The sequence below is a fragment of the Schistocerca americana genome, chromosome 5 (genome assembly GCF_021461395.2).
Source record: "Schistocerca americana isolate TAMUIC-IGC-003095 chromosome 5, iqSchAmer2.1, whole genome shotgun sequence".
Classification (NCBI taxonomy): Eukaryota; Metazoa; Arthropoda; class Insecta; order Orthoptera; family Acrididae; genus Schistocerca; species Schistocerca americana.
Window position 1 is genome coordinate 335,277,050 of NC_060123.1, and position 144,179 is coordinate 335,421,228.

The window sequence follows — 144,179 nt, forward strand, 5'->3', positions numbered from 1 at the left end:
ACAGCGCTATTATTGGTCACATTTCCGTTAATTTTTCTTGGTCCATGTCGTTTTCCCCTATGTCAATAATATACTGTTCAAATCTGAAGTCAGTCTGTGCTGTGGTTCTCTTTCTGCAGCGTTTTGAAACTGGAACTTTTATTATAAATACCTTGTGTATGAGTAATGGAGAGTACCCTGTCTTCAGGAAAATGGGAACAGCAGGATGACGGGACGTGTTTGCATTTGACACCCACTATTTACAGAGAATATATCTTCCAATTGTCGACTCTGCGAGGGTACTTTCCTTTCACACAGCCTCCTAAGCAATAGCACACTTTCAATTGGCTACCCTTTCCCACGACTGCGCAGTTCCCAAGTAGCAGAAAACTTCCAACAAAACATGAATAGATGGCTATCATATATTTAAAAAGTAGCGTTTATTCATTGAATAAAGTAATTCTATACACACATTACATAATTAACTCACAAATGACAAGAGCATGATACGGCATGACGGGCCTATCATATACAAAGAAGAAAAACAAATGAAATGTTTCCTACCCACCGACTCATTCAAAGAATCATTTCGCTTGCAGTTGTAACAGAAAGCCCAGGAAGTCGTGTTATGCGAGAGTACCTGTCAACCCGTTAATATAGGCAGGACCAAGTGGAGAGGCACCGAATCGTGATTGCATAGACACCTGCGTCCAAGCAAATACTGTCGCAGAGAGAAGACTGCAGCTAATAATTTATTTTCGGAGAAGTTTTTTTCAGATGCTTAGGTCATAAGAATGCCTCTGTTGTCATTTATTCTGTTTAGCTCTTGCGGTATAACGCAGCTGAATCCCAGACACCGGGTTCAAGATGAACGAACGTGGATTCATAGTGAGCTCCCTAACGGTGCCGGCTCGAGGCTCGATGTTCAGCTGACTAAGCAAGCTAACCAGGCCGATTTTTGTCTGCATGATGCCGAACCGCATACCTGTAAAAGACGGAGATACAGTTAAAAACTTAAAAATACACCAGCTTGCTGGAGTCAGACTAACACACTTGTTCTCTCTCTCTCTCTCTCTCTCTCTCTCTCTCTCTCACTCACACACACACACACACACACACACACACACACACACACACGCAGGTATTTTTTTACAAGAACTTTTTTATTTTCATTCAGGCTTAGCATTTTCGTAACGCCAGAAAGCATAGAGTAAACTACGTGCAATAAACTTGAGGAAATTAAACACTATCCCAGCTTCAATTGGCTGACGGTGACATTAGTTTGATCCATCATCGCTCTTTGACCCTTCCACACTTCAACTAACATATTTTTTATACTAATATCACTTTTATTTCATTTTTGAACTAGTTTGTCTATTCTTCGCAGTGACGCCCTTGCACAGAAGGTTCTCGGAAGTCTGAGCATTTATGAATTAGTATTGGAGGTTTGAAATTATGCTTAATGGGGTGTATATATCAGTGAACGCAGTCACACATTATGTCAACTATTAGTTAAACGTTGTCACAGTCATACCACAAATACCTTTAAAAATGGTTGTTTCATTAAGGAAAAGTTCTCGGATGAACGGTCGGTTCGTCGTGTTAGACATGTTAGCTCATTTGAATTCGAAATTTTTCTATCATCAGGTACGCTGAGGGATCACATGATGATTGCTCTGCTGTCGATACTTGAGAAACGTCTGACACGACGAACAGCCTGTTCAATCTATAATTTTTCCTTCATAATATGTGCCGAAAAGACTGAAGAAATTTACGTTCAGTTTGTCCTTTCGCTTCCAAAGCTCTCCATAGCTTCTGAAGATACTGAATTGCTCTGTTACTGACGTGCCGACAAAGTGGACTAATTCCAAAACGAAATCTCTCCAGCAAATAAATGCAGAACCATCTCAACAAGCGGCTGACACATCGTGGATATGGAGTAACGGCCGAAAACGAATGAAAATATGCTTTCCAGTAACTATAAAAAAGGAAATGAAATGACAGGCATTAGCCTGTCCATCATTAACAGCTTTCCCTAGTAGTGGAGGTTGGTAATGTCCGCACGTGCGTTGGTAGGTGACTCAAAGGTAGACTATTGAAATGCTGCTAGTGAAAGATTTTTTCATCGTTAATGTTAAGCCAATGATGGTAGGAGAGGTGGTGACGTAGAGTTCCTGGTGGCCAGACTTTAGGTCAGTGACATGCGGCAGCCTCTCACAGGGTGTTGAATATGTACCACTGTTGACGGAGATCCGTCCCACGTACGGGACGCCAAACTTAGTGGGTCCCTTGTTGCTGCCCAAGGCAAGTAGCCTCTATTCCTCATCGATTTCCAACCTCTACCTTCCTTTTGTCCATAAAAACTGAAACACAGCTTTGACTTTGCAGTATCAATAACCAATGTTACTTCTAAATCAATTCTATCACTTTTTTTTTTTTTTTTGTCATCAGTCTACTGACTGGTTTGATGCGGCCCGCCACGAATTCCTTTCCTGTGCTAACCTCTTCATCTCAGAGTAGCACTTGCAACCTACGTCCTCAATTATTTGCTTGATGTATTCCAATCTCTGTCTTCCTCTACAGTTTTTGCCCTCTACAGCTCCCTCTAGTACCATGGAAGTCATTCCCTCATGTCTTAGCAGATGTCCTATCATCCTGTCCCTTCTCCTTATCAGTGTTTTCCACTTGTTCCTTTCCTCTCCGATTCTGCGTAGAACCTCCTCATTCCTTACCTTATCAGTCCACCTAATTTTCAACATTCGTCTATAGCACCACATCTCAAATGCTTCGATTCTCTTCTGTTGCGGTTTTCCCACAGTCCATGTTTCACTACCATACAATGCTGTACTCCAGACGTACATCCTCAGAAATTTCTTCCTCAAATTAAGGCCGGCATTTGATATTAGTAGACTTCTTTTGGCCAGAAATGCCTTTTTTGCCATAGCGAGTCTGCTTTTGATGTCCTTGCTCCGTCCGTCATTGGTTATTTTACTGCCTAGGTAGCAGAATTTCTTAACTTCATTGACTTCGTGACCATCAATCCTAATGTTAAGTTTCTCGCTGTTCTCATTTCTACTACTTCTTATTACCTTCGTCTTTCTCCGGTTTACTCTCAAACCATACTGTGTACTCATTACACTGTTCATTCCGTTCAGCAGATCATTTAATTCTTCTTCACTTTCACTCAGGATAGCAATGTCATCAGCGAATCGTATCATTGATATCCTTTCACCTTGTATTTTAATTCCACTCCTGAACCTTTCTTTTATTTCCATCATTGCTTCCTCGATGTACAGATTGAAGAGTAGGGGCGAAAGGCTACAGCCTTGTCTTACACCCTTATTAATACGAGCACTTCGTTCTTGATCGTCCACTCTTATTATTCCCTCTTGGTTGTTGTACATATTGTATATGACCCGTCTTTCCCTATAGCTTACCCCTACTTTTTTCAGAATCTCGAACAGCTTGCACCATTTTATATTGTCGAACGCTTTTTCCAGGTCGACGAATCCTATGAAAGTGTATTGATTTTTCTTTAGCCTTGCTTCCATTATTAGCCATAACGTCAGAATTGCCTCTCTCGTCCTAAAGCCAAACTGATCGTCACCTAGCGCATTCTCAATTTTCTTTTCCATTCTTCTGTATATTATTCTTGTAAGCAGCTTCGATGCATGAGCTGTTAAGCTGATTGTGCGATAATTCTCGCACTTGTCAGCTCTTGCCGTCTTCCGAATTGTGTGGATGATGCTTTTCCGAAAGTCAGATGGTATATCGCCAGACTCATATATTCTACACACCAACGTGAATGGTCGTTTTGTTGCCACTTCCCCCAATGATTTTAGAAATTCTGATGGAATGTTATCTATCCCTACTGTCTTATTTGACCGTAAGTCCTCCAAAGCTCTTTTAAATTCCGATTCTAATACTGGATCCCCTATCTCTTCTAAATCGACTCCTGTTTCTTCTTCTATCACGTCAGACAAAACTTCACCCTCATAGAGGCTTTCAATGTATTCTTTCCACCTATCTGCTCTCTCCTCTGCATTTAACAGTGGAATTCCCGTTGCACTCTTAATGTTACCACCGTTGCTTTTAATGTCACCAAAGGTTGTTTTGACTTTCCTGTATGCTGAGTCCGTCCTTCCGACAATCATATCTTTTTCGATGTCTTCACATTTTTCCTGCAGCCATTTCGTCTTAGCTTCCCTGCACTTCCTATTTATTTCATTCCTCAGCGACTTGTATTTCTGTATTCCTGATTTTCCCGGAACATGTTTGTACTTCCTCCTTTCATCAATCAACTGAAGTATTTCTTCTGTTACCCATGGTTTCTTCGCAGCTACCTTCTATGTACCTAATTTTTCCTTCCCAACTTCTGTGATAGCCCTTTTTAGAGATGTCCATTCCTCTTCAACTGTACTGCCTCTGCGCTATTCCTTATTGCTGTATCTATAGCGTTAGACAACTTCAAACGTATCTCGTCATTCCTTAGTACTTCCGTATCCCACTTCTTTGTGTATTGATTCTTCCTGATTAATGTCTTGAACTTCAGCCTACTCTTCATCACTACTATATTGTGATCTGAGTCTATATCTGCTCCTGGGTACGCCTTACAATCCAGTATCTGATTTCGGAATCTCTGTCTGACCATGATGTAATCTAATTGAATTCTTCCCTTATCTCCCAGCCTTTTCCAAGTATACCTCCTCCTCTTGTGATTCTTGAACAGGGTATTCGCTATTACTAGCTGAAGCTTGTTACAGAACTCAATTAGTGTTTCTCCTCTTTCATTCCTTGTCCCAAGCCCATATTCTCCTGTAACCTTTTCTTCTACTCCTTCCCCTACAACTTCATTCCAGTCGCCCATGACTATTAGATTTTCGTCCCCCTTTACATATTGCATTACCCTTTCAATATCCTCATACACCTTCTCTATCTGTTCATCTTCAGCTTGCGACGTCGGCATGTATACCTGAACTATCGTTGTCGGTGTTGGTCTGCTGTCGATTCTGATTAGAACAACCCGGTCACTGAACTGTTCACAGTAACACACCCTCTGCCCTACCTTCCTATTCATAACTAATCCTACACCTGTTATACCATTTTCTGCTGCTGTTGATATTACCTGATACTCATCTGACCAGAAATCCTTGTCTTCCTTCCACTTCACTTCACTGACCCCTACTATATCTAGATTGAGCCTTTGCATTTCCCTTTTCAGATTTTCTAGTTTCCCTACCACGTTCAAGCTTCTGACATTCCATGCCCCGACTCGTAGAACGTTATCCTTTCGTTGATTATTCAATCTTTTTCGCATGGTAACCTCCCCCTTGGCAGTCCCCTCCCGGAGATCCGAATGGGGGACTATTCCGGAATCATTTGCCAATGGAGAGATCATCATGACACTTCAATTACAGGCCACATGTCCTGTGAATACACGTTACGTGTCTTTAATGCAGTGGTTTCCATTGGCTTCTGCATCCTCATGTCGTTGATCATTGCTGATTCTTCCGCCTTTAGGGGCAATTTCCCACCCCTAGGACAAGAGAGCGCCCTGAACCTCTATCCGCTCCTCCGCCCTCTTTGACAAGGCCGTTGGCAGAATGAGGCTGACTTCTTATGCTTCGGCCGCCAATGCTGATTATTTATCAAAATTTAGGCAGTGGCGGGGATCGAACCCGGGACCGAAGACGTTTTGATTATGAAACAAACACGCTACCCCTAGACCACGGGTACTATCCCACATACTGCGCAATAAAACTATTTGAAAAATAAGACGATTTCTGTAATGCTTATCAAGCAAATAAGAGAATTTGGGAGTTTTCCCTCCAACAAATACAAGATTCAGACACATCTTTGACTAGAAAGTGCCAGGTACCGCTTTGAGCTGTCACGCTCAGTTGCCCAGAAGATGACTGTGTTACACTGCGGTTCTTTCGATAATGAATATAGGTGAACTTATATAATTGTTAAGGTATTGTACTGGAACTAAGTTTCGTTGGAATATGACAATACGTTACAAAACACAGTCTTATTGGATGTTCATCAGACTTGAAAACCGGCTCAACCAGTCCGTTAGGGTTTCATCCATTAGGGAGTGATCAACAGTAAGGAATGGAATACCCGAACCACTGCAGAACTTCCGTTTGCCACATACAAAACGCATTGCCAAAGGGAAGTCAGCTGCTAGGAAAAAATTCTAGCGTCAGTCGGTTCTAATCACGGACCTCTGGCTTTATACTCGACACTGCTCGACAATGGCCCATTTAAAGGAACAATGACTTGATAAAATACAAGACATGGGACTTGAAAGGGGACATTTATAGTACATACGCATACAAAGCAAAATTGTCACATGTCTCACTTTAACTGCAAGATTAATTCATGTTAGGCAAATTAAAATTGTACATAAGCTCCCCAGATAAAATGTTACTCGCCGCACTAAAATAGCATACTTGTTTTGGAGCGCTGCAGATGATGTAGAACTGGTAATATTCTGCGACTGCTACCTTCTATTATACGCGCAAAGTTGACACTCGGCGTGGTAGCTGATGGGAGCGACTGTAAAGGCATTTCCCATTTACTGTCGCTCCCATCAGCCAGCGCGCCAAGTGTCAACTTTATTTGCGCGACTAATACCGCTGACGTAACTTGTCAATGATGTAATGCGTGTTTGTCGGGGAAAGCGAGATTGTGAGACTCGGTTATGTGGAACCAGCGTAAGAAGATGCATCAACGTGAAAACGCGACTTAACGGAATATACGAAGCGTGTGAGAAAAGCAATGATACTGAAAACACTGCGAGCGATCTGGCAATGCTGCGTTAATCTACGTGTGTAGACCTGTGTTCATCTCTTCCAGATACACAGTTCGAGTTTCAGTTCCGTACAGCCATAACGTGATTTTTGAGACCTCCATCAAAGAACTTGTTTTCGTTGTGTGTTACGAAAATGAAACTGCGGAATTTAGAGCAACGTTAGGCCATCAAATTTTGTGTTACAATTGGGGAATCCGCGAGTGTCACCTTCTAAAAGTTGAAATAGGCCTATGGCGAACATTCCTTATGAAGTTTTTCGCTGGCACAAATCATTTCTGGAAGGCCGAATACACGTTGAAGATGAACTTCGCTCAGGGAGACCTTCAACTTAACATCGAACGTGTGCGTGCTCTTGCGAGATCGGACAGACGTTTAACAATGAGGATGATGTGTGACATCTTGAACTTAAACACTTTCACCTTACATCAAATTTTGACCGACGTTTTGCACATTCGAAAGGTTTGTGTCAAAATGGTGCTGAGAGACCTCATAACTGAGCAAAAGGACAATCGAAGAAACATGTACATTCTTGAGAGGATTACCATTGACCTCGAATGGTTCAGGCGCCTGTTCAAAAGGGATGAATCCTGGATTTTTTAGTACGATCCTGAGGCAAGCGGCAAGGTGAGGGTTGGCACGCTGAGACGTCTCCTCAACCGAAAAAAGTTGGAATAAGCAAATGAAATATCAGAACACCGCTGATTTGCTTTTTTGACAGTATTGGTATCGTGCATAAAGAATTTGCTCCTTCACGATAAACTGTCAATCAAGTGTTTTACATAGATGTCTTTGTAAGGTTCAGGAAAACAGTGAATCGCGTGAGACCAGACATTGCAGACAAGTAGATACTGTGTCATGACAACGCTTGATTTCACACGGTCACTTCCGTCACGGAATTTTTGACCTCAAATGACATTGCTGGTCTTCCACATCCCCCTGTTTACCTGATATGAGTCTTCGTAACTTTCGTATTTTCCTAAAATTGAAAGATGTCTTAAAAGGACGACATTTTGGAACTCTGGAGAACATTGAAAAGAATGTGACCGACATGTAGGTCCTACCAGTTGAAGCCTTTCAATGCTGCTGCCAAGACTGTGAAAAACGATTCCCCCGGTGTATAGCTGCCGAAGCTATTGAAGGGGACGATGTTGTTGTCTGAAAAAAAAAGTGATAAAAACTTTGGTAGATAAATTTGTCTCATCACTTCACACACCTCGTAAAACTGTTATCGTGTTCGAACGTGCCGTTGACCACACCAAGAATGAAGCTACCTGATTTGTTAGCGTATTATCGCGGGCTATCCATCGTGTATACAATGAATAGCGTATCAGTCGCAACCACGTAACTCAGCGTAGGCACAGTGGTCGGCAATATATGCTAACCGACAGGAAAACGTGTGTCACGCTCTGCCGATGACAATCGATTTCAAATTCGGTAGAAACTGCTCCTTTCAGTGAACGCAGGCCTCTCTGAACCAGTTTCCGAGTAGTCACTGCGGAGGGAACGGCATGCAGTGAACATTTGGAGACGGGTAATTGACTAAAGCCCATTGCTAATAGCGCCAAATAAAGCTGCACGTCTTCATTGGCAAACAACTCTGTAGATGACTGAAGGCGTTTAGTGAGGTTCGAGGGTTCACGATTTAGCCTGTTTTGAACGCAGCGAAGGCCCAATGAGACGTTTCAACCCTCGGTGCGTGTGTGGTGCAGCTCAGGTCTGAGGTGGTTTCGTGACGTTTTGAAAATGTTTTTCGTTCCATGATTCGTTCACGTTGTCACGAACATGAACCAGGCTGCTTATTTCAACACTCTCAGTGAACAAATGTTACCTTTTTTCCACGTTTTCATTAACAGTGTTCTATGTACACACTCACCTTCCAAGATGACAATAGCCCAGTTCACAGAGCTGCACGCATACGTTCATGGTTTGCAAGACACTCAAGCATCCTATCGCACCTCGAGTGATTCGCTAAATCACCCAATTTTCGTCCCATAGCAAATTTCTAGGACGGTCTGAAACAGCCGATCAGAAGTAACAGTCAACTGCCTTGCAGTTTGATGACTCTAATGGGATGGGAAAATCCGGCCGGTTGAAACCAATACTGGTATTTTAGTTCTGAATAACTGGTATTTTCGGTATTTGTTTCGTCTCGTTTATAAAATGTGTTTTTTTTATTTTTGCTGGTAACAGAGTAAAAAAAACGAAATATCATTTAGCTATAGCAGCATTGCTAATTTTTTTGTTTTTAAAACGAGTATCTTGTATTTGTAAAATTTGCATTGGTTTTAAATGTTCCATTTTTATAGAAAATGGGAAAAGCAATCAGTGCTAGTTAAATAACAATGCCGACAGAAACAAGCAACAAACACAGGGCATGAGAACTGGTACAGCAATGCTCAGACAGTAATGTCGCTATTGCCGCGTGTCCTGGCTTAAGGCACGCGTGTATGTGCAGTGATTTCTTGCTGTCGTCAAGAGCTCTCCGTTGTTTTGTAGATTGCCACCAACACTAGCCTGGAAATATTTTTACGAAGTGGCGTGGCGGTGAAGTACAACGCTTCATTTCCTTGTAAGAGTCTGTCATTCTATGAAATAATAAAATAGGAAGGAAAGAATAGTGATAGTAGTAAATTAAAAACTTAACAGCAGTTCATTCACAGTACACAATAAAAATAGAAAGTAACTCATCTGCTGTCTGTGTCTACACAATATATCCTTATCAGCTTGTAGCTCTTCAAAACGGGCAAATAAACACAAAAAACAGAATTCTCCAACCTCATTTTAACCATTTGGCACCGACTATTCGTAATGGGCAAATGGAGGTCTGCCACCTGATTAGAACATGATTTTGGAGCAGAGTTTCGAAACATTACAATCAATAGGAGAATACTGGTGATTTTTTAATAGTATTCAACCGCTTACCACTATTCAAGAAAAGCAGCAGTAATTTCTAAGAATGATTGCCTATCGAAGTCGCGGGGTCCAAACGATACATATGGAACATGCGATCCTAAATCGATCATGCGACTCTAGTGGCGGGAGTTATGATCAGGTATTTGTGATCGTCATTTTTATCAGTTTTCTATCGTTTTCTTAGTTGCTCTATATTACATACCTCCGCAAATTATTTGTGAGTTGGTAGGGAAACCCAGACGATTTGTGTAGCTAGTGAGTGGGACGTCTGGTGTTCCTGACGTTTCTTCGGCGGATTTTCTCACATGGAAAAATCTAATTCCAAGCTTATTCAGCGTAGAAAACTGTTTCACTTTTTGTCGCAAATATGGAGTACTACCGGACGAGAAAAGGAGGGACTGAGTAGACTGGTGGTGCGAAGTGTGTAAAACTTCGTAAGACGAGTTTCGATGCTGAACTATCGTTACAATTTCATTGCGCACAGTGCGGAAAACGAACGAGTATCAGGAAGAATACATGGTTCGACTCTTCCAAATTATCCATTCAGACCAGCGTAATTCTTCTATCTTGCTGGATTCGAGACTACACCCTGCAAGCAACAGCATCGGAACTGACTTACCTGCTAATATTGTGTGCGACTATTACGGGTTTTGCTGAGAATTGTTATGTGCCAGTGAAGAATGACAGTGTACCGATTGGTGGAACGAGTAAAGTTGTTGAAGTGCACGAATCTCGCATAGCAAGAAGGAAGAACCAGAGAGGACGACCTTCAAAGAGTGAAATCGATCATATTTGGGTATTCGGTGGAATAGAACGGGAGTCCCGGAAGTGTTTCGTTGGCAGAGTATTGTTCAGAGATATGGTCACTTTAGTGCGGCTGATAAAGCACTGCATACTGCCTGATAAGTCATTACAGACGGTTTTCCGTCCTACTAGACACTCAAAGCAGAAGGATTCTACCACGAGTTCATCAACCACTCTGTAGAGTTCGTGTCTTCGGATGACCCCAGTGTGCACACGCAGGACATCGACCGGCTATGGAAATCTGTCAAGTCTTCCATTACAAGTGAAGGGCACCCAGGACAAAGAAACGAACTGTAGTTGTTTCAGTACCTCTACTTCCACAGCTTGCGTTTGCGGGGAAAAGTTAACACATGTGACAATATACCCATATTCTTGCGTGAAATTGGCAGAGTTTACCCAGGCTATGGCAAAAAGGTAATTGTTCCCATAGCGTACACATCACACGGACTTTCACATGAGGATAACACCGACGACGAGTAAGGTAAGTCGTCTCTTTGCAATTACAAGTATTTTTGTAACGCTCTTCTTTTGTCGTTGCTGTAGTGATCGATTTAGGATCGCACGTTCGATATGCATCATTTGGACCCCGCGACTTCGATAGACAGCCGGCCGGTGTGGCCGAGCGGTGCTAGGCGCTTCAGTCTGGAACCGCGCGACCGTTACGGTCGCAGGTTCGAATCCTGCCTCGGGCATGGATGTGTGTGATGTCCTTAGGTTAGTTAGGTTCTAAGTTCTAGGGGACTGATGACCTCAGATGTTAAGTCCCATAGTGCTCAGAGCCGTTTTAAGCTTCGATAGACAATCATTGTAGGAAATTACCAAAGCAGCGAACGGTGGACGGTCTGTGTTATCTTTTATTCTCCTATTAAATTTAATATTTTGATTCTGTGTATCTTGAAACTGAGAGAGCCAAAATTTTTCAATCTCTGTTCAATTACCACATTTATTGCAGAAAATAAATTATTAAAGAAATCGAAAATCATTTATTTGAGAAACCGATATTTTGAGCGGTTTTAATAGTCAGGTTAAAGTGACTGGGAAAAAACGATATAACCGAAAACCGGTTCTTTCAGCGGTAATAGCCTTCCCTAAACTCTGCAGGGTTTAATCACCAGGCGTGAGAGACTTATGCTGAAAATAGAATATCTATAGAAACTCGTGGGCTTCCTCTCTCACCGAATTGATATCATTATCAAGGGTAATTGCGCACGGTATTAATGTGGCGTCTTCTGATAGTGACTAACTTTTACGGTGTATTTATTTTACAGACAGTAGACGTTCGGTTGAGAAAGTCAGTGAAAAAGAGTATGTTTCGCTAAAATTATGGACTTACCGATACAAGCTCGTGGTCCATCGCCGAACGGCAGATACACGCAGCTGGGCCTCTTGCTCTTCTCTTCTTCCGAGAAGCGCTCTGGGTCGAAGCGTTCCGGGTGCGGGAAGTACTGCGGGTCGTACTGCATCGCCATGACGGGGAAGAAGACGGCGACGCCCTTCTCCAGCGTCCAGTTGGTGCCCGGCACGCTGTACGGCTGCGTCACCTCGCGGTTCAGCAGCGGCACCGGAGGGTACTTCCGCAGCGTCTCTGAAAGCCACAGCGATTGCCTCAGACTACCCAGCAACGTAGCTCGAATTTGATGTTTTAGTACTACATTGTGCGAGGAGTGTTCAGTAAATACACCAGTGGCAAGACACAATCAATACCTTCACTACGCGATAAAAACGGTGAAGACACTGATGACAGTGCCACTAAAGCAGAGTTATTAAACACGGTTTTCCGAAACTCCTTCTCCAAAGAAGACGAAGTATATATTCCTGAATTCCAATCAAGAACAACTGCCAAGATGAGAAACACAGAAGCAGATATCCTCGGAGTAACGAAGCAGCTTAAATCACTTCATAAAGGCAAGGCCTCCTGTCCAGATTGTATACCAGTCAGGTTCCTCTCAGAGTATGCTGATAAATTAGCTCCATATTTAGCAATTATAAACAACCACTCGCTCACAGAAAGATCCGTACCTAAAGTCCGGAAAACTGCTCAAGTCACACCAGTACCCAAAAAGGGAAGTAGGAGTAATCCTCTGAATTACAGGCCTTTATCACTAACGTCGATTTGCAGTAGGGTTTTGGAAAATATATACTGTGTTCGAACATTATGAATTACCTCGAAGAAAAAAATTTATTGAAACATAGTCAGAACGGTTTCAGAAAATATCGTTCTTGTGAAACACAACTAGCTCTTTATACTCGTGAATTAATAAGCGCTATCAACAGAGGATGTCAAATTGATTCCATATTTTTAGATTTCCAGAAGGCTTTAGACACCGTTCCTCACAAGCGTCTTCTAACCAAACTGCGTGCCTACGGAGTATGGCCTCAGTTGTGCGACTGGATTCGTGATTTCCTATCAGAAAGGTCACAGTTCGTAGTAATAGACGGAAAGTCATCCATCGAGTAAAACAGAAGTAATATCCGGCGCTCCCCAAGGAAATGTTATAGGCCCTCTATTATTCCTGATCTATATTAACGACATAGGAGACAATCTGAGTAGCCGTCTTAGATTGTTTGCAAATGATGCTGTCATTTACCGTCTTGTAAAGTCATCACATGATCAAAACTACTTGCAAAATGATTTAGATAAGATATCTGTATGGTGCGAAAAGTGGCAATTGACCCTGAATAAGGAAAAGTGTGAAGTTATTCACATGAGTACTAAAAGACATCAGCTAAATTTCGATTATGCGATAAGTCACACAAATCTGAAGGATGTAAATTCAAGTAAATACTTAGGGATTACGATTACAAATAACCTAAATTGGAACGATCACATAAATAATATTGTATGTAGAGCAAATCAAAGACTGCAATTCATCGGCAAAACACTTAGACGGTGCAACAGGTCTACTGAAGAGACTGTTTACACCACGCTTGTCCGCCCTATTCTGGAGTATTGCTGTGCGGTGTGGGATCCGCATCAGGTGGGACTGACAGATGACATCGAAAAAGTACAAAGAAGGGCAGCTCGTTTTGTATTAGGGGAGATAGTGTCACAGACATGATACGTGAATTGGAGTGGCAATCATTAAAACAAAGACGTTTTTCGTTGCGACAGGTTCTCATGCGAAAACATTCTGTTGGCACCCACCTACATAGGGAGAAATGATCATCACGATAAAATAAGAGAAATCAGGGCTTGCACAGAAAAATTTAAGAGCTCGTTTTTCCCACGTGCCGTTCGAGAGTGGAACGGTAGAGAGACAGTTTGTAGGTGATCCATTGAAGCCTCTGCCAGGCACTTTATTGTGAATAGCAGAGTAATTACTTAGATGTAGATGTAGATGAAGATGAAGTAATGCGACACATTTTTTCCTAGGACACTTTCTGTTAAAAAAAAAAAAGGCGGAATTGCTGGGACGTCGTGGAATATTCCCGGTACAGCCCGCATATTTTCATCAAGTTCCGATAGTTGGCGGCACTATACGTAGCCTTCAAAATAGCACATGGAATGAAGGTACTTTGCAAATAGAGAGCTACCTTTGAGTTTCTTTTGGAGTTAAACCATAACATCGCAGATATTCATAGGCGCTTGTAGATTGTCTGCGGAGACGGGGGCAGTGAACAAAAGCACGGTGAGTCGTCGGGCGAGGCATCTGTGATCACAACAAGGTCGCGCAAATCTGTCCGATCTCCTGCATGTCGACCGACCGGACATTGTTGTGACTCCTGTCATGCTGGAACTTGCGGATACTCTCATTCGAGGTACCCGACGGGTTACAACCAAACACCTCGCCGCTCAACTCGACTACTCTGTTGATAGTGCCGACACGCTCGTCTACCAGTTTGGGTACTCAAAGGTTTCGTGACCTCCCCTTCTCTCTTTGCTCCGTTTCTTTCGCTGATCTTTCCCCTTCTTTCTTCCTTCTTCGTACCGCGGCTGTATCTCAGAGTTTTCAATGCAGAAATGTAGTGAGAAGGGGGCACATGGGTGTGGTGGTTCACGATATCGTAGTGCTGTGAGAGAGCGTCACTCGTGCCTCTGGTTTGAGAAGACCGATGACCGAAGTATGATCATTTCTCAAAAGAAAAAAACGTATGTGCCATCTTTTATTTTAAAACTATAAATAGTAGCGTAGCTAGTACTACCTATCGTTCTACTAAACTGAATGAGCGCGACACCACTGATGAAGTGTCAACCACGAAAGAAGTTTATTAATATCAGTTATCTGAAATAAAAAAAAGACTCGTCCAATCCAGAAGTCACTCACAGTTAGAGTAATTAGTTTCTGATGTGTGTGTAGTGGTCATTGAGACTTAAAAGATCGTTTCAGTAATTCTGTCACTATCCGTTTATGAGTTGCTAAGCAACGTATCAACAAGCTGGCTATGCAATGATTAATATTTGTCGTATCTCGGCAGTGAATCGCTTCTCGCTTGGTTTAAGCATTAAGACGATTATAATGCCGCTTTGATAGTTATTATCAAGCTAATGTCCGTAAATTGCGGTTAATGTTACTGAATCACACACGCGACGATAACGCCCGATATCCAGCCGCGTATCTTAAACTCCTCACCGATATTTGAGAATTTGCGCGCGATTTGTTTGCTCCAAAGTCGGGCCGTGGTTGCCTAGAATAATTTTTAAATCAACTCCGGGTTGTAAATTGACAATTCTATGCCCATTCATGAAAGTTGCAGCAGATCCGCACTCGACGACTACTTTATCGCGCACTCGAGCAACACGGAAGTTTTTGTTCTTACAAAGAGAAAACATATCATGCATAATGCAACAACGTGATTTGCTATGTCAAAACATGTTTATATCTATCTCATTAAAACTCATTACCTATCAAATGTCGTACATAATTAAATTCACTACTCTGTAAATAATCAATAAAATTTAGAAATGAATGATATGTATAAAATAAATCTCAAGTCGGTATGACGTCATGGGTCACTACTGGTTTCGACTCCCCTACACGCACGTGACGCAAAGTAGATCTGACTATATAGGACATGCTCATGTAATGTTACAGTGTGTGCCAACTGGTCTGTTCGCCGCCTAACAGAAGGCCATAAAGAGCAACGAGGGACCACCCGCAAGAAACTGCTTGACTAACATCGTCACAGGCTATGAAAAAACATGAGTTCATCACTTCGGACCGGAAACAAAATGGCAATCCATGGTGTGGCGCCACACCACCTCTCCACTGAAGCAAAGGTTCAGTGCTGCACCCCCATCCGGTAAAGTCGTGGCGACGGTCTACTGGGATTCTGGAGGGCTCATTCTGTTTGTCCTCCCTCATGGGAGCAACAGTCAGCTCTGAAGCGCATTGTGCTAACCTCAGGATACTGAAGAACCGACTTCAGCATGTAAATGGTCCCAAAAATGCAAACGAACTTCTCGTTCTGCATGACAATGCAACGAGGCACACAAGTCTGCGCGCCCGACAGGAGCTCACAAAAGTTGATTGGTCTACTCTTCATTATCCACGCCGGCCGCAGTGGCCGAGCGGTTCTAGGCGCTTCAGTCTGGAACTACGGTCGCAGGTTCGAATCCTGTCTCGGGCATCGATGTGTGTGATGTCCTTAGGTTAGTTAGGTTTAAGTAGTTCTAAGTTCTAGGGGATTGATGACCTTAGAAGTTAAGTCACATAGTGCTCAGAGCCATTTGAACCATTTCATCATCCACCATATGGCCCGGATCTCGCACCTTCCGACTTCCATCTGTTTGGCCCTATGAAAAAAAGCGCTCCGAGTAAAGCAGTACGTGGATAATAGGGAGAGTATTGATCCTTCAAGACGTTCGCTCCGACGTCAACCAGCAAAATGGTGCCAATCGGGCATACAGGCCCATCCAGTAAGGTGGCGTAAGGCAACCGCATTGAACGAGGATTATATTGAGAAATATGGTTTTGTAGCCATAAGAGTAGGGAATAATATGGTGTATCTGAATGCTGAACAAAACCAACCTGTTTTCAGAATAAATGCTTTGCATTATTAATGGAACGCCCCTCATAATAGCCTCTCTACGCCATTCTGTTTTTCCGTATCACCTCTACCAATACTCCGCACTACCTCCTCCCCCCCTCCTACCAGTCATACAAAGTCAGCTGACATGTGCTCTGCAGATCATACTATTGGCATTCCGCCTTATGTACAAGCAAGCACCAACAATGTGCATGTGATACGCAACACGAAATCAGGAAAAATATGAAAAACAGCTTGGGTAATTCATAAACGATACCTTTCAGTCAGTTAATTCCCGAATGATGTTCGACACCTTGCCAAATTGTCGACTAATAATCATGGTGCTCCAGTTCACTGCCCTCTTGGGCGCAGAGCTAAAACATTGGTGCAGACAGAACATACCCATTTCAATCACAGAAACGTAAACTGTCAAAAATCTTTCATCTTCAAGCGTGTATACCTCCAGTGGAACGCATTTCCCGCCATATGTCCATATCACCTCCTTTGCATTTTATGTTATCAGGGTTCCTTACCTACAGTTTGTTCCCATTTAGCAAAATCTCTCTGGATACTCCGCAAGCCACTTTTCAGTGAGTGGTGAAGGGTAATTTCTACCAATATTAGCGATTCTGTCTTTCCGGTTCTCTAAATGTACCGTACAGGTTGTTGCGAGAACAACGTCACCTCTTTTCCAGACGTTCTCTTCCCTAAACCTTTCAGTTGTCGCCGTTTCTCGCTTCCTGTTTTTCATTGCTTCTTGTCCATCCAGTCTCCGTACTGCAGATTTTACCTTGCATTGCTTCACCTACAAAGTGTGTCCATGTTCTTGCTGCACTACCACTTTTTCTTCCACCAGAATTATCCACTGCCATACTCGTTTCGGCTATCTTCTGCCATCCATCCTTTCTAGACGCCCATACGAAAGTTGCCTTTTGTTTCAATTGTGTCTACAATAGTCTTATCAACTTCCGTTTTTCTTCGCATTTCTACTTTTGTTACGTGATCGAATCTTGATACTCCGCTACTCCTCCTCCAGTAGTCCGTTTCTATTGCAAGAGCCCTCAGCTTATCTCTTTAATTCATACGTCACAATACTTGCCGCATTTGTATGATATATTACTTTTTTGGTTTTGATTGTTACTTTTTTCTATAAGGCAGAATTTAACTGTGGGATTGTCTTCTTGCCTTGTCCACCTTAATTTTTTTTAATTTTTTCTGTACGTTTTTCACTAACTGACAATGATACCCCGAGGTATTCAAAAACTTTACATTCTTTTATCTTTAAATCACTTTCCAAATTCTCTGTCTACCACTGCAAGATATTCAGTTTTGAGCTTTGGGAACGTATGTTCCAAATCTTCAACATCTGTTGCAATAACCACCTGGTCGTCCGCAGAAAGTGATGTACACGACGTTTCTGTTCCACCTGAAATTCTCATGTCGAAGCACTTACCTTTCCATACTTGTAATGCCTGTTCCATACGTATTTTGAACAGAGTAGGGGCTAAAGCACATTCTTGTTGGAGTCCTGTGACAATGTAAATTCAGCGGATACCTGTTTATTAATCTTTATACAACTGATGGTCCTGTATAAAACTCTTTCACAGCTAATACATTAGTCTTACAGATACCACTAACATTCTCTCCCACAAGTTACTTAGCGGGATCATGTTGTATGCCTGGTGTAGATCCACTAATACCAAGTGGATATTCTGATTTCCAGCCAATCTCTTCTGTATTAAATTTAGTAAAGGAAGTATTACATCAGTGCAGGAGAGTTCAGATCGAAATCCCAGTTTGCTCTTCTGTTTCTACTACTTGCCCCTCTACCCGTTTCTTTAAGTATCTGCCATACAGTGTACTTACTAAAGGCACCACGATAATACGTTTAATTTTTAGATTCTCTTCGATCATTTTTTTTCATATATTTGAAGTAAAATAAGTTTTTTTTTTAATTCATGACTGATGTGATCGCCTTTTAAACATTTTTCAAAGACCCTTGCCAGAATCTAACAAAAAACTGTGGGTGCAACTTTTGTAAGCTTAGTATATGCACTGCCTGTTCCAGGGGTTTTACCAATCTGAAGTTTTACTGCATGGCGTGCTTCATAACGGCTTATTGCTGGCATCTCATAGATCCCTCACTTTCCTGCCCGAGTATCCTATAGCTTTCATGCTAAACTCTGTCTTGTCTCAACATTCCCTGAGAAAACCGCACCTAACGATCCACACGTATTGTGCTGATACCAGCCCGATCTCTATTTTGCGTTCTCATCACGTTGAGTATTTTCCAGGTGTTTTTGGTTCATGTATTGCGTTCATAATTTTATACTTCGTCACTTAATTTTTGCCAGTACTCATGTTTATTTTGTTTACTTTTTGATGGACTCTATTTTCCTTTTCTGATAGGTTTGTGACAGGTCAAAAAGTATTGTTAAAGTTTTAATTGTCGTCACGAATGTTAATTCGGCTTATTGTTGTATTAGCAATTTGGTCAGTTCATAGAGACACGTTGGAGAACTGAAATACATGTTAGTATAAGGTTTTCTTACATGTGTTTGTTTTTAAAAAATGTTTTAGCCTGGATGCTGTCAGATTTTCCTCCAGTACCAGCAAGCGAGCGACCAAAGACGGTGCGATTCAGCTCGTCGCCAGCAGTACCAGTCTGTGGCAAAGATTTTATCTAACAGGCGATGGCCACAGAAGCAAGAGCCGACGGCTGTAGAATTTAATGAACTGATTGTTGAAATTAATGGTTGCGCTGTACGTTTGTTTGCTGAATAGTTCCCAGTTGGTTTTAAGATGGGGCTATCGCCAGTGGGGCACTGGATCTTGAGCGGTTCGGTTGTATATAAGAGCTTATACAAGGTGGTGTTACGGCTGAAAGACTACCGGGTGAGCTGTCATATCGATAGTCACAGTTTAAGTACTCGGTTCATAAGAATAGCTTTTGAGTAAGTTTACAGTTGTTTTTCGAGGATTTTAGTATGTCGAACGTTAATACTATCAGTGGTTGTTCTACGGTGCACTGAATTCTGATCGTTGTTATTAAGTCAAGATCAACGGAAAGTCTCTGTAAGTGAATGTAAGTTTAACGGGTTGTAGGAAATGATTGATAGTTTACTACGATGTGCAGTAAATGCTCTATCTAGACCAGACATTGATAACTGGTGTTTAAGTTGCTCTACAATAAGTCGTCCTACTGGCTGGTTCTCTGCACGTTAACTAGTGCCTGTTTGTGCACTCCAAACAATTTGGGTTTTCCTGACATGCGGATGTATATGTAATTCGGTGATCAGCACACTCCGAAGGTGGGTGATTGCGATTTTGTCGGATGTATTGGCATACAATGAGGTAACAGTGCTATTGCCGTAATTGTGAATAGACAGATTATTGAATTCTCACTGAGCAGAGGGCTCAAACTCACTGAATTAATTTACAGACACTAGTATTTTTATAGTGAATTCCAGAATGGTGTTATTACAGCGGAAGCTGCCCGTTAATTGTTGTGACTTTCCCAGTAATCCGAAAGCCATATCAAACTGGGACCATTGGAGTAAACACGTGACAACGCTACTATTACCGCTAACTTTAAATGACGAGTTGCAATTAAAATAGGACATAATAGTGGGCCCACACAGGGCCAACAACTAAAGAGGCTAAATTTCGTTTTCCTTATATAATATAAGGCCAAAAATGTCGGTGGCACATAGGCTTTTTGTACTCTTTTTTTTATTACTATCGTTTCATATAGAGTTTACTTTTGCTGGCTCTCGTTCACACGAATCGTCGTCGTGCTGCTGAAATAGAGAACTCAATAAAGCCTAGATGATCAAAAATAAATTTGGAGTCCACGCTCTTTGATTGGAATCAGTGTAACTTCCCCTTCACGTTAACTGAAGCACCCAAGAGAAGAAAAGAAATAGCTTAAAATTTGAAAGAAACAGAAAGAGAATAGCAGAAATTGTAAAACAATAAAACATAAGGAAATAATATTTTATTAAATACACTAGTAGTTATCGAATGTTACGTTTTTTGCGAAAAATATCATGTATATTCTTTGTTCGAGAAATGTCAATTATCACGAATTAATTTATTATTTTACATCTACCATTAATAAAAGGAAGTTATGATATTATTATTATAGGTAAAGCGACTGATGATAGTAATCTTTATAACACTTCTGCTTTATAAAGGAAAGTGAATAGGAATTTACGTAAATTAATAACAAACAAATACAGAAATAAAGTCAGAGGCTATGGGCATATCACAGCAAAATATATCTCTGAGTATTGACGCCGTCGGTCACCGAGGAACGGGAGAACCTTTACCTTATGTGCATCGTAAGTAAAAATAAATACATAATCGATACGTTGTTATTTGCTGATTAGCGGCTTGTGTGCGTTTTGGGAACAGAAATCCAAGGACAGAGAATTTCCAGCTATTAGCAGAATTGTTTCGCCTAGTCATTGACGTGTACAGTCTCTTGTGGCTTCGGAATGTGTTAGTAAAACAAACTTATGATTTAACGGTCTAAGAAAGACGAGTTAGTGGTGAACATTAGGATTTTGATAATGTAACCAGTTTGAATTAATCTGTGTTACGTGGTAAGCTGAAGTCTATACCTTATAGTATAGAGACAGAAAGAGAGAGATTAATATGTTATTTTCTGGTTTACTTCGCTGAATGGTTTAGTACGTTTAATAAAATATTAGTCTGTTAGAGATAAGTCAACCTAACGCCAAACATTGCTTACATTTTATCGCTCCCTACATACTGACAACTTAATACGTTATCTGAGAATCTTTTAGAGTTATCTAAGAATCTTTCGATGGTCAGGTACGTTGGCGCGTTATGATTGTTAGCGTGTTATTTGATTAGAAAATTGTACTGGAAAGGCATAATATCGTGTCGTATCTACAGAGCACACCATCAGCAACTACGTACTCGCTTCATAAGCAAGGTGATTTTGATAACTGGTTAATTGCTCAAAAGAATGAGTAAAATATCTAGACGGAGTAACGCGAAGTTACGAGACTGTCGACCATCAACTTCTGGAAGGTCGGCCGTAAAACTTAAGTAATGGTTCAAATGGCTCTGAGCACTATGGGACTCAACTTCCGTGGTCATGAGTCCCCTAGAACTTAGAACTACTTAAACCTAACCAACCTAAGGACATCACACACCTTCTTGCCCGAGGCAGGATTCGAACCTGCGACCGTAGCGGTCGTGCTGTTCCAGACTGTAGCGCCTTTAACTGCTCGGCCACTCCGGCCGGCAAACTTAAGTAATAATTCGTATTCTTGTAGATGAATTCTTCCACCACTATTATCTGAATTACACGATCCATAGACGAACATTAACAGTATGAAAGTTTTTGCGCAAGTAGTACAAGTCAGCAACAGATGAGCATATCTTTAATAGCAAAAATGTGTACTTGTAACATTGGTTAACAGACACACACTTCTTCGTTTGCTTGTATCGTTTACTGCATAATGTTCCCCGCTATGTTTTCTAACGGACTTGGGCATATTTGCCCACCTGCACCAATTTATTGTCACAGTTTCGTGATCACAATCAATACAGTGACACACAGTTCGCATATCCATCGCAGCTTCAACGTTCTCGAAAAAAAAAAAAGTGTAAGAGTTCGAACACAGGATTCTTGTCCAAGAAAAGCTAGTTTCAGTGCCAAGCGATTTATGTTTGACTTCGCATTGTTCGTATACGTAGGCAAAGAACGATTTATTTTATCATACAGAGCTGGTGGCCCGTCTCTTACGTCAGCTTTACGATTACGTCCTATATTCCCAGTTAATGTTTATGGAGCACAATTCAGATAAGCGTTCACATTTCTGTTTTTCTCATTACATGTTGTTCCAAAGTCTGAAAAATGGATAAATGAACTACCAAAGTGGCCAGAGTGAGGTGCAGTTTCGCAAAAAAAGTTTTAAATGATTGAAAGTAACCAAGATAATTAAACGTATTACTGATCTACGGGAAAAAAAATTTTCCGAGCTCTCATAGCCGAATGAAGAGTGGAATGTGGACAAATGGAGTATTAGGCTGACCAGCGTGAGACTACCTTCGCTTACAAAAAAAATGGTTCAAATGGCTCTGAGCACTATAGGACTTAACATCTGTGGTCATCAGTCCCCTAGAACTTAGAACTACTTAAACCTAACTAACCTAAGGACATCACACACATCCATACCCGAGGCAGGATTCGAACCTGCGACCGTAGCGGTCACGCGGTTCCAGACTGTAGCGCCTAGAACCGCACGATCACACCGGCCGGCCTTCGCTTACACACACACACACACACACACACACACACACACAAACAAACAAGAAAATAAAATCTTGCAAGTAATCAGAGTGATTAAGGAAACTTTAATTGAGAGAAAACTGAAATATTTCATAAAAAGCTGCTGTGTAAATGAAGTGTCAAAAAGTTCATCTCTTCAAGACTTAACTATTTTGTACATAAAAAGTTATGTTGCTGGGATATTTAGCTGTCAATAACCAAAACTTCAAAAAAAAAATTATGAAAAAGTCGACCAGATGTTTAGTGTAATGCTTTGTACAAAAGTAAGACGTGGCTTTGAATGAAGCTCGAAATCATGCACAGCGAATGAAGTGGAGATTGAGAATTTAAAACTCAATGTTTAATTTACAATCATATAATTTTAAAGAGAACCATGCAGTCTCACTTTCGACACAAGATTTCGAACATCGTTCAAAGGTGCATCAAATGCTTTTCTGATCTATTTTATTTCTTACTTTTAGGTAATTGATTTGACCTATCTTTTGTCAAATTTTTTTTATTCGTGATAAATGGTTACTGATGACGTATAGTGCCAACCTTCTTTCTCAAGTTGCCCTGTCATGAGGCTGCTTTGCGGGAGGACTGTATTTCAAGTACTACGAGTACGTACAGAAACCTGTGTCTTCGAGTAGTCCCTAAAGACAGTGGTTGTTTTTGTAACTTCCGTTTAACGAAGACCGCTCGCTCTCAGGCCGTTGACTCGGTTCTGCTTGCTGCTACTACATTTGAATAATCAATTTGGCGAAGGTGATAGTCTTTCCTCAGTTCATAATCCATTTCAGTTTTCTGCTAAATCCTTCAAATTTGAGCAGTTACTCCGAACGCTTTCCTAGATTCTGGCCTGTGTACTGATGCTACTATTTTTATTATTTAATCAGTTCCTTTGGCACCTTAATATAATCAGTTATAAACGATCACTACGATATTTTTATTTTTCATACTAGCTGACGAACACGGCATTTTCCAGATATTCATTTCGCCAATTTTATATTAGATAAGAAAACAAAAAATGAACTGTGTTTGTAGTGTTCGTTTCCATTTATTCGCGAAATGATCTTTGAAATTATGACACAGTCGTACAAATGAATGTGCATAATATACGGATGTACGAGTACAGTGTCCTGGACAGTCTCTGTACACTAGACGCAGCTGTTTCGCGTATCTACAACGTGGTTTTGTAGACGTCTCTACGGTGACGGCTCTTCATAGCTGTAGAGACGGCTATTGTTTTCGCCTGCAGCCGTTTGTGCTTCGCAGCTGAACGCTGTTAAAACGCTGCCAGGTGTTAGGTATTCACTCGACTCTAGGAGTGCCTTTAATAGTAAAGGCTGAATGTATTAAAACTTCATGCATGATACGGCATTTTTTTACGTATCTCATTGTTTATGACGCCATATCTCCTGAACTATGACAGGCATGTGGTTCTTACCAATACAAAATTGTAGCTGACAGTAAGGGATATGTGTACCAAGTTTGACTGCAATCGGTCCAGGTATTTAGGAGGAGATGTGGAATATTTTTATAATTTGTTTGGATATCACAACTCTCTTCGAGCATAGACTTATCTCCCGACGTTCATTCCGAAACATTCACTAAACACCGCCGTGCAAATAGTTGTTGTTGTTGTTGTTGTTGTTGTTGTTGTGGTCTTCAGTCCTGAGACTGGTTTGATGCAGCTCTCCATGCTACTCTATCCTGTGAAAGCTTCTTCATCTCCCAGTACCTACTGCAGCCTACAGGCTTCTGAATCTGCTTAGTGTATTCATCTCTTGGTCTCCCTCTACGATTTTTCCCCGCCACGCTGCCCTCCAATACTAAATTGGTGATCCCTCGATGTCTCAGAACATGTCCTACCAACCAATCCCTTCTTCTAGTGAAGTTGTGCCACAAGCTCCTCTTCTCCCCAATTCTATTCAATACCTCCTCGTCCACGTTTCACTTCCATACATGGCTACACTCCATACAAATACTTTCAGAAACGACTTCCTGACATTTAAATCTATACTCGATTTTAACAAATTTTTCTTCTTCAGAAACACTCTCCTTGCCATTGCCATGCTACATTTTATATCCTCTCTACTTCGACCATCATCAGTTATTTTGCTCCCCAAATAGCAAAACTCCTTTACTACGTTAAGCGTCTCATTTCCTAATCTAATTCCCTCAGCATCACCCGACATCATTCGACTACATTCCATTATCCTCATTTTGCTTTTGTTGATGTTCATCTTATACCCTCCTTTCAAGACTCTGCCATTTCCTTTCAAATGCTCTTCGAAGTCCTTTGCTGTCTCTGAGAGAATTACAATGTCATCGACAAACCTCAAAGTTTTTATTTCTTCTCCGTGGATTTTAATACCTACTCCGAACTTTTCTTTTGTTTCCTTTATTGCTTGCTCAATAAACAGACTGAATCATCGGGGATAGGCTACAACCCTGTCTCACTCCCTTCCCAACCACTGCCTCCCTTTCATACCCCTCGACTCTTGTAACTGCCATCTGCTTTCCGTTCAAATTATAAATAGCCTTTCGCTCCCTGTATTTTACCCCTGCCACCTTCAGAATTTGAAAGAGAGTATTCCAATCAACATTGTCAAAAGCTTTCTCTAAGTCTACAAATGCTAGAAACGTAGGTTTTCCTTTCCTTAATCTTTGTTCTAAGATAAGTAGTAGGGTCAGTATTGCCTCACGTGTTCCAACATTTCTACGGAATCCAAACTGATCTTCCCTGAGGGCGGCTTCTATCAGTTTTTCCCTTCGTCTGTAAATAATTCGCGTTAGTATTTTGCAGCTGTGACTTATTAAATTGATAGTTAGGTAATTTTCACATCTGTCAACACCTGCTTTCTTTGGGATTGGAATTATTATACTCTTCTTGAAGTCTGAGGGTATTTCGCCTGTCTCATACATCTTGCTCAACAGATGGTAGAGTTTTGTCAGGACTGGCTCTCCCAAGGCTGTCAGTAGTTCTAATGGAATGTTGTCTACTCCGGGGGCCTTGTTTCGACTCAGGTCTTTCAGTGCAAATAGTAAGAGGATTTAAAATAAGCCACCCAAACCTTAAAATTAAGAACTATACTTAAGAAGAACTGACGAATCTCTGCTATCTGAGACGCCATTTTATACAGAGAAAAGGAAAAAAAAACGTTGTTACATAAGTCTTGTGGATATCTTTGTGTATGGCGCCTTCCTAGTGGAAATTTTCCCTGTACAGAAATTTATTTCTGTTTAATAGCTTGCGGTCTCAGAGTACAATGAGAAATCTGCACACCAACTTCTGGTGTTACTTTATTCTCTTTTGGTATATTTTCAAACTCAGTAGCGCCATTTGAAACCTTATATCTATTTTATACACAGCTTGTTTTGAGCGGACACAAGGAGAGTTGGCTGCTGTCCATAAATAACTGGAAGCTGCGTTGGCTGCCGTCGACAAGCTGCTAGCTAATGCTCGAAGGTGCGGTGACGTCGGGGAGTCAGTGACGAGATCTGCGACTCCTTTGGTGCCACTGGAGTCCCCTGGTGACCGGAACTTCGCTGCGGCTTCCCATACCCAATATCTGACAGGTCCGTCCTCACTTCAGAGTGGATGGCAGACAGTGGTGGGTTAGCGTGTCACTGGGCGGAAGGCGAAAGAGGGAGGAGGCCGTGCGGCTGGCCCCCTTGTCTTAGCAACAGGTACGAGGTGCTACCCGGTGTTGATGATAACTCTGAGCCAGCACGGGATGCCTCTCCTGTTAGGCTAGAAGTCGATTTTCCTGCCCAGTCCGGACAAATACAGAGGGTGGGTATGCTAGTCATTGGGAGTTCCAATGTTAGGCGGGTGATGGAGCCCCTCAGGGAGATAGCAAACAAGAATATGCTGGAAATGGTATACTACTAAAAAATCTAAGTACCGAATGGATAGCTAAGGTAGGAAAGGAAAATACTTTCGGCAAAACAGGCACAAAAGTGACGCTACTACTTACTCGAGGAATTCTATCAGTGTAGATCTCAGTGTCTTATCCAGTTGTTTATGCACACAATCTTGATGTGTCACATTAGGGGTCACAGTATGGGTGGGGTGTTCATAAATACTTCCTGCAGAGAATGTAGTGTTATCCTCTATACTATAGTTAATGCAGATAACACAGAAACTACCTGACTGTCAATTGACTGTATTGATTTGAGTTCCCTCCTGTCAAGTGATCGGCCTGCGAGTTGAAAAATTTGACCCTGAGCTCTGATATTTTTGATCACTGAGACTGCTCTGAACATAGCTCAGCTCAGATTTAGCAATGATCACTGGTCGACGAACTTCTAGGCCCCAGTAAGATAGTGAAACGATAGTTTCGTCGATAACTCTCCAAACACGTGACCCCCTAGAACGTGTGTAATCTGGCCACAGTTCAAGCGGACCAAGAGGACTCCACGATAACTCCAGGCTACGTAAACTAACCCTGAGCTAGCACTTAGCTACACGGAGAGTGATTAAGTAAACTATAGCTTGAACCACTTCTAGTACTTTTCGTTCAGTGGTAGTAATTGTAGAACTTCACAACCCAAAGATTGGTTAGTGAAGTTATAAATCAGCCTTACAGGAGAAAAAATTAAATACTTAAATACGGCGAAAAAACGAAGAACAAATAAAATAAAATTCATGGCATGAATTTTACTTGTTTACGTTGTGTAATTTAAATTTGATATATGCTAACTGATAGTCCAAAATCGAGGAATCACTCTCTATATGAATAGTCAGTCACGAAATCTTTGCTTACTCTGCATGACCTGGGTTTGAATCCATATGCAGAACGAGACGGTTCGTCGTGTCATTTGAAGTTCATACATATTCTCAAGTAGCTGCTCATGAATAACTTAAATTTTTTATGTCATTTTGTGTTAAATAATAAGTACGGTATGTTACTTTGAAGAGGAAATCATGAATACGACGAACTTACTACGTGCATTGCCTATCTGACGTAATAATGAGAGTGGTAACATTTCAGGTATGTCATTTATTGTAATAAATGTGAGCTGACAAGCCTTAAGGACAGTCTTATCTGTGACCTTTCACCACAGCACAACCTGGGCAGGAAAACCAATTTAGAATTTGATTTACATAACACAAAGGTAAAATTTCGCATGCTCACTTACATTATTCATTGGCAAGGCTCCGTACATAATTGAAAACAGTCACCTCACATGTAAGTGGAATCTCGAGAGTCAGAAAGTGGGCTGTTTAGAAACATTTCGTCTTACCTGAAATAACTTTGTCAAGATACGTCATGCTCATGACGCCGTCGTACGTCAGCTGTCCGCCAGACTCCTTCAGTGTGTCGTCCACCTCCTGCTGCAATTTCCTCTGGATGTCCTGGTTCCAGGCCAGTTCGTGCAGCGCAAATCCCATGGTTGTTGCCGATGTCTCAAAGCCCGCCACGAAAAACACGACGCATTGCGCTGCAAGCTGTCCCAGGCCCAGTTTCACGTCCTCTGCAAATACGAACAGGTAAAGTGGCATAACATGAGAAAAGATACTGACAGAGTGAAAGTATAGTAGGCGAAAGCACAAACCACTTAGCATTGAATATTAAAGACTGTTAGCGTTATTAACTCGTTATCATTAGCTTCTTATTCATCGATGCAGCTTAAATGCTGTAATTTTCTGCACTTTTTTCATCCCAGTACTTCATATAACAGGACTTCTTAACTTCTTGAAAACCTGTACGTACAAGCTTAAAAAGAAGTAGGAACAACGCAGATGATATTTAGCCCGTAATGACTGTCACAATAAATCAACTTCTCTACTTTGCGTTCCGTAGCAACCATGTATTTATTAAACGGAGAATCCATGGTTGCTGCAAGACTGTTGCAGCACCGCCGGAACTAAGGCTTTAACTTACACAGTATCATCACAGGCAAAACAGACGAGTCCCATAGGATCTGCACAAAAACTGAAACTATTTTGTCACTTCAATAGATTATTAATGAATAGAAAATGCGTTTTCCTTTCGTTTATATGTGATTGCTCAAGGTAGTTCGTTTCGGTGTAGTAATACTGAACAAGCGCTGATTTGGACGCTCTTGTGAAACCTAACTCCTTGATCTCTACCTTTCCTCCTTTCACACGTATTTCCTATACACATCCTTGAACCACCGATTTGACCTTAGACTTCAGGCAACGGTACCACCTACATATGGACGGCTACTATGACTAAATCTCACCGATGCATTCGAGAAATCTTATAAAGCCCGATTAAGTAAGAGTTTTCTAAGAGTGGGAATGCCAACGATGTGATAGAGTATGGCACAAAGTTAGTTACAAATATACATATTTCTGTCAGTGGATATCGAGCAATGGGTCATCGAATGTGTAAGACTACGATAAATTCCAGGAACCTAAGTATTGCACTTATTACGTATGATCTTGGTGGGCATCTAGCCACAGAACTAAATGCAGTCTTTATTATTTTTCTTTTATAATATCTTATTATTTATATATTGCCTACATGTTCATACGTTTGTCCTTTTTCATTTAATAAATGATATCCGTTGTTGTTACGTAGAACCGCCACTTCGACCTAAAAATAGCCCAGCGTTGTTTCGACCTCCGTTATGATTCGTATTGTTGCATATGAGTGAAGCTCCTTAAGTCATGATCTGTCATCAAGACATCCATTGTAATATGTTTTTAAAAATGCCGTTCTTTCATTGTGTCCATTGCACAATTTTATATCAGTCTAGTAACTGTATGACCTGTTATCTCCACAATGATGAAAAAAACTGCTTATCATTAGTTCGACCTCAATTTTGGCCCATAGAGTTGCGAGTTGGTGATGTTCCTTATAATTTCGTTCGTTGTGCAGACACGTATTAAAAATAAAAATATTTTGAGACAATGGCTAAGGCCAGCAACCCCGTAAACGTATTAACCCGATAAAGTACTGCACAAAACGGCATCACTTGGTTTTTATAACGTCAGCAGATTCCTATCATGCCAGTTATTATAGGTCTGTTGGTTTTACTATAGGACGAGCTGTATTGATGTCAACTACTTAATTTTCATTACATTTAAATCCTGTACTTTAAATTATTAAAACATGTAGATTTTATGTAAGTTGTATAGCCAGCTGCTAACACCATCTGTCGATCTTCGCTTCAAGCAATCTGTCAAAACCTAGTGGCTGTCAGTCCTCATTTCGCCACAGTACTAAATGGCTCAAATAGCTCTGAACACTATGGGACTCAACTGCTGAGGTCATTAGTCCCCTAGAACTGAGAACTAGTTAAACCTAACTAACCTAAGGACATCACAAACATCCATGCCCGAGGCAGGATTCGAACCTGCGACCGGAGCGGTCTTGCGGTTCCAGACTGCAGCACCTTTAACCGCACGGGCCACAGTACTGACCACACATATGTATACTGTGTATATGCCTAATGTTGGGTTTCTTGAACGTTGTAATGATCGTCAAATGCCATAGTATTCACATGTACCACGTTACAGAAACACATATATGATGATCTATGTTACGAAATGATGTAAATACTGATTGTGGCGGGTACGAAGTTGTAACGGCATAACGCCTTCCATAAAACGATGTCTTTTACATTTAGTAATTTTAATGGATAGAACCTTATGCAAATATTGTTTTATTTTCTATATTAATGTATATTTTCAATTTTATGACCATCGTACAATTACACTGACCCCGAGGAAAAGCTATTTTTAATTATGTCGTGTATGGATGTTGTCGTTTTTTAAAAAAGTTATAACGATGTGTGAAGCCGTAAAGGCACCAACAATAATCAAGACTGGTTCATGGTATGTATTCTTAAATTAATTCGTGTTTATATCTTGAACGCTGCGACAATATTATATGCTTTTCTGTAAGCTGTTGAACGTTGCTAATGTAAGAGAAAATCTGTTTTACATCTTAGATCTGAAAATGGCTAGATTGTTAGCCGAAACTAGTAACCATGAAGAACATTTCATGGGTGATCTTGACTTCATGGGTTTTCAATCCGTAACATAAAAAAGTTCCTCTTTTTCAGAAATCCTTTCTTGTATAGACAGTCCGCATTTTCTATCCTCTCTACTTCGACCATAATCAGTTATCTTGCTGCCCAAATAGCAAAACTGTGCTCCTGTTTTTAATGTCATTTCAATCATCTATTTCCCTCAGCACTGCCTGATTTAATTCGACTATATTCCAGTCTCTTATCAAGACGCTGTCCATTCCCTTCAACTTGCATTCAAAGTTCTTTACTGTCTCTGATAAAGTTACAACGTCGTCGGAAAACCTGAAGTTTTTATTTCTTCTCTCTGAGTTTTAATTTCTTTCCAAATTTCGCCTTCGTTTCCTTTACTGCTTGCTCAATGTACAGACTGCCTTGTCAACTATGGCTTAATTTCCATGTCCATCGACTCTTCGTTACCATCTTAGTATGTTCGTTGGATTGACGATTTTCTCTTTGCTATGATTGCGTCCCATTTTCGTCACGAGCTAGACAGCATTATTTTTTAAACCTTGAACGCCACACCCATTTTCCTTTTGCTATCCTATCTATAACATTATTTGACCGATAGATTTTGTAGAGAACAATTTCTGTTGTTGTTTTCCTTGCAACCCGTCTATGAGCTATGAGCATGAGTCGTCCACAAGATCAAGAAAGACTAAAAGTAACTGCTCAGAAATTGCACTCATGTTCAGAAAAAAACGTAATACCTTGAACGACTAGAGATAGGACATTCATATTCACAGGACATGAACATTAGAATGTTCTGCAAAAATGATTAGCATTTCAGTCACCTCGGTTTAGCATGTGTCCTGTTGCCCAGTAGACACAGGGTCTGCCATGGACCCTAATAATTTGTTCCATGCGTGAAGGCATCGATGCCTATAAGGCGCGAATGGTGTCCAATGGTATAGCTATACATGCCGCATTCACCTGGTTTCAAAGTTCATCTGTGGTAGTTGGATCTGGGTCACAGTGCTGAGCCCGTTCTTTCACCATATCCCACACATTTTCGATTGGCAACAAGTATTGTGATGTGGCGGGAGAGAGCAAAAGGCTGACATCCTGTGATACCAAGAAGGTACGTGTTCGTGTATCAAGATGATGTGGTGCATTGTCTTGCTGAAAAAAGGCGTCTCGGGTGTTCTGCGTAAAGGGTATGGCTATGGGTCGCAGGATGTTGCTCACGTAGGTCACATTGGTCACAATACCCTACACACGCACTAGCTGTGAGTTTTGGTTGTACCCAATAGCACGCCGCATCACAAGGCCTTGAGCTGGCGCTGTATGTCCCGTGCAACTGTAGTCACTGTGATGTCGCTAACCCTTTCCTTGGTGAACCAAGATGCGGCTACCATTTTCAAACAAACGGGACCTGGATTCGTTTGAAAACACCATCTTATGCCATTCTTGTCCCCAGTGACGTCGTTCCATACACAACTGCCGTCTAGCATGTTTCTGCTCATTCGTCAAAGGTAGGCGGAAAAGTGGACGACGCGCACGTAACCCATGCCGTAATAAATGGCAGCAGACTGTCGTCTCTGATAATCTACGTGTGTTACACTGCTCCACTGTTGCGCCAGAGACGAGGAGGACGCATATCTGTCCTGCAATCTGCAATACCATTCGGCTGAGGTGTCGATCTTCTCCAGGAGTGGTCTGGGTGGTGCGACCTGACCCATCTCGACGTGTTCTACGGCCTTCCGTGAACCATTCTGCACACACTCTTTGCACTGCCGAAACATTTTGTCCCACACGAGCAGCTATTTCCAGGATGGATGCATCACATTCTCTCATGCCAATAATGCGCCCTCTTTCAAACTCACTGATTTGATGGTAAGGTTCGCGCATACGTCTACGAGGCGTCGAGCACGTCTGCTCAAGTCACTCTGATCCATTACCTTCGATTTATAGCGACGCAACATCGATGTTGATCTTGAACCCGAGGGCTGACATTGTTCAAATACCAATAATTTCTGCAGATCATACTAATGTACAAGTCCTGTGATCATAAAGGTCTTATCTCTAGTCGTTCAAGGTGTTCTATTTTCTTTTCTGAACATGAGTCTGCATTTTCTGAAAGGTGTATCGCAAAAAATTTACAATAAGTATCTAGCCTACCTTGAACCTCATGATAAACTTAATACTATCGCAGCAATGGTCATCCACCACCGTCAAGAAACGCATGCTTGTTACACTCGTAAAGTACATGTTGATTCGGGCAATGAATTCACCTGCGATGGCAATTCGACTAATGTACACCACATTCTTAAGACCTACCTCATAAGAACACAAAATCGAGGGGCGTTTAATCAGGCGAAGGCACTAAGCCTGCATAATAATAACAGGAACTGCTGTCAAAGCCAAATGTTGAAAGAACGCTTTGATCGCAAACCACAGGAACACTAACTACGACTAGACTGGTTAACCGCAATGATCTCATCGACAGGGATGCGAGGGGCACAGATTTTGACGTCCGCGTGTTGCGCTAAAATGATGGCATTGACATGTGAGCCATGAAACTTCTCCTCGGGTGAATCACATATAAAAGCGATCAACTATCAGCTTATAATTTGGAGAAATGATTCTGAGGCCATTATTGATTCCGGACCTGAAACTAATCTCAACCGCCCTGTCCAGACATATTTCTGAGTGCAACGAGGTGCCAACGTTGCCCGTTAATGCATGCAGAGTCCTCGGTGCCGAAAGTATGCATAATAAAGCTGTTCAGCTCATGCCCATCTTGAAGCGGAACTGGAGGAACAGGTTGTGTTTTATGAGTTCCTTACTGTCGATAGTCTTATGAACGATTGCGTCATTGGCGTCGACGTCCTTGTGAAGAATCGACCTCTCTGTCGGAAGTATCGTTTTACAAAACATAAATTTGCTAGCTTCACCCGTAGGCCGTGGCCGGTTCTGTCCGCGGGTACACGCGCAGTCCGTCGGAACCAAATGTGGGTCCACGTTGTACCACCTTAACCCCCTGCAGTTCCAGAGACGCAATGACAGCCACTGAACTGAACCACATTGTTGTCCATCAACGGGCCAATCTGCAACGTGCCATGACTGAATACAGTGGTAGTTTTGAGGAAAAGCCTGGAATAATTAACTGTTACAGGTGCAAGCTTAATGTCATGCCTCATGAAACTTTTCATCAGTCGTCCTACTCCATCATCTAGGCATAACGACCAGCCGTCTCCAAAGAGATAAATCAGATGTTACACTGTAGAATTATTGACCCATCAAGTATGCAAACCGTTCTACAAATGAACAGACAAGCAGGACGCGAGTCTCATCTTACATAGTTTTCTTACAAACTTATGTGGCTCATTTTTTAGCATAGCTTTACTATTTACGTGCGTGTTAGGAAGTGACAATCATGTTAGATTAAGAGTGTTTCATGCGTGTAGATAGGAATCACACTCGTTATTTAGGTATAATATGCACTTCATGGGTAATCTGTGCTGTAGAATTAGGATGTAGGGGGGTAAAGTACTTCCATTACGCAGATTTATTACGTGCATGCAATGCTGATCAGCTGCATTTGTGGTCTCTTTGTCCCGATGGGATGTGATTGTGCTCTGTACTTCTTCGAATTTTTTTGAGAGTTAACTCACTGCAGTGTTTGGCGGTGAAGGAGCCATAGCGTTACCGCTAAGATAGCCATGATTTTCCAAGTCCAACATGCAAACTTGTTACAAAATAGTCGGCGTAGTGGGTATTTTTATCCACAAAAAATGCTCCGTGTGCCAAGAGGTACCCTATAAGTTATAGTTTAGTTTTGTATTATTCATCATTTCAGGTTAATCCGGGATGCTGTGTCCAGGTTTAGTTAGGTAAATGCGTAACTCGTTATGCTTGCGCTAAGAGCGGGACGTTTTTATCGACAAACGTTATGCCGCGGACCGTGACTTTACTTTACAAGTATTCGTTCCGTCTCGAGTCACGCGATCGTGCATCTGTTAATTGTACTGCCAGTTTAAAGCGAATGAAGCTTACCTTATTTGGAGGACTTGGATCGTCGTGCGAAGTTCGTGTATTGAAGACTTTCTGGCAAAACACGTGGCCGTGAACTAGCAAACGCTCTTAATGGCAACGTTTTGAACCAATTGTATTTGGTAGATTGGGTGGGTTTAATCTTATTCTCTGTGTTATAATCTATTTTTTTAATTATTATTAGTTGGTTGGTTTTGGGGAATATGCACAACCCTGACATTTGTCTTATGGCTGAGGGAAACCTCATAAAACCTCAGCCAAGGCTGGGTGTCTTTCCTGTTTGCGCATTGGTCGCACTGTGTTTACCCAGCAGCTGTTTAAATTAGCGGAAAATGACTACGTGAGTCAAGCGGTTAACACACGTCCATATGACGTCAAAGAAAGTGAAATGGAAGACTTTTCAACTGTATGTGTTCCTCGCAGCAGTCACACCTCTACATAACATTCATGTTTAAGAAGCAATCTACCAATAATTTTGTTAATAAAATAGACACGCCTTGTCGAAACGTATCCATCCCACAGACTCATATTCACGTTTGCAATATAAACTGCACCTTTAAGCTACTCATGTTTCCTGCAGCTATTTTACTTGCATTGCCACCGCCTGTGCCTTTGTTTTTCATGCAGCTACAGTAGACAAATGTGGGTCCGGTAGAGGATTTTGAAATTAGTGTAACTGTAATTGCTGAAGTGCTGATGTTTGGTGTGGACCTCAAAGTTCTTCTTAAATTGTGATGGGTTATTTACGATGAATTTCATTAGAGAATATATGTATTGTGATAGTGGAGTTAAAATACCTATCGTCTTTAAGAGGTGCCTACGGTGATGTCCATGGATGGACCCCACATATTATTCTTACTGCTCGCTTTTGTGCAGTCAGTACTTTCTTTCTAAGTAATGAATTACCCCAGAAAATTATTCCATAAGATACTATTGAGTGGAAATATGATAAATACGTCATACGGTTAATTCGTCTGTTTTTGAGATTAGCAATTATACGAAGGGTAAGAGTAGCTGAACTTAATTCTTTGAGAAGCTTAGTAATATGTTTCTTCCAGTTCAAGTTTTCCTCAATATGTACGCCCAAAAATTTTGAGCATTCTGCCCTATTTACTCACTCCTGTTGATGTGCTACATCAGTTATTCGTACGATTCTATTTGTTGTTCAGAACTGAATATAGTGTGGTTTCTCAAAATTTAAGGGGAGTCTATTCTCAGAAAATCTTCAATAATTTTTTGAAAAAATTCCCTAACAATATCTTATGTTTCTGTCTCTCTAATGAGATTTATTACAACACTAGTATAGTCTGCAAAAAATACCAATTTTGTTTTTTTCGATATTAAGTAGATTGTCATTCATTGATAGGACCCAAAATTGAACTATGTGGGACTCCCTTTGTAATTTCTACCTAACCAGTAAAATTTTCCACCCCTCTAACATCAGAACTATTTGATGTCTGTTTGTTAAGCATGATTTCAACCAGTTAAGTGTTAAGTCATAAGTTCCACAAAACTTAAGTTTTTCTAATAGTGTCAGATGATCTACACAACACCTTGGAAAAAATCATAAAATTACCAAATGGAGATATTTAATTATTTAAGGATTGTAATATTTGGTGAGTGAATGTATAAATAGCGTTATCAGTCAAGCAACCCTTATGGAATCCGAACAGTGATACGTTAAGTAAATTGTTTCTATTAAATGTGAAACTGCTCTTGAGTATTTTACTTTTTCGAATATTTTGGACAAATGTGTCGGTAAGAAAACTGGACAATAATCATTGAAGTCTTTTTTCTCACCTTTCTTATGAAGTGGATGAGTTACGCATCTGAATTGCATATTTCAACCCATCCAGAATAAATTCCCTATGCCAGGACTGAGGACGTTACTTATTAAGTTGGAACAACTTTTCAGAATCCTATTTAAAATTCGATCAACACCACATGAGCTTCTGTTTCTTTTTAAAAATTTTATAATTCTATTAACTTCAGAGAAGGTTGTTCATGCTACCTCTAGCTGCTTAGAGTTGTGTAGAATGACATTTTTCATATATTCTCTACCCTCTTCAACTGAACCACTTAATCTTCTTTCTCCCGCTACATCTAGAAACAGATTTTTACAAGCACTCGCAGCGTGTGAATTATCAGTCACAGCAAAGTCGTATAGTTCAACTGTTACAGTGTTTTGTACACTAACTGGCTGTTCTGTCTCCTGTTTGACAGAATCCTATATAGTGTTAATATTATTATCTGCATTATTAATTTCTGTCAGGACATATATACTTCTTGACATTTTAATGATTTTTCTTAAAATAATACAGTATTTTTTGTAGTATGCGGTACAAGTAGTGTCAGATCTTGACTGATTTTGGCCTTTATACAGAGTGTTCGGAAATTCTCGTTATAAACTTCTAGGACTTGTAGCGGGGAGTGAGTACATAATATTTTGAATTTCCGGAAACGAACCGTTTTCGTTCTACGGCGGTTTCAATTCAGATGCATATCGCGTCTACGTCTGGTGAGGGAAAAAGTGAAGTCTCAGAGTTGTTAGCCCTAGTATGCAACAGGCAGCATGACGTGTGCTACGTCAGACGGTCATCTGATATCAGTTTACGTCTACCTCGCTGCTTTAGTACTATTCTGTACACACAGTATGCTGGGTTCTTTTTTGTTTTGGAGTAATGCAAATTCATAATGTTTCCCTTTTAATACAAACAAATGCCCTTAAATGCTGAATGGATGTTTCGTTATGTTTCCTTTCGAACTATTACATAATAATTGTACTGCGTCGCAGCTAATTCAGTCCCTTAACGAAAACTGAATCAGTTAAACATTTGATTTGAAACCGTCTTAGAACGGTAACGGTACGTTTCTGGACGTGAGTTTCTGTTCAAAATATTATTTACTCACTCCCCTTTACAAGTCCTGGAAGTTTGTAATGGGAATTTCCGAATACCCTGTATAGAGTTGCCTCTTCCTCTTACATGAGAGTTTAATTCCCTTAGTTATCAACAACTTACTTGTTTTTTTTTTCTACTAACTTTCTACGAAAAGCAGCTTTCAAATACTGACACAAATATACTGTGGAATAAATCGAATTTGACATTAGCATCTCTTTCCGTATGTACCACATCTCAGACCACCTCTTTTAACTTACTCTCAAAAAACTGTGCCCCGTTCTCATTAACAAGCCTCACTTGTTTGTGTGAAACTGCCTCAGGGGGGTAAAGTGCCATATTCCTTATTTCCATTAATTGTGCATCATGATCAGACACTCCATTGACAGTTGGGTATCCATTAATTATAAGCGTCGTAAGTATCTGCATGGAAAAAATGGAATTCGGTACCTGCATAATACTGCGAAAAAGGATTCCGAAATCAAACTTATTTAGTATTGCGGACGAATGCATGGCTGGGACTCTTAACCTGTTGTTGTTGTTGTTGTGGTCCTCAGTCCAGAGACTGGTTTGATGCAGCTCTCCATGCTACTCTATCCTGTGCAAGCTTGTTCATCTCCAAGCACCTACTGCAACCTACATCCTTCTGAATCTGCTTAGTGTACTCATCTCCTGGTCTCCCTCTACGATTTTTACCCTCCACGCTGCCCTCCAATTCTAAATTGTGATCCCTTGATGCCTCAGAACATGTCCTACCAACCGATCCCTTCTTCTAGTCAAGTTGTGCCACAAATTTCTCTTCTCCCCAAATCTCTTCAATATCTCCTCATTAGTTATGTGGTCTACCCATCTAATCTTCAGCATTCTTCTGTAGCACCACATTTCGAAAGCTTCTATTCTCTTCTTGTCCAAACTATTTATCGTCCATGTTTCACTTCCATACATGGCTACACTCCATACAAATACTTTCAGAAACGACTTTCTGACACTTAGATCTATACTCGATGTTAACAAATTTCTCTTCTTCAGAAACGCTTTCCTTGCCATTGCCAGTCAACATTTTATATCCTCTCTACTTTGATCAACATCAGTCATTTTGCTACCCAAATAACAAAACTCATCTACTACTTTAAGTGTCTCATTCCCTAATCTAATTCCATCAGCATCACCCGACGTAATTCAGCTACAATCCATTATCCAAGTTTTGCTTTTGTTGATGTCCATCTTACATCCTCCTTTCAAGACACTGTCCATTCCGTTCAGCTTCTCTTCCAAGTCCTTTGCTGTCTCTGACAGAATTACAGTGTCATCGGCGAACCTCAATGTTTTTATTTCTTCTCCATGGATTTTAGTTCCTACTCTGAATTTTTCTTTTGTTTCCTTTACTGTTTGTTCAATATACAGACTGAACAACATCGGGGATAGGCTACAATTCGGTTCTCCCCGTCGGAGGTTAGAGTCCTCCCTCGGGAATGGGTGTGTGTGTTGTCTTTAGCACAAGTTATTTTAAGTTAGATTAAGTTGTGTGTAAGCTTAGGGACCGATGACCTCAGCAGTTTGGTCCCATAAGACCTTACCACAAATTTCAATTTCAATAGGCTACGATTCCAATAACTTAGGTGCTCAAAATAAAACACGAGGTAAACGAAATTCTTCTTTCATTGTTTCTCTGGGTGAATTATTCAACCGAGAGTTTTATGTTGCCAGATTAATCTACTTGAGAGGGTCCCCATGACAAACGAGTGATCGTAAGTCAATGGAAATTTGTGGAACATTTGTAGGGATATGCGGAAGAGAAATAACGAATAAACCATTGAAAGAAACACATTTCAATTTCCATTTAAGGTGGTAACATTTGTTAATTGCGCACTATGTTTATGTTCCAGGTTACAAACTTTGCCAAATGCAATGACTATTTGCTTTCACGACAGCTTGGAACTGCACTAGAGATTCAGTTTCACAATTTTTACAACATTTTTCGAACGGTGGACTCTTGCACTGCTTGAAGATCGCATGTTAGATACATCATTGTCAGCCATGGCAACAGTAACTTCAACAATTGGAGGCACAATTGGCCATCGGCCTCTCCCAGGAACAATACCCAAACTGACAATTAATACGGACTACGAATCATGTTCTTCAACCCCGTTGCGGAAACAGGACCTCTTTGTATTCCCTTAATGCGTCGATACTCTGAAAGAGGAGCAGCACTATTACTGTTGTTTTGATAAAACAACTTCAGTAGCAAAGAATTGCTCACCTTATCCAGATCAGTGTTGTCTGTCTGCAACTATAAGTCAAGCTGATGCTTGTGTTTCGACCCTATGTCGCCGTACCAATAACAGCACCTAAAGGCAACTCATGGCAAACATAATTAACAACGCAAATCCTGCAGGGCACGTCTGAACATTATTCCTATAAAGGTGAGTAAATAGTTTTCCTTCTAGACTGGCTCAAGAAGCGAAAGTTTAATTATAACCACCTTGTACTACTCAACAACTGAAGCAAGGAATTATTGTTCTCGTATTTCATATTTCTCTCCATACAACGGGGCTGTACAATAAATAATAAGTAACTACCCAGGAGAAGCGTTTTGTTTCTTTCTTTTTTTTTACTTAAATGTGCGCCAGTGTAAGTTGAATAACTTTCTGAACTCCACTGATCGGACGCTTCAGACATCTAAATCTGACATTCTTACATTAATGGGATATTTAGTATATAATATGGCTTCAGTCCAGCACTGACAAAGACTTGAACTTAAAAAATTCTTCCTTCACTATTATCCAGAATGGTACGCACTTTCTGGGGATTTCAACTTCAATGGGCTTTCAGCAGAACTAAAAAACGTTGAATGATAAACATCACATTTTCAAATCAAACGTTAAAGTTTTCTTCCTACATTTTCCCTTTAGGAAATTTTCGCAGTAGCTTAGAGCCTTTCTTTGGAGTGTGTATATAACATCACAAATCCTTTGCTCTCGTAGACATTAGGGTTAGTGGTAAAGTATTATCACCTCAAAAAACGAAGCTGTGACCATGAAATGTGGTGATGGTGATTCTCCTCTTCTGCATATTGACCCTTCAATATGACAATTTTTTCTAATGATGGATGACTTTGTTGGAGACCTCGGCAGTAGCAGTATGCATTTTGAATGGTCAGGAATGCCCACTCTGCAAATACTTGCCGAGCAATGGTTTCTTCATCCAAGAAAATAGAAGTTTACTGTGGGCCATGTTTACTGAACGCAGGAGGTGAGATAAAATCTGACAGTGCATAGAATCAGCAGATGTGATTGCCCTGTGCAGGATGAGCTGTCGCATTGTCGTGGACAGCTTCCTGCGCCTGTGACGATTCGTCTTGATAGACTCCCACGACCTCGTCAAGAGATTCGGTAGTATACTCCTGTGACAGTTATCCCGTTATGTGTATAATGTTATCACCACACCATGGTTGTCCCAAAAAACATGCAGTATCACGTCGTCCGATGATGTTTGGGTCTTCGCCTACTACAGTGGTGGTGAATCTGTATGTTTCCTGTCCTCCCTTTGTTTCTAGATCATAGCGGTATACTCAGCACTCATCCATGGTGATAAGGCGGCTAAAGAAGTCATCTTGATTGGACTGACAGAGCTGCAACATTTCTGCTGCTGCTACGGTTCGGCGTTCTTTTCGATTCTGTAAGCAGTCGTGGAACCTTGCGTACAGCGACCTTTGTCATTTTCAAAATGTCGTGCGTGATAATGCCAACATCATGGCTTAGCTACTAAGGTTTGCCATAAAGGCACCCATGAGGGAGGCGACCATGATGAATAAGTTACGTTGTTTGAAGTGTGCTCAACTGGTCGTACATGAAGGAACTGTACACCAGAGAAAACTAGAAACCAGTACTTCCTCATTTATTAACCCATTTATTTTGCGTTTCGGTGTTATCCATCATCAGAATCTGTACATAAAAAACAGATACGTATTTAATACAATGTATGGAGAAACTTAAGACTAGCATATAGCAAACAGTATGTGCGTCAATTAATTACAGATAAGGCACATGTAGCAAAGTGTATCCACACAACACATGAAGACTGCAAATACCCATCATTTTTCAAAATAATACCTACTCTGGCTCAGATAAAAACCAGAGGAGCACATAATTACATGACTGACTTGCAACGGACATGAACAGAGTGACAGAATGCTGATTGCGAGTACGGAACACAACCTGCGACGAGCTTAGAGACAGAAGTGGACCTGATCATCATTTTGCAAGGCAATGCTCAAGCACGTACAGTGCAAGCTGTCACTGATTTGTTTGACTGATGAGGCTACTAAGTGCTAGACCACCTACTGCACTCCCCTGACTAAGTCCTCGTGAGTTCAACTCGATTTCTAAACTGAAGGAAACCCTTCACGGCATTCGCTTCAGAACTGTTACAAATTCGTCGGGCAGTAGACCGCGCCGCTCGAACTGTCAACACAACTGGCACTGCTAAGAGTATCCTACGACTTCCACATCGCTGGCAACGGGTTATACGCTATGCTGGTGACTACTTTGAAGCTCAGTAAAGCTTTGGAACACGTACCTATTTTGTACGAACTGTAGATAAATAGTTGCCACTATTAAAGTTCCTACCGTTGTAGTTATAAATAGTTCAATGTGTTACTCTTGTTGTTCTCGGGCGCGGCCGGTTGTCAGCATGAATGTATTGTGGCACCACATAGTGACCATGCAACTGTACCTCCAACTGTACTCACAATCAGCATTCTGTCAGTCTGTTCATGTGCGTTGCAAGTCAGTCATGTAACAATGTACTCCTCTGGTTTTTATCTGAACCAGGGTTCGTATACTTGTGTAAGTTATGTATGTTTCTAGTCTTCATGTGTCGTGTAGATACATTTTGCTGCATGTGTCTTGAAGCACATTCTGTTTGCTATATGCTAGTCTTTAGTGCCTCCATACATTTGTAATACATATGTATCCATTTATATATACATATTTTGATGATGGCTAACGTCGCAACGCGAAAAAATGAATTAATAAATGAAGGAATACTGGTTTCTAGTTTTCTCTGCATCACATTTCTTTCAATTTAAGAAATTGCAAACCATGGAAATAATTTTTTTAAGTTAGGTTTTCTATGCTTTTCCTAAGTCTCTTGCGGTAAATGGCGAAATGGTTCCCTTCCCTGTGCTCCCCAATCCGAGATACATTTGCATAAACAACTTCTACACTGATTTTTAGTGTGTGTTCAGGATGGATCACGCTAGACTGTGTCACTTGAGTGATTCTGATTAGGAATTACTTGCAATTCGTTTCCACTTTGAGTACAGCAGATCAGTGCTACAACTATGAAAACTATAGACGTTGAACATTAATATAACCGACAAACTCCAGGGACGGATTCCTGACTGCAAACAGAGGAAAAATCAATATAACTACAAGTCTCAAATACACACTGTTCTTGTTTGCACGATTCTAATTATTTTGTGTATGTAACTGTATCATGAAATGGTTTGTACAATCATATAACGTAAAATCACCTCCTATTGTAGACAAATGAAAGCATAATATTTCAAGATTATGTGCTGCAACGTAACCACATAACACATAGGGAAATTCAGAGAGACATACTTGTATCAGATTGCTTCTGGCTGCAGTTTTCGTTGGCAGATTCGTTGCCTCGCAGTTGCATGAGTAAATGTATGAAATCCGCCCTCGACGTCCCGTGAGTATCTCGATCGTGCATCGTGTTCTTCACTAAACTCGTGAAGTAATTGTCCACATCAGCAGGCACCGAACGGATCTGCAATTAAAAATAAGATCTATATGGTTTTTTGAGACAATTTCAACTTTCATAGCAACTACAAAAACTACTACAAAATGCAGGAACAGACTCTGTTATCTAAATCACCATTGTCAGACAGTGGCAAATATCTGAGCAGCATAATTTCGTATTACACCAGGAATGATAAACAACGAACAGAATCTAGACGATATATTAGATCTGCAGAATTATGGTACGCTTGGAACGAATCATGAAAGTACTTTCAATGCAAACCAGCTATAAATCATACTTCACAGACTGAAGTCATCAGATCAAAGTCACAAGGACTTACGTCTGGGGAGTATGGTGGATGGTACAGTACTGCCCAGTCCCATCGACCGAACAGAGCAGCCACAGCTTGCACTGTATGCGCCCGCGCATTGAGCAAAATTATGGGTGGGTTGCGCAGAAACTGTCGCCGCTTCTTTTGCAAAGCTGATCGCAGGTGATGCTCTAAAAACGATCAGTAATACTGTGCACTGACGGTGGCATTAGCCTCAGAACTGTTCCAGAGATTCGACAGGAAGTAGACCGCTCCATTCGCACCATCAACAGAACAGGCTCTGCTAACGGTATACTACGCCTTCCAGACCGCCGACAACGGGTTCTACACAACGCTGTTGTTACAGATTTCATCCTCACCACAGCCGGAGTAACCTTCAGCGTCACGAAACCAGGAAAGCGGCCGTGGGCGGAATATGTGGGGAAAAATACAAGAGATTAAGCTACATTTTAAAAAATGGCGAGCTAATATCATAGAGGAAAATCCTTAGACTTATATGGTTACCAGAATAGAGCAAAGAGAGCATAAATTGCTTCATTTCATTGTGTTTCGAGTCATTAATGACTTATTTAAAGAAACACAGTTGCAAGAAGTCTCACACTGACAGATCATTCAGGGATACCAGCAGATGTAAGAAATAGTATAACAGTAAAATGTGTTGCAATGTGTTGCTATGGGTGCAAAAGATGTGAGAATTTTTAATGCTGTCCCTGGTGACTGTTTTAAAAAACTAGGCCAAGAAGGTCTAGGAGCACTTTATGGACAAGTCAGCGTTTCAGATGTCATGCTGCATCCCTCTACTATAAGCAGACATGCCAAAGAACAGGTTGTGCAATTTGAATCAGAGTAACTCCTTCCGTTATTACGGCAGTTAGTGTAAATCATAGCAGTGAGAGATGACATACGGGCTGATTCACATAATCAAATGCAGTATTTGACGCTTACAGCTTATTACATAAACACAGATTGGTCTCTAGTGAATAATGTTTTGTTTACAACTAAATTCCTGGACATCAAAAAGATCGAGGCAAATATTAAAAATGAAACACAAGTGAGTATGATTGACTGGAAGATTCTGTTCACCACGTTGCATCATATTGTGCCAATATACTAAAAGCTTTGAAAAACAGCGAAAGCTTATTTGTGCTGCACATTGTATCAACACAGAGGATAGCCACACTTTCAATGAAGGTAGATTGTTGTTAAATAATGCCGAACATCGCCGCAACAATAAATACTCCCAAATTCATTCTACAGCACATGAGGAAAAGTGATCTTCTTTGAAAAAACAGGTCAGCACACATTGGAATAGCTTGTACACTGTGCTTCAATCGTTACACACTCAGTACAACGAAGTTGTTGCTTTAGTGACGGAAAAGAATTCCGCTCACAGATTACAGGGACATAATAATTCCAGGAAGAACTGCGGGTTTCCTGGAACCATTTATAGAAGCCACAGGTAAATAAGTAGGCGGGAAAGAACGTAACAATCGTTAATACTTCTTTGGTTTGGCAGCGTCAATGAAAAGGATTGTGAAGAGATTTAAATTACCGCAGTTACAGTAAGATACTAGGCAAGGATGGATTTGTAATTAACTAGCCTAACTGATGTACTCAGGCACTTGTATTTTTTAACAGGAATCACAAGAGATTAAAAACCAAAGCCAGACTTTTACGCCTGAGACATTTGTAATTACTTCCAAACATAAAACTGTTATGTTCCTTTTTGCCGTCTTTCCGAGATATCAATATGCTTGACAAAAATGTAAAGCAGGAAATTCTTAGCAGTGTGCGATAAAAGTGCGCTACCTTTGCAGGTACTATATGCAGTCATTAATGTAATCATTTGCTTATAATTGGGGCATAGTGTCTTATAGCCAAACGAAAGTATTATAGTTTGTGTATTATTTTATCGAAGCAAAACACATTTTTTTTCGGGTACACCATCATACAGTTCTGTCACTTCTCTCTTTGTTGTTCCTTAACATAGAACCTTCAAGGACAGTGTCATCGCCGCACACACACACACACACACACACACACACACACACACACACAGAGAGAGGGAGGGAGAGAGAGAGAGAGAGAGAGAGGGAGGGAGAGAGAGAGAGAGAGAGAGGGAGGGAGAGAGAGAGAGGGTGGGAGGGAGGGGGAGGGAGGGAGGGGGGGGGGGAGAGAGAGAGAGAGAGACAGAGACAGAGAGAGGGAGGGAGGGGGAGAGAGGGAGGGAGGGAGAGGGAGGGAGGGAGAGGGAGGGAGGGAGAGGCAGGGAGGGAGAGGCAGGGAGGGAGAGAGAGAGGGGGGGGGGAAGGGGAGGGGGAGATCGTTTCAAAGATTGGAAGAATAACACAATTTCTGCTGCAAATGAAGTAGATATCCATATTTTAATGGACACTGGAAATGATGATTACGTGTTAAAATGGTTCTGCGGACATGAAAGGGAACTACCAGTGATGGCTGCAGTTACATGACATACTACACTACTGTCCATTAAAATTGCTACACCACGAAGATGACGTGATACAGATGCGGAATTTAACCGACAGGAAGAAGATGCTGTGATATACAAATGATTAGCTTTTCAGAGCATTCACACAAGATTGGCGCCGGTGGCAACACCTACAACGTGCTGGCATGAGGAAAGTTTCCAACCGATTTCTCATACACAAACAGCAGTTGACCGGCGTTGCCTAGTGAAACGTTGTTGTAATGCCTCGTGTAAGGAGGAGAAATGCGTGCCATCACGTTTCCGACATTGATAAAGGTCGGATTGTAGCCTATAGCGACTGCGGTTCATCGTATCGCGACATTGCTGTTCGCGTTGGTCGAGATCCAATGACTGTTAGCAGAATATGGAATCGGTGGGTTCAGGAGGGTAATACGGAACGCCGTGCTGGATCCCAACGACCTCGTATCACTAGCAGTTGAGATGACAGGCATCTTATCTGCATGGCTATAATGGATCGTGCAGCGACGTCTCGATCCCTGAGTCAACAGGTGGGGGGACGTTTACAAGACAACAACCATCTGCACGAACAGTTCGACGACGTTTGCAGCAGCATGGACTATCAGCTCGGAGACCATGGCTGCGGTTACCCGTGACGCTGCATCACAGACAGGGGCGCCTGCGATGGTGTACTCAACGACGAACCTGGGTGCACGAATGGCAAAACGTCATTTTTCAGATGAATCCAGGTTCTGTTTACAGCATCATGATGGTCGCATCGGTATTTGGCGACATCGCGGTGAACGCACATTGGAAGCGTGTATTCGTCATCGCCATACTGGCGTATCGCCCTACGTGATGATATGGGGTACCATTGGTTACACGTCTCTGTCACCTCTTGTTCGCATTGACTGCACTTTGAACAGTGGACGCTACGTTTCAGATGTGTTACGACCCGTGGCTCTACCCTTCATTCGAACCCTGCGAAACCCTACATTTCAGCAGGATAATGCACGACCGCATGTTGCAGGTCCTGTACAGGCCTTTCTGGATACAGAAAATGTTCGACTGCTGCCCTGGTCAGCACATTCTCCAGATCTCTCACCAACTGAAAACGTCTGCTGAATGGTGGCTGAGCAACTGGCTCGTCACAGTACGCCAGTCATCATTCTTGATGAACTGTGGTATCGTGTTGAAGCTGCATGGGCAGCTGTACCTGTACACGCCATCCAAGCTCTGTTTGACTCAATGCCCAGGCGTATCAAGGCCGTTATTACGGCCAGAGGTGGTTGTTATGGGTACTGATTTCTCAGGATCTATGCACCCAGATTGCATGAAAATGTAATCACTGTCAGTTCTAGTATAATATATTTGTCCAATGAATACCCGTTTATCATCTGCATTTCTTCTTGGTGTAGCAATTTTAATGGCCAGTAGTGTATTGTATCCCTGCAGCAAGTGCATCTAGTGAACAGATCTATAGATTTTAGAAAAGCTGGCATGTTATTGAATCGGCGCAACCACTGCGTCACTAATCTACTGCTCATCAACAGTAACTATAAACTTTCTTGAAGTGAAAAGTGTGAAAAGTCACAGCTGTGAATCTATAATGTTCTTCGTGTGCTTTCTTAATAAAAATAGTCGTCTCCTTGGCATCAGGGATAATGTTTATTTAAAGTGTATATAGTTTTCTGTTACTGACAAGCAGAATACATTTTCTCTTTGGAATGAGTCTTTTCTGTGCTTGTGCTGAATATCAAATTATTTTCCACGAACTGTATGAAATTAACTGTGTCACGTAAGCATTCATGGAAACATTTCTTTTGCACCAAAAAAGGGAGACAAAGAAAGAAACGAAGAGAGAAAAGAAAAAAAGAAAGAATGAAGAGAGACAGAGGGAGAGGAACAGAGGTAGGGAGGCAGGGAGAAAGAGAGCAGTTGTGTTCGTGCAGTGCGCCGAGATGAGGCGACGTGTCAGCGAAGACCATTCGTACTCAGTTATTCACGTATCTTGAATTCGGACATCAAACATGGTGCGAGGTGACTGAGCCGAATCTTGTGGGCCGGACACGAGCGGCTCGGTCTCCCTTCAGCAGGCGAGCTGTAACCGTTCGAAAACACATTGATCAGCCAAAACAATAATACTACCACTGCCCACGGCGACACTGGGTGCCGCCTGGTTGTCACTGCGGGCACGTGACGCGGTAAGAAAAGCACGTAAGCGTATCAGACACGGACGGGGGATCACCCTGTCTAAGATACGAGCTGCAAATGGGAAAATTCATTGAGATAAGCGACTTTGGCAAAAGGCAAGTTATTATTACGCAGAGCCTGTGAACGAGCATCTCTAAAACGACGAAGCTGGTCGAATATCACGTGGTACTGTCGTGAGCATCTACGGAAAGAGGTAAAAGAACGATGAAACTACCGTTAGGCGCTAAATGGTTGGATGTCCAAGACTTTTCGCAGAACGTGGGATCCGAAGGCTTGTCTGCTCTTTAAAGTAGAATAGATGGTCATATGTGGCATCTCTGCCGAAAGAGCACAATGCTGAAACACGCATAAGTGTTTCGGAGCACACCGTTCATCGTTCATTGTTGAACATGGAGCTTCGCAGCAGACCACCTCTAAGTGTTCACATATCTACCCAACGACATTGCCAATTACGATTGCAGTAGACACGGGACCACCGGGATTTGACCGTCGAATAACGAAAACGTGTCGGCTCTTCGGATGAATCATATTTTTGCTACATTAGGTCGATGGTCGTCTCCACAAACGCCGTCATCGAGGTGAACGGCGGTTCGAAACGTGCAGTGCGTGGCCGACACAGGCTGGTGGGAGCAGTATTTTGCTATGGGAGACGTTCTTTTGCGTTTAGATGGGACTTGTGGTAATAACCGAAGACAAGCTGACAGCTGCGAACCATCTTCATCCCTTCTGCGTGCTGTCTTCCCCGACGGCGATGTCATCTTTCAGCAAAATAATTTTCTGTGTCTCGGAGAAAGGACTGTGCTATAGTGACTCAAGGAGAATTATAGTGAACTCACACTGATGACTCGGCGACCGAATTCGTCTGATGTAAATCCCATTAGAATCCATGTGGGTCGCTATCGGGCGCCACCACGTGCAAGCAAATCAGCGGCCCTTTATTTACGTGAATTACATGGCCTCTGCGTAGACATCTAACGCCACCTACCTCCATAAACCTACCAATGGACTGTCGGATTGTTGGTACGCAGAATCAGAATGTATTTCGTTTCAAAGAGCGTTGTAGCACTCTACTGTCGACAACACACCCATGACGGAAATGGATAAGAAGCGGCCTTACTGGGTCACCGATCATGTTGAAACACACATCCTGGTTCATGTTTCTGACTGAATGTGCCAAAGTCATGGTACGAAGAACACCCCTAAAACAGCACAATATATTCTCTGGCCTGAACTACATTATCTACACATCTACATCTACATCCATACTCCGCAATCCACCTGACGGTGTGTGGCGGAGAGTACCTTGAGTGCCTCTATCGGTTCTCCCTTCTGTTGCAGTCTCGTATTGTTCGTGGAAAGAAAGACTGTCGGTATGCCTCTGCGTGGACTCTAATCTCTCTGATTTTATCCTCATGGTCTCTTCGCGAGATATACGTAGGAGGGAGCAATATACTGCTTGATTCCTCGGTGAAGGTATGTTCTCGAAACTTCAACAAAAGCCCGTACCGAGCTACTGAGCGTCTCTCCTGCAGAGTCTTCCACTGGTGTTTATCTATCATCTCCGTAACGCTTTTGCGATTACTAAATGATCCTGTAACGAAGCGCGCCGCTCTCCGTTGGATCTTCTCTATCTCTTCTATCAACCCTATCTCGTACGGATCCCACACTAGTGAGCAATATTCAAGCAGTGGGCGAAAAAGTGTACTGTAACCTACTTCCTTTATTTTCGGATTGCATTTCCTAAGGATTCTTCCAATGAATCTCAGTCTGGCATCTGCTTTACCGACGATCAACTTTATATGATCATTCCATTTTAAATCACTCCTAATGCGTACTCCCAGATAATTTATGGAATTAACTGCTTCCCGTTGCTGACCCGCTATATTGTAGCTAAATGATAAAGGATCTTTCTTTCTATGTATTCTCAGCACATTACACTTGTCTACATTGAGATTCAATTGCCATTCCCTGCACCATGCGTCAATTCGTTGCAGATCCTCCTGCATTTCCGTACAATTTTCCATTGTTACAACCTCTCGATATACCACAGCATCATCCGCAAAAAGCCTCAGTGAACTTCCGATGTTATCCGCACGGTCATTTTTGTATATTGTGAATAGCAGCGGTCCTACGACACTCCCCTGCGGCACACCTGAAATCACTCTTACTTCGGAAGACTTCTCTCCATTGAGAATGACATGCAGGTTGAAAGCCACATTCGGATGTCGGTGCACTCAACGACTTGCCTCAGTTAAAAAGAGGCAGAACAGAAACAGCCATATCACACTACACGCGTATAATCAGCTACTGACCTATTTCTGTGCTGTTCGGTCCGCTGAGGGCTCGTACTGTGAGCAATGGCCATTTGCGAGGCACCCAGCTCCAGCTGTCCACTGCGGGCAATTGCCTTCGCAACGTTCGTTCGGAAACTGGTTGAGATGAACCTACATCCACTGAAAGCAGAAACTTCTGTCGCATTTGAAACCGATTATAATAGACCAGGCGTGGCGGTTAGGATATCTCTACCACCACTGTTCTTACGTCATAGTATATGCCTAAAACTGGTGTGCAGTAGACTCGATGGCCAGTCCGCGTTTATAGGCCATCAAATACGGCAGCTTCATTCACGATGAGGTCAGGGGCACGTTCCAACAGGATAGCGTCTTCCTGCATTTCTGTCCCGCATTCACATCGACACATCTTAGTGCACTCATTCCATACCACAGACCGGCGAATGCACGCTACTTCACTGCTTCGGTTGGTTGGTTTGTGGGGCGCTCAACATCGATTTCATCAGCGTTCGCTGCTTCATCAGTGGAGGGTCACGTGACTGCTTTATACCAGTTCTGCATCATATAAGGCTCTCGAAAGCAATGTGATTCCTCTTTTAATGTGGTGACTAATATTTTATACGATGAAGTAGAGGTTACAAGAGACAAATAGAACCTTTAGAGGGATACAAGACGAACTGATAATAAAAAAGGAATTTAATAAGGTCTTACCAGAAATAAGCAACGTGCGGATTTACCGTCCTGTGACTGGATGGCACTTACGTAGCTGGACGTGCTTCCTGCTAGCTGTTATCACTTCTCGTCGAGGCTGACAAGTACTCACTTCTCGTTGAGACATGGCAAAACCCATTTCTAGCCAAGACCCAGTGGCATTCATTTCCCTTGGAGGCTTGATGGACAGTGGTAAGCCGTTTTGTCAAGTGGTAACAATGTTGGAACTCGATTCTCCCCGCGAGGACTGATAACCTTCCTATTTCAGCAGCAATTGTAAAATGTTTATGTGTAGGCGCACAAAGACAGATATCTATTGTTACAGTGTTGTATTAAACGTGCTGAAGTAAGAGATATTGTTCTAATATTATGTTATTTTGATATACGTAGATATTTAAGGAAAATAATAAACGCCTGTACATTTAAGTAATCAAGTTCTTCGTCGAAGAGTCCAAATTTCTAGCAACCTGTTTGTAATCTGGATTAATACTGTTTCTAATCGTATTTTCAGGCAACTACCATGTCAACTGTTGCGAACAGAGGCTAACTAAGATACGTCTTTATGCCGTCGGCACACGAACCGTGCATTCGATCGTTGAGCGTGCCGAGTTTCTGACGTCATAGCGTGGAAAGCACACATTAGAGAGTCGTTCCGAACGTGCAGAGCAACATCCAGTACGTCATATATTCTGGACATGTATTTGAACGTCGACCAAAGAGATTGAAGAACGCCACCTACGTAACTGACATGCCATCTCTCTCCAGTGCAGAGCCGCGAGACGTGACATTAGCTTGCAGTTGAAGCACATACGTGTTCATGCCGTTTCTAAGCATCCGTCGATAATTGCAAGACTGTTTTAATAAAATGACGGGAGACATCGTATTGACAGTTACAAAATTAGTGTTAGTTCCGTCTTATGAAACTTTGTCTTTTTAAGGACACAACACATCGAATATCCTTAAAAAACGCGTTTTTCTTGGTACAATTTGTAATAATTAAATGTCAGTTAATAACATATCTACGATTAAAGCTTGGTATGATGCGGAGTATGGTCGCACATCAATGCGTGATAAGTAGAGGTGTAGAATTATAAGGTGTCACGTAATGTGTTTTGACTTTGCACTGAATACCAACATTTTGTTGTTAACCTTTGCGTTTTCGAAAAGGTGCTGATACTTTCATATCAGTTTCATGAAAGTATATTCTATAACATCCGATGTTTCTCAGGAGTGAGTTTGTTCCACTAGCTTAACCTACAAGACAGCTTGCACCAAATGTAGTAAGACATTTCGCACATTCGTATTTTAAGTTTGGTATTTCATTTGTTGTAAAGATTCTGCTATGAATAATAACAGTGATCAAGTAAGAATGGTGTTAGAATTTTACTAAAAAGTGGGGGCGATGAAGTAATTCTTATGTTATGTGGATAACTATTGTAAATTTGTCCCGGGTTCGAATCCCGGCCGGGTTGGGAATTTTCTCTGCCCGGGGACTGGGTGTTTGTGTTGTCTAAAGACCGATGGCCTCAGCAGTTTGGTTCCATAGAAGCATTTTTTTTTAAAGAAAAGAAAAAAAGAAAAAAGAAACCATGACTAGCATATGAACAAGGGAGGAAATGTGCGTTTTCGAGCAATGTAGGAATTTTACGCCAATGTAGGAATTTCGTAAACAGAATGATTTGCGTGCCAGCTGGAGCACGTTGCAACCGCGTATACCACGTTGAGGTACACGTACCGTATGCAAAAGTCGCAACGTTTCTGAGCGTTCAGCAGCATGCTGAGCTAACTACGCTCAACGTTGACTTTCGAAAGCGGGGTCCGTGTGCCAACGGCTTTACGCTCAGAAAGCAGATCTACACGTCAAGAGTGTTACGTTAACAGGTTATTTAATAGCTATTACGTAGAACAGTTTCTTAATTACGACTAGAAAATGAAGTTTCTGCGATACTTTTACTATCAACCGGTTTCCGTCTAATGCTCACGTCCTCAGACAAAATTATCACCGTTCAAAGTGAATATCCACTGGGGGACTGTGCGAAAGCACTCTGACGCACAATATTAGAAAGCAAAAAGGGTTTGCAGAGTGGTTCACACGCACGATAATATTGTCTCACGTCGGCCTTGTAAACCAAAAACCGGTTAACTGGTATGTTACTTAAGCGTTTGAGTTATCGCAAGTCTCTTGTTTCCGTATCTTTTTTAAGTATTCTGTTAACTGTGTATAGAGTGACTTGTTCCATATTCAGGTAGGTTTTCCTCATACTGAACCTGACAAAATATCTGAATTCCCATGAGTTGTTGAGAAGCACCCACGAACTCATATGAATGCTAATGCAAGGTGTTTACGAAAGGTAAATGCAAGGATTGTCAACGGCCTTGCCGCAGTGGTAACATCTGTTCCCGATCACCGAAGTTAGCGCTGTCGGGCTGGGCTAGCACTTGGTCTGTCGAGCGCTGTTGGCAAGCGGCTTGCACTCAGCCCGTGGCAAACTGAGGAGTGCTTGATTGAGAAGTAGCGGCTCCGGTCTCGTAAACTGACATGCGGTGGGTGGTGGGGGGGGGGGGGGGAGGGGGGAGGAAGAGGTGTGCTGACCACATGACCCTCCACAGCCGCATCCGGTGACGGGCTAAAGCCGTCGGCACACGGACTGTACTGTCGAACGTCAACGTTCAGCGTGCTAAGTTATAAGTTCAACGTGCTGCTGAACGCTCAGAAACGATGCGACTTGTGCATACGATACGTGGGCCCCAACGTGGTACACGCGATCGCAACGCACTCCGGCGGCAGTTGCGGGAAGTTTCTAGTTCGTAAATCACACTGTTTACTAAACAGGCGCTCGTAAAATTCCCACGTTAGCTCTATTAAAACGCACATTTCCTCCATTATCCACGAAAAGGAAAGTACCATGTCCAATCACTAGGGACACAGGCTTATAAAAGTTCCATTACAAACAGTGCGATACAAATTTGCAATACTTCTTCACATAAGATAAACATTATTTCATCATTCCCACATTTCAGTAAAACTCTAAGGTCAGTCTTACTTGATCACTGTTCCTACCCAGTAGCAGAATCTTTACAACACGTGAATTACGAAGCGTAAAAAAAAAGTAGCAAAATAGCTTTACACAAATAACGCAAGGTGTCCTGTAGATCAAGCCAATCGAACACCCAAAGGTGAACTTATATATACATATCATCAAAAATTATAGTATATACTTATATTAAACTAATAATAAAGTAACATAACCTAATAAAAACGCAAATGTTGGAAAAAAAAATTACGTACTGGTGAGTCGCGAACCACCGCCCAAACATAAAAACTTCTGTGGTTTGTGACGCTACTCACCACGCTAAACATTTTGTATATCTCTGCTATTCCTATCTTACCAATCTCAGCACTTGCTGAACGCCTTAATCGTAATTATGTTACTAACTGAAATTTAATTATAACAAATTGTACCAAGAACAATGCGTTTTGGATGCATCCTCAGTGCATTGCTGCCTTCAAATAGCATACTCTCGTAATACGCAAGTTACAATAATTCTTTTCCCACGAATATGATGTTTCTCATTATTTTATTGCAACGGATCACACAGTTAACAACGGGTTTTCCAGTGATTCTCGATTTGCTGGTGCTCAGAAACGGCATATATACGTGAGGGCTTGAAATGAATGCCAATATGGCGCCTCACAACTTTGTGCTGAAGGGAGATGGCGTGCATGTGACGTAGGTGGCGCTGTGCCATCTCATTGGTCAACGCTCAGACGCACGCTCAGAATATCCGACTTGCTAGATATTGCTCTGCACGCTCGGAAAGACTCCCGAACGTACTATTCCACGCTATGACATCAGAAACTCGGCACGTACAACGCTCAACATTCGGATGCACGGTCCGGTGCCGATGGCTTAAGACAGAGAGTGACACAGCAGCCGGTCGCTGCCTTTGGGTCTTCGTGGACTGTTCGGACGGAGTTTAGTTAAATGTAAGTAATGGCAAATATGGTAGCGAAATATCTTCGTGCAACAAAATTACATGTAGGTATAAATTGCTGTGGTAATTCACCAACCGAATTTACATCTATCTATCTTCTCAGCGATCGCAGGCAATGTAGACCACGCGTTGCATCAACGATCTGCTTCCACCGCCTTCTATCTCTCGCAGCATCTCTCCACCCTGCAGAAATTCCTAATGCTGCGATGTCCTTCTCTGTGTCATCTTTCCACCTTGTACGAGGTCGGCCCAATGGTCTTGTTGCCTGGAGTGTTCCTTCAAATGCTTTCTTGGTGATCCTGTTGTTTCCCATTCTGGCCACATGTCCAGCCCATTGCAGTCTCCTACTTTTTAATTTCTGAATGATAGTGGGTTGCTTCATTAACTGATAAATTTCTTTGTTCTTTCGAATTCTCCATGCACCATTCATCAACACAGGTCCCCAGATTTTTCTCATTACTTTTCTTTCGAAAACATTCAGTTTTTCTCTTTCATTCTTTGTAAGCGCCCAGCTATCTGAGCTGTATAGTATTATGGGGCAGATAATAGTGTTGTATATCTTCATCTTTGTGGTGACTGACAAAGCTTTACTTTTGAGTGGGTTGCTTAGTGAGTACAGACATCTTGACCCTGAGGCTATTCTTTCATTTATATCCATTGTTATGATATTATTACTGTTGAAACGTGATCCAAGGTATTTAAACTGAAGAACTTTTCTGAATTTAGAATGTAGGTCAATTTCAAAGTAAGGATTTGGGTTTATGACTCTACCTATTTCCATATATTCGGTTTTCTCTTGGTTAATCAAAAGCCGGATTTTGCTGGCGCTGTGCCTGAGAGATCTGTACATGTCTTTCAGTTCTTCTTCAGTTTCACTCAGCAACACTATATCATCTGCATAAACCAGGAGTTTTACTTCACTGTGTTCGAATCGGAGACCATTGTATAGGTGTAAATTACTCTCCCGAACCACTTTCTCTAATGCAGGGTTGAAGAGGACACATGAAAGAGCGTCTCCCTGTCGTAAGCCTGTTTTAATTGGAAAGGTGGGGGATATGGATCCTCTGAACTTCACTGCTGCCTGGAAACCATCCATGCACAGTTTTACCATCCTAATGATTTTATTGGGTATACTAAATTCTCGTAATGTGTTGTAGAGGCTACTTCTGTGGATGCTGTCGTAGGCTCGCTGGAAGTCAATGAAGAGACAGTGGATGTTTTTGTTAAATTCCCAGTATTTCTCAAAGATTTGTCGTATAGTAAACAAATTATCAGTTGTGGAACGGTTTGTTCGAAATCCAGCCTGGTAATCTTGAATAATGGCTGGTTCAAATGGCTCTGAGCCGGCCGGAGTGGCCGTGCGGTTCTGGGCGCTACAGTCTGGAGCCGAGCGACCGCTACGGTCGCAGGTTCGAATCCTGCCTCGGGCATGGATGTGTGTGCTGTCCTTAGGTTAGTTAGGTTTAAGTAGTTCTAAGTTCTAGGGGACTGATGACCACAGCTGTTAAGTCCCATAGTGCTCAGAGCCATTTGAACCATACTTTGGCTTACACCACGTTGGCGGGACACTTTCCTGGAGCTTGTTCTAGGGTTCGTCTCAATATCCTGCAGGACCCGGTCTTCAAATCCGGTGTACGTGCAGTTCGCCACCTCCCTGCACGTTCGTCTGTCTAAAAGAACGCATGATCACACAAATGCCCAAAAACGACTTGAAACGTTGTGTGACGTGGTTGGTGTCTGTGAGGGTACTTGTTTTGGCATGGCCATGCTGCGTCTCGACCGTTTCCATCTGCTACGCCTCACACTAACACCATCTCGGCTTGTTCCTGGCATGAATACCGGAGCATTCTGCTGCTTACAGTACGCTACGTCAATCACACGGCCAGCAACACAGAAGGAACACACGGAACGGGGTCAGAGGATCTGTCATTCGTCAGTGCCATCTGCCGTGGCAACGATGCACTTCCGGACACATGTTCATAGGACCTTTTTTCCTCCATTTCCAGTCAGGACCCAGTACCTGCAGTTTATCGGGTTTATTAATGTTCACGCTGTATATTCGTTAAAACTTATGAAGGTAAAGCTACAGAGAGTGAGACTGACATGAGGAATTGCCAGAAATCGTTCTTCAAGTGCAGTATCTACATCTACATCTACATTTATACTCCACAAGCCACCCAACGGTGTGTGGCGGAGGGCACTTTACGTGCCACTGTCATTACCTCCCTTTCTTGTTCCAGTCGCGTATGGTTCGCGGGAAGAACAATTGCCGGAAAGCCTCCGTGCGCGCTCGAATCTCTCTAATTCTACATTCGTGATCTCCTCGGGAGGTGTAAGTAGGGGGAAGCAATATATTCGACACCTCTTCCAGAAACGCACCCTCTCGAAACCTGGACAGCAAGCTACACCGCGATGCAGAGCGTCTCTCTTGCAGAATCTGCCACTTGAGTTTGCTAAACATCTCCGTAACGCTATCACGCTTACCAAATAACCCTGTGACGAAACGCGCCGCTCTTCTTTGGATCTTCTCAATCTCCTCCGTCAACCCGATCTGGTACGGATCCCACACTGATGAGCAATACTCAAGTATAGGTCGAACGAGTGTTTTGTAAGCCACCTCCTTTGTTGATGGACTACATTTTCTAAGGACTCTCCCAATGAATCTCAACCTGGTACCTGCCTTACCAACAATTAATTTTATTTGATCATTCCACTTAAAATCGTTCCGTACGCATTCTCCCAGATATTTTACAGAAGTAACTGCTACCAGTGTTTGTTCCGCTATCATATAATCATACAATAAAGGATCCTTCTTTCTATGTACTCACAATACATTACATTTGTCTATGTTAAGGGTCAGTTGCCACTCCCTGCACCAAGTGCCTATCCGCTGCAGATCTTCCTGCATTTCGCTGTAATTTTCTAATGCTGCAACTTCTCTGTCTACTACAGCATCATCCGCGAAAAGCCGCATGGAACTTCCGACACTGAAACAGGAAAAGTGAGGAGGCGGCTCGCCGCACGGAATTAGCCGAGCGGTCTAAGGCGCTGCAGTCACGGACGGTGCGGCTGGTCCCGGCGGAGGTTCGAGTCCTCCCTCGGGCATGGGTGTGTGTGTTTGTCTCTAGGATAATTTAGGTTAAATAGTGTGTAAGCTTAGGGACTGATGACCTTAGCAGTTAAGTCCCATAAGATTTCACACACATTTGAACATTGTTCAGGAGGCGGCTCGGAGGGTGACTCCGCCAAGCACTGTAATGCAGCTTACGGGGTAGAAATGTAGATGGAGTCGGTCACTTACCCGAAAGATGTTGGCGATGGCAGGGAACATGTCGCAAAACGTTTTGGTGAGCATTTCGCCGGTGGTGGGGTTGAGCAGGCGCTTCCCCCAGTAGCGGAACTCGCCGTCGGGGTGCTGCAGGCAGTGCGCCTCCACTCCGAAGGCGCAGCTGGCGATGACGTCGGTGGAGTAGCGAGCCAGCACGTCGCGGAACTCCACCTCCCCGGCGCTGCCCAGCACTTCCAACAACTCACGGCCGCATTTCTCCATAGTCTGCGCAAGCACAGGCACCAACTGCAAAAGTCTCCTCTCTCGCGCTAGAAATAAAACGCCTTGCAGCACCACAACACAGTAGAATAATAATGTTCCCTGCAGTGGGGGACAAAAATATGGAAATACCAAAAACAAAACATACATTGAAGCTCCAAAGAAACTGGTATAGGCATGCGTATTCAAATACAGATATATGTAAATAGGCAGAATACGGTGCTGCGGTCGGCAACGCCTATATAAGACAACAAGTGTCTGGCGCAGTTGTCACCCTTGACCGTCGCCTCTCCTGGACCCCCCATCTCCAGACAATTTAAGCCAAGGCACGCTCCCGACTCAAAGCTTCTTTCTGGCCGCGCATAGGGTCTAGACCCCTCCACCATCCTCCACACCTATAAATCCCATATCCGCCCTATCCTCTGCTAGGCTCATCCCGCCTGGATCTCCGCCCTCCCCCCCTACCATTTACAAATCCCTTCAAATCCTAGAACGCCATGCGCTCCGCCTCGCCCATCGCATCCGTCTCCCGCCCCCCACGCGGATTCTATATGACCTTATTCCATTGGCCGGCCGAAGTGGCCGTGCGGTTAAAGGCGCTGCAGTCTGGAACCGCAAGACCGCTACGGTCGCAGGTTCGAATCCTGCCTCGGGCATGGATGTTTGTGATGTCCTTAGGTTAGTTAGGTTTAACTAGTTCTAAGTTCTAGGGGACTAATGACCTCAGCAGTTGAGTCCCATAGTGCTCAGAGCCATTTGAACCATTTTTGAACCTTATTCCATTCCCGCACCTCCTTCTCTTCCTCGAACGGATAGGGATCCTCTACACCTCCCGCAAACTTGATACCCCTCACCCGCTTGTCTCTCCCATCCTCTCCCACCCCCGTCCTCTGCCGCGCCTGCATTCTCACATCCCACCTGCTCTCCATCTCTCCACTCTCCATACCCTCGCCCAAGGTAGCTCCTACCAACTCCCCCTCCCTGATGATGCCCTCATCCCCTCCATGTACCCCTCTTACCAACTTTGATCCTCCTCTACCGCACCCTGTGTTTTTTTCCCGAGGGCACCCTCTCTCCCTTCTCCCTCCTCCCTTCCTCCCTCCCTCCTCCCCCCAGGCTTCCCCTATCCCCCCTACCTTCTTCCCTCCCCCTCCCATCTTCTCTGCCACTGGCATCTACACACTCCCCTGTCCCTCCTCCCCCTCCTTTTTCCCCCTTTTGGCAGGTCCCCGGACTCGTACACGTATGGTGAACTTTCGAGCGCCTGAGATCATCGCCTAGTGTTTGTGTGTTCCGTCGTGATCGTGCTCAAGTGTTCCAGTGTTTAATCGTTTGTGCTCCACCGTTCGCGTGTGTCATCTGTCGTCTCTGTGTGTGTCCACGTGTCTGAACATTTTTATTTTTTGGACTCTGCGCCCGTGAACGGTTCCGTGTGTTTTAATTTTGTATGTCTATGTTTGTATATCCATCATGTCTGTTCTGTGATTGTCTTCTTTGTATCATTAGTTTTATCTGTGGCCGAAGAGCGGCGTATTATGTCGCTGCTGGCCTACCTGTATCAGGTGTGAAACAAACAATAAAGAAAAAAAATGTAGCAGTTGTTAGATAAGTTACTACTGCTACAATGGCGGGTTATCAAGATTTAAGTGAGCTTGAACGTGGTGTTATAGTCGGCGAACCAGAGATGCGACATAACATGTCGAGGTAGCGATCAAGTGGGGATTTTCCCGTACGACCATTTCACGAGTGTAGCCGTGAATATCAGGAAACCGGTAAAACGCCAAATCTCCGACATCGCTGCGGTCGGAAAAAGATTCTGCAAGAACGGGACCAACGACAACTGAAGAGAATCGTTCAACGTGACAGAAGTGCAACCCTTCCGCAGATTGCTGCAGATTTCAATACTGGACCATCAGAAAGTGTCAGCGTGTGAACCATTCAACGAAACATCATCGATATGGGATTTCGAGGTCGAAAGCCCACTCGCGTACCCTTGATGACTGCACTACACAAAGCTTTACGCTTCGCCTGGGCCAGTCAACACCGAAACTGGACTGTTGATGATTGAAAACATGTTGCCTGGACGGACGAGTCTCGTTCCAAATTGTATCGAGCAGATAGACCGGTACAGGTATGGAGATAACCACATGAATTGATGGATCCTGCATGTCAGCAGCGCACTATTCAAACTGGTGGAGGCTCTGTAATGGTGTGGGATGTCTGCAATTGGAGTGATATCGGACCCCTGACACATACGTCTCTGACAGGTGACACGTACCTAAGCACCCTGTCTGATCACCTGCATCCATTCATGTCCATTGTGCATTCCGCCGGACTTGTGCAATTCCAGCAGGACAATACGACACTCCACACGTCCAGAATTGCTACAGAGTGGCTCCAGGAACACTGTTCTGAGTTTAAACACTCCCACTGGTCATCAAACTCCCCTGACATGAACATTATTGCGCGTATCTGGGATGCCTTGCAACGTGATGTTGAGAAGAGATCTCCACCCCCTCGTACTCTTATGGATTTAGGGACAGCCCCCAGGATTCATGGATTCAATTCCCTCCAGCACTACTTCAGACATTAGTCAAGTCCATGCCAAGTCTTGTTGCGGCACTTCTGCTTGTACGCGGGAGCACTACGCGTTATAAGGCAGGTGTACCAGTTTCTTTGGTTCAAATGGCTCTGAGCACTACGGGACTTAACATCTGAGGTCATCAGACTCCTAGAACTTAGAACTACTTAAATCTAACTAACCTAAGGACATCACACATATCCATGCCCGAGGCAGGATTCGAACCTGCGACGGTAGCAGTCGCGCGGTTCCGGACTGAAGAGGCTAGAACCGCTCGGCCACCGCTGCCGGCACCAGTTTCTTTGGTTCTTCAGTGTATTTCCATGTCCAATAAGATGCGGGAAAACCGTTGGCAAGAAAAACAGCTTCCATTCGTCTCGGAATGAATAAACACAGATGCTGTATGGTTTTCAAAGTTTTACACTGTTTCTTTCAGTGCAATCTAAGAAAACCGCTGTGTTATTCTCTAACCAAAATGAGTATAATAGATCTTATACCATTCTTCGTGCAAAACAGTGAAAACTTCAGATGACGACAAAGGAGGTGGACAGCGATCACGAACCCTTCCCTCCAAAACACACCACGAAGTCTCAATTATATTGTGGGCTGATCAAATTGCAGGTGCGACAAATAATCCTCGAGCTCACAACAAATAAACAAATACTGTATCGAGGGGTAGAAATGATCAGCCAAAGTGGTTACATAATCCTTGGCAGTAATAAGACCTTGGGCCGGCCGGTGTGGCTGAGCGGTTCTAGGCGCTTCAGTCTGGAACCGCGCGACCGCTACAGTCGCAGGTTCGAATCCTGCCTCGGATATGGATGTGTTTGATGTTCTTAGGTTAGTTAGGTTTAAGTAGTTCTAAGACCTACGGGACTGATGACCTCATATGTTAAGTCCCGTAGATGCTAGCCAAGCCTGCAGCATGCGCTGTTGTATTTAGCCATGAACGGCACCTGTGCAATGTCCTCAATTACCAGTTGTGATCAGAACAGTGTTGTGTCTGGTTGTGAGAGCATCATGTCCAAGCTATGGTCGTATGTTGGGTACTTTTGTAACCAAGCTAAATCGAAGTGTCTGATATTTGGGGATATCACGGAGAACCTAAATCTGAATGGCGCACACGGGTTTGAGGCGAGTCCAGTGTGTTAACCACTGCGCCACCTCACTCTCTCAGACACTTCGATTTAGCTTGGTTACAGAAGTACCCAACATTAGAGATGGGGGATGCGCTCTTGAACCAATTCATAGAGTTGAATCTTTCAAAGGAGTGAACAATCAGTGATTCAGAAAAAAAGAACGGTAGCTCCAAACGTTTCCCACGGCAGAGAGAGAGAGAGAGAGAGAGAGAGAGAGAGAGAGAGAGAGAGACGGAGCATATCAGCAGCGCCTCTGCTGGTCAGAGCACAGTGCACGTCACATAACACAGCCAGCGCCGGCCTCTGCCCTGCTTCTACCTTGGCTGCCTGCATTGTGCAGTGCCCCATTGGATTTTGTGTTTCACATATGCCGTGCCGTCCATGTGCGTCGTCTGCCGCGCGCAGTGTCTGGCGCAGCTTAACTTCGCATCGCACTCTGTCGGCGATCGTTTCAGTCGCACGTCCTGCCCTCTGGGCAGTTGATGCGAGCAACAGGACAGAGAGCCACCTAGCGGATAACATAGGAACTACTTGCAACAACCCGCTCGCAAGGGAACGGACGATTTGTTTCGGAGCGGGTGAGTTCACCGCTCCCCCCACCCTCGGAACTCGCCCGCTCAACGCTCACCCCACCGTCTCGACTCTAGCCAGAGCTTTGAGCAAAGCGACTCAGGTGTCACTCTGGTCTCTGCGGTCTCAGCTCACGCAGTAATACAGCTCGCGGCTCGACCCGCTCGACTCAGCGCCTCTGCATCGGAGTTCGTCCCTACTGGATATTGTTCTTCGTAGTAATACCGCTTTGTATATTACATTATTATGTTATGTATACATCAATTGTTTTTATTTTATTTTTATTTGTTTAAACTGATTAGATTAGGTTCCTGATGACTCCTCTTACTATAGGATTTTTATTATGGACACTCGAATTTACGCTTTAATTACGAGCGAACCGATAAACGTATCGCAAAATGTGATACACCAATATTTTCCTTGTTTTATTCTGCGTAAGGCTATATGCAGCACTTTCGTTTTACAGTCAAATTTATATATATATTTTTTCTTATTCTGGTACGGATTTTGCGATTTTAGGCGTCTTTGGAAGGAAACGTTCACTTTAAAAATATATGGCTTGCGATGAATTTGTACGAGGTTAATGAAATTTTAATACATTATAGCCAAATATATTGTTAATGTAAATCTCAAGTTACAACATTTTCCGATCACCCAAAAAACCACGATAGTGCAAAATAAATCAATAATCAAAAACTTTGTCATATCGTGGAAATTTCAATAAACAATACAAAATTCTTACTCATTATCTGTGTTACTTAAAAATAGGATCAAATAAGATCAAAATACAGGTGTAGTACTGGAATAAACCAAGTTTAAAGGACAATGTGCCTTCCATTTATTTTCTATTGTAAATGAGTGGTGAGTCATGAAAAAGAGCTAATTCATTTCAGGGAGTGAACAGTTCTGATCCAATCTCTGAAAAGAACAGTTTTGCCCATCTCTACCCAACATACGACCATAGCTGCGACATAATGCTCTCACAGCCAGACACAACACTGTTCTGATCACAACTAGCAATTGCGGACATTGCACAGGTGCCGTTCATGGTTAAATATAACAGCGCATGCTGCAGGCTTGGCTAGCATCTGCAGCCGGCCGGTGTGGCCGAGCGGCTCTAGGCGCTTCAGTTTGAAACCGCGCGACCATTACGGTCGCAGGTTGAAATCCTGCCTCGGGCATGGATGTGTGTGATGTCCTTAGGTTAGTTCTAAGTTCTAGGGGACTGATGACCTCAGATGTTAAATCACATAGTGCTCAGAGTCATTTCAGCTAGCATCTGCGTTTATGTTCAAACGCGCGTGTCTCTCGGTGTTACAATATTTTCGTCCAGCCTCTCTACATTTCCTGCTACAGTGTTGCATTCCACAAAGTGGAAGTTATGGAGGGGGATTTAACTGTGCTTGTGTAACATACCGCAGTCATCGGGCAAGAACTACCTCATTTACGACATCGACAACGACGCTGTAGCCGTTACAGAAATATTTGTATACTTTTCTTTTCTTTGCTTTGTGTTGTGCATTGCTCGTTTTTTTTCCTTTCTATTATTAAAACCAGTGAAGAAAATAATCTTGGTCAACCGCAGGGTCCGAGTACGACTCCCACGGCACCACAATAGAGATGAGCTATCTGCTCCTGAACTGATTGAAGCAGCTAGATGCCTGTATTGGGTGAGCGATCTGTGGCTCGGAAAAAAGGAGCATCAAAAATGTCTCTCCAGTGATGTTCGAGAGCGGAACGAAAATTCCAGAGCAGACTGCTGCAACAGCAGGCCAAGTGACCTGCTGAGTTAGTCACTATGGCACATACCACTACAGAAAGAAACGTCACGTAACTTGCAGAAAAATACTCGATAGACTATGTGCCTAGAAGACCTTCAAGCGATAAATGTTAACATTTTACTAAACTAAACAAAAAATAAAACTGTCGCTACTGTCAGCAGATGACTTTCTGCTCTTTGACTCCTAATCAAACTTGAAAAGACATCCAACAGTATTGCTGGAATGGTGAGTGAGGAAGTTGATCAAGATCACAATCAACCTATCTTTTTTCTGCAGACATTTCAATAATCATTTCTCAGAAATCGTTCTCACCAATGCCAGGTTCAACTACAGATAAAGTTCTTCTTCCAAGAAGTCAAAATTAGTCTCAATTGGTATCCATCTCACCACTGTCACTTGGTTCCTGACCAGATGCTTATTTATTTTCTTTTGTGGTGCGCTCACATTCCAACCCATTTTCGTTTGCAGCGACTCATAAGTAGTTTTGTCAGCGTTATAAATGTGATCATATTAAATAGAGCCGGCCGGAGTGACCGAGCGGTTCTAGGCCCCCCTACAGTCTGGAACCGCGCGACCGCTACGGTCGCAGGTTCGAATCCTGCCTCGGGCAAGGATGTGAGTGATGTCCTTAGGTTAGTTAGGCTTAAGTAGTTCTAAGTTCTAGGGGACTGATGACCTCAGATGTTAAGTCACATAGTGCTCAGAGCCATTTTATTAAATAGAATTATAGCATTATGTACACAACACTTCAAATCAGTCCACGTGGATGACCCATTACCCTGTAAACAATACATACGATATGTAATATATCTAGCAGGCAGTCATCAGTCAGAAAAGTCCGCAGCTGGTGGTCTAGTGGTTAGCGTTGCTGACTCTGAATCACGGGGTCCCGGATTCGATTCCCAGCCGGGTTGAGGATTTTCTCTGCTCGGGTACTGCATGCTTATGTTGTCCTCATCATTTCATCATCATCGTCATCATCATCATTCGTGACAGTGGTTAGATTGGACTGTGTAAAAATTGGACTGTCTAAAATATTGGGACTTTGTACCGCGCAGTTAAGCGCCTCACAAACCAAACATCATCATCAGTCAGAAAACTTTGAGGATATGTCTGTTCACTAGTATGTGTTAATGCCTTACCGGAAACATCATCTTCATGTTTCCTGAGGTGAACGTAGGGGAGAGTTTGTTCCTGAGCAGGCGCCAGCGCTCCCCCGGCAGCAGGAACAGGTGGCCAGTCAGCGGGTCGACGTCCTCGTTGATATAGAGGCCACGGTCGTGGAAGTGCTGGAAGTCCTTGACGAGCATTTTCTTGATAAGATCCGGATCCCTCACGACGGCGGCGGGTTTCGTGAAGAAGTAGGCGCCAGCTAGAGGCTTCGAAGTTGGCACTCCCGAATAGAGGTCGCAGCAGACCTGGCCGAAGGAACGCTGGAACGTTATGGCCCGCCACACGTGGCCCAAGGGGAATCGTGCATTCGGAAGCTGCGGGATGCCGCGTCGAGTCCAGTAAGTGTAGGAGAAGTAGGCGTACAGGAGCAAGGTGGCACACGCCAGCACGAGGGCGGCCAGTAACTGCAGCAACATCGTCTGTCCTGCAACAAATCCAGACGTCCCTCACGTGACTTAAAGCGTCACTACTAAAACGTAGCTGTTATTGTCACCAAAGTTAGCGTCCAGAAAGTCGTGGTTTACACACTGGAATCAATACTGCAGGTAGAAAACAAAAAGCATAAATGCTGATATCCGTTTTCAATATTCGTATTCAAATGTCCATATTGAAACTGGTATTCACGTCCATGACGCAACTGTAGCAACAAAGATTACTAAAGCACAAAGGGCAGCCAGAAAAAGTAGGAAGATTTACATGTACAGAAAGCTATATTAAAAGGCAGTTGCATCATACGTCAAAACAGAACTCCAAACATTTACCTCTGGGCAGTAGCATCAATATGAGCAATGGATTACTTTTAAGAGAATAGTTGGACATGCGCTGGATTTGTATGCACCTAGTAGAATAGTTCACGATGAGAGGAACCTCTGCAGTATCCAGTAACAGTGAATAAACTCCAAGGTAACAGTGACTACTGCATAATAGATATAATAGGAAGAATAGGCCTATAAATATAAAGGTCAAGAGGGCAATGGACTCCTTCACCGACTGCCGTAGCAGATCTTAGCGAAATATCTTCTACACAACCCAAAAATATACGATTTATTTGATGGCTCTCAGAGGCACCAAAGTTAGTGTCCAGAAACTTACGGATCACACAGAAACAGAAACTGAAAGAAGCGAAGCAAAAACAGTAATGCTGAACTCAGTTTCCAAATTTTCTTTTATAAAGGAAGATACAGAAGTACTGATCCATTTTAATTGACGCCTCACCGGCGTTGAGAAACAGCTGAAATCGTTAACAGTAAACCATACCCCAGACCCGGAGGGAATCCCTGCCCTGTAGCTCCCATCGTTCTATAATTAAAAATGATCCACAAAACCGCTGTCCAATCTGAACAACACATTCCGGGTCAAATATAACATAGTATCTGGAGCAGAATGACTCGCTCCATCAAAACTACTATGCACTTCTAAAAAAAGGATCGAGCGAAATCAAACTCTCCACTTTCACAAAGTACTCAAAATGATTGTCCAATATCTTTGACAGACATGTGCGAAACTCAACATTCGCTTTTCTCTCAGGACATAGCGTAAAATATGGATTACGACAGTCAGCTGGATGCATCATTTCTTGATTCTTAGTCTTCGGAATGCATATGTATCGGTACAACACGCGCCCTTATCAAGAAAAGTACAATAATATAACGTATCAAACAAAAATTGAGACTGGACTGAGGATATCGAGGTAGGGAGGATGCAGCATGTTATAACTTGGTTGGAGAGTCGTGGTGGACCTGTAAGCGTACTCGAGATGAATGTGTTGGGACACTTCTTGTTGAAGTTGTATGTTAATGACCGTTCACACAATAACAGTAATACCCGCAGCCTTTTTATAGATGTAGTTATCTATGCTGAAGTGGTATCTGAAAAAAGACTGCGCAAATGTCCTGTAAGATCTTTCTCAAAATTTCGAAGTTGTGCGAAGATTGGATGCTAGCTTTAAGTGTATAGATATTTAAAATTGTGTACTTCACAAAACGTAGGAAAGTAGTTTCCTATGATTGTATTGTGTTGTTTGGCATGGAACCGGGGACCTAGAAACGACGGAGACGCTTCGTCCCCGCCGTAGCCCTCAGTGGTTCACAACCCCACAACAGACTACTGTCCACTCACACCACCGCCGCACCACACCAAACGCAGGGTTATTGTGCGGTTCGGCCCCCAATGGACCCCCCGGGAACGTCTCACACCAGACGAGTGTAACCCCAATGTTTGCGCGGTAGAGTAATTATGGTGTATGCGTACGTGAAGAAAGTGTTTGCGCAGCAATCGCCGACATAGTGTAACTGAGGCAGAATAAGGGGAACCAGCCCACATTCGCCGAGGCAGATGGATAACCGCCTTAAAAACCATCCACAGACTGGCCGACACACCGGATCTCGACATTAATCCGTCGGGCGGTTTCATGCCGAGGACCGGCACGCCTTCCCGCCCGGAACGCGGTGCGTTAAATCGAACGGCTAACCGGGCGGGCGTCCTATGTTTACGATATCTATAATTGCAATCGTCTGTACGCAATCTGTCTGTACGTTCGTGGGAATGTGAAGAGGAATTATCAGATAGGCCCAATTTTAGGTAAAGAAACTGGTAGACTTCGGCTAATTACTGGATACTGGGATAACGCTGTCAGTTTACAGAGGAGACTGCTTACAAACCAATTGTGCAACCCATAATAGAATATTGCTCAAGTGAGTGGGACACATATCATTAGGACTAAAAGGAGATAAACACAGTTGTCCGAAAAACCTTCACGAAAGAAGAGAAGTTAATATTCCAGAATTCGAATCAAGAACAGCTGCCAACATGAGTAACTTAGAAGTAGATATTCTCGGTGTAGGTAAGCAGCTTAAAGCAATAAAAGCATGTCTTCTGGTACAGGTAGCATACCAATAAGGTTCTTTTCAGAATATTGTGATGCAATCCCTCCATACTTAGCAATCACATACAACCGCTCGCTTATCACAGTACATAATAATCGACGGAAAATCATCGAGTAAAACAGAAATGAAATCAGGCTTTCCCCAAGAATGTTTTCGAGGCCCTCTGCTGCTCCTAATCTATGTAAACTATTTAGTAGACAATCTGAGCAGACATTTTAGATTGTTCGCAGATGATTCCGTCATTTACTGTCTAGTAAAGTCATCTGAAAATCAAAGCTACCTACAAAATGACGTAGACACGATATCTGTATTGTGCGAAAAATGGTAAAAGACTCTCAGGAAGGGAAAGGAGACGAGGTACTGGCAAAATTGAAGCTTTGAGGACGGGTTGTGAGTCGTGCTTGGGTAGCTCAGATGGTAGAGCACTTGCCCGCGAAAGGTAAAGGTTCCGAGTTCGAGTCTCGGTCCGGCACACAGTTTTAATCTGCCAGGAAGTTTCAGTGACAAAACTGCTCCCGATGTGAAAATTATGTCACTGGTGAGCCCTGCACTTGGTGTAAGTGATAAGGGAAGTAACAATTGTCATGGGGAATGTTCCACACGGTCTTCGGCTTACACTGGTACTGACACGGCTGTCGCCTTCCACAATGTTAATCACATTTTCCTCCAGGTCTGGTGTTTTTAGGATGGTGGATGTTAAAGGCATGGTGAGCGATGGCCAGCGTCTTGAGGGTCATTCCAAGACCCGGGCCGCCGCCCACAACCAGATGACGGGCAATATTATACCTATCTCTCCTCTATTCAATTCTCTTCCTTCCTTCTTTCTAAATATTTAATTCCGTTTTGTTTATTAATATCTCACTTGATTTTGTATTAGTTATAAGTTCTTCTAATGCTGCACAAAAAAAGATATCAAATGGATGTAAACAAATAGAGCCCACCGGGCAACGGTGTGATTGGGGACAGGAGCCGGGGTGGTGTCACTTTCAGTGACACCGGACCCCGGACCCAGTCACAGCGGCTAAGTGGCAACATACGACCCACCATAAGAAATAAGACGGTGGGTCATAAAAAATAAGCAGCTAGTGAAAAAAAATGTCCGAACATTTCCTGTTTCGTGAAACGACACTGACTCAGACAAACCACGAAACGCTGTTTGCTAACATCGAATGCTGTGGTTGTTGTCGTCGGGGATGCGTCTCTTGGTACATTCTTGCTGCCCGCCGCCCTTTGCCATTTGCCTTTCCAGAAGTAAACACCCTGTCGGCAAGCTCTCGATTCAAATGCGGAACTATTGTGTACAATGCTGTATCACATTCACTACAAGGTGAGTCAGCAAGAGAATTGGATCGGGCACAACATCACTAATTATGAGTACTATGGCAGGAGAGGGGATTAGGGCATGACGTATGAGGAACAGTACCACCCTCTAGGAGGAAACCACGCATGGTGTAACTGTGGGTGCATGGTACAGCGCATATTGGGCGGCAGTGTCTGTAACAAAATATGATTGAATAAATGGTCTCTAGGGTGGAAACGACGCGTTTCTGGACATAATTTCATTAGACCTCTTTTGTTCCGTATCCCCTCATCGTCCAACCCCTAGCGTTTGTACACGATGGAAGAAATCAGCCTATATATTACGAAGCAACTATCCTGGCCCCCAGTACGAGTTGTAGGTTGCCTAGCAAACTGTTTCCAGGGGCAACAAAGCTTTGATTTTTAATATTTCTCGTAATTTTCTATAGTATTTAAAATTTAGGATGCTGTCAGAATCTATTCATTAAGAGGTATAATCTTATGTTACGAGAGTACTTAGCGACTTCCAACCAATTTTGCACATAATTTCATACTTTTACGATTTTTTAAAGTTTATGGATCTGCATTTCCGAATCACTGCTTAAACAAATTGCAGTCAGCATTTTAATTTGGCAAAATAAATTGAGATGCATGGGCATTGTCAGTTGATATTTGAAAAGTGGCATATAAAAAGTTACAATATTTGTGTCAGAATATAAGAAAATTATAATTAATCCGCACGAAGTAGAATCTCGATAAATGATAAAAATAAGAATAACTTGAAGAAAAGCAGATCGGGGATTAGGCTGCATAATTTTGAACTAAAACCGGCCTTTCAACAGTCTTTGAAACTGTCCTCTTCAGATCGATTAGGCTGCCGGCAATGATCGTTCCTATTTTCATATTTTTTTTATTTGTATGTGGCAAGGAATTAATCAACCAATGTTTGTTCTATGAGCCTCTTCCATTTTTTTCATTCGAGGCCACTGTTGGTCACTTGGTGTTGTTCACGGTAACTGTGTCCTCCCTGTAGTTCTGGCTCTTCCTCTCGTTCCATTTATCGTCCTAAAGAATGCTATTCTAGGTAGTCTATTCTTCGTTAATCTTGCTACACAGCCAGCCCTTCAATCTTCTCTTCTTTGGCGCTTCGACGATGTTACGGTGTTCGTTCAGCTGTCTTAATTCTTCATTTTTTGTTATCCTCTAGTCCATGTTTTAAATTTTACTATATACACGTTTAAAAGATTTTCTGGGTATTGTTCTTTCGAATGTTGACAGTATTTCTTCACCTTTGTTTTTAAATATTAATGCTTCACATCCGTGTAATGTTACCAGTATAACAGTCTATTTAACAATCGGATTTTGAAGTTAGTACTAAGTGATCTTTTCTTTAGAATTTTAAACTACAACGAGCTTTGTTCGTGTTGCTATACTGGTGTCTGTTTATATATCCGTTGTACTTTGTTAACAAAAAGACTCCGTAAGTACTTCAAACGGTCAACTGTCTTAAAAGTGAATCTATCAACCGCCAATGGGTACATCACTTCTGATTTTCTTATTTATGACCGGTATTCTGTCTTTTCTTCATTAATACGGAACCCTGTTTTGTCAGCGATTGTTTAATAATCTTGTATTATTCTGTTTTGGGACTGCTTATTAATGGTACATTATTTGCGTAGGCAATACTAGTAATGTTTACCTTCTGCATTTGTATGCTTTGTGGATTACTTTTAGTAAATTCTCTATCGATCTTCTCTAAGAGGAGATTAAATAAAGTAGGTGGAATGGCGCCCCTTTGTCTCAGTCCAGAGCACAACATAAAATTTTTAAACTGCCTGGCAGATTAAAGCTGTGTGCCGGACCGAGACTCGAACTCGGGACCTCTGCCTTTCGCGGACAAGTGCTTTCTTTCAGGAGTGCTAGTCCTGCATGGTTCGCAGGAGAGCTTCTGTAAAGTTTGGAAGATAGGAGACGAGATACTGGCGGAAGTAAAGCTATGAGGACGGGCAGTGAGTGGTGTTTGGGTAGCTCAGTTGCTAGAGCACTTGCCCGCGAAAGGCAAAGGTCCCGAGTTCGAGTCTCGGTCCGACGCACAGTTTTAATCTGCGAGGAAGTTTCATACCAGCGCACACTCCGCTGCAGAGTGCAAATCTCATTTTATAAAATTTTCAGTTTCTCCTGTTGGTGTCTTCATATGACACAAGGTTCGTCTATGCACATTTTATTAATCTGACGAAGTTTAAGGTTAAAACGTCCTATTTCGGTAGTCACGTAGCAACCATCACTTCCCTGAAAAACATTGGACAATTCAAAGTCAACGTGCCTGTGGAGAGGTGGCTTTACAATAGGCTGTAGCCTGTGCTATTCTAGTAGGCAGCAGCGAATCAGCAGGTTGTACCAAGGCCGTTCTCTTGTGACCGGTTTTTAATGTTGATGTTTTTATGAATCTAGAGGAACTGCTGACGGGCGAACGCGTGCGGCTCGTTAGGCTGGGATCTCTGGCAGCCAGCCCGTCGGCAACTTTCTGTTCAGGTTGTTAGGGCGTTTAATATTATAAACAGCAGCTGATGCATCAAGGACTCCGGGCGAGTTCACAGATTCACAGCCCAGCTGGTGAATGGCTACCGCTAATTTCTATATTATCCCAGCCGTGCGTAATGTTCACTCTCCGACACGCGAGTGCTGATCGAACTCCCGATCGCGTGAGATGTTGCAGTGGTTAGCAACCTGAACTCTCATTCGGGAGGACGACAGTTGAAAGCATTGTCCGGGCACTCAGTTTTAGGTTTTCCGTGATTTCCCTCAATCGCTCCGGGCATATTCCAAGAGGGTTCCTTTGAGATGCCACGGACGATTTCCTTCCCCTACCCTGAAATAAGCCGCGCTTGAGATCCGTCTGTAATTACCTCGACGTCGATGGGATTTTAAATTCTAATCTTCCTTATTTCTAACTCCCGGTTTCATCGAGATAAAAGTCACTACAGTCACATCGGAGTTCGTAAACACCTGCACATGGACAGCATCTACGAAATCCTTCGTGGAAGTGCAGAGATCTCGGACCTTGCTAGCGCTCTGGAATACTAGCGGCGAAGCAACTTCCCTACGCGGTCGCTGACACTTATTACGCAATGTAAGCGAGCTACAGGAAGCTGTTGTTCTGTTGCTTTATCTCCTTTACGTTCTCTGTACCTCATATCTTATTGTATGTTTTATTAGTATATGCATTCGCAAAGAATGTTGTCCGGAGTTCGTTTAACTCATGCTGGAAGTTATCAGCATCGCTTATACGGCGAGTTCCTACTGTCAGGTTACGGAACACGGCACTCATTTGTGGCGAATGGTAGTGCATCTCTGCATACACATATCTCTTCGTGCGCAACGGTTTTGTATAAGCTTTATTGTCTGCTTTGCTGCTAGGTATACTTCTACATCCAGGAAAAGAATCACACCGTTATTCTATATTTCAAGGATGAAGTGTACGTTTTTGTGTAGGCTGTTAAAACTAGCCGTGGAAACCTTCCCACTTATAACAAGATTAACTTTCGTGTGCGCAAAACGACATAAGGTTCAGAAAAAGTGCGAATTTCAACCTCTACTGATGTGCTTAAAATTAAATGATGAGGACTGAAGATTCTTTTTAAAGAAATTTTGAACTTAGCAGCCAAAAACTTTTAAGTACAGTACATATCAAAATCAGTTTACGAGGAGCCTGAAGGATTTATGATGGCCAATCCTTCTACTCGTCTTGGAGTTGAAGCTCTCGTGTTCACGGTCAGTTAAAAACAAATTTATTTTTGGGTGGGATCCGCCTTGAGCAAAACACAGCTTTTTCCCCTTTTACCCAGACTTCTTTCGCCAAAGTTACAGTATCATCAGTGGATTTTTATTTTCGTTCTTATCATATGCTGTGGTTTTTTATGTTTTTCATTACAGTTGTTTCCCTTTCACAGTTTGTCATTTCTTCTGCTTTCTCCGTCATCTTCACTTTTTATACTTTCGCTAAGACTGGTTATAAATCTAAGAGAACAACTGATGATGCTGTAACTGCAGCGAAATATGTCTGGGTAAAAAAAGAAATAATTGTGTTTTACTCAAGGCAGATCTCATCCAAAAACAAATTTCGTTCTGATTCATTAAGAATTTCTCAGGAAAGCCATCTGATGACCACATGCTACTAGTAATATCAAACAATGCGAGTATGTGTACAATGTGACTTCTGCACAAATTTAGTAGAGTAACACGATCAGTGTAAATAAATGTTCTAAAATAATTTTTGTATTTGATGATGCATGGCTACAATAGCCTGACAATTATCTTCTGTATCTTTCAGTACTGAACATTTACATGCTTTGTGACAAGTTTGTTTCTATCGCTTAAATGAAAATATGTTTAAGAGTTTTTTTTACTTATTCTATAACCATGAGGACCATGTCACTTGATATCTGTGGAAGTTACATTAGCATATCTGTTTTTCTTCGTAAATATTTATTGCGTATTCTTGTTTTCAGACAAGTTCTACATCCTGGAGGATCTTCTCACTACGGAACTATTGGAAAGAGAAGTTCATCTAATCTAATCCAATCACTGTATTGCAACATGGGAGGTTAATAGTTTCTTCTTGGAGAAAGAAGTGTATACTGGATTCGATGACTTCGGCACCTAAAGTAGTTCATTATATGAAAAGTATGATGGATTCGTTGCCCTGGAACTACAACGAGAAATTTCCTGAGAACTATCTGATCTTTCGTAAGCACCACTTCTTATGGCTCACTAAGGTCACTAAAGCATATAAAATAAAACACTGTAATATTTCCTTCTATTCTAAATTGTGCTCTTACTATCATGGCAAGATGCATTCGTGCAAATACATGATAATCTATGAAATTAAGTAATCCTTGACAACTGTTTCAATATCCAACTAGGCACGATCAATTGTCAAAAAACAGTAGAAAGTTTTGGGGAAGAATCTCCTTCACGTTTTATTCACCCTCGCTTCTCATATAGGAGGAGATTGACGCAGTTATGTGCGTGGCTGCCCGGAGACTGACGCAGGTATGTGTGTGACTGTCTAGTAGTAGCATTTGCACTGAATAATTAACTAATGGATTACAAATCTGTCTAGAATTATTGTGATATCATGTATATTTACCGCGTATGTTTTTTATCTTGTGTTTTTCTGTTCTGGCAAAGGTATCTCAGGAAGGGTATCGTACATTGTTCGAAAACCTACAGATCAGTTGCGTATCGTGTCTTGCTGTTTAAGCATTTTATTTTAATTACAACATCTATCTTTTATCACGAAGTCTGAATTAATGTTAATACCACTGAAGTGGTAATTAATTTATGGTCAACACGTTTCTCGAACAATGGTACGTCCTGCGTTCCCAAGGCCTGATACAATATCCTCCAGTGATGAATTTAGCTCCATATAGGTCATTTAGCGATTAAATGATGGATTTAAGCTCAGTCAATCTTGCTATCGTTTTCGTCATGTGTCCTTTCGACCGCAGACCTTTACTTATGCAATGTCTACCATTGAAAAAATTTAATTCTGTCCATCATTTGTACTTGCTCTTTACTGCCAGACAAAGGATACTTTGCACCAGTGATTGCTCTCAGTCATGATAACGTCCTGGCCCATCAGAGACTGAATTTCCGTCGCTGCAGCGTCACTCTTCGAGTTTCACAGGTCGATGACTTAAGTTGCTCCGTCGACGTGGCAGCACAGCCAAATCGTTCCCTGGCCGACTGCCCACAACGGGTACCATTCCACGTTTGCGTCCTCTACACAGTTACTACCCGCTGCCAAAGGAATTTTCGTGACAACGTAAAATGTTACACGAAGTTTAGCGCAGACTTCAATGCGAGATGCCTATAACAGTTTCCACAACGAAACTTTGTCTCGAAACCTGGCACAAAATCCAAAGAGATTCTGGCCTTATGTGAAGTATGTTAGCGGCAAGAAACAATCAATGCCTTCTCTGCGCGATAGCAATAGAGATACTATCGAAGACAGTGCTGCCATAGCAGAGTTACTAAACACAGTCTTTCGAAATGCCTTCAAAAAAGAAGACGAAGTAAATATTCCAGAATTCGAATCGAGAACAGCTGCCAACATGAGTAACGTAGGAGTAAATATCCTCAGAGTAGTGAAGCAACTTAAATCCCTTAATAAAAGCAAGTCTTCTGGTCCAGACTGTATACCAATTAGGTTCCTTTCGGAGTATGCTGATGTATTAGCTCCATACTAAACAATCATATACAACCGTTCGCTCGACGAAAGATCCGTACCCAAAGACTAGAAAGTTGCACAGGTCACACCAATATTCAAGAAAGGTAGAAGGAGTAAGCCACTAAATTACAGGCCCATATCATTAACGTCGATATGCAGCAGGATTTTGGAGCATGTATTGTATTCGAACTTTATGAATTACCTCGAAGAAAACGGTCTATTGACACACAGTCAACATGGGTTTAGAAAACATCGTTCCTGTGAAACACAACTAGCTCTTGATTCAGATGAAGTGTTGAGTGCTATTGACAAGAGATTTCAGATTGATTCCGTATTTCTGGATTTCCGGAAGGCTTTTGACACTGTACCACACAAGCGGCTCGTAGTGAAATTGCGTGCTTATGGAATATCGTCTCAGTTATGTGACTGGATTTGTGATTTCCTGTCAGAGAGGTCACAGTTCGTAGTAATTGACGGAAAGTCATAGAGTAAAACAGAAGTGATTTTTGGCGTTATCCTAGGTAGTGCTACAGGCCCTTTGCTGTTCCTTATCCATAAATAAACGATTTTGGAGACAATCTAACCAGCCGTCTTCGGTTGTTTGCAGATGATGCTGTCGTTTATCGACTAATAAAGTCATGAGAAGATCAAAACAAACTGCAAAACGATTTAGAAAAGATATCTGAATGGTGTGAAAAGTGACAGTTGACCCTAAATAACGAAAAGTGTGAAGTCATCCATATGAGTGCTAAAAGGAACTCGTTAAACTTTCGTTACACGATAAATCAGTCTATTCTAAAAGCCGTAAATTCAACTAAACACCTAGGAATTACAATTACGAACAACTTAAATTGGAAGGAACACATAGAAAATGTTGTGGGGAAGGCTAACCAAAGACTGCGTTTTATTGGCAGGACACTTAGAAAATGTAACAGACCTTCTAAGGAGCCACCCTACAGTACGCTTGTCCGTCCTCTTTTAGAATATTGCTGCGCGGTGTGGGATACGTACCAGATAGGACTGACGGAGTACATCGAAAAAGTTCAAAGAAAGGCAGCACGTTTTGTATAATCGAGAAATATTGGAGTGTCACAGAAATGATACAGTATTTGGGCTGGACATCATTAAAAGAAAGGCGTTTTTCGTTGCGACGGAATCTTCTCACGAAATTCCAATCACCAACTTTCTCCTCCGAATGCGAAAGTATTTTGTTGACACCGACCTACAAAGGGAGGAACGATCACCACGATAAAATAAGGGAAATCAGAGCTCATACGGAAAGATATAGGTGTTTATTCTTTCCACGCGCTATACGAGATTGGAATAATATAGAACTATGAAGGTGGATCGATGAACCCTCTCCCAGGCACTTGAATGTGATTTGCACAGTATCGATGTAGATGTAGACATTCAGAGTTCACACTGGACAAGTCTCTGCTCTGCTTACCCAGCGCCCGTCATAAGAACAGATATTTGTGTTAAGAACAGGTGTAATACGTATTGTCGATAGCGTCATTACCATGACTAGAGCCAAGATTTGGAAGGAAGAATGGAGATCAGGGTTTAATGTCCAGTCAATGTAGATGTTATTAGCGACAGAGCACAAACTCCGATTGCTAACGAGTGGGGAAGGAAACTGACCGTGGTCTTTCGAAGCGATTCAGAGACATCAGGGAAAATCCAAATATGGATGGCCGGACGGGCTCTTGAGCCATGACCCTCCTGAATGCGAGTCGTCTTACGCCACCTTTTTCGGACCAAAATTTTGAGGAGCTCGTTCTGCCTCGGTCACGGCGAAAGGTTCGATGAGTTATCTTGGTATCAACACATCATTAAATCTTTGTTGATGATCGTAGTAAACGTTCCGTGCTCGTGCAAATAAGAATCAGTCAGGTGAGAGGATCGACACCCGGGAGATGGTCACGAACTCCGATGTACGAGAGTGAGTCAAATGAAAACCTTAAATTTTTTTTAATATTATTTATTGTGCATAAGTGGCACACAGCTGTATCACTTTTCAACATAATCTACCCCACGCTCAATGCAAGCCCTCCAGCGCCTACACAGTGCATAAATTCCTTTAGAAAAGAATTCTTTTGGTAGTCCGCGCAAGCACTCATGCACCACGTGACGTACCTCTTCATCAGAACGGAACTTCTTTCCTCCCATTGCGTCTTTGAGTGCTCCAAACATATGGAAATCACTTGGGGCAAGGTCTGGTGAGTATGGTGGATGAGGAAGACACTCAAAATGCAGGTCTGTGATTGTTTCAACTGTTGTACGGGCAGTGTGGGGCTTTGCATTGTCATGTTGCAAAAGGACACCTGTTGACAGAAATCCACGTCGTTTTGATTTGATTGCAGGCCGCAGATGATTTTTTAGGAGCTCTGTGTATGATGCACTGGTGACAGTGGTCTCTCTAGATAGTCAGCATAACCTTCCTGCTTATGGTTCTGTTCGAAAATTCTTTGGTTTTGGTGATGAGGAATGGCGCCATTCCTTCTCGCTCTCTTCGTTTCGGTTTCTTGCAAGGAAGCCATCACCTTCACGTTCAAAGCGCCGAAGAAGTTCTTCACAAGCATCAACACGTCGTTCTCTCATTTCAGGAGTCAGCTGCCGTGGCACCCATCTTGCAGACACTTTTTGAAACTAGAGCACATCATGCACAATGTGGTGTGCTGACCCATAACTAATTTGTAAACATGCTTCAATGTCATTCAGTGTCACTCGGCGGTTTTCCTTCACTATGGAGACCGAGCGAGGTGGCGCAGTGGTTAGCACACTGGACTCGCATTCGGGAGGACGACGGTTCAATCCCGTCTCCGGCCATCCTGATTTAGGTTTTCCGTGATTTCCCTAAATCGCTTCAGGCAAATGCCGGGATGGTTCCTTTGAAAGGGCACGGCCGGTTTCCTTCCCCATCCTTCCCTCAACCGAGCTTGCGCTCCGTCTCTAATGACCTCGTTGTCGACGGGACGTTAAACACTAATCTCCTCCTCCTCCTCCTTCACTATGGCTTCAACTGCTGCAATGTTCTGTAGAGTCACAACTCGTTGTGCCTGACCTGGACGAGGAACTTCTTCCACTGAAGTCACACCATTTGCGAACTTCCTACTCCATTCGTAGACTTGCTGCTGTGACAAACATGCGTCACCGTACTGAACCTTCATTCGTCGATGAATTTAAATAGGTTTCCCACCTTCACTGCGCAAAAACCGAATAACAGAACGCTGTTCTTCCCTGGTGCAAGTTGCAAGTGGAGCAGCAATCTTTATACTGATACTGCGACGGTATGTGTGCATCTGCACTATGCTGCCACCTACAAGCCATTTTGCACGCTGTTTGTAGCACGATTACCATCTTACAGGATAATGGCGCGAAATTTCGATTTGTTATTACAAATTTAAGGTTTTCATTTGACTCAAACTCGTACTAGCTGAACTTAATGTTACTCAGGTTTATGTCTTAGAGTACTGTCCATTATACGCAATGCATCCATAATCGAGAGCAGTCCGTTGGGCTTCCTACGTATGTCTTCTTATAGACTTTGCTCACTTCTTAAATCCTACTATATGTCTAGAAAGCACAATTCTTCCGATGAATACAGTTGAGGTGTGTTTCAAGGTCTGGCAACAGGGAAGACACGCCGTCGTTCCAAGGCCGTCCAGTGAGCTTGAGGCAGTCTGCACGCACTGCAATAAGCTGCACTCGGCGCTTAGTGTGCTGCAGGCTTAAAGTAACGCCGTGGAACACGAGCCATTAACAGTTATGTTCTAGTTATAGAGAAAAGAGACATGTCAGGACAAACGGACTACTAGGGGACACCTTAGCTATAATATTGATTTGCACATTCTACCCTCGACTTATCGTTTAATGGCATTCGCGTATGAATGAATACCTTAGCTACATTAAAAGATATTTATTTTTCGCCATTGATTTCGGCACTATAATGTACAATCTTCAGGCACCTTCTGAAGTCTACTGCTTGTTAAAGTTGATTGCCACTGTCACCTACATAAACTTAAGCTGTTTATGTAAATTCGCGAGTTTGTTCCATTGTCCGGTAAGGCACGAAAATCTTCGCGTATCGATACCATAACATCTGCACCAACAAAACAATCATGTTCAACAATTCTGGACGTACACTCATATGGAGAGAAGCGGGGGCAAGTACCGCACCTAGGAACATCGTCGAACGTGATCGTTTTGGTGGTCCAGATGATAAACTATCAAGAGGTATAATTCTGCATGGGCGTGCTGACCAACGATACACTGAGCGGTCAATGTTGTTGTGACGATGCACTCCTCCCTCATGTGCGTCTCTTTACGGGTGCATTCGGCCCTCATTTGATTTTTACGGACAACAATGCGCGAAAGCATCCAACTGCGGAGGTGGAGGAGTTCTTGCAACGAGAGGGTATTCGGCGAATGGATTGGAGTGCCCGTTGATCCGACTTGAATCTCATCGATCATGGGTGGGAGGATTAAGTGTCATCGAGCCAGTTCTCTACTATTCCAATCTCGTAAAGCGCGCGGAAATAATGAACACCTATATCTTTCCGTATGAGCTCTGATTTCCCTTATTTTGTCGTGGTGATCGTTCCTTCCTATGTAGATCGGTGTCAACAAAATATTTTCGCATTCGGAGGAGAAAGTTGATGATTGGAATTTCGTGAGAATATTCCGTCGCAACGAAAAACGCCTTTCTTTTAATGATGTCCAGCCCAAATCCTGCATCATTTCCGTGACTCTCTCCCATATTTCACGATAATACAAAACGTGCTGCCCTTCTTTGAACTTTTTGATGTACTCCGTCAGTCCTGTCTGGTAAGGATCCCACCCCACACCGCGCAGCAGTGTTCTAAAAGAGGACGGACAAACGTAGTGTAGGCAGTCTCCTTAGTAGATCTGTTAAATTTTCTAAGTGTCCTGCCAATAAAACGCAGTCTTTGGTTAGCCTTCCCCACAACATTTTCTATGTGTTCCTTCCAATTTAAGTTGTTCGTAATTGTAATACCTAGGTATTTAGTTGAATTTACGGCTTCTAGATTACACTTATTTATCGTGTAACGCAAGTTTAACGAGTTCCTTTTAGCAATCATATGGATGACCTCACACTTTTCGCTATTTAGGGTCAACTGCCACTTTTTACACCATTCAGATATCTTTTCTAAATCGTTTTGCAGTTTGGTTTGATCTTCTGATGGCTTTATTAGTCGACAAACGACAGCGTCATCTGCAAACAAGCGGAGACGGCTGCCCAGATTGTCTCCCAAATCGTTTATATAGATAAGGAACAGCAAAGGGCCTATAACACTACCTTGGGGAACGCCAGAAATCACTTCTGTTTTACTCGATGAATTTCCGTCAATTACTACGAACTGTGTCCTCTCTGACAGGAAATCACAAATCCAGTCGCATAACTGAGACGATATTCCATAAGCACGCAATTTCACTACGAGCCGCTTGTGTGGTACAGTGCCAAAAGCCTTCCGGAAATCCAGAAATACGGAATCAATCTGAAATCCCTTGTCAATAGCACTCAACACTTCATGTGAATAAAGAGCTAGTTGTGTTTCACAGGAACGATGTTTTCTAAATCCATGTTGACTGTGTGTCAATAGACCGTTTTCTTCGTGGTAATTCATAATGTTCGAACACAATGTATGTTCCAAATGCAATGTGCAATGTGCACCAACGAACATCGAGCAATTGTTTACCGTAATGGTGGAGGAATGGAAGGCCCTATCAGTAGAAAGCGTTACCAGCCTTGTGGCCAGCAAGGGGACACGTTGCAGAGCATGCCGTGGTGATCACACACACTCTATTAAGAATGAAGTCCCGCCCTCTGTATTGTTGCTATGTATGTCGGCGACTTCAGTGTAATCATTATCTTTGAATAGAAACATTATTTCAGTCCGTCTCACTGCATATTTTTCTCAAGCTGAAGGTCAATTTTTCTGTACAGTTCAATAAATTCCAACAGAGTGCCGGTTCTACATGCATGCCAATACGCGTATAATCCGTTGGCTGAACCGGGTTGACATGAGGATATAAGTGCTAAAAATATAAAAAAATACCATAATACCGCCAAAACTGAAAATTGAAAAAAAATTCACACGCATGCATGGAAACCGCCAGAATTATACCCAGGAAATGTGAATCAGGCATCAGTTTTTGTATAGTCAAGGTGTTTGAAAAGTAATATTCTTATTGTAACGGTGATGGAAGTGAATAGCGATCACACGTCTTTCTCTCGAAAGTATTCCATAAAGATTCAATTATATTCTTATCTGGCGGCTGTCGTATCCAGGGAAGATGCGGCAATTCATCCATGTGCTGATAAAACCAGTCGGGGATGACGCGAGCTGTGTGACCAACGGATCTGTCCTCTTGGAATACAGCATCGCCATTAGGAACAAACATTGTTCCATGGAACGGACCCGACCGCCTAAAATGTGCACATAGTCCTAGGCAGTAGTGCCACCTTACAGCCTTGCAATGTATACCACGATATGGCTGCCAAAATCATCATCCAATCCTCGCCACGTTTCACTCTTGGGACGTGAACTCAACCAGAAGTTGGAAACAGTGCGAAACAAGACTCAAAATGGCATTCTTCCGTTGCTGGTGCTTCGGCACTAGGTTTTGGTTTTACGGGCATTTGCTTTCCTGATTAAGGAGCCCCTTCGTGTTGGTGCTGACAAGTTCAGTTCTAAAGTGACCTTTGCGGCTGTCTTCCTCTTATTTTTCGGCAGAATCCTCGTCAATGACCGTCTGTCACGACCACTCGAAACACACTTTCGTCCGCGCTGTGACTCAGCGGATGATGTTTTCCCGCTTTCCCTGTATGCGGTAGAAATCTTCGATACCGTGCTCTTGAAACATCAAACACTTTGGCTTCCCTGGTAACTGAAACACCCACTAAACGAGGTCCAACAATTTGTCCACGTTCGAGTTCACTTAGGTCCGATATCATGCACCCACAACTACACAGAACGACTGACACTTGCGATATACTGAGGGCATTGCACAGGTGCAGCTCGTGGTCAAATACAAAAGCCCAACCTGCAGGCTTTGCTAGCATCTGGATTTACGTTCAAACACCTATTTCTCGCGTGTTTCCATATTTTCGTCCAACCCCTGTATGAAACTTTTGGTGAGAAAGTAGGTTCATTTTAGTGTATATTGTGCATGGTACTTCAGTTTTAGTTCTAAAGATAGCTGAAACAGTAATAAAAGCTTAATAAAAAGTAAAATAATAGAACAACGTCACGGGCATCTCCTGCGACATAATGCCGCCATTCAGTTTCTTTGTATTTTTTTTTTAACATGGAATCACGGAGACACTTGGTGTTGACCAAAAAATATTCATGCATATCTCGATGTTGTTTTACTGCGTGCATACTCTGAAAGACGGTACAGTCATTGATGTGGTCGCGAAATGCGAAAGCAAAGATTCGTAAAAAGTTTCGTGTCAATTATTTTAAAGCTATAATATCAAACAACATCATCTTACCATGGTAATGAGCTCTCAAGATCAGACTGATTGACGGTTTAGTAAACGAGATAATAAACGTGAACATTTACAATATATCGACAACGATATTAAGACGTACACGTTCATTACCTCATTTACCAAACCGTCTATCAGTAAATTTGGAAATTTGTGGTAAGTTCCTATGTGACCAAACTTCCGAGGTCATCGGTCCCTAGGCTTACACACTACTTAATCTAAGTTAAACTAACTTACGCTAAGAACTACACACACATCCACGTCCGAGGGAGGACTCGAACCTCCAACGGGGGGAGCCGCGCCGTCTATCAGTCTCATCATAAGAGCTCATTACAATATTAAGATGTTGTTTGATACTATAGGTTTAATATACAGGGTGTTACAAAAAGGTACGACCAAACTTACCGACCAGTCTCATCATAAGAGCTCATTACAATATTAAGATGTTGTTTGATACTATAGGTTTAATATACAGGGTGTTACAAAAAGGTACGACCAAACTTTCAGGAAACATTCCTCACACACAAAGAAAGAAAATATGTTACGTGGACATGTGTCCGGAAACGCTTACTTTCCATGTTAGAGCTCATTTCATTACTTCTTTTCAAATCACATTAATCATGGAATGGAAACACACAGCAACAGAACGTGCCAGCGTGACTTCAAACACTTTGTTACAGGAAATGTTCAAAATGTCCTCCGTTAGCGAGGATACATGCATCCACCCCCCGTCGCATGGAATCCCTGATGCGCTGATGCAGCCCTGGAGAATGACGTATTGTATCACAGCCGTCCACAATATGAGCACGAAGAGTCTCTACATTTGGTACCGGGGTTGCGTAGACAAGAGCTTTCGAATCCCCCATAAATGAAAGTCAAGAGGGTTGAGGCCATGGAATTGGTCGGCCTCTACCAATGCATAGGTCACCGAATCTGTTGTTGAGAAGCGTGCGAACACTTCGACTGAAATGTGCAAAAGCTCCATTGTGCATGAACCACATGTTGTGCCGTACTTGTAAAGGCACATGTTCTAGCAGCACAGGTAGACTGTCCCGTATGAAATCATGACAACGTGCTCCATTGAGCGTAGGTGGAAGAACATGGGGCCCAATCAAGACATCACCAACAATGCCTGCCCAAACGTTCACAGAAAATCTGTGTTGATGACGTGATCGCACAATTGCGTGCGGATTCTCCTCAGCCCACACGTGTTGATTGTGAAAATTTACAATTTGATCACGTTGGAATGAAGCCTAATCCGTAAAGAGAACATTTGCACTGAAATGAGGATTGACACATTGTTGGATGAACCATTCGCAGACGTGTACCCGAGGAGGCCAATCAGCTGCTGATAGTGCGTGCACACGCTGTACATGGTACGGAATCAACTGGTTCTCCCGTAGCACTCTCCATACAGTGACGTGCTCAACGTTACCTTGTACAGCAGCAACTTCTCTGACGCTGACATTAGGGTTATCGCCAACTGCACGAAGAATTGCCTCGTCCATTGCAGGTGTCCTCGTCGTTCTAGGTCTTCCCCAGTCGCGAGTCATAGGCTGGAATTTTCCGTGCTCCCTAAGACGCCGATCAATTGCTTCGAACGTCTTCCTGTCGGGACACCTTCGTTCTGGAAATCTGTCTCGATAGAAACGTACCGCGCCACGGCTATTTCCCCGTGCTAATCCGTACATCAAATGGGCATCTGCCAACTCCCCATTTGTAAACATTGCACTAACTGCAAAACCACGTTCGTGATGAACACTAACCTGTTGATGCTACGTACTGATGCGCTTGATGCTAGTACTGTAGAGCAATGAGTCGCATGTCAACACAAGCACCGAAGTCGACATTACCTTCCTTCAATTGGGCCAACTGGCGGTGAATCTAGGAAGTACAGTACATACTGACGAAACTAAAATGAGCTCTAACATGGAAATTAAGCGTTTTTCGGACACATGTCCACATAACATCTTTTCTTTATTTGTGTGTGAGGCATGTTTCCTGAAAGTTTGGCCGTATCTTTTTGTAACATCCTGAATACAGTATTTTGCCAATTCAAGGCTTACAGAAGCTCTCAGATACTAACGATTCAAATGGAATGAAAGAAACCAGTACGGTGTAACTATTACTTTTATTCTATGACAAGTCGTTCTTTAATATATAATTGTCTGATAATTTTGGATATATAAATATTCTGCAGCCGGCCGTGGTGGCCGAGCGATTCTAGGCGCTTCAGTCCGGAACCGCGCGACTGCTCCGGTCGCAGGTTCGAATCTTGCCTAGGGCATGGATGTGTGTGATGTTCTTAGTTTAGTCAGATTTAACTAGTTCTAAGCTCTATGGGACTGATGACCTCTGAAGTTAAGTCCCATAGTGCTCAGAGCCATTTTTTGAAATATTCTGAGTAACTGCGCGTGTAGCAGCATTACGTAACCCTTGTGTCAGGTATTGCAGATCGTCGAGTGTCGAAAATGAAACTGGGACGTTGTCCAACATGCTGTCCTTGTGGCAGCCGGTTCAGAGTCTGCTCGTGGCCTAGAGGTACAACCTTACCTTTTCTTGACGGCTTTTCTGCCTTTACGGGTAACAACTGAGAGCGGGATAGCAGCTATCGCTTCCCTGCGTACAATATTACGCGGATGTGGGCGTCTGCTTGTAACTATAATTGCCGTGTACAAATAAATCAACACTGTGGGCATGTTTTTTAGCGACTCTCCATTCGCTCCAGATGATACCAGCTAGCCTCAAAACATTACCGTATGGTCTAAGGAAATGCCGCTCATCCATCACATAGACATACACAGACAAGACTTAAGGTATCGGTGATCAACTGCCGAATCGTTCGCAATAAAGCGCCAGTTCTTGAAGCACTCTCAAAAGGAAACGGAACTAAAATAACAATAGGTACAGAAACCTGGATAAAGCCCGAAATCCATAGCAGTGAGATATTTTGATGTAAATCCAAGCACACGTTGAAGAGATAAGCTAACTGAAAATGGAGGCTTAGTGTTTTTAGTAGTAGACAAGTAACCCAGATCCACTGAAACAGAAACTGAAGCTACAGAGATTGTATGGGAAAGACATTGTCAAGCGTGCGCATAAACTTATAAATAAATCTGTCCATCGACCACTAAGCACCTCACCCTTCCCTAACCGCCAAATATAACTAAAATGGTTAGATAATATCTCGGCTCCCTAGCACTTACATGTTCCCTAATCATACCGTCATAGCTGGAGGAGCCTTTAATTATCCAAAAATCAGTTGGGGTACTCTGTTTTGTTTGTGGTAGACGTGTCAAAGCAAACTGCGAAATAAAAATACCTTCTCTGAAAACTGCCTAGAACAGATACTTTTTAAGTCCACTCACGATGGAAATGTATTAGTTTTAATTGCCACAAATAGACGTGACGTCTAAGTTCAAAAGTATATTAATGACCATGAGTGGTTGTAACAACGAGCAGCAACTACAAAGGACAGATAAAACAGTAGAAAGATTTACATGTTCAGTATACTGGGTAAAGGGAGGGTAGTGTCACACCTCAAGGAGGAACATGAAACAGTTAACTGTGGTCAGAAGGGTGTCGAAGAACTGTGGCAGAGGTCTAGAAGAATAGTCCATCAAGCATTGGATACATACGCAACTAGCGGAGCAATTCGTGGTAGGAACCCTCAATGGAAAAAATACTCTGTAATGGAACTTTCAAGGAAACTGCAACTACTGCAGTACAGGTGTATATAAATCATAAGGCAATTGATAAATAAATGCTAAGTTAAATACGTTTGCTATCAAAAGAGTAATGCGTAAAGCCTTCAACAACGGCCGTAGCAGATTTTTATCCAAATGTCTCTCAGAAAAAATCAGTTCTGGTCGTATGAACAAGCTGTGAAAGTTAGCTTCAGGCACTCATGGATGACACAGGAAATGAAACAGAGAGCAGTAAAGCAAAATCAGGAATTCTAAACTGCTTCTTCCAATGTTTCTGTACAAGGAAAATCCACGAGTATTATCCCAACACAATTCTCACACCAAAACGGAAATGTATGATACAGATACTAGTGTCCCTTGCGTTGCGATACAGGTGAAATCGCTAATACTGAACTAACATCCAAGGGCCGATAGAATTCCTGTCAGAATCTACAAGATATTTTGCAGCTGAACTAATCCCTCTTTTAACCATGATATGCCGTAGCTCCGTCTAAAACAAAATCTGTGCTCAGAAGTTGGAAGAAAGCAAAGGTCGTATCAGTTGGCAATAATGGTGGCAGAGAAGATGCATGAAATTACTTCCAATATCTTTGTCATCCATATGCGTAACGCAACACGTGCTTTTCTAAATGAAATCGTGAAAGCAATTGATCAAGGTAGTCAGAAACACAGAGTACTTCTTGACTTCCGAAAAGAATGTGACTCATAATTTATTAAGTAAGAATTAATTAAGTAAGACCATATGGAGTCTCAAGCGAAATTTGTGACTGGATTGGAGAGTTCTTGCTGGTGTTAATGTAGATGTTATCTTGTATGGATAACTATTGTCTGATATGGAAGTAACTTTAGGCATGCACCAGGGCAGCGTCTTGGGACCCTTGTTTTTCATGCGGCGTGTTAACGGCTTGCACACAATAGTAACTTTAGACTTTTTTTGCAGGCGACGCATTTATCTACGCTGAAGATTGTCTGAAAATAATTGTGCAAGTAGTCAAGTCTCGATAAGATTCCGAATTCCTTCAGAGACTGGAAACTTATTTTAAGTATTCTGAAATGTAAAACTGTGCACTTCATAAAACGAAACAAACCTAGCACCGATGACTATAGTACCAATGAGTCACAACAGAAATCAATCCACCCATACGAATACCTGGATGTAGCAGTTTGTAGGCATATGAAATGGAATTATCGCATCGGTTCAGTCTTAGGTCAATCAGGCACCACACTTCGGTTCTTGGAAATGATAATGGGCAAATGCGATGGAGGATATCATTTACAAAACACTCCTTGCTCAATTTTGTGGGACCCATGCCACATAGGACTCACAGTGAACACTGAACGTCTACAAAGAAGAGACGCACGAATCTTCACAGATTGTTTTGGCCCATAAGTAGAGTCACGGACATAGTGATTAACTGGACCTGGCATACATTTGGAGATAGACGCCAATTACCCCACGGAAGGCTGTTTACAAATCAAGAAACGGCTTCAAGTGACGAATATTCCCCATCCTCCTGCGTATCACTCACACAAGTACAGCTATGACAGGATCACATTAATTACAGCGCTCACAGAGGAGTTTAGACAATCGTTTTTCGTGCGTTCCATACTCTAATGGTACGTGAAGAAGCCCTAACAAATGATACAATGGCAAGTACTCTTTCCCATGTAATTCATAGTGGTATGCAGAGGATATAAGTAAATACAGATATAGATCATTGCACTATGTGCTGCAATACAGCCATCTCCTTTGTAGTTTGGACCCAATGCCATCGAAAGGTATATCTGCAGTGTTTGTGACCAGTTAAAAATATCGTTCTGTCTTCGTCCGCCCTGTTTAGTTATGGAATGGGTAGTGGCTCCTTACATTGTGTCCATATTTTTTATTCCCAGAAACTGAGTTATTAGAAAAAACTGTGAGGAAAGCCATTATTGTCACGAATAATAAATTATCTTTCCTGTTGTTGGCACAATTGTCCCAAAAACAATCCAAAGTATAACACCAAGAGTGCGATGTAATTCTCTTGGATTCACCGCTCTGAACATTCGGATATTAACAGTACGCACAGGATCGATTACTTCTGACTGGAAACTCTTGATTTCCTTCAGCCAAATCTCCACATATTAAAAGTTTGTTGTAAATATAACACACACTTTCGGTTACAAAATAAAAGTTGCTCGCATTTTGCTGTCTCTTTCCATGGCAGTCATTTACTCAGTTGGCGTCGAATGAGCATAGCTTTCGCTTTCGCTTTCCTTTGTAGAAAGTTTGCCTAACGTTGCTCATAGTAACAGTCAGAGTTATCTTCTCTGCGCAGGGAGATAACAGGTCTGCGAGAGACAACTTCGTTGAGCTAATGAGGGGCAATCACAATTTTTATTACCTCCTCGAAAAACTCACGCTTTAACAGTGAAAGTTAGTGATGGTTCTAGTGCTCTACATAGTCAGCCCTTAATGGAACCCACTGTCGCAATGATGGACGACTGCCATTCGAACATTCAGTCGCTATCGTGTCATACTAGACATTGAAGACCTGCCTTGTAGCTGAGTACTATAGCAAGTGGTTGTCGAACATTTTTGCTCAAGAACTACAACTGACATTGTGGGGCGGCACTTCAGGCGGCATACGTACCGATTTTATTATTAAATGGATACCTGTATAAATCAGTGTATTATGAGCCACCAACAGACTAGGTATACAAAGGGCGCGATAAACTGGATACTGATCCCAAAGTACTGATCGTTAAAATTCGGTACCATTCTGAACACTTCGTGTCGACTGCTGCCACCCTCTAGCACGTTCCCTCACTCCGCAACGACAGATCTATCTGCCCCAGCACACAGCTAGGCCTCTCATGTAATCGTCCAACTTTTGGCTCGCCTACTATAATTCCTCCAGAATATTTTTGATTCGAGAACAATCGGCATAAACAGAAACGTTTCAGAAAAAAGAAGATATTTTCGATTCGACGAATGAGCCAGGTACAGCCAACAGTTCCAAATGGTAGGGATTTACTCTTTGCTTATTTGCAAGTTATTCTCTTTAGGAAGCTGTAGCTTCTGGTAAAAATCGTAAAGTGTATTCGATATCGGTAAAGAATAAATACTTAATACTTGCAACTGTTGCCAATACTTAACATCTTCGTCGAATGAAATTATTGTACGGTTGCTGACAATGATCAGCCATGTTTATGATTTTAAAATCCTGCAATACAGGAAATAATAATTTTATATTGTTGTGTATTGTTTTGATGACGATTGGGTTTTGAGGGATGCAGTCACACAGCGCCCTTTATGTAACAACTAGATTTTTATGATGTGTAACTTCTAAACTCTGTTTCAGAAGTGATTGTGAAAATAACGTTATTATCTCTGCAAGTATTTTTGTTTATTACCAAGCAGGAAAACTAAATTCTTAAGAAGCTTTTACTGTTAATTGCCGTTTTTGGATTCGGCTGTTAGTTGCTAGATTCATATTATTATAAAATTGCGAGTGAGAACCACGGGCCACAAGGATACTTGATCAGGCCGCAGTTTGACAACCACTGCCGTAGCAGCTGACAAACGCTACCCACAAATTATCGAGCTTGCGAGCTACCCCGAGGAGAACGCAACTTCACGCTGTCTAAATGAAGGCAACTGGGAAGTTTCACCGATCCAGACAGTACGCAACCGTCTCCGCAAGATTAGTTTGGCCTCTATGTATCAAATACTAACTACAGTACAAACCCTCTCATCGACAACGTGGAGTAAGGGAAAAATGGAGAAGGGAACACACAGAAAGGAATCTGGATTAATGGTGTCAAATTCTCTTCCCTGATGAGCCTAGGATTTATTTTACATGACGAGTTGAGTGCTGATGCGTCCTGACAGCAATGCAGGTCTCAGGCAAGCACTCCCAAGAGCTCAGCAGGAAAATGTGTTAGGTTCCTCCATCCCACTTTCCAGCCCAACAGTCAACTTTTTGTGATGCGTTCGGTATTAAAGATGCACGAGAAAACTGTGCCCGCCACATCAATACCTTCCTTGAGGAAGCAGGACTCAATCGAATGAAATGACCTGCGATATCTGCTAACATGAACCCGATTGAGCATGCTTGGTACAAGACGTAACTCTCAGTGCGTCGGTATGGGAACCTTCTCAAACACTGGACGGCCTTAGAAGGGCCGCCATCGAAGAGTGGGGAAGAGTGGGAGGGACTTGAACACAAAACTCTTGACCACCTTGTGGATATCATGCCAAGGACCACGATACAAATACATCACAGGACATGTCATGGAGCAACGAGGTACTGAATGTCACCCGGTAGCAGATTTAGATTTTACAGGCGTACACTTTCCATCAAACTGGTTTCTTGCTTTATTTCACGGTTACGTTTTCGTCTATAAGGGTGATACTTTCATTCCAGTATACCCTGAATCTGGCCAACATACGTCTGAAATGAAACAAAACTTTGGTTGAGCAGTTTGTATACTTCATGGCAAAAAGTTCGCTTTCAAATTTTCATTATTTATAAAAGCAAAAATATATACTTTATTTCAAGTGAGATGACTGTCACATGAGCTACTTCCCCCCTACATATCCGAATGGCTCTAATATTCCGCCACGTACGCTGTGCAGAAAAACTTATCTCCTTTCTTAGTGAAATGTTGCCAGAATTATTGGAACATGTCCCGTTGCCATTTATAGAATGATAATAGTTCCAACAAGACGTGGATCGACTGCATATTAATGTTGGCGCTATCGGTCTTTCAAACAATGTTTTTCACTCTTGTAGGAATAGATGTAGTGGGTCAGTGCCTCGATTGTTTTACTAGTACTTAAACGACATACTTACGTCAAAAGATGATTTGAACAAGCCACTAACAGTTACGTTTCTAGCGCCACTACTAAACAATTATAAGATTATTTTCAGAATGAAATTTCCGCGCTGCAGCGGAGTGTGCGGTGATTTGAAACTTCCTAGCGGATTAAAATTGTGTTCGGGGCCGGGCCTCGAACCTCGGACCTTTTCCTGTGGCCCCAGGTTCGTGTAACGGGCCATCACACAGCTTTATTCCGCCAGGAAGTTTCATATGAGATTATTGTCATGTATGTTATTATCGTTCCCCTAAAGTCCTGAATGATTGTAAATAAAAGTTCTTGCCTTTCCATATGTGGTGCACCAGTCATAGATATTGGGTAATGTGAATATGTTTTTATCATTTATTTATGGCACAGACCGTAGTTCAAGTTTACTTGGAAATTTTCTAACACAGCGAACTTCTTCTATTGTCGAAGACAGTTTATATGCTCTGAGCTGAGTGTCTGTGGTAAAAAAGTAGGTGGTATATGGTAATATACTAGAAAGGAGGAAATCATTGTGTTTATCACATGCAATTTCCGAATTTTGTGTACCTTAAATTGCTCAGCAAAAAGACTCACTGTAGTATCTTTCAGCTCAGAACGAATGCCATTTTCTTCCATAACTTGTGTTTCCGACGCATTTGCAAATACCCACGACTTGAAGGCACAAAGAATCAGAATAATATTGTGCTAGCCCTGAAGGCTACATTGACACATACTTTCAACTGTTTCCTAGAGGAGTGAAAAGAAGTAGCTTCTAAAAATTCTTAAACATTGGATTCAGTACTCCATTCGTAAACAGTCATGATATCTTTACTGAGTTAACCTATACCTTCCACTCAAAAGGTTCATCTTAGACGCAGTCAGAATTTTAAAATATTACAACTGTGTTATAAACATGTAGTTGCACGTGACAGTGAAAGATAGTAGAACGAGACTTTCCAATTAAATATTCGTCACTGATTTTCAGCAACACAATGACTATGCACTTCGATCGTCATCGACGTAATGAAAATGAGCCGCATGCAAACGTTTTCTACAAAAACAAACTTCCTTAAACACGGAATACACAGAGACAGCGCGACAGCAGTTGACTCTTGAGCTTTTTAAATGGCCACGTAAAATAAATAAAAAAATTATAAATTAATGCAATGATGACAGCTGTATTGCAATAAAATGCCCCGTGCTTACCGTGTCTTCACGCCTGCACACGAAGTGAGGTAGCGCTAGCGCGTCTGCACAAGTGTCACTGCCAGCCGCCCGGTAAGTTCTGCGATCAGCAGGCGAATCCTCCAGCAACTGCCGCTGCCGGCAGTACCCCGTCCGTCTAGCCGCGCCTTTCAAAGGCCGAGTCCAAATAACCAGTCTGCGATGTAAGCGCCGCCTCGTGCAGAAAAGCCGTATCTTGCGAAAACCTTGCGTTCTGCCTCGACCGTGGGTAAGCATTTAATCTGCCTCGCGTAACAGTTCTTATTTCAGGACTCCTGTTTCTTCTTTTCTTCGCGTGGATCGTACTTCGCCGCTAGTTTCTCTAGTCCCACTTGAGTGATAAGTGTACGTAAGTCAGACAATTTATTTTTTTTTAACATTGCTCCTTGCAGACGAAAGCCGCACTTGCGAACAGCTGAAAGATCCTACCTAGAGACGAGACCAACTTTCGCATCAGTAGTTACCAGTTAAATGAGTTTACAGATACAAGATGGTCCATTGATCGTGACCGGGCCAAATATCTCACGAAATAAGCGTCAAACGAAAAAACTACAAAGAACGAAACTTGTCTAGCTTGGAGGGGGAAACCAGATAGAGCTATGGTTGGCCCGCTAGATGGCGCTGCCATAGGTCAAATGGATATCAAGTGCGCTTTTTTAAATAGGAACCCCCATTTTTTATTACATATTCGTGTAGTACGTAAAGAAATATGAATGTTTTAGTTGGACCACTTTTTTCGCTTTGCTGTAGATGGCGCTTTAATAGTCACAAACATATGGCTCACAATTTTAGACGAACAGTTGGTAACAGGTAGGTTTTTTAAATTAAAATACAGAACGTAGGTACGTTTGAACATTTTATTTCGCTTGTTCCAATGTGATACATTTACCTTTGTGAACTTATCATTTCTGAAAACGCATGCTATTACAGCGTGATTACCTCTAAATACCACATTAATGCATTAAATGCTCAAAATGATGTCCGTCAAAGTCAATGAATTTGGCAATACGTGTAACGACATTCCTCTCAACAGCGACTAGTTCGCCTTCCGTAATGTTCGCACATGTATTGACTATGCGCTGACGCATGTTGTCAGGGGTTGTCGGTGGATCACGATAGCAAAGAAAGAAATCCGGGGACGTCAGATCCGGTGAACGTGCGGACCATGGTATGGTGCTTCCACGAACAATCCACCTGTCATGAAATATGCTGTTCAATACCGCTTCAACTGCACGCGAGCTATGTGCCGGACATCCATCATGTTGGAAGTACATTGCCATTCTGTCATGCAGTGGAACATCTTGTAGCAACATCGGTAGAATATTGCGTAGGAAATCAGCATACATTGCATCATTTAGATTGCCGTCGATGAAATGGGGGCCAATTATCCTTCCTCCCATAATGCCGCACCATACATAACCCGCCAAGGTCGCTGATGTTCCACTTGTTGCAGCCATTGTCGATTTTCCGTTGCCCAATAGTGCATATTATGCCGGTTTACGTTACCGCTGTTGGTGAATGACGCTTCGTCGCTAAATAGAGCGCGTACAAAAAAATGTCATCGTCCCGTAATTTCTCTTGTGCCCAGTGCCAGAACAGTACACGACGTTCAAAGTCGTCGCCATGCAATTCCTGGTGCATAGAAATATGGTACGAGTGCAATCGATTGTAGCAGCATTCTCAACACCGAGGATTTAGAGATTCCCGATTCTCGCGCAATTTGTCTGCTACTGATATGCGGATTAGCTGCGACAGCAACTAAAACACCTACTTGGGCATCATCATCTGTTGCAAGTCGTGGTTGACGTTACACATGTAGCTGAACACTTCTTGTTTACTTAATTAAATAACGTAACTACCCGGCGAACGGTCCGGACACTTGGATGATGTCGTCCAGGATACCGAGCAGCATACGTAGCACACGCCCGTTGGGCATTTTGATCACAATAGCCATACATCAACACGATATCGACCTTTTCCGCAATTGGTAAACGGTCCTTTTTAACACGGGTAATGTATCACGAAGCAAATACCTTCCGCACTGGCGGAATGTTACGTGATACCACGTACTTATACGTTTGTGACTATTACAAAGCGAAAAAAGTGGTCCAACTAAAACATTCATATTTCTGTACGTACTACACGAATATGTAATAAAAATGGGGGTTCCTATTTTAAAAAACGCATTTGATATCCCTTTGACCTATGGCAGCGCCATCTAGCGGGCCAACCATAGCGCCATCTAGTTTCCCCCTTCAAGCTAGACGAGTTACGTTCCTTGTAGTTTTTTCGTTTGACGCTTATTTCATGAGATATTTGGCCCGGTCACGATCAATGGACCGCCCTGTATACGCAGACGATAGATAGCACTGGCACGCACCATAATTCCTTGCTGCTACCAACAAAAAGGGTAGCTAACAATTTGTGACGACAAAATGTAGCTATATTTTGAGGTTTTTTTAACCCTGGGTAGGAGGTAATTCAGCTATAATGAAAGTAACTAATGTAATTTTTTGGCTATACGTCCGTTCATCAGGTGTACTGAAATGTTACTCTGCGGTCTTGCAACACAAAGATTGATTTGCTGTTTATTGCGCTACATTTGACTCTGTGGACCTCTGTATATAAGAAGGGGAAAAAGAACGGAGCCGCAGAATTACAAAGGAATGCCCGTAACATCAGTCTGCTGCAGAATTCTACAACACATTCTGAGTTCGTACATAATAAATTTCCGAGAAACCGAAAAGCTTATGTCCACAAATCGGCACTGTTTAAGAAAGCATCGCTCTTGCGAAACTCAGCTTGCCCTTTTCTTACATGATATACTGCGAAGTATGGATGAAGGGCAAGAAGAAGATTCCAGGAAAGTTTTTGTCTCGGTGCCCCGTTGCAGACTTTGAACGATGGTAAGACGGAATGGAATAGGTTCCCAGCTATGTGAGTAGCTCGGAGACCTCTTAAGTAATAGAACCCTGTATGTTGTCCTCGAAGGCGAGTATTCATCAGAGACAAGAGTATCGTCAGGAGCGCCACAGGAAAGTGTGATAGGACCGCTTTTGTTCTCTGAGTACATATATAGTTTGGCGGAAAATGTGGGCAGCAATCTGCGGTTGTTTGCTAATGGTTCTGTGGTGTACGGTGAGGCGCCGAAGTTGAGTGACTGTAGGAGGATACAAGATGACTTAGACCGAATTTATAGTTGGCGTGATGAACGACAGCTACCTTCAAATGTAGAAAAATGTAAGTTAATGCAAATGATTAGGAAAAATAATCCGGTAATGTTCGAACGCAGCATTAGTAGTGTTCTGCTTGACACCGTCAAGTCGTTAAAACATCTGGTCATAACGTTGCAAAGCGATATCAATTGGAACGAGTATGTGAGGACTGGATAGGGAAGGCGAACTGTCGAGTTCGGTTTATTGGGAGAATTTTAGGAAAGAGTGGTTCATCTGTAAAGGAGAATGCACACATGACGCTAGTGCGATCTATTCTTGAGTACTGCTCGAGTGTTTGGGATCAGCAGTACGAACCTGTCCCATCACGCAATCACGCAAAACTAATACTTTTCAATCTTCAGAGTAGTTTCCAGGCAGTCCACTTTGTGCAAAATGGTTCAAATGGCTCTGAGCACTATGGGACTCAACTGCTGTGGTCATGAGTCCCCTAGAACTTAGAACTACTTAAACCTAACTAACCTAAGGACAGCACACAACACCCAGCCATCACGAGGCAGAGAAAATCCCTGACCCCGCCGGGAATCGAACCCGGGAACCCGGGCGTGGGAAGCGAGAACGCTACCGCACGACCACGAGATGCGGGCCCACTTTGTTCCTGGTCTGGTGGTGGCTTCATTCTCTGGCAGTACATCCCATTTGATAATTTTTTTGTCTGTATAAGTTTCTGTCGAAAGCCTCTGAAGGACTTGTATGAGCCTTTTCTAAATCCTTTTCGTCCTGCTAGGCCTAGGGTATGGCTTTGAGTTGTTCTATGTACCTCGCAATTTTGTAAGTGTATTTGTTGGGAATCCGTGGATATCCGGTTAAAATTTCCGTCTTTATTTTCTTATGTCTGCAGTGAGATTCGATAGCTTTTCGTTTGTTGTCTGTATACATCATTTCTTCTTTCGGGACCGAGTACCTTTCTTAGAGTTTTGCGTTCTTCCTTTAAAATTTCTTCCAGATCACCTTTTCTGTGGAGTGTACGCTTTTCGCTGGCGTACAAGGCTTCAGCTTGATAAGCATGTCAGAATGTCTGATTTTTGTGTTTATGTATATACGTCCTTTGTCGTAGATGTTGATTTTACAATGAGCTCTTCTAACTTTTTGCTTCCGATTTCTCAGTGCCATTTTCTCTTCCCCTGGAGATCCAAGGATTCGCCTAAGTACTTGTACAGAAATCTCCGATTTGTCTTTATTTTGTAATCACATAGGAATGTTGGTGACTTCTTATGGATTTCTTGTTGTAAGGGGGACGGGGATGAGAAGCTTTATTGTACGACACACTAATATGCACTCTAGAGGAGTTGCCGCCATTACTCATGAAATTAGTATGCAGATGCCACCTCAACTTTAATGTTATCAGACGACTTTTCGCAACATCTCCAAAACAATACTGAACACAGAGCAGTTTGAACGCCATCTATAATCATCAATAGTGGCAAAACATTCATGTATCCCAAGCGGGGAAACTGCGCACCTCTGCCATTTTCGTCACATGAGAAGTGCTTGTTTTTATCTCCTCTAAACACTCTAAAATTTTGTATATGTAATGTGGTATCACATGTCAATACCACCCCAAGGGCATCATAGCAACGGAATTGCAGGTTTCCATACGACGCTGGTTGCAGGGGCCCTGGATTTGGTGGACCCAATGGTGCATGCCCACTGAGCCACACTTCCACCCACACTAGACTAAGAGCGCACTCTGCCGCCGCAATATAGGATGACTGGTGGCTGCCCACAGCCAACTTGTGCTTGGAGCCTCTATGCTACGACACCATCATTCCTGCTTACTTTAGGGAGCCTCTTCCATGTTGACAGTGAGAGATGGACTTTATTTCTTGCTGCAGTATTTGTAATGAGTCTTCCTTCACTTGGAGAGATACAAGTTACACAAATCTTCTGTTTACTGCATTTTGCTTGTTCGCTAATTATTTCTGCTCCTGTCCAGCTTTACTACAACGACAGTTGCTGCACCACTATGTAGCCCACCTCTCCTTACCACTGTATATGAAGTCATACACAACACACAGTCTTTTTTACACCCTGTATTATACAGGCTGAAAAGAATGTATGGGTGTTGCAGGGTATGTCGTGCTGAAAAATAATTGTTATGAAGACAATTTGTGCCGTTCGCGAGTTAATTACTATTGAAGTTACCCAACCAGGTCATTACGCGAGCAAATTCAAGCGCCCCGCCAGATATCGATTAGTGTCGGGTGTTCCCATAGCGTGGATGACAGCGCACAAAACCGCTCAGACTTTGGCTCGGGTTCAATTTTTGTATGGCTTTCTTGTTCCGTTTTAGAAAACCAAACAAAGAATATGTTTGGTGACATTGTTTCTGGCATGCCCTTTATTTGCGCTCCCAACGGCCTGATGGGCTAAATTTAAAGGAAATCAACACGATAACGGCGCACTGTATCGAGTGTTTTTCTTACTAGTGCACTGCGTATGTTGCATTTTCGTCACAAGTACTGTAACTTGAAAATAAGCTTGTATTCTCGCCGTGTGCTGAGGGCTTCATTTGCATTGCTTATCGTCTCAAAACGTTACTTCTAAGTGCTGATACTTGTCACGCAACTCATGTCACACTTCGACAACGCCTTGTGCCACAGACTGCTGTGTGTTGGTTACTCAACCTTCATAGTCTGAACGTTTCCATCTGAAAGGGCCAAATAAGAGTTCCTTCTGTGACCTTCCAAATGAAAATTTTTCAGCAAGTTTCTTGTGCTGGCAATTTTCGCAGCAGCTATATATAAATTAGAATAGTTCAAAACAAAAACGCTTTTTGCATGCTGCACATTAAGCTTTTTAGTTGTATTGTGCACACAAAGAATGAAAGAGAAAAACTGAATGTTTTGGAAAGAAAAGTAATGAGAAAAATCGAGGGATCTGTGTTGGAGAATGATGTATGGAGAATTCGAAAGAACAATGAAATTTATCAGTTAATGAAGCAACCCACTATCATATGCAAAAAACTGGTGATTTCTCAAACTGGGGAACAATCAAGAATGGGTGCCGCAAGGTTCGGTCTTGGGTCCTCTGCTGTTCTTAATATATATTAATGACTCGCCGATGATCCAAGTATAGCTATCACACCCAACAGTCAAGAATTAACTGGTGAAATTGTAAATGATGTTTTTCAGAAAACCGTTAAGTGGTTCTCTGCAAATTGGCTCTCATTAAACTTTGACAAACCACAGTATATACAGACAGTTCCACACAGTAAATGGAATGACACCACTAATAAATATAGACTTCGATCAGAAATCGGTAGCTAAGGTAGAATATTCAAAATTTCTAGGTGTATGCATTGATGAGGGGTTGAACTGGAAAGGACACACTGAGGATCTGCTGAAACGTTTGAGTTGAGCTACTAATGTCATTAGGGTCATTGCAAATTTTGACGATATACATCTCAGTAAATTACCTTACTACGCCTATTTTCATTCTCTGCTTTTGTATGGCATCATATTCTGGGGTAACTCACCATTGAGTAAAAGAGTGTTCATTGCACAAAAGCGTGTAATCAGAATAATTGCTGGAGCTCATCCAAGATCATCCTGCACACACTTACTTAAAGAGCTAGAAATCTTCACTGTAGCCTCACAATATATATATTCACTTATGAAATTTGTTATTAACAATCCGAACGAATTCAGAAGTAATAGCAGTGTACATGGCTACAACACTAGGAGAAAGGATGATCTTAACTACTCAAGGTTAAAGCTAACTTTAGCTCAGAAGGAGGTAAATTATGCTGCCACAAAAGTCTTTAGTCACTTACATAATAGCATCAAAAGTCTGACATATAGCCATTTAGCATTTAAAAGGAAATTAAAAGAATTTTTTAATGGCAACTCCTTCTACTCATTAGATGAATTTTTGGATACAGTAAGTGGGTAATTTCCCAACCTCCACAAAAAAAAAAAAAATGAAAATATTGAGTGTCATGTAATATTTTGTGTAATGTAATATCTTGTATAGACACCTTTTATTAACCTGACACGTTCCACGTCATTACGAAGTGTCGTATTCATGATCTATGGAACAAGTACTAATCTAATCTAATGTAATCCAGAAATTAAGAAGTAGGAGACTGCAATGAGCTGGACACGTGGCTAGAATAGAAAACAACAGAATCACCAAGAAAACATTAGAAGGAACTCTCCAGGCAACAAGACCATTGGGCCGACCCCGTACAAGGTGGAAAGATGACAAAGAGAAGGACATCGCAGCATTAGGAATTTCCGCAGGGTGGAGAGAGGCTGCGAGAGATAGAAGGCGGTGGAAGCCGATCGTTGATGCAGTGCGTGGTCTACAGGGCCTGTGGTCGCTGAGAAGAGAGAGAGAGAGAGAGAGAGAGAGAGAGAGTTGCGCCTCGGTTACAAGGCATCTTAATTGGGTGTCAGGTCAGCATCTAATTCGTTATTTGGAAGCCAAAAAACATTATTTCATGAGGTAAACTGGCTGAAAGTCTGCAGTTTCCCTTTTTGTCACTATTTTCAAAATACGGCACTCTTTGCACTAATTCGCCTTGTGAGGACAGACTTTGAATAATGAAACAATCCAAAACAGGTACCATTGCTACAAGAATGAAAGTGAATAACCTTGAATTCTGATTGTACTAGTAATTCATCTGCCACAGCTAGAACACACGTATTGCTTTGCATTTTTGCAGCGCCCTCATCTCATCCGTGTTGCATTGTCACAGTCGCCCCCCTGCAGTCACATCCTTTATTGGTTTATCAGGTTCTGCACTGTGCCTTAAGCAGATAATGGAAGTTAGAATTACTCATTTTACTAAGGTTTGAAGCTCCTCTTGATGTTCTTCCGTGTTTGCGATTTAAAATTAGGTTGTTTCTGGGTAAATACAAAAATAAACAAATTGTGTTTGCATAAGGCTACTTTTCAAAACAACCCAACTGGTTAGAGTGTAATGTCACGTCGAAAACGATGCATCAGTAGCTCATCTGAAGACGTAAGAGAAGATTGGCTGTGATCTTTGTTAAGCCTACCATGGGCTGGATATCACGTACAACGATGAGTATGATCGTTGTAATAACGATTAGTTGTAAAAATCTGATTCTTCCATTTTTGTTTTCACACTTCAGAAATTTGGATACTATAGTTATCAAAAAACGTTCGCCGCGAGGCTTTATTTCTATAGAAAAAACATTTTATGAGTTGCTCGTATGCTTTGCACCTCAGTGCAGCCATCCGGTAGGTGCTGTTACCTCACTCACAAACACTATGACTTTAAAGACTATCTTTTTTCTCTACCTATCATGTCAATACTATACTGCATGTTGTTAAATTATCAGTATAATTTTTTAAAAAGTTGTTGACTTTTAATGCTTCTGCATCCATCGCATACAGTGTTTGAGGAACGTTTCTGGAATGCTCACTGCAGTACCAGTGCCAGTATCGTCACCGGTGCTCTCAGAAATTTATTGTTAAACACGAAAACAAACAGCATAGTCAACGTTATTATGTTATCAATTCTTTGTGCGGTTTACAGTGGCAATAATTATTTTTATGACACTAGACACGTTACCTGCACAAAATCGTAAATTACTAGACACTTACATCAAATCTACACACGCCAAGGAACACATCAGTTAACCTTTCACCGCAGTAAACCATTATTAACTAACACATACCTTTTACAACCGACTCAACAGCAGAGCACATCGTATTCAACGCTGTACGCTTTTACATGCGGGGCGTAAATTCTTCCGCTGAGTCTGATAAAGGGAAACGGCTGACGTGCTGTAAGTCTTCTGCGCTCCAACCCACAACGTCCTCTCTTGTCACTGATAAACAAAGAACGGTCAGTCACCCGCATGAGTTGAGTGCTGAGCTTACTAGAACACAAAGGAACTTAGTCAGACAACTTTATCACATAAATGGTCTTTCTTCCTTCAGGTACTTTCTTCTATTTTTGTTTCACTTTCTGTCGCCTTGACGTAACTCAATGCCACACTGCGAAACATAATAATAACCCACCACTTCCTCATTGTGGTTTATTGTGAGGGGCGGGGAAGAGCATGGGTGTTAAGGTGGACAAGCGACTACTTGCCTACGAGTATTACCCAACTTTTACAAATACCATTAATAAATTACCCAGTCCAAATTAGGAAAAATGGCGCAAATAATTTACAAAATTTTGAAACTTTGGGAAACACTCATAGGGGATGTAGCAGAAAGAAACAGAAAAGTTCCTTCCTAGCAGGTAAGCGTCTCCCTCCTCCAGCCCATAATTCAATTTTTACGAAAAACACTTCATCCGTGGAATTGATCTATCACAACAAAAAACGTTTCTATCGAAATACTACGCAAAAAGGTCACATGAATGTTTTAAGCAAGATAATCAGTTTTCGTTACATTCTGTCTGCAAGATTAAAAATCCAGTCGCCTATGAGTTTGGCACACTGTATAACTTCGATTTAATGCGTTTTAATCTTCTTCAGTTTCTCCACAACTAAATATATCTGACTATAAATGTTACTACTCAAATCTGAAGGTAAAAAAATGAACGAAATTCTTTTTAAAACACTTTATTGATTGAGAACAATTTTGCCTTACAGTTTTTTGTTCAGTGATATGCAGCTTAATTTTTATATTGGAATCAAAATAATTTGTCATGATAGTTAAGAATTACTGTACACTTCATCCAAAATTACTTTCTTTATAAAACAGTCATCATATGTGCTCCACCTACACATCTAAAGTATCATAGTATCCGATGAACAAATAAAAACAGAACTCCATAACCGTGGTGTTCAGTCAACTTGTTTTTTAAAGTTTTTAGTCACTGTATCTCTTCTGTAAGGCATTCATTGACTTTCTGCAGTATATCGTGAAGTGAAAATCGACATTATCTCATAAATATTTGAAGTTGCATGCCTCTTGAAAAGCAGTATCAAAGCCGGTATCATGAAGGCAGCCTCTTTTTCGAATAGAGAAGGGGTTCGACAGTAGCTTAGTACAACAATATTGATGATAATTGGCTTCTGCAGCTACTAAACGCAAAACACTGTTGATACTTTCAGCAATCTTTCTACTGAAATCATCGCGTCTCTCTGCTTTCTCAAGCAGTGTCTGTTTCAGAGTTGAAGAATGAACTTCGCATAATCCACGGTATTTTTGGGGTGGCTTTTTTTTTCTTTCAGCCTCTAAGTCATACTTTTCAGCACATATGAAACAGTATTTTTTTCAAACTGGATGGATGACGATCTTACACCTCTATCATCTACATGTGCAATTTTTTTGTTACTTGGTTTCGTTACATTAGGTTGTTTAGTATAATTACTTCGATATACCTTATGCACTTCAATCACTCCAACGTTTTGTACTGACACACAGGGTCTGACAGTATTTTTTCACACAAGCGATATCATTTGGCGTCCCACCTCCCCCCCCCCCCCCCCTCCCCGTTTTCCCTCGTACACTTTCATCCGTGGACGCTATTGTTATTAAAAGTAAAGTGGTATATGTGACAAAACCATGATTCTGATAAAATTATTCTCAAAGACCGAATCAAATTTAAAATTCTACATTCACTTGTTACATTGTCTACAATAACAATAGTATGCAGTGGCTATTAATGAAGTTATACATTCAATATCCATGAATTAAACTCAGAACATTTTGCTCAGTTACGCTTTTATTACATTTTTACCAATAATCTAGTTAGAACTTCCAGCCATCTACCTCCAAGGCTGTCATGTACATCCCTATGACTCTCAATAATATCAAGTTTTGTATGAACCACAACAATGTAACATAATATATTGTCCCGTTTTCATGTATTACATTAATCCATACATTTTACTGATTATATACAGGGAGTTAGGGAAATAAGTGCAGGTATTTTTATTGGTAACTAAGGACAGCGAATTGAACATTACATCAGTTTTTATTGCAAACTATTTATTATACCTATTAAAAGTTGCATGTTTTTAAGTTGGTTAGTACCTCGAAGGACATGTGGCGAGAACAAGTCATCAGTGGTTATTTTCTCCTGGGGAGCAAGTCAAGTGTTGAAGTGCGGACACGTGGACGCAAAATGGTCAGGCTATACTGACAAGTGTAGTCCACCTAGTGATATTGTTATGGCCGGCAAAAATCATCAGGTAGTAAATTATCTGACGTGTTTGCGGTAAGACTGTTAGACACAGAGGAAAAATAACTAATACTGTGAAGTGGGTACATATTAAGGCACTAATGATCACAATATCTGCACTTATACCCCTAACACTTTTTGAGTAAAGGAGTCGATAAGACAAATGAATAAATAGTGCCACATACAGAAACACAAATTTCCAAGCGAACTCTTCGCTCATACACATACTCCCTTTGGGTTTTATTACAGTAAGTATTCCGATGATCAGAAGGCAGCAGTCCATTAGCATGTTGTGTGCTTAGCTCTCTACTTGCTGGTGATCTTTTATATGGTTGGGAAGCAGATGTTTTTGGTTTGTGCTCAAGATTTGTATAGAATGGATGGGATAAACTGGAGGCACGAGTAGAAGTAAATGCTGCAGATTCTCATATTTCTCTGTTATTTTGGCGAGTGTTGAGAGTACTTTCGACTGCGTTATAGCTGAATTTCGGCCTCCTGATTTTGATTGTTTTAAATCAATAGAATCGAAATTCATATCATCATTGAGAACAGTCCTATTAACCAATATAGGAATGGCCTGAAATCAGGAATTTTTGGTCAGTTTGTGAAGAACTTCTTCGGGGCTTTGAACGAGAAGGTGATGGCTTCCTTCCAAGATTCGTTACTGGGGACGAAACCTGGGTTCACTTCCACCAACCGGAACGAAGAGAGCGAGCAAGGAATGGCGCCATACCTCATCACCAAAACCAAAGAAGTTTCGAACAGAACCATCAGCAGGGAAGGTTATGCTGACTCTCTTTTGGGACGAAAACGGCGTCATTTTGGAGCATTACATGCCTAGAGGGACCACTTCACCAGTGCATCATACACAGATCTTCTAAAAAATCATCTGCGGCCCGCAATCAAATCAAAGCGACGTGGATTGCTGTCAGCAGGTGTCCTCTTGCAACATTACAATGCGAAGCTCTACACTGCCCGTACAATAGTTGCAACAACCACAGACCTGCATTTTGAGTGTCTTCCTCATCTACCATACTCACCAGACCTTGCCCCAAGTGAAGTGATTTCTACACTCCTGGAAATTGAAATAAGAACACCGTGAATTCATTGTCCCAGGAAGGGGAAACTTTATTGACACATTCCTGGGGTCAGATACATCACATGATCACACTGACAGAACCACAGGCACATAGACACAGGCAACAGAGCATGCACAATGTCGGCACTAGTACAGTGTATATCCACCTTCCGCAGCAATGCAGGCTGCTATTCTCCCATGGAGACGATCGCAGAGATGCTGGATGTAGTCCTGTGGAACGGCTTGCCATGCCATTTCCACCTGGCGCCTCAGTTGGACCAGCGTTCGTGCTGGACGTGCAGACCGCGTGAGACGACGCTTCATCCAGTCCCAAACATGCTCAATGGGGGACAGATCCGGAGATCTTGCTGGCCAGGGTAGTTGACGTACACCTTCTAGAGCACGTTGGGTGGCACGGGATACATGTGGACGTGCATTGTCCTGTTGGAACAGCAAGTTCCCTTGCCGGTCTAGGAATGGTAGAACGATGGGTTCGATGACGGTTTGGATGTACCGTGCACTATTCAGTGTCCCCTCGACGATCACCAGTGGTGTACGGCCAGTGTAGGAGATCGCTCCCCACACCATGATGCCGGGTGTTGGCCCTGTGTGCCTCGGTCGTATGCAGTCCTGATTGTGGCGCTCACCTGCATGGCGCCAAACACGCATACGACCATCATTGGCACCAAGGCAGAAGCGACTCTCATCGCTGAAGACGACACGTCTCCATTCGTCCCTCCATTCACGCCTGTCGCGACGCCACTGGAGGCGGGCTGCACGATGTCGGGGCGTGAGCGGAAGACGGCCTAACGGTGTGCGGGACCGTAGCCCAGCTTCATGGAGACGGTTGCGAATGGTCCTCGCCGATACCCCAGGAGCAACAGTGTCCCTAATTTGCTGGGAAGTGGCGGTGCGGTCCCCTACGGCACTGCGTAGGATCCTAAGGTCTTGGCGTGCATCCGTGCGTCGCTGCGGTCCGGTCCCAGGTCGACGGGCACGTGCACCTTCCGCCGACCACTGGCGACAACATCGATGTACTGTGGAGACCTCACGCCCCACGTGTTGAGCAATTCGGCGGTACGTCCACCCGGCCTCCCGCATGCCCACTATACGCCCTCGCTCAAAGTCCGTCAACTGCACATACGGTTCACGTCCACGCTGTCGCGGCATGCTACCAGTGTTAAAGACTGCGATGGAGCTCCATATACCACGGCAAACTGGCTGACACTGACGGCGGCGGTGCACAAATGCTGCGCAGCTAGCGCCATTCGACGGCCAACACCGCAGTTCCTGGTGTGTCCGCTGTGCTGTGCGTGTGATCATTGCTTGTACAGCCCTCTCGCAGTGTCCGGAGCAAGTATGGTGGGTCTGACACACCAGTGTCAATGTGTTCTTTTTTCCATTTCCAGGAGTGTATATGTTTGGACCACTCAAAGACGCAATGGGAGGAAAGAAGTTCCGTTCTGATGAAGAGGTACACCACGTGGTGCATGAGTGCTTGCGCGGACTACCAAAAGAATTTTTTTCTAAAGGAATTTATGCACTTTGTAAGCGCTGGAGGACTTACATTGAGCGTGGTGGAGATTATGTTGAAAAGTGATACAGCTTTGTACCACTTCTGCACAATAAAAAATATTTAAAAAATATTTAAGGTTTTCATTTAATCACCCTCGTAAATGAGGGTAGTATGGCGTACACAAGGTATAAAAATATAAAAGGGCACTGCATTGGTGTCATTTGTACTAAAGTGATTCTAGTGAAAAAGTTTCCGACGTTATTTTGGCCACACGACGGGAATTAACAGACTTTGAACGCGGAATGGTAGTTGGAGCTGGATGTATGGGACATTCCATTTCGGAAATAGTTAGGGAATTTAATATTTCGAGATCAAATGGCTCTGAGCACTATGGGACTTAACATCTGAGGTCATCAGTCCCCTAGAACTTAGAACTAATTAAACCTAACTAACCTAAGGACATCACACACATCCATACCCGAGGCAGGATTCGAACCTGCAACCGTAGCAGTCGCTCGGTTCCGGACTGAGGCGCCTAGAACCGCTCGGCCACCAGGGCCGGCAATATTCCGAGATCCACAGCGTCAATGATGTGTCTATAATACCAAATTTGGAGCATTACCACTCACCTCGGACAACGAAGCTGCCCGTGCCTTCACATAACGACCGAGAAAAGAGGCGTTTGCGTTGAGTTGCAGTGCTAACAGACAAGCAACACTACGTGAAATAACCGCAGAAATATATGTGGGACGTGCTACGAACATATCCGTTAGGACTGTGCCGCGAAATTGGGCGTTCCTGGGCATTAGACGACAGACGCTACTAACAGCGTGACATCGACTGCAGCGTCTCTCCTGGGCTCGAGAACATATCGGTCGGACCCTAGATGACTGAAAAACCCTGGCTTGGTCAGATGAGTTCTGATTTCAGTTGGTAAGAGCTGATAGTAGGATCCGAGTGTGGCGAAGATCCCACGAGGCCATGGACCAAAGTTGTCAACAAGGCTCTGTGCAAACTGGTGGTAGCTTCATAACGGTGTAGGCTGTGTTTACATGGAACTGACTGGGTCCTATGTTCCAACTGAACCCGTCACTGACTGGATATGGTTACGTTCGGCCACTTGTATATCATTTGCAGTTATTCATGATCACATTTCTTCGTGATTGCTTTGGAGAAAATTCTGGACAATTCGAGCGATTGATTTGCCCACCCAGATGGCACAACATGAACGCTATCTAAAATTATTGGGACATAATCTAGGGACCAGTTTGTGCACAAAATTCTGCACCGGCAACACTATCGCGATTGTGGAAGGCTACAGGGGCATGGCTCATCAGTATTTCTGCAGGGGACTTCCAACGATTTGTTCAGTCCGTCCGACACGATATAAGAGACTATCCCATGACTTTTGACCCCAGCGTGTGATGGAAGGAGGGGAGGGGAATGGCGCCAAGTAGTATGTTGCTGTTGTGGGAAAATGGAGGAGTGGAGGATGGTAAATGATATGTCGCTCGTGTGGAAATATGTTCTCGAACTGACCTGGGCATAAGACTGGAAACTGTGACTCGCGTCTCTTTGCCACTGTCATTTTTATTCTGCACTACTGGCCATTAAAATTGCTACACCACGAAGATGATGTACTGCAGACGCGAAATTTAACCGACAGGAAGAAGATGCTGTGATATGCAAGTGATTAGCTTTTCAGAGAATTCACACAAGGTTGGCGCCGGTGGCGACACATACAACGTTCTGACATGAGGAAAGTTTCCAACCGATTTCTCATACACAAACAGCAGTTGACCGGCGTTACCTGGTGAAACGTTGTTGTGATGCCTCGTGTAAGGAGGAGAAATGCGTACCATCAGGTTTCCGGCTTTGATAAACGTCGGATTTTAGCCTATCGCGATTGCGGTTTATCGTATCGCGACATTGCTGCTCGCGTTGGTCGAGATCCAATGACTGTTAGCAGAATATGGAATCGGTGGGTTCAGGAGGGTAATACGGAACGCCGTGCCGGATCCCAACGGCCCCGTATCGCTAGCAGTTGAGGTGACAGGCATCTTATCCGCACGGATCGTGCAGCCACGTCTCGATCCATGAGTCAACAGATGAGGACGTTTGCAAGACAACAACCATCTCCACGAACAGTTCGACGATGTTTGCAGCAGCATGGATTATCAGCTCGGAGACCATGGCTGCGGTTACCCTTGACGCTGCATGACAAACAGGACCGCCTGCGATGGTGTACTCACGACGAACCTGGGTGCACGAATGGCAAAACGTCATTTTTTTCGGATGAATCCAGGTTCAGTTTACAGCATCATGGTGGTCGCATCCCTGTTTGGCGACATCGCGGTGAACGCACATTGGAAGCGTGTATTCGTCACCACCCGGCGTGATGGCATGGGCTGCCATTGGTTACACGTTTCGGTCACCTCTTGTTCACACTGACGGCACTTTGAACAGTGGACGTTACATTTCAGATGTCTTACGACCTGTGGCTCTACCCTTTATTCGATTCCTGCGAAACCCTACATTTCAGCAGGATAACGGACGACCGCATGTTGCAGGTCCTGTACGGGCGTTTCTGGATACAGAAAATGTTCGACTGCTGCCCTGGCCAGCACATTCTCCAAATCTCTCACCAATTGAAGACATCTGGTCAATGGTAGCCGAGAAACTGGCTCGTCACAATACGCCAGTCACTACTACTCTTGATGAACTGTGGTATTGTATTGAAGCTGCATGGGCAGCTGTACCTGTACACGCCATCCAAGCTCTGTTTGACTCAATGCACAGGCGTATCAAGGCTGTTATTTCGGCCAGAGGTGGTTTTTCTGGGTACTGATTTCTCAGGATCTATGCATCCAAACTGCGTGAAAATGTAATCACATGTCAGTTCTAGAATAATATATTTGTCCAGTGAATACCCGTTTATCATCTGCATTTCTTCTTGGTGTAGCAATTTTAATGGCCAGTACTGTATGTTACTTGTTCGTAAATGCTACTGCTGAAAAACCTATCTCTTGTATGTAGGTTGTTGCAAACCGTATCAAACTCGTAAATAGGTGCGAATACTCCCGCTTCTTCAAGTTCGAAAATTCAAGCAGTGTTTGGGAAACGAATTCGATTTAAATCTGGAGTCTAAAGAAACATCAGCAAATCGTTTTTTTTCAGCGGTAAGTGTCGTTAGAAGTTCTATACTGAAAAGAGCTTTGACCCAGTTTTGATGGTCAACTTCTTCTGAAAAATACTTCAGAAAGTTATCATTGAATTGAGATATACCATTCGCAACCACAGACTTTATCATCCAAAGTTTTCTTCCACTATACTAGATTCTTTCTGAAGGCTGAAATTTTGCCTGACACTTGCAGAATTTTGGCCTCATTACCTTGAAGAGATAAATTTCATGAATTGAGATTTTCAAAGATGCCATAAAGAACAAAGTAAGAGTAAAATATTCCTGGATTCATAAACTCTTTTCAAGACTTTCCTACGTGGAGGCTAGCGCAAGTTACTGTAAAAATTAGGGAAACGTATTCAGCTCCTGTACCAGGGTATATTTGCTGAAAACATCTGGACCTAAGTTGCTAACCTTTAATGAAGTTTACCACCTCTATCACCGATTGAAGAACCTCATGAAGGACAGGGCTCATGCTTTCTGATCGAGAGTCCCAATAGCCTGAGGAGCCTATTTACGAATCAGAGTTTGCGATCCGGCATAGCATCCAGACGCACTACGACCTCCATCGATTATACGGCTATACCAAATGCCCAATTTCCATCCACAAAAGAGTGTAGTATTTGCGATAGGTCTGCTGCTTTTGTACGAAGAGTTATTTTCCAACAGGAAGGAAGAGCTTCACGAAATTCATTATCATTCATAAGTCTCTTACGCATCATTGTCGTTGTCTGTAGCTTCATTCACCGGAGTAGCGAAATCTTCATTCCATTTAGTTGGTTGGCTCTGACCACTATGGGACTTAACATCTGTGGTCATCAGTCCCCTAGAACTTAGAACTACTTAAACCTAACTAACCTAAGGACATCACACACATCCATGCCCCAGGCAGGATTCGAACCTGCGACCGTAGCAGCCCCTCGGTTCCGGACTGAGCGCCTAGAACCGCTAGACCACCGCGGCCGGCCATTCCATTTAGTTTTGGCACCAACTGGCAATTAATGTCGTCAGCCATATCACGTATTCTGCGACTAATACGTTGTCTAAGACATATTTACCAGTTGCTTAGCAGCTGACTCACTTACCATAAGGATACCATTGCAGATTAGCTGGTAAAATATGGTCTTCCGCTATAGTGAGAGGTTTCTTGGTCTTTGCTACGTGATAGGCAACTTTATAAGATGGGAAAAGAGCCTTTGTAGGCGTCGTAGTTCGTTTAGTGGAAACTTTTTCGTCATTTCTTTTAACTTGTGGGAAAACTATTCTAGTGATTTTATGACGCATCTTGTTACGAACCCTCCCAACAACGCCACGTGCCGTGACCAGTGTATGGGCGGCTGCGCAAGGCCGGAAACAAAGGAGGAGTCGAGAATGCTTTAATGAGTATGAAATCAGTTGAGAAAACTCGGGACCTTCTGATGAGGAAAAAATAGCTGCTTTATCAATAATTTGCATATCAGTTTTACTTCGAAGTATCTTAAGATTCAACCGTGAATCAAAGCACCTAAATAATTACACAAACGAAATAAATCTGAAGTAACGACCTGTTAAACTTCCCGTAGCATGGCGGGGCGAACCAGTCTACAAGGGGCGGTCGCGGGGGAGACGGCAGCTGGTGGACTTTCCAAGATGATGCAGTATGTTCCGTAGCGGCGGTGCTCGGGGGTTTTGTTAGCTAGTCGGCACCTGGCACTAGGGTTCCTACGACGAAAATAATTGTTGTGGTGTCAAATTATTCTTGGTCTTGAGGCGCGCACGAAAGAGAAGCCCTCCCTCCCAACGGCCGAGACTGTGCCAGGTTACGAAACCTCTGGTGCAAAAAAGGAAGTAGAAATTTTTGGAAATTTGTGGTAAGTTCCAATGGGACCAAACTGCTGAGGTCATCGGTCCCTAGGCTTACACACTCCTGAATCTAACTTAAACTAACGCTAAGAACAACACACACACCCATGCCCGAGGGAGGACTCGAAGTCTCGAACCTCCTACAGGGGGAGCCCCAAAAAGGAATTAGCGAATTCTGTGGCCCAGCAACCGACAGCTAGCCGCTTGACCATCCAGCAATTTGGCACCAGAACAATTCAGCCGTAGGAACCCTAGTGTCAGGTGCCGACTAGCTAACAAAACCCTAAGCACCGCCACTCCGGAACATACTGCAACATCTTCTTGGTAGGTCCACCAGCTGTCGTCTCGCTCGCAACCGCCTCTTGTCGACCGGTTCGCCCGCCATGCTACGGAAACTTAACAGATTGTTACTTCAGGCACAGACTAGTAACGATGCTCGGTTTCGATGTAGTTATAAGTGAATGTTATTACTATATGGCGTGGTGTGGAAGTGTCTACGTCAGTGAAGGCTGCCTTCGGTTAAGAATACGATAATGTGTGCTAATTTCAGAACATGTCTCTTTGTGTTAGTTTCTAAATACTTTATTTACCGCATTTCGCCCCCCACCCTCCCCCTCCCACCACCCTTAGTATCCATTCAAATCGGTGGCTCCTTGCAAGTATGGTCGCAATCCACGCCTTTCCACGGTCTGATACTGGGCAGACAAATAACAAGAGATCCCGGTGGTCTACCAATATTTATGTCGCCCGCTAAATTTATGTCGCCCGCTAACTGGGGCAAGCTCTTTTCATTCAGACCGCCTGGGATACGAAAACTGTGGTGAGGCAGCACAGTTTCTTTGCCAAAAGTGCGGCGATTTGACTCCAAATCTCTTTTCATTTTATTAGCAAGTATGGTTTCAGTAACTAGAGCTTTGAACAGACGACACACTGTGGTCATTCATATACAACGTGGTACATGTAAAACCGAAATTCGAGTATCTGTCTTCATACTTTCTCTATTTTCGTCTATTTATGTCTTTAGAAGTGGATACATTTGGGAGTATCATGATTTGTACTTACATTTAAAAATTTGTCAGTGCTCACGGATAAACACAAAACGCGCAGGAAACAAACAATTAAAAACGATCAGCATTCGACAGAATTAATCATCAAACTGACAGTTACTGAATAAAAACAACTGTGTTGTGTAGTACGATTCGACTGCCCTCTACAACGCTCCTATAGTGACAACACCAAGTTGCCGGCCTGCTAGACATCACCTGTAGCGCACACGTTCTTATACTCAGGTAGCACATAAACCAATTGTTTATAAGAAACCACCGCGACTGCTTACTGTTAAGTCATGACCCCCTTATGAGCCACGCCGGACAGTTCGAAAACCCCTTCTCTAGTTCATTTTATAAGTCACTGTACATATTTCTTACACATTTTTACAGCCCGCATCTCGTGGTCGTGCGGTAGCGTTCTCGCTTCCCACGCCCGGGTTCCCGGGTTCGATTCCCGGCGGGGTCAGGGATTTTCTCTGCCTCGTGATGGCTGGGTGTTGTGTGCTGTCCTTAGGTTAGTTAGGTTTAAGTAGTTCTAAGTTCTAGGGGACTGATGACCATAGATGTTAAGTCCCATAGTGCTCAGAGCCATTTGAACCATTTTGAACACATTTTTACGTCATTTTATAGATATTTCCTTGAATCTTAGTGATAATTTTCCTGGTATTTTAGATGATAAAAATACAAGCATTGTGATTACGTGTCCTTTTTCATACTCGCAATGAACTGTCGCTAGAGGCAGCTCCCCGCACTATTACTGGCAGCCACAAACGGATCCCACGAAATTCTATACCGATAGGCCATAGAGACTGTGAAACACCCCACGAATTTTAATAGGAAGGAGGAGAGCGTGAAATTGAATGAAATTTGGATTCCGGTGCTGAAGAATATGAGTACCATTCTTCCACCATAGGATGACAGTAACAGCGGACGACGGCAATCGACAACAGCCAGTTGCGCTCGCGTATTCCAAACACGTGACTTCACGCCACTGCGCGGAGATTGGTGGAAGCTAAATTTTGCTGTAGTCAACAGCGAGCCAGAGTCTGAAACGGACGTTCAACAAAGCTAGGATCCCACTTGAAAATGTCCTCCGCAGATGGGGACGAAACGTCGGGTTTTGAAGTGAAGACCACGGCGTAATACCCCTGAATATTTTATTAATTATTACAATTCCGGCCGTGAAAGTTTACATTTTACAGCTACAGCCAGTGCCGACCTCCTCCCGCCCCCTTCCTGGCGGGCGCTCCTGATTTCACCTCTTATATCTCTAAAACTACTCGTCTAACTTAAAATATGCACAAGACCATTTTTACATGGAATCTAGGAGGAATATTTTTTGTCATTACATACTCTTCTGAAAATGAACTATTTTGTGCAAAAATTTAAAAAAATGGAAGAAATTGACTTTTGGTGACGCCCCCTGTACACGGTGGTAAACTTTTGCGTATCTTAAGAGTACACTCAATACGAGTATTTTCCCGAAGTTTCAAAACTTTATAAATTATTTCCTCAATTTGCTGCTTTTTTTACTAATTTGGCTGGGGTATATAATTACATCACAACGCGGATTCGACGACCGACTTCCGTACCGACGCAGATGAAAACACTGTAGCGTCTCCCCCTTAGCCTGTGCTCGGTTTGCACTGAACTAGCGTTATAGTCAGCGACCGCAGTCAGCTGAGCCCGGAATGTGCTGCTGCGCGCCCACAAGCGAGACAAAGGCACACGCACGTGCACCTCGGACGTCCGCTTCTCAGGTGGAGAAGTCGACTCTTATCACACAGCATGTATTTCATGTGTCAGTCTCTTTGTACTGAAGTATGACTTTACGTACTTGGGCGACAACAGTTCATAATGATTGTTATCACCTACTGTTATAGCCATAGTGAGGTCTGCAAATTGCATTACCGAGAGCGGTGGCGCACTGGTTAGCACACTGGACTCGCATTCGGTAGACCGATGATTCAGATCGACGTCGAGCCATCCAGATACGAGTTTTCCGTGGTTTCCTTAAATCGCTAATGCCTGGATGATGCCTCTGAAAAGGCACGGAGGGTTTCCTTCCCAACCTTCTCTGTATTCCGAGCACGTGTTCCGTCTCTAATGATCTCGTTGTCAACCAGCCGTTCAGCTCTAATCTTCCTTCCTTCCTTTTTTCAAACAACATTATCTTGGCCGCGTCGTTACGCGAGGTTTATCTGTAATTCATGTATGGTAGACAAAACCAAACAGTTCGCACGAGAAATGTCGAAGTACAGACACGCACAAATTGCGGCAACACTGTCCACTTTCACCCTGTTAATACCCATCCTGGGTCATACCGGCAACCATTATCACTCCAGCGAGCCGTACTGTACACAACCCTGGCAAATAATTACATATCAACTAAACATTATAAACGGATGTGTAAGATCTCGACAGCTATCGCGCAATATGTGGGGATGTCTGCCTATTAAACATTACGACCCTCTTCTACGGTCGGCAGTCTCTGTCAGTCAACAGATGAGGTCGGCCTGTACGCTTTTGTGCTGTACGTGTCCCTTCACGTTTCCACTTTACTATCACATCGGAAACAGTGGACCTAGCGGTGTTTAGGAGTGTAGAAATCTCGCGTATAGATTTATAATACAAGTGACACCCAACCGCTAATCACGTTCGACGTCCGTTGTAAGTAGGCTGTTTACGTGTTTGTATGTTGTTAGCGCTTTGCAGCACTTTAGACTGTATTAAAATCTGTGACAGCGCTGTGCGCACTCTGTAGAAGACTCTCTGTGGCTGGTTTGACTGGCTGTTGGAGGCGCACAGCCAGCAGTGATGGAAGTTCGGAGTGAGCAGTCAGCAATGATGGATGCAGGTGGTTAATAAATAGCAATGCAGTCTTAGCGCGAACGGACGGTCTGGATGTGTATCCGTCTTGGAGATTTATTACTGATGATTATATAACTTTTTTGAACTGGTTATTACTTGATTAAGGTAAAATCCAGTAAATATTTTGTTTTCTCAGCAACAAAATCTTTCCTTTGCTAACTACATGCGTATTAATAGTTAGAGTCTACAGTAGTTAGAATCTTTTACTTAGCTGGCTTTATTGGTGTTTGCTGCATTGCTGTAGTTCGTCATGAAGATTCTCTGTGAGGTACGTGACGTATGATTTTGGATTTCTTCTAATTCTGGGCTATTCTTTTGTATTAGTTATTTGAAGTCAGGTTATCATTTTTGAGCAATCAGTTTGCGTTGCGCCAGGATATTGTGGGTCGGTGTTGAAATGATAAAATAGCAAAGAGATAGTATTGTCAATTTCACTCAGCAGTATAAGTAAAAGACAATTTAATTAACAAGTTCCACCGTGAATTCCGCGGAGTGCCCCGTTCTGTTCTCTCGCTATGTCTAATGACTACTGAGGTCGCTGATATGGAGTACCTGGCACTAGGTGGCAGCACAATGCTCCTAATATGAAAAGCTCATGTTTTTTGGTATGTCCGGATACTTTTAATCACATAGTATATGTACAGATGCCAAACTTTCACTTTCGGTAAAAGTACCTTACCGTGCGTTACAGACATTATTTTACAGTACAGGCACAACTGTACATTACACTTTCGGGTAAGATTTTTTCGGTGTGTCGACGTTTTCTTTTCGTTTCGTTACTGTTTCAACATGGAACATTAGCTCAGACAGTACTTTCAGTTGAAAATTAATATTGTACCGTACTGTATAGTGATGATACGGCTCAGTAAAGTGTTCCTCTGATAATCCGACTTGTTTTGCCTTCCGACTATGCTCCCGGACCCATAGGAGACGGATTAGCGAGGTTCTACATCTACATTTATACTCCGCAAGCCACCCAACGGTGTGTGGTGGAGGGAACTTTACGTGCCACTGTCATTACCTCCCTTTCCTGTTCCAGTCGCGTATGGTCTGCGGGAAGAACGACTGCCGGAAAGCCTCCGTGCGCGTTCGAATCTCTCTAATTTTACATTCATGATCTCCTCGGGAGGTATAAGTAGGGGGAAGCAATATATTCGATACCTCATCCAGAAACGCACCTTCTCGAAACCTGGACAGCAAGCTACACCGCGATGCAGAGCGCCTCTCTTGCAGAATCTGCCACTTAAATTTGCTAAACATCTCCGTAACGCTATCACTCCTACCAAATAACCCTGTGACGAAACGCGCCGCTCTTCTTTGGATCTTCTCTATCTCCTCTGTCAACCCTACTTGGTATGGATCCCACACTGATGAGCAATACTCAAGTATATGTCGAACGAGTGTTTTGAAAGCCACCTCCTTTGTTGATAGACTACATTTTCTAAGGACACTCTCAACGAACCTCAACCTGGCACCCGCCTTACCAACAATTAATTTTATATGATCATTCCTCTTCAAATCGATCCGTACGCGTACTCCCAGATATTTTTCAGAATTAACTACTACCAGTGTTTGTTCCGCTATCATATAATCATACAATAAAGGATCCTTCTTTCTATGTATTCGCAATACATTACATTTGTCTATGATAAGGGTCAGTTGCCACTCCCTGCACCAAGTGCCTATCCGCTGCAGATCGTCCTGCATTTCGCTGCAGTTTTCTAATGCTGCAACTTCTCTGTATACTACAGCATCATCAGCGAAACGCCGCATGGAACTTCCGACACTATCTACTAGGTCATTTATATATATTGTGAAAAGCAATGGTCCCATAACACTCCCCTGTGGCACGCCAGAGGTTACTTTAACGTCTGTAGACGTCTCTCCATTAAGAACAACATTCTGTGTTCTGTTTGCTAAAAACTCTTCAATCCAGCCACACAGCTGGTCTGATATTCCGTAGGCTCTTACTTTGTTATCAGGTGACAGTGCGGAACTGTATCGAACGCCTTCCGGAAGTCAAGAAAAATAGCATCTACCTGGGAGCCTGTATCTAATATTTTCTGGGTCTCATGAACAAATAAAGCGAGTTGGGTCTCACACGATCGCTGTTTCTGGAATCCATGTTGATTCCTACAGAGTAGATTCTGGGTTTCCAGAAATGACATGATACGCGAGCAAAAAACATGTTCTAAAATTCTACAACACATCTATGTCAGAGATATAGGCCTATAGTTTTGCGCATCTGCTCGACGACCCTTCTTTAAGACTGGGACTACCTGTGCTCTTTTCCAATCATATGGAACCTTCCGTTCCTCTAGAGACTTGCAGTACACGGCTGTTAGAAGGGGCGCAAGTTCTTTCGTGTACTCTGTGTAGAATCGAATTGGTATCCCGTCAGGTCCAGTGGACTTTCCTCTGTTGAGTGATTTCAGTTGCTTTTCTATTCCTTGGACACTTATTTCGATGTCAGCCATTTTTTCGTTTGTGCGAGGATTTAGAGAAGGAACTGCAGTGCGGTCTTCCTCTGTGAAACAGCTTTGAAAAAAGGTGTTTCGTATTTCAGCTTTACGCGTGTCATCCTCTGTTTCAATGCCATCATCATCCCAGAGAGTCTGGATATGCTGTTTCGATCCACTTACTGATTTAACGTAAGACTAGAACTTCCGAGGACTTTCTGTCAAGTCGGTACGTAGAATTTTTCTTTCGAATTCACTGAACGCTTCACGCATAGCCCTCCTTACGCTAACTTTGACATCGTTTAGCTTCTGTTTGTCTGAGAGGTTTGGGCTGCGTTTAAACTTGCAGTGAAGCTCTCTTTGCTTTCCTAGTAGTTTCCTAACTTTGTTGTTGAACCACGATGGGTTTTTCCCGTCCCTCACGGTTTTACTCGGCACGTACCTGTCTAAAACGCATTGTCAGTATCTGAACAGAAATTTTCGTTTTAATGTGTTAGGTGACCTGAAATCTGCCTCCTATTACTCTTGCTAAACAGATAAACCTTCCTCCCTTTTTTTTATATTCCTATTTACTTCCATATTCAGGGATGCTGCAACGGCCTTATGATCACTGATTCCCTGGTCTACGCTTACAGAGTCGAAAAGTTCGGGTCTGTTTGTTATCGGTAGGTCCAAGATGTTATCTCCACGAGTCGGTTCTCTGTTTAATTGCCCGAGGTAATTTTCGGATAGTGCACTCAGTATAATGTCACTCGATGCTCTGTCCCTACCACCCGTCCTAAACATCTGAGTGTCCCAGTCTATATCTAGTAGATTGAAATCTCCACCTAAGACTATAACATGCTGAAGAAATTTATGTGAAATGTATTCCAGATTTACTCTCAGTTGTTCTGCCACTAATGCTGCTGACTCGGGAGGTCGGTAAAAGGAGCCAATTATTAACCTAGGTCGGTTGTTGAGTATAACCTCCACCCATAATAATTCACAGGAACTATCCACTTCTACTTCACTACAGGATAAACTACTACTAACAGCGACAAACACGCCACCACCGGTTGCATGCAATCTACCCTTTCTAAACACCGTCTGTGCCTTTGTAAACATTTCGGCAGAATTTATCTGTGGCTTCAGCCAGATTTCCATTCCTACAACGATTTCAGCTTCGGTGCTTTCTATCAGCGCTTGAAGTTCCGGTACTTTACCAATGCAACTTCGACAGTTTGCAATTACAATACCGATTGCTGCTCGGTTCCCGCATGTCCTGACTTTACCCCGCACCCTTTGAGGCTGCTGCCCTTTTTGTACTTGCCCGAGGCCATCTAACCTAAAAAACCGCCCAGTCCACGCCACACAACCCCTGCTACCCGTGTAGCCGCCTGCTGTGTGTAGTGGACTCCTGACCTATCCAGCGGAACCCGAAACCCCACCACCCTATGGCGCAAGTCGAGGAATCTGCAGCCCACACGGTCGCAGAACAATCTCAGCCTCTGATTCAGACCCTCCACTCGGCTCTGTACCAAAGGTCCGCAGCCAGTCCTGTCGACGATGCTGCTGTACTAGCTGTACTAGTAGCTGCTGCACTAGTGTCGAGAAAGTAGCTCACGGCCGGAGGGAGGGCTGCTCGTCCCTCGGTGTATACGAGTTCGTTTCCACCATCTGGCCAATATTTGTCTTCACCATGGTAGATGCTAACAGCCTTTCTGCGGTATCTTCTCTTCTTGATGAGTACAACACTGCTGTATATTATGTGTACTCTTTAAGACAACGAATTTAGTATGAGCCAAGAAAAACAAAACTCACAAAATTTTAAACAAGATCCGTCCAAGTTACTCTAAGGACATTTGTTTATCAGGATTGAAAGAATATCATTGTTATTTTTGAGAAGTAAGGGATTTTAGATCAACCAGACTTCTAACAAAATTGTACTTTTTGCGAAGTTCCAGAGACTAACTCATCGAATAATTATTCAGTTTTTTGGCACGAATGAAACTGGTAATGGTCCACTTTTTTTCAAATCATGCACTAAAATGTAAGCTCCAATTCAGCAGTAAATCCTTTTGCCTTTTTATTCGGGAACATAAAAATTCATTATCACTCTCGTTTCGAAAACAATCAGGTCCAAATTAAGGTGCCGGAAGAAACTAAAAACTTTAGTTATGACAGCGAACCGATAGTTCTGTACTGACAAGTTACTCTGTAACTGCAATATATGATCTGAAGATGAGCATCCAGCCTGAAACCGGTCATGGAAAATAAAAAATAGCGATCGAAGACTGAAATGCCATATTTTTATTTTTATTTTTGTCTAACATCGTCCATACAGGGAACGTTTGAGCAATTCAAAGAGAAGAAAGCTATTGCGGGATTAAAGAAGACAGAAGCGAAAGTTTTGTTCTTGAAAAAAGCAAAAAAATACAGGAACAATTTTCCAGCCATTCACAGTCTGAAACAAATTTAATCGAGGACGATGCTTCAGAAGTGCAATCTGAAGAACAACACACGGAATGCATGTTCTCCAGTATTCGTTTCTCTGAAGACTAACATAGAGAAATGGCCACAATGCATGGAATGAAACCCTTGGGCTCCAGAAGAATGCTAACTTGAGAAGGAGCTGCACTTTTTTTACACAATAAACGATGCAAGTGTTAGATAGGCAGTAAGGAAGAGAACTTATTATTTTAGGGTTTACCTATTCTTATACTGGTAGATATTAAGTTGATATAACTAATTATTATTATTATATGTTATATTATATATAATTATACATAATTATATATTAAAATAATTATTAATTATAAAACATAATTGATATAATTGAGTTAATATAATATTTCTCTGACTGTCTCATTTTCGGACACGATTTTTGTTTCGATTCAAGCTAATTTGTTTGTGATTTTTAAATTTAAGTGTTAAGTAGCAAGAATAGAATAAATAAAGTTTAAATTACATTGATTTTACATAGATTTCCAATTAAATCACATACAGTTACATCAAATGTTGTTATATGAAGTGGAGTAATGTGAGAGGGGGAAAGTCTCACCTCAGGGATAAGGATGGTATGAAGTCCACGCGACATTGGCTTTAGTTACCAGCCTCATGTGACAAGTCATGGAGGCGATCATTCTCTGGAAACATGACTCATCGTCTGGGAGACTCTCCCATGCAACCAACATTAGGCCCTATAGCGTGTCAGGTATGCATGGTGTTGGTGTCAGCCAGTGCAAGCTCATATGACATTTCACTTTGGCCCATAAATTTTCAGTCGGTTTCAGATCCGGTGCTTCAATAGACCAGTCGATCAGATCGAAGTCAGCCTTTTGCGAAACAAACATCGCTAGTTGATTCGACTCACTTGAAGCGATGAGTGGTCGAGTTGGAAATGGATCACTCCATTGGGAAAGCGCATCCTCACACTCGGCACCACACTGTGTTTCACGATGTTCACATACTGATCCGCGGGGAGGTGACAATACATCTACGTCTACATCTGTACACTGCAAGCAACCTTGCGGTGTGTGGTTGAGGGTACTTTGTGTATCACTGTCACTTCACCCCTTTCCTGTTCGAGCCGCGAATAGTTCGCGAGAAGCCTCAGTGTGCTCTGGAATCTCTCTAATTTTATCTTCACGGTCTTTTTCCGAGATATACGTAGAAGGAAGCAATGTATTTGCTGATTCTTCTGGGAACATATGCTCTCGGAAGTATAACAGTAAACCACACCGTAATGCAGAAAGCCCGTTATGTAGCGTCTGCCACGGGAATGCGCTTATCACGTCTGCGACGCTTTCGTTCTTACTGAATGAACCTGTAGCGAAATGCGCTGCTCTTCTTTGGATCTTCTCTATTTCATCTGTCAGTCCTATCTGGTATGGAACTCACACTGACAAGTAATATTCAAGTGTTGGTCGAACGACTGTTTTGTATGCTACTTCCTTTTTTGATGGACTACATTTCCTGAGGATTCTACCAATGAATCTAAGTCTGGCATGTGCCTTTTCTGCTGTTAAATTTATGTGATCATTCCACTTCACATCGCTCCGTATCCATACACCTAGATATATTATGGAAGTAACTGCTTCAAGTGGTCGTTCTGCAGTTGTGTTATAATGCAATAACTAGTCTTCCTGTCTGTGTATTCGCAATACGTTACTTTTGTTCATGTTGAGGCTTCAGTTGCCACTCCCTGCACCAAGTGACAACGTCCTGCCGGTCTTCCCGCATTTCGCTCCAAGTTTCTGGCGTCGCGATTTCTCTGTATACAGCACCATCATCTTTTAAAAGCCTCTTGAACTTCCGACGTATCTGCCAGGTCATTTATATACAGGGTGATTCTAATTAACTTTTAAAAAGCCCCGAAGCAACATAGATGATGCTGATACAAGTAATTTAATAAAAGACAAACGGGGCCGCAAACGTCGGGAAAGAGAATGAGAAGTGTTGAACATGTGACGTCACCAGATGACGTACCTCGTCGCACGTGCAGCGGTGAAGGCTCTCGGCCTGTTGCATCTGACCATCACAACCCAAGCACTGTCGTCGGTGCCAGTGTGGTTAGGGCCCACGTGCGTGATTTCGGCGAGTAAGGCTCAGAGTTCGAGTCTTTCGTCTGACAGGCAGTATTTTTTTTTTTTTTTTTTTTTTTTTTGCCTTGCGTTGGACAGTTACGTGTTTACATTGAGATAATATTCACTATTTTATTTACCGTTATCGCGTTCTCTGCTCTGGTTAACTGCAAAGTACAATACAACAAAAACCCACCATACTGCGCCACAAGTAAATAAGTACAAGCTTCCGAATTACATCGCAATCAGTAAACGACCTATGTGTTCTTTACTACGCAAAATTTGTAAACAAAAAAGAAGGGACAAAAGGAAAGTAACACAGAATAAGAAAAGCTTTTGCTTGGTCACAGCGAGGACAGTAATTTTGTAACTTCTACGTTTACAACAGATTACATTACAAAAAATGATCGAAAACAGAGTAGCCTAGAGGAACAATGTGTAGTACTGTCCCCTACAGACGAGCATACGATGACAGGCTCAATCGCTGAACGTGCGGCGAGGTACGTCATCTGGCACCGTCACTTGTTCAACACTTGTCATTAACTTTTGAGGTTTTCCCGACATTTGGGGCCTCTTACATTAAATTACTTGTTGCAGCGTCACCTAGGTCTCTTCGGGGCTTTTTAAACGTTAGTAAGAATCACCTTGTATATTGTGTAAAATATTGGTCCTGTAACACTCCCCTGGGGCACGCCCGAAGTTTCTTTTTTGACAGAAGACTCCTCTCCTTTCGAAATGACATGCTGTGTTCTGTTAGCTACAAACTCTTCAGTCCAATCACACAGTAGGTCTGATATTCCCTACGCTCATATTTTGTTCATTAGACTGCACTATGGAACTGCATAGAATGAGTTCTGGAAGTGAAGAACCACGACATCTGCCTGGACGCCCATAGCTACTGCTTTTTTGGTCTCGTTGACGAACAGAGCGCGCTGGGTTTCACACGATCCTTGTTTTCGGAACCCATGTTGGTTCCTACGGAGTAGATTATCGCTCTAGAAATGTCATAACACGTGAGCCTAAAACATGTCCCATTCTACAAATGACTGACGTCAGAGGTCGGCTATAAGCTTTTAGTTTTGTGCGTCTTTTCGACGATCTTTCTTGAAAAATCGAAAGACCTGTGCTTTTCTCCAATCGTCGGGAGCACTTCGCTTCTCCAAACATCTACGAGCCACTGATACTAGAAGAGGAGCACGTTCTTTCGCACACTTTGTGTAGAATCGTATTGGTACCCCGTCGGGTCCAGTGGCCGTCCGTCTGTTGAGCGGTTTCAACTGTTTTCCTGTCCCATGGCCACTTGTTTCGATATCAGCCATTTTGTGGTTCTTGTGAAGATTTAAAATAGGCACTACAGTGCGATCTTCTTCTGTGAAACAATTTTGGAAAACGAAGTTTAGTGTTTCTTTTGCGTGTCCCACATTTGAATCCCATTACGGTCACAGAGTGTCTGGACAGATCCATTTGCTGGTTTATCATAAGACAAAACTTGCTAGGACTTTTTGTTAATAAATTCAGTGAAGTATCCTTGCACCATCTGATGACATCTACCTCCAGCACGAGACTGTGCTGCGGCCAAGACGCAAATGTTACGCCGCGTACTGTCAGTCGTAACGTGCTCGCCGTGACCTGTAGATCATCACCAGACCCTTATTCACTGCGCTAAATATTGGCGTGATGTCAGTGACGGTCCATCTACACTTCAGCGAAGGCAAGCCTATTACGTTTACGATAATCAGAGAAGGACTCTTTATTACCAGCCCCATGGGCTCGCGAGCATCCAAGGAAATTTGTCTCATTCTTGAGTTGGAGTGCATTTATCAACGGACGCTCCATACAGATGTGACGTACCACTTTGTATTGACGAGAATTCGACACCTTTCCTAACCCCAATCCTCTAAGGCAGACAATCAACCCTGTCTCGCACCACCACTTTGTCCACTTCTGGGCACACTGAGGTTAAACACCCCATCTGGCTGCCGTTTCACGCACACTGAAACCGTCATACGCTGTCTGTCGTGGCCAGAGTAAGCTGAAATATCCTGGCAGTAAATTACTGTTTATCACATACCCGTCTGAAGCGTCGTTTAGCAAATCGACTCGGCATGGACTCAACAAGTCGTTGGAACTCCCCTGCAAAAACATTGAGCCATGCTTCCTCTATAGCCCTCCACAATCGCGAAAGTATTACCAGTCCAGAATTTTGTGCACGAACTGACATCTCAGTTACGTCCTGCAAATATTCGATAGGATTCCTGTGCGGCGATCTGGGTGGCCAACTCATTATTTCCAATTTTCCAGAATGTTCTTCAAACCAATCGCAAACAGTTGTGCCCTGGTCACGAGTCCATCCTTGTTTGGGAAGTCCGTGAATGGCTGCAAATTTTCTCCAAGAGCCGGCCGGTGTGACCGAGCGGTTCTAGGCGCTTCAGTCTGGAACCGCGCGACCGCTACGGTCGCAGGTTCGAATCCTGCCTCGGTCATGGATGTGTGTGATGTCCTTAGGTTAGTTAGGTTTAAGTAGTTCTAAGTTCTAGGGGACTGATGACCTCCGATGTTAAGTCCCATAGTGTTCAGAGCCATTTGAACCATTTTTTGTGTCCAAGTAGCCGAACATAATCATTTCCAGTCAATGATGGGTTCAGTTGGATCAGAGGACCCAGTCACTCTATGTAAACACAGCCCACCAGCTTGCACAGTGCCTTGTTCACAACTTCGTTCCATGGTATAGCGGGATCTGCGCCACAGACATCCTACTGTCAGCATTTACCAACTGAAATCGGGACTCATCTGACCAGATCACGGATTTCCAATCGTCTAGGGTCCAACCGATATGGTCATTAGCCCAGGAGAGGTGCTGCAAGCTATGTCGTGCTGTTAGCAAAGAAACTCGCGTCGGTCTTCTACTGCCATAGGCCACTAACAAAAAATTTCGCCGCACTGTCGTCGTACGTCCACATTGATTTCTGCGGTTATTTCACGCAGCGTTGCTTGTCTGTTAGTGCTGACAACTCTACGCAAACGCCGCTGCTCTCGATCTTTAAGTGAAGGTCGTCGACCACTGCTTGTCAACGGTGAGAGGTAATGCCTGGAATTTGGTATTCTGAGCATCCTCCTGACACTGTAAATCTCGGGATACTGAAATCCATATAGATTTCCGATATGTAATGTCCCATGCGTCTAGCTCCAATTACTATTCCGCGTTCAAAATCTGTTAATTCCCGTCGTGTGGCCGTAATCACTTCGGAAACCTTTTCACATGAACCACCCGAGTACAACTGACAGATTCCTCAATGCACTGCCCTTTTATACCTTGTGTACTCGATACTACCGCCACATGTATATGTGCATATCTCCATATCATGAATTTTGTAACCTCAGTATACATACGTGTTAGGGTCGCAACACGTCAACAAACAATACAATGTAAAAAAATTAGTAATTATGGGATCGAGCAGACGCGAGTTTCTGCTTTTATTTGTTAATTCAAGGCAGGAGCATCTCGGGGGTTCAAGGTGTGTGTGTGTGTGTGTGTGTGTGTGTGTGTGTGTGTTCTCCGGTTCCTTTGCGTCGAATATCAAATAACAGAGTGGCACGTGACTTCCACAACGTGTGTTCTGTTTTGTACATAATTTCAGAAGAACCTTTTTTTTTACTTGAACGCCTGTCGCCACCAGCTCATCAATGAACATTTCAAAGTTAATGTTATAGAATTCTTCAGAAGTAACTTTTCAGATGGTTAATTATTTCTTCACAGTATCGTTTCTGTTCGAAAGTTGCGTAAATTTCTACTTCACAGTTTATCGCTGTTCGACTGTTAACAGTTTGAACTTTGTATACGTTACCACTTTTGAAAAATACCACTTTTGAAACTTCCACAGTCGCGAATATTCGTTAAGTAAATGCGAAATATGCTATGAGTCCCAAGGGTTTTGTATTTTAGTTGTCATTCTGGTTATGAGTAACACATGTTCTTCATCAACCACAGCTAACATTTATCTTTCAGTTCGTTAGCTAGCTTCAACACTTCGAATTCATTTGCTAGACTAGCAGCGAAGCAAGGATAGACTCCGATTAATTTTCAGTGATATCTGCGTCTTCCAGTTGGCGCACTATTTGCAGGCTTGAAACAATACAACATAATAACTCATTGAACGAAGGTTGCAATTTCGAGTGTTTCACTCTTTGATGTATAACGCATGCTCACTCGCCTGCTGTTCATAAAGTGGCCACCTAAGGACTGAATGCCCTGAATTTACAGCTTTGTAACGGATGATACCTTAAGAGTCATAACGTTGACTGTGTTCCTTCTGGACATGCTCACGTGATATGGTCATAACTAATGGTTTAATTTACACATACTAACGGATGTAACTAGGTGGTGTGTTGCTGTCGTTAAACAAAATCTCCTGAGTCAATACCAACTACGGCAACCTGCCGTTTATCCTGCTTGCGGGTCACCTGCGCACAGTTTGACGATGTTTCAAAAAGTCAGAGATGACAAGCCTGACGTATGTGAGTCAACAAGCATTTCGCTCTCATTTAAATATATGGCCGAAAGAGTCAACGCCGCTCGAAGTGCCCGTGCGGTTTCAGGCGGCATATCACGCATTGCGCGGCCCCTCCCGCCGGAGGTTTGAGTCCTCCCTCGGGCATGGGTGTGTGTGTTGTTCTTAAAATAACTTAGTTTCAGCAGTTTGTAAGTCTAGGGAACGATGACCTTAGCAGTTTGGTTCCTTAGGAACTCACACACGTTTGAACATTTGAATTTGAAAGAATCAGCCTACACGAATTGGGAAACGAACCCTGTCGTCCAGGGCCGTTATTCACTTAGGGCGCAGATCCACCACGAGATGGGGAAACTCACAGAATTCTATTGTCTATTGAGGCGAGTGAGACAGACGAGAACTTACTTCATAGGGAGACCAAGGAAAGCATAGCAGTGCCAAATATAGCGGACCTAAGATCGGCCATAAAGGGAAACATTTAAAAAAATATTTAATTCTGTAGTAAATCAGGGGATGAAGCCACAGTAATTTTAATCTACCGTCTTTCTTAAATTTTCATGGTGATCCCAATAAATGATCCAATAAATGATCCAATTGATCATATCTATAATAGTTTAGGATTGACTGTTAAACTTAAATTAACAAGTTTTGTAACAAAGACCTGAATGCTTAAATCTGAACGCTTTGGTCTAGCTTAACGATCAACATTTCATTTAAAAGCACATCATTAGAATGACAAACGTTGTAAATATCAACTCTGTAACTTCATTTGTTTAAATGAAGTAGTAAATTTAAATTATCAGTATTTTCAGTTAAGCATCATATCATCATTTCCTCCACACAAAACACATTGAACGATGATAGCGTGACACCTTATTGAATCATTAGGTAATAGAATATTTGTTGCAAAGTTTATTTATTTATTTATCAAATAGCACATTGGTGCAAGGCTACTGGCCGTGACATTCAAAGTTAAGGAGGAAATTGTATTGGTTTTATGTAAAAGAATTTAACATTAATTATGTAATGAATATTATTGTTACTTTATTTAGAACGTGAAAGTGGTCAGGCTTTGATTATTTAAATATTTTAAAATGTAAAATAATGTAGAATAAGCTGCAGCCAATCAGATGGACTGCTTAAGGGAGGGAACTGCACTAGTTAGTTGAGCGACGTTGTTCGGCACGCGGGAAACGCGGACGGAGACGGGCAGAGGGACAGTGCTGGAGGAGACGCGAAAGCGGATGGTCGGTCTTTAGACAGCTAGGAAGTGAAACGACTAAGAAAATTCCGCGTTATGTGGTATCGTAGGGCTTAGTCTCTGGGCGGTGAACAGCCGCGCGCCTTGTGTGAACTCAACTTTTCGTGTAGTTCAGGAGTAGTAGTATTGGACTTGTGTTTCACGATGAGATTGTAAATGATCGAACTGTTTCAAATAGATATGCGCTCGAGTGTAACAGTAAATACGACCACTTTCGCTATTATGTTATGTTACGTTAACCGGGGACCTAGAAACGACGGAGACGCTCCGTCCTCGCCGCAGCCGCAGTGGTCCACAACCCCACGACGACTACCGCAGTCCACTTCACCCCTCCGCCGCCCCACACCGAACCCAGGGTTATTGTGCGGTTCGGCCCCCGGTGCACCCCCCAGGAAACGTCTCACACCAGACGAGTGTAACCCCTGTGTTTGCGTGGTAGAGTAATGGTGGTGTATGCGTACGTGGAGAACTTGTTTGCGCAGCAGTCGCCGACATAGTGTAGCTGAGGCAGAACAAGGGGAGCCAGCCCGCATTCGCCGAGGCAGATGGAAAACTGCCTAAAAACCATCCACAGACTGTCCGGCTCACCGGACCGCGACACAAATCCACCGGGCGGATTCGTGCCAGGGACCGGCGCTCCTTCCCGGCCGGAAAACCGTGCTTTAGACCGCACGGCCAACCGGGCGGGCTACTTTAGCTATTAGTTTGCTTTCTGAATAAACATTATTCTAACCAAATCGCAACTGTGTGGTCTACATCGTTTATGGGTCGTTAATTTAGTTCCCGATGTTATTATTACTGTTATCATATGTTATACTAACTTTGTTTTTCGCAAACTTGCTAACAGCCAGACAATTTAACGAAAGGGTCGCAGGTGTCTAATTTAGGGCGGGTAATGCGACACATGGGGTTCAACCCCTAGACGAGTTCGAGCCAAGCCATTTCGACGAAGAGGAGCCGCATGTGAGCCCGAACGTCTGTGGGATGTTAGCTCGCACGTATTCTGTTACAAACCAGAACGAATGTTTTCATTTAGGACACAAATTTATGGTTATGAAATCGTAGATGACGAAATAGCCGTCAAAACTAAAACAGCGATGTCTATTAACTGGGATTTGAGAAGTGACGTATATATAGTGAATGAATAGATTAGTTTCTTGATGTAGAGTACCAAGCCGTGAATTTCTCAGAGGACAGTGTCATGGTTCCAACTCGGCTGTTGTCTCATTAACAAGTATGCACTTTCTTACGTTTCGCACTATTTGCCAGTATCGGCCCTACAGGCAATTTTCGTGTTCTGTAGATACTGACAATGTGTCGTAATAAATTCTATTATAAGATCCGAAAGCGAGAGTGTATGTGTGCAATAGTCAGCACTGAAACAGAGTATTTATTGAATCTATTGGAACTTTCCTAGACACTGTATGTGCTTACTTCCGTAGTGGCAGACAGTTTGTGCCCACTTCCAGACGGAGACTTGGCTGAGTTTTATGGTGGAAACTCTTTTGACCCTTTTTTGGTCCCTGTAATCGTTGATCTTCCTGAGTACTTTTCAGTGCTTGGTCTGAGAAGACGCTTTGTTGCCAGATTTCTAGAGAGCTGCAGCCTTGATACATCCTGTTCTTTTCTTTAACTACAGCACGCAGCTCAGATGGCAGAAGGCTAGTATGTATGTGCTTTTTTGCCTCTTCCGGCGACGAGCCCTCTTGGACTGTGTCCAAGACACTGACTGAAAAATGTTGAAGCACAGTATCAGTTCCTTTCTTTGTTGGGAATTTGCAAGGCAGATGGGAGACGTTCTTGAAATTCCTCCCAGTTGGTGTTCTTGCTGTTAATGCCCCTCCTAGCATGAAGGTTACTTCGGCATGGAGACGAAAATTTACTGGTAGATGGTCCACAGTGATGGCGTTTTTTACAGTCACAGTGGTGACGTGCAGAATCCTTACGATTAGGAAACACATCGAGCACGTCTGTTTCTCTGCGAGATGGGTAAAATGTTGGTTCAGGGGACCAATAATAATACACTACTGGCCATTAAAATTGCTACACCACGAACATGACGTGCTACAGACGCGCAATTTAACCGACAAGAAGAAGATGCTGTGATATGCAAATGATTAGCTTTTCAGAGCATTCACTCAAGGCTGGCGCCGGTGTCGACACTTACAACGTGCTGACATGAGGAAAGTTTCCAACCGATTTCTCATACACAAACAGCAGTTGACCGGCGTTGCGTGGTGAAACGTTGTTGTGATGCCTCGTGTAAGGAGGAGAAATGCGTACCATCACATTTCCGACTTTGATAAAGGTCGGATTGTAGCCTGTCGCGATTGCAGTTTATCGTATCGCGACATTGCTGCTCGCGTTGGTCGAGATCCAATGACTGTTAGCAGAATTTGGAATCGGTGGGTTCAGGAGGGTAATACGGAACGCCGTGCTGGATCCCAACGGCCTCGTATCCCTAGCAGTCGAGATGACAAGAATCTTATCCGCATGGCTGTTATGGATCATGCAGCCACGTCTCGATCCCTGAGTCAACAGATGGGGACGTTTTCAAGACAACAACCATCTGCACGAACAGTTCGACGACGTTTGCAGCAGCATAGACTATCAGCTCGGAGATCGTGGCTGCTGTTACCCTTGACGGTGCATCACGGACAGGAGCGCCTGCGATGATGTACTCAACGACGAACCTGGGTGTACGAACGGCGAAACGTCATTTTTTCGGACGAATCCAGGTTCTGTTTACAGCATCATGATGGTCGCATCCGTGTTTGGCGACATCGGGGTGAACGCACGTTGGAAGCGTGTATTCGTCATCGCCATACTGGCCTATAACCGGCATGATGATATGGGGTGCCACTGGTTACACGTCTCAGTCACCTCTTGTTCGCATTGACGGCACTTTGAACAGTGGACGTTACATTTCAGATGTGTTACGACCCGTGGCTCTACCCTTCATTCGATCCCTGCGAAACCCTAAATTTCAGCAGGATAATGCACGACCGCATGCTGCAGGTCCTGTACGGGCCTTTCTGGATACAGAAAATGTTCGACTGCTGCCACGGCCAGCACATGCTAAAGATCTCTCACCAATTGAAAACGTCTGGTCAATGGTGGCCGAGCAACCGGCTCGTAACAATACGCCAGTCACTACTCTTGATGAACTGTGGTATCGTGTTGAAGCTGCAGGGGCAGCTGTACCTGTACACGCCATCCAAGCTGTGTTTGGCTCAATGCCCAGGCGTGTCAAGGCCGTTATTATGGCCAGAGGTGGTTGTTCTGGGTACTGATTTCTCGGGTTGTATGCACCCAAATTGCGTGAAAATGTAATCACATGTCAGTTCTAGTACAATATATTTGTCCAATGAATACCCGTTTATCATCTGCATTTCTTCTGAGTGTAGCAATTTTAATGGCCAGTAGTGTAGATACTTGTCCTTCACAACACGTAGTAATCTCATGGCATTAGCGTTCTCTTTCCTTTGAGTTCCATGCAGCTTTTCTTCCGTTGAAATCCCCTCCGATAAAAATCATACCTGAAAGGGATAAAAATGTTGCGAAATTTTTATAGAGTACGTCCCGAGCCGACGGGTATCCCGTTATGATTGTTATTCACTCTCGTGTCGACGGCGATAGCTGTTGCCTTAACAGTCGTCAGATAGGACTGACGGAGTGTATCGAAAAAGTTCAAAGGAAGACAGCACATTTTGTATTATCGCGAAATATGGGAGAGAGTGTCACAGAAATGATACAGGATGTGGGCTGGACATCATTAAAAGAAAGGCGTTTTTCGTTGCGACGGAATCTTCTCACTAAATTCCAATCACCAACTTTCTCCTCCGAATGCGAAAATATTTTGTTGACGCCGACCTACATAGGGAGGAACGATCACCACGATAAAATAAGGGAAACCAGAACGCGTACGGAAAGACACAAGTGTTCATTCTTTCCGCGCGCTATACGAGATTGAAAAAATAGAGAATTGTGAAGATGGTTCGATGAACCCTCTGCCAGGCACTTAAATGTGATTTGCAGAGTATCCATGTAGATGTAGATGTCAGGGCTACAGTGCGACTCACAAACGAGGGCAGTTCGCGCAGGTCGAGGCACAGGGGATTATTGCAGTGTCGCCCGTTCCAAGCGATAGTTTGAAGCGTACCGATGTATGATCGTTATGAAAAGTATGAGACGAAGTGCCGACCTGATGTGTCAGGCTGCCACATTTACAAGATTATATAATTTTTTTAACATTGTTATTTCATTCATCTCATCATTTTAAAGCTCAAGTTATTATACTGTCATTAATTTCATTACACCTCTGCTCTGGTTCGACTGTTATAAAACCAAAACAGATTTTTATTTTGTAATCTCAAAGTATTTTTTACAACAAAAGGGACTAGAATTTCGTTTGTAACTATGCAAAGAACGTATGCACATATTAAGAACGTTTTCCAACTAATAATCTTCAAGATACAAGTAACTTTATAAAAAGCATTGTTATCGAACATATTTTACGAATTTCAATACTAAAACATTATGTTGCAATGTGAGAGAAACTAACTGATATCTAATTCTTTGATGTCAGTCTATACACCGAGCGAGGTGGCGCAGTGGTTAGCACACTGGACTCGCATTCGGGACGACGACGGTTCAATCCCGTCTCCGGCCATCCTCATTTAGGTTTTCCGTGATTTCCCTAAATCGCTTCAGGCAAATGCCGGGATGGTTCCTTTGAAAGGGCACGGCCGATTTCCTTCCCCATCCTTCCCTCACCCGAGCTTGCGCTCCGTCTCTAATGACCTCGTTGTCGACGGGACGTTGAACACTAATCTCCTCCTCCTCCTCAGTCTATACATACCAGGAAGTTTCTGACTGTAATCTATGAATTTTCTATTTGTAATAATGGATGACGTAACCAGTGAGTGTTAAAACAATATATGAGCAGTGGCGAACCACCATCATGGTCTCGGTTTTCCTACAGTTTTGTGAGCCCTTTTTGTTACAGTTTCGTAATTGTATTACGCAATAAACATTTAATTCTAAAGGGAAACACCATGTCAATTTGAATTATTTGAAGTTCTCTTTTCACTTCCACATCATTAACTACACTGTCACTAATTCAGCAAGTTGTAACAAATGCACTGGTGGAGCAAATATTCGCAAATTGTTTTGCATCCAGTGCAGCATCGGAGATCGTCGGAAAACGACAATTAGTAATTATTTTTAATTCTTGCGGCATGACGCATTTCAATTGTGCTGGAGTATCCAGGGATTACAGCTGCCCTGCTAATGACGTTTTTCTAAAAGAATGTTGAGGTTCAGGTTCATTTATGCAATAATAGATGCTGATACAACAGAAAATTTAAAAGCTTTGGCAAAATATATGTATAAGCATGGGTCAATGGGGGCCATAATATTATGTTGGTTTTTTGTTGCTAGGTGTGGTCGCGTCAAAGATATGAAGGTAAACTTTGTTTTTTTTTCTTTTTTAATGGGATGCTATAGTTTGGTGCTTATTTCCTGATAGCGGCTATCGAGACGTATCCAATGATGTGTAACGGTAGGGTCTTTGAAGGTCAACGAAGGTCACAAAGGTGCCATGAACGTCCATTTACAGGTATTCGAACTGATGACCATTGGTATCAGTGCAGTGCTGCAATCTTCTTATCATGGATTGAGTGGTATTCCTTATCACATCGGCACTTAGCGAAGCACATGCTCTGACAATTCTCTCACACATATCGTCTGGTGTAGTTGGAACGTCTTTATAAACAATGTCTTTTATGAATCCCCACAAGAAAAAATCCAGAGGTGTCAAGTCTGGCGAACGAGCCGTCCACGACACATCTCCTCCGCATCCAGTCCAACGATTTGTGAACTGTGTCTGCAACACATTTCTATTCATCTCCGCGGCTCGTGGTCTTGTGGTAGCGTTCTCACTTCCCGCCCATGGGGTCCCGGGTTCGATTCCCGGTGGGCACAGGGATTTTTCTCTGCCTCGAGATGACTGGGTGTTGTGTGTCTTTCATCATCATTTCATCCTCATTCACTCGCAAGTCACCGTAGTGGCGTTAAAGAACTTGTGGAGCGGCGGCCGAACAGCCCCGCGAGGGGTCTCCCGGCCACAAATGCCATACGCTCATTATTATTATTATTATTTCTAGCCATCAGCGAAAAATGTGCCGGCTCCCTCGAGTTGATACCTCATATTGTTCCTTGTTCCTAAAGGTATTTCTTCCAGTAACAGACCTAATGTTTCTTGCAGAAATGTGGTGCATTTTCAACCATTAAGATGTCCTTCGATGAAATACAGGCCTATAATTCTGTCCTCCAGAATCCCACACCATACATTCACCGACCACGGTTTTTGGTGTGCACCTTGCCGCAGCCAACATGGATTTTCAGTTGTCCAATAATGCATGCCATGCAAATTTACATTTCCATGGTTCGTGAATGTAGCCTTGTCAGTAAATAAAATCAAATTAATAAATGCGTCAGCCCTCTGAATCTGAAGTTGAGCCCATCTGCAGAATTAAATTCGACGCTTACAATTCGTACCAATTAATTCTTGGTGGAGACTGATATGGTAAGGATGATACTTATAGCGATGCAGAACACGAGCAACACTACTCTGGCTCATGCCAGATTCCCTTGCAATTTCATGCGAACTAAACCAAGGATCTCGAACCACAGTGGCAAGACTACCAATTCCGTCTCCTCGTTAGTAACTTTCCTTTGCTGGATATGTTTCCGATGCGTTAAAGATCTAGTTGTTCTCAGTTCATCGTACACATATTTAAATGTGCGATGTGTAGGGTGAATACGTTGAAGACATCTTTGCCGGCCGTAGTGACCGAGCGGCTCTAGGCGCTACAGTCTGGAACCGCGCGACCGCTACAGTCGCAGGTTCGAATCCTGCCTCGGGCATGGATGTGCGTTATGTCCTTAGGTTAGTTAGGTTTAAGTAGTTCTAAGTTCTAGGGGACTGATGAACTCGGAAGTTGAGTCCATTAGTGCTCAGAGCCATTTGAAGACATCTTTCAGTGTATAAGTCTCTAGCTCTCACTGAATTTCGTTGGCATTCTCCGTAAATGAGAAGCACAACGACTTGTTCTTCATAGGAATACATCATTCACTTTTGCTTGATTCGACGATACTAGTCTTACCGTTCCTATTAGTGTTGTATTGCGAAACCGTCGAATGGTGTTTACATGTGAATGGCACGTTAGATGGATACGCCGTATTCGGCGAATATTTACTATTTGCACGATATACAAGGGAGAATTGTCAGAACATGTGCTTAGATAAGTGCCGAAGTGATAAGGAATACCACTCAGTCCGTGATCATAAGATAGCAGCACTGCAATGATACCAATGGTCATCAACTCGAACACCTGTAAATGGACGTTCATGATACCTTTTTTACCTTCGTTGACCTTCAAAGACCTTACTGTTACGCATCATTGAATTCGTCTCGATAGCCGCTATCAGAAAATAAGTACCAAACTGTAGCATCCCATTAAAAAAAAAGAAAAAAGTTAACCTTCATATCTTTGACGCGACCCCACCTAGCAACAAAAAAACCAACGTCATATTATGGCCCCCGTCGTCCCATGCAACATTTGTCCCACAAACTTTTCAGCTACTATTGTAACCTCCCCGTGAAAATATGAAAGTGAAAAGAACTGAATAGAATTGCAAATAGTGCCAAATGTTAGCTTCCCACAGTAATGAAACTCAATGATAATAAAAATGTGCAAAAATGTTAAGTCCCCACAAAATTAACGTTAAGGTGAACCTGATAAATTTTATAAGGGCAGCTGCGCTGACCTTAGGCCCTGTGCATTAATTAATCTGATAAATTGATTCTGGGAGGAAAAGCATAGGAAATATTGTTACAATTGGAATGATTCTTTTTTTTAAAAACGATTGCTTTGAAAACAACATTATTATTGGGGCACTTCTTGAACAAATTAATTACAATTAACATACATTACATTATCAGATGTGCGCAATGCTGCTTCATTACCTTATTTAACAATATAACTCGTCCTGAACCGTGACCAGAGACCCATGTCGACGCCGGCCGACTCCTCACACACAACTTCCGACGACTCCAACTCGCAACTGACAACTCGCAACTGCACTCTCGCGCGGTCAAGTGCAGACTAGCAACGATAAACAACTCTCTGGTCAGAGATTATGTCACGCCTCGCCATCGCTGGTACTGAATACATATGAAACGTACGTACGCGTTTCATAACCCTCCACTGGAGGGGCAAAAACTTGGCAGCGATGGTGAGTCACTTGGACTTGCCATGAGCAACAATTTTTTTCCTAATTAATTAACTTTACAATTATAGCATATATACAGATATAGAACATGAAGTAAATATGATGCACATGCACCAAGTTCAAAACATATTAGACAATGACAAAATGTGAGCACAAAACATATTAACAAATGACATAAGTGCACATGCACTGAAAAATTCTTTAGCATTTTCACAACAAATAAACATAATGGTCAAAAAAATCATGTTGACAAGTGACATAAGTGCACATGTACTATAGTTCAGACCATATCAGCAAATCACAAAATGAATATACGATAAGTAGAAATCATGTTACAAAAATGGCAAAAGTGCACACGCACTGAAATTCAGAATATATCAGCAGATCACAAAATGTATATACAATAAGTAGAAATCATGTTAGAAAAATGACAAAAGTGCACACGCACTGTAGTTCAGAATATATCAGCAAATCGAAAAAAAGTGTATAGGCCATGAATACAAATGATGTTAGCAAAAAAAATGATTTACACTATGTTACAAGAATTAGGATAGGAAAGGGAAGGATTGCATCATGGTTGCAGCACTCTAGGTTGCACGCAGCTGCACTGATGGTGTACTCTTTGTACAAGGCTGTCTCATTCTTGAGCTTAGCGAGGACTTAACTTTGTGGATTAAATGGATTGTTAAAGCAAAGATATGTTTTAATTGGGGAACAGAGGAACACATTTTTATAGAGCCAAAGAGTGGAATTACTTAGAAAACGAAATTTTTAATATTAAACTGCAGTAGTGAATCCAATCAGATAAAAAGGATTGTTTGTAATGAGGAACAAGGTGACGACAGGTATTATGAATTGGTAAATTCAAAAGGTGATGGGACTAGTAAGTTTGACCAAGAACAAAAAAGAGAATTAAAGGAAGTTTTATTTGAATATCAAGGCATGTTTAATGTGAAACCTGTAAGAGTGAGAACCATCAGTGAAAAATAAAGCTGATACCTCTTGAGCCATTTTTCATAAAAACTTGCTGAGTTTCAATTTCAAGAAGAGGAGTTGTTGAAGGTGAGCTGCAGAAAATGAATAGTTGTGGGGTCACAGAAAATGACTGTAATGAATACGGTAAACCATAGGTTTTTGTGGGAGTGAGAATTGTACTTTATTCCAGACAGATAAATAAATATTTGCAGGGAGAAACACGCGAGCTTCTAAACAGATGAGCTTCTAAATAACTTGAAAACATGTCCTCTATGTCAAGTTTTGACCTTACTTCTGGTTTTTCATCAGATTTCACTTGAATCAGATTGTAAGAAATAGACAACTTTTTTCATATGGTGGGAGATGTTTCCAATATTGTGAAATTACCTTTTCGGTTAAGTGTGTCTGTGGCTGAATTCATTAGGGCTTTGGATTATTGCTGGGGAGGGAACTGTTAAATGAGATGACTGTATATTTAGATGACATACTTGTAGCTAGGACAAGTTGGAAGGCATATTTCAATATTTTAGGAGACTTGGGTTGGAAGTTAAGAAAAGGAGGAATGACCATAAAATTAGGAAAGTGTAAGTCTGCAGTGACTAAATTGAAATTTTTGGGACACTGCGTAATGGGCATGGGGATTTTGCCTGATGCAGAGAAAATCTTGGCTACAACAAAATTTCATGGAGAATGTGTACGCACTTGCTCAACATTCCTCTTCTCCAGTTCTCAATTGCCCGTTTAAGTTTTTTCAGGGTCTCACAGTACCTGTCAGCGTTAATTTTGGTCCCAGTGGGCATGAAGTAGACCAACAATACCCCTTTCCGATCCCAAAAAACGGTTGTCATAACTTTACCAGCAGACTGTATTTGAATTTCCGCAGCTTTGGTGAAGAAGGATGCCGCCGCTGGCGTGATTGTTGCTTGGTCCCAGGTGTAAATTGGTATGACCAGGTTTTGTCACCCGTGACAATTGAGTCTAGAAAGTTGTCCTGTTCGGCTGCAAGGTGGTGAAAAAATGCACAGGAAGCATTAACTCGTTGCCGCATGTGGTCCTCAGTCAGCATGCATGGCACCCATCTTGCGCACACCTTCCGGTAGTTCAATGATTCCTTTAAAATTCTGTGAGCGGTGCTTCGGGAAACCTCAGGAACCAACGTACAGAGATCATCCATGGTGATCCGCCGATCTTCACGCATGCTTTGCTCAACCTTCAACACTGTCTCCTCAGAAATTGACGGTCTCCCGCTCCTTTGTTCGTCGTGAATTTCGGTCCGACCAGCTGCAAAATCCCTACAACACTTACGAACATTTTTGACATCCATGCACGACTCACCATACACTTCTGTCAATTGCCGATGGATTTCAATCGGCGCAGTGCCCTTTGCGCCAAAATCCGAATAACTGCGCGCAATTCGCACTTGGCAGTAGCATCCAACGGGACCCCCATTCTCAATGGCTGCTAAGCCAAGACTGAGCGCCTCAGCATGGCGTGCGCATGTTTACACACAGCGCGTGAAGCACTCTTCATAACAGTGTGACCAACTGCCACACAAACAGAGTTCTGTACTTATAAAACATTAGGAGACCTCACTTTTGGGATCACCCTCGTACTAGTGTCTACAACAAAACGGACCTTACTTAAAAAACACGCCTCATATGTGGTCGGTTTTCTAGGATGGTTTTTTCTATGCGTGCTTGGCGTGCAGCGCCGGTGACCTGCGGTTGGAATGATTCAAATTTCTGGTTAACGGCCGGAGCTGTCCTAATGGAGAGGCCTGTTGGGATGCAGGAATGTAGCTGACTTAACCGAGTCGTCATCTATACGGCTGAATAGGGAACTAATACTTAGTACTGTTCGACAGCTTTCGTGATCGTTTGGAAATTTGAGAAGCTTCAATATGGACGTGTGTTTGTGCTGGATTATTATTCCCTTCCATGTAAATTGTCCGGTTGACTGTCTCAGCACATTTCTCACCTTCATTTAGTTGAGGGAACATCGATTGTGGTGTGTGCTTCAAGCAGGAGAAAGACAGGCGGAAGACACTTTGCTGGTTCTCTAGACATGAGAAACATCTTCATTGACTTTGTAAATTATAGGGATGATTTGGAATTTGTTACATCACTGACATCGGTATTTGAGAGTAGAAATATCAGTTTCGTCTATTTTTTTTTTCGAGTTTTCACGTAAAGGTCTTCGCAAACGGGATAAGTTTCTAGTTACTGGCCGGTTTACAGCATGATCCACCTCGCTAAAGTTTAGGATTTCTAGAGAATAATTGCCAGTCTACATCTTTGGAATTATGTTGCACGAGTGATACTGCTATGCAAGCGATATTTCTATGTGCTTAATATTGAGAAGTATCATGTAAGTGGTATAATATTGTGCCAAACCATGTGAAAATACATGTGTTCTCGTAATCCCAGAGTCTGGAGATGGGTGTACAAAACAAGCAAGCAGTTAGGTCAGGACCAGAAACAGTGATGCCTTTGTGCCGAGGGGAAATGAGCCCATCTTTGTAAAGCAGTTTGGAGAGTGACTTCAGTCCAGTGAGGGCGCTCTGGTCACTCGTCAGGAGCAGATGACTTGTGACCGTCAGCTGCGGTGGATGACCACCCGACCTCACGGGAAAATACCTACTGCTGCGAGGAGTATATCTACGGCGCATTTGCATATGCTGTCTGTTTTCGCAGAATATGTATGTATGATTACGTAGGCTTTCCCGGCGTAATAAGTCTTGAAAGTCTCTTCGGGTTTGCTGCCGGATCCTAAAATCAACTTGACTCGATATTTCGGCGATCCAACTGTTCGCCATCTTCAGGAAAATGTTCCTTATGTTGATGAGTCCCGCTGAGAACTGACACCAGGTTTCAAATCGACGTCCTATATAGGCCACCGTTCAGTACACGGCGCATGCGCCGTCCACCAAAACAGGGAGGTGGCGGTGCCCTTAGTGAAACACTGCTGGCAACGATATATCACAATCAAGGCCGCACCGAAGACAGTTCGGTTTTGATGCGGGATAATAAAGGATTCCACGTTTTGCTAAGAGGAAACCCATTGTCTCTGTTGATTAAATTGTCAGTCAACCTAATTTCAATCGCCTCTTTATACACACTGTTCCAAAAACCGGAAATGTTGGCAACCACAACAGTTTCCTCAAATTTCATTTTGTGTCCCTCATTTAGGCAGTGTTCTGCTAACGCCGATTTTTCCGGCTGTTGTAGCCTCGTATGTCGGCGATGTTCCACACACCTGTCTTGCACTGTGCGAATAGAACGGCCAACGTAAGCTTTCCCACATTGACACGGAATTTTGTACAGCCCGGGTTTCCTAAGCCCCATATCATCCTTCACAGAGCCGAGCAGAGCCCTAATCTTAGAAGGTGGACGGAAAACACTCTTAATGTTAAAATTCCTTAAAATTCGTCTAATCTTGAACGATAAGCCTCCAGCATAAGGAAGAAAGACCACAGATCTATGTGTATCCATTTTCCTTAAAAACAGTTATCAAATGCTCAAGTTCTTGGGTTAAGCTGTCTTCGTCGGAAATGGCATATGCTCTTCGTACCAAAGTCCTAAGGACGCCACTACGTTGGTGTGGATGACAACTCTTAGGATGCAGATACCAATCTGTGTGTGTCGGCTTTCGGTGAACACTGTGTCCCAAAGTTCCATCTGGTTTTTTATAAACAATTACGTCTAAAAATGAAATTTGAGGAAACTGTTGTGGTTGCCAAAATTTCCGGTTTTTGGAACAGTGTGTATAAAGAGGCGATTGAAATTAGGTTGACTGACAATTTAATCAATAGAGACAATGGGTTTCCTCTTAGCAAAACGTGGAATCCTTTATTATCTCGCATCAAAACTGAATGGTCTTCGGTGGGCCTTGATTGCCAAATATCGTTGCCAGCAGTGTTTCGCTAAGGGTGGCGCCGCCTCCCTGTTTTGGAAGGCAGAAACTGTGATGGGCGGTGCATGCACCGTGCACTGAACGGTGGCCTATATAGGACATCGATTTGCAACCTGGCGTCAGTTTTCAGCGGGACTCATCAGCATAAGCAGCATTTTCCTGAAGATGGCGAACAGTTGGATCGCCGTAATATTGAGTCAAGTTGATTTTAGGGCAGGATACGAATTCTATATTTACTACATCGACACAGTACATTGTGATATATTATTGGGTCAGAGATAGGTTTCAGGCTCTAATATTCAATCTTCTGTCCTCAGTGGCAAAGCAGTGTAATTGAATAAGAGTCTTTCCATATTTTACGATCTGTAGGACACTTTTGCAGGGTTTAATTGTCAGTACAATACGGTGATCTGTATAAAATAGTTTTGCCACTGAAAGTCTCGTCTGCAGAAAGAAAAAGAAAAGGTGGACAGTGCTTCCACACCAGCGACATCAGTAATTTGGCAGGTAAATTCATTAAGAGATAATCATAATGCTCCATTCATTCACAAGTCGTCCTTTGTGCCAAGATGTATGAACCTCTACATAGTGACGTAGCGTTTGCGTTTCAGAGATGTTTGTTGAAAGCAGGTCTTAATGATTTCCAGGAAGGGTAACACGTGATGGACAAGGTGCCACGTTAGGACCATCAGAAGGAATGCATTCAGCGTTATTCTGGGATATTTTCGTAAACAGTTTCTAATAGGACAAGAACTTCCATGCAGACAAGCTGAGACATCACTAAAGCTTCTACAAAAGAGACCATTAACTATTTCTGCGACTCTTCACAATTTCTGAGAGGTCGAGATGCCTCTTATTTACATAGTCATGTGACATCAGTATAACACTGAGAATCTTTTAGATGTGCCTGCAATGGTGAGATGCTGTGCAGACACCTCTCGCTTGATGCTGGACTTGCAGGTAGACGTCAGTCACAAAAACACATGCGTGGCCGGAGGTGTCTCACATGTCCCATTAGCATCGTTAGGAACAATGCACCCTGTGCTATTCTAGGAATCATTTGCTACAGATTACTATAGCGAGACCTGTGACATCAGTGTCCACAGGTAGAAAGGTATTGCGCCAGCAATGGTAAACACACACTCGCAGCCCAGAGAGTGACTAGGTTTTTATTTACATAGACAAGTGACGTTAGTATAGCACTCGAAAAAATCTAACTGTATAACCGAAAATAGACATGGCTTTCACCTGCTGGCTGTTGGCGATAGCGGCCTGAGAGCAATGGGATGACCTCCTGTGCTGCTGTGTCCAGTGCCGGCCGGAGTGGCCGTGCGGTTCTAGGCGTTACAGTCTGGAACCGAGCGACCGCTATGGTCGCA

The 144,179-nt window shown here is 42.7% G+C and overlaps 1 protein-coding gene across 1 annotated transcript; it reads right to left on the reverse strand.

The window, feature by feature from the left end:
- Positions 1-400: 400 nt before the first annotated feature.
- LOC124615841 (probable cytochrome P450 6a14) lies at positions 401-94,066 on the reverse strand. The gene is made up of 7 exons (XM_047143993.1): positions 93,922-94,066; positions 66,215-66,669; positions 58,756-59,007; positions 43,321-43,492; positions 28,044-28,274; positions 11,847-12,098; positions 401-964 (listed from the first exon to the last, which is right to left on the reverse strand). The coding sequence occupies exons 2-7, from the start codon at positions 66,659-66,661 to the stop codon at positions 786-788; spliced, it is 1,533 nt and encodes a 510-aa protein (XP_046999949.1). The 5' UTR covers positions 66,662-66,669; positions 93,922-94,066; the 3' UTR covers positions 401-785.
- Positions 94,067-144,179: the final 50,113 nt, after the last annotated feature.

Coding starts and splice junctions, on each gene's coding strand:
- LOC124615841 (XM_047143993.1), bottom strand. CDS start 66,661: ATGTTGCTGCAGTTACTGGCCGCCCTCGTGCTGGCGTGTGCCACCTTG. Junction 12,099..28,043: donor TCTTGACAAAGTTATTTCAG/GTAAGACGAAAT, acceptor TGTGGCTTTCAG/AGACGCTGCGGAAGTACCCT. Junction 965..11,846: donor TGGACCACGAGCTTGTATCG/GTAAGTCCATAA, acceptor CGTCTTTTACAG/GTATGCGGTTCGGCATCATG.